Raw genomic sequence first — 144,179 nt, 5'->3', positions numbered from 1 at the left:
TATACAAACCATAATATATGCATTGCCCCCTGCAGTTAATCCCATTATCCTGATTAGGCTTAAATAAGGATGGAAGAACCAGATGAGTTGTAGTAACAAATTCTGGAATTACTTAATTGGGTTTTAAATCATTCTCTGTAACATATGCAGTGGGACATAGCTCTGTAGGTTCACTGTCACTGAGCTATAAGGGGAACTTGGCTCTGCTCTCCAGGATCAACTGAAAGAGTCGATATTCATGAAATGTTAGTTGTAAGTTACTTTTGAGATATGTGCAGTTTTTATTCAGAATTTGAAACTGGAAACATTCAATCATGAATGTCACAAAATGCTATCACTTTTCGGGACTTCCCTGGTGGCGCAGTGGTTGGGAGTGTGCCTGCCAATGCAGGGGACACGGGTTCGAGCCCTGGTCTGGGAAGATCCCACATGCCGAGGAGCAACTAGGCCTGTGAGCCACAACTACTGAGCCTGTGCGTCTGGAGCCTGTGCTCCGCAACAAGAGAGGCCGCGATAGTGAGAGGCCCGCGCACCGCGATGAAGAGTGGCCCCCACTTGCCGCAACTGGAGAAAGCCCTCGCACAGAAACAAAGACCCAACACAGCCATAAATACATAAAAATTTTAAAAAAAAATCATTAATTCTGTAAAACAAATGCTATCACTTTTCTCCTTTCCTATTGCTCCATTTTCTTGTAAATTGTGTTATCCCTTTAAATGTTTGGAAATGTAAGACCTACAAAGGCTGATTAGAGAGATATAATGGCATCGTAGGTAATGAATTACCTTTCAAGAAAGTTCATTTTTAAAACAAATCTGGCTGTAATTTTAAGACTGGTGATCTATACAAATTTGTGTGAGTACAAGTTTTTCACAGGTTTTTCTCTTATCACCTATATGGCCATATGTGATCCCATAGAAGAAAACCAGCTCTGTGCTCAGCCTTTACTGAAGGGCTGGTAGCGCTTTTGTAGTGATGTGCTCTCTGCTGGGAATGTTCTTTTCCTGCAGCTCCCCAAGGATTTGTCCCTCTTTTGATTCAGGCTTCTGCTCAAAAGTTACTTTATCAGACTTCCTTGTCACACCCTTCCACTGCCTCACTTTCTACCCACGCTCTGTTTGAATATGAGGCACATTTTAAGTGAGAGAGTCGTATAGTTAGAAATAAGAGACTAGAGTTTCAGGGTTAGGGCAGAGCTGGAAACACACATGCATGTGCTTTCTTGGTATCCTAAAGGTATTCTGTAAAGCAAAATTGAATGTATTGGGATTCTGTTTTGTCATTGTTTTTAAACAAATACTTTAGCAACCTAGTTTTGTTTGATTCTCAGAGTATTCTATCATTTGATTTATTACCATTAAATAAAACTTTCTTTCTGCTGAACTCTCTGTACCTAAACTCAGTATTATTAATTGAATTTGCTGTGGAAAATTTCACTTAATAGAGTTTCCTGCAATATGTTACCGTATTTTTTCCCCAGCCACCTGTTCTATAAGTTCTGGAAGCTTTTCCTTTTCTTGGCTAAGACATAAGTCAAACTCGCATCTATTTAGGTGAATTTAAATGATGAGATGTGACAGGGTGAGAGAGTGTCATGGACATATATACACTACCAAATGTAAAATAGATAGCTAGTGGGAAGCAGCCGCAAAGCACAGGGAGATCAGCTCGGTGCTTTGTGACCACCTAGAGGGGTGGGATAGGGAGGGTGGGAGGGAGATGCAAGAGGGAAGAGATATGGGATCATATGTATATGTATAACTGATTCACTTTGTTATAAAGCAGAAACTAACACACCATTGTAAAGCAATTATACTTCAATAAAGATGTTTAAAAATAAATAAATAAATGATGAAGTTCGATCAAAGACTTTTTTTTTACATATCTAAATATAATGTGAGGAGGGGGCAGAGCAGCATTATTTTTTTCATAACGCTTTTACAAGCAATGGCTTATGAAATCAAGGAGACCTCTAATCAGAACACACAAATATTTCATTTCAGAAAGAAGTACGTTCATCTCTGAGTAACCAGAGGGCAAAAAATCTACTCCAAAAAGGCAAGTGAGATAGTAAGCTAACAAAAAAGCCACAGCAGTAAGGTGTGGGGAGAGGAGGGCAGCAGCAACAACAGAAAGAACTCCTCGCCATCAGTGAGAACACCTGGAATGCTTGTGGAACTGATCTTTGTTGAACTGCTAACCCTGACCTTCCTCTAACCAGGAGGCCTGCAGGTAGGATGCTAGGACCCACCTAGGCTTTAGTATCTAGGCATCTCTACAAACATATCTAGGCATCTACCAAGTCCATCTTTTTCTTGCCCTTTTTTCAAAGAAGAATTAGAGCTGTAAATGATTTTTTTTTTTTTAATTAGAGGAAACAGGAAGAAAGAAAAAGTGAGGGTCAAAAAAATGAAACCAGAGATGAGGTTAGTACATGAAATACATGTAATAAGATCTGGTGAATTTGATCTAGATGGGCTACAATTTTGCCTCTAAAAGCTCTCGAGAAGCCACACAAAGTGGGAAACATAATAAATTATATGATTTAATGGTCCACAAGATTTAAACAAACTAGCTGCTCAGTACTTTTCCAGGTATGGAGAAAATGTTCCCCATAAATAGGACTTGTGTAATATCACAAATAATGTTCTCTCAAAAACAGACTTAATAATAAATATAAGATATTTTAAAGGGATATTTCTTTTAATATGCTAATGATGTGATGAATCATTACAATGAAATCTGCAAATAACCGAAATAAGGGTCTTCCCTGGACAATTTAATACCATGAGCTGAATGTACTATAATAGTATTTTTTTCACAGAGCTTTTGGTAATATTGAGCAGTACTACCTCAAAGTACATCCCTTGAGAAGTTTCAGATATTCCAGGCTGCTTGTTATGTGCACACCTTTATTTTTTCACGTTCAGTCACACTGAAAGCAAATATGACAACTACTTTTTAATGACAAGGGTACTAGTGAGGAAACATGCCTTATTAAACATGCTTCTTTGTAAAGTACTTTATTTGAACTTGTAAAACAAATGGGATTTGCTTAAAAGCGACATAATTATATACTAAAGATAAACCATTAACTGACTTCAGTGAATGGTTAAAGCAAACCTGACACATAATTAGAAGCATATCAGACAAGTATGAGTTTAGCTTTGAATAATAAGCCTGCTTCACAAAGAGTTTGTAAATATGGTCTAGTCATAGATGACTCCATCAATGTCATTCCTGCTCTTGAAAAACTGTCTTCTACTTTCCTTTTCTCTTGAATCTGTGTATGTGTCCCCAGAGAATTGAGAACCCATTGTATTTACTCAATATCCAGGTATGATCCTACCAGGGTCCTGCAATTTGAGAGGTGAATACAGATAAGACTTCTTTCCTTTTTCTATACTTCCATTCTCTTCTCTCCCCTTCGCTTTTGTAGTCTCTCTTTTCTGCAGCTGCACCTTCTGGACAGGGTAGCACATTTCTACTGAGACTACCTCTCTCTTTTGAGTTTCTCTTTCGCGCTTCTCTTTCCACATACTTGGTCTCTGTCATGCGGTCATTGCTTTTCCTTGTCCTCCTGCGGCCACCTGCCCTGCATTCATGCCTCACTCTTTGTGCCCAGGTGACCCAAGGGGCAAGTTTCAAGGTATTGCTCCCCTGAGTGACTGACCGGTCCCCCACAGACTCCAACTTCCACGTTCAGACTTTTTCATGCTTTGCATTGCAGGAAGTTCTCAACCATGAGAAACTCAGTGTTGGTGGAAAGAAGCCTCTGAATTCTTAGTGAGAGTCACCAAGGAGACAACTGCCCTGTCCCTGGGAATCCAAACAGCTCGACACGTGATACTTTGCTTCTCCATTGGTTTGAAGTGCTCATATCACAGCTACGAGAGGAAAGCAAAGTGGCTTTCTCTCCCTAGGGCTGTGCAGACATTGGGAAAACTTTGATACTTAACGTCAACTCAATGTGTGTTACTCCTGCAAGTTTTTAGTTTCAAGAAGTGAATGCTCAAAAACACACAGATGGAAAAAAGACGCTTTCTAGACAAGTTTCTCAAGGCAGCATAGACTTACCATCCACCAGCCTAGAGAATGAATTAACAACAGCAATAGTATTCACAGGAAAAAGCACACTCCCGGTCATCTGAGGATATTTTTCCCCCCAAATGGCCATGACAACAAATTTCATGACCTCAGAAACTTCTCTTTCTAGCAATACTGGTATAACGGTTTTCGTTTTAAGAATTAGGCTGTCTTTGAAGTAAATTATCTCCATTAAACAATATGAAAAAAGGTGAATTAATATGATATTCTCTCATATATATAGGAAAAATGTTGTTCTATTTTTATGTTAGTATTAATCACATATATTGGCATCCACTGCACAGAACATTCTACCGCTATAGGGTGTCAGAAAGGGAAAAAAATTACATCCCTCTATCCCATTATTTCAATTCTGAGCAAAGTTCCCATAAGGAATGTTACTCTTTGAGAGCCAGTCAGGCATGTTGAGATAGTTCCTTCACATTGTCAGATCACATGGGTACTAATTAGTTTACTGAAAGCAAAGTAATTCTATGAATGGAATTACTCTCTTGATTCAGATAATTAATTGAAGCTCCCACAGGTAACTGGCACCTGGTGAGCAGCTGACATGCTTGGAAGAGCTAGATCCTACACTCAGGGTAAGGGCCATAAAACAATTCGGAGAGATATTGTACCATTACCCCATCAAAAAGCTGAGACCAGCCCAAAAGTACAATTTAACCCATTATTTTCTTTGATACACAATATCCAAAATTGATAGATAAGGTAAAAAAAAGCACAGTAAAGGATGAACTTTACCAAAGAAACTATGATTAACAATAACTAACACATATGGTGTTTTTTCTTATAAATGCTTTACAAATATGCATTTAATCCTTACAAATTCCTATGAGGCTCATGCATCATTCTTATCCCTAGTTTAAAGATGAGGTGAGCAAGATGGAGAGAAGTTAAGTAAATTGTCTAGTAAATCATCCAAAGATACACTGCTAGTGAATGGCAAAGGGATATTTGAACTTGGAAGCCTGGATCCAGAATCTGTGCTCTTACTTACTCTACTTTAATTCTTATTTAAAAAACAGAATATCAAAAGCACAACCTAATGGGCATAAACTTCACATGATCCTGAACAAACTGTAGTTCTAATGTATTTTGATGTTTACAGAGTTAGGGAGTATTAGTCATTAACAGTAGTAATAGTTCAGTTTACTGAGCAACTACTATGAGTTGAGTATTTTGCCTACATCACTTCTAACAGTAATCTTTCAAAGCAAGTAGTTAATCCATATATATATGGATTATGTATATCTAAAGTTCTTATATATATAAGAACTTTAGAGAAGTTGAGTCACTTGCTCAAGTTTTTATAGGCAGTGAGTGGCATCACTTGGATTTAAAACCAAGTGTCTCTGGGTCCAAAGATTGCATATATTCTATGCTTGGATCCCTCTCACTTAAGACTGATAAAAACTTATTTGGTGTCTAAAGTCCATATAAGTCTTAGCAAAGTGCCACCAATATATATTTGTCAAACACATTTGGAAATAAACATAATGGAACAAGAAGGAAGAGAATGAAAAACAGCATGAAGATTTTAGTTTAAATTGCATTAAGCTTTCGTCAGCATGGACCAATGAATGGATAACTAGAAACTGACCCACCACTCCAATTTTAGCTAATGCCATATTTCTTTAAGAATAACTTCCAGATGCTGGCTTGGGTGTCCATTTTGTTATTTCTGGCAAAGAAAATTCTTTTGCATTTTGCCAGCCTAAGAGAGCAGAATCTATTAATCAGTGCCAGCCATGATTTGTTCTTCCAGCATAAAAGCACAGGCCTTTTCTTTGGAATGCTTTTAGTTATAACCATCTTTTTCCCCATTTCTGCCCGCAAGGATGCACATTCATATTTCTACCATTAACTGTGTCAGGGTTTAGTGCTCATCTGTTAATTTAGTGAATTAATTATCATGAATCAGTAAATGGCATACCCCTTAGGGAACATAATAGTCCTTTTAAGGCAATTGTTCTCAAACTTAGGTATGTAATAGAATTACCTGAAGTGTTAATGAAGCACACAGAGGCTAAGCTTATTGAGGTAACATAGGATCTGGGTCTCTGCATTTTTACTAAGTTACCAAGTGATTTTGATACCAAGAAAAGTTTGAGAACCAAACCAAACATGTCCTGCGGTTCATGTCAGCCTTGCCTTTTTTCTGGTTCTCAAAGCTGAGTCAGTGAAGCTTCCCAGATTCATGTCTCCTTCGCTACCCAGTTTCTGAACTGAAGCAGTAGAGTTTAGCAGACATCGCCCTTGCAGATGCAAATGCCCTCTAAGCTAGCTTCTGAGTCACAACTCCTCCCTGTTCATGTACCCAGTTCCCAAGCCTAAACTTAGGTTCTTCTGGACATGGGGGCCCTTCTTCACAATGCCAGCTCTGTGGCCAGAGTTACACGTGGCTCTGGCCAGTCCCACTGCCTGGGTACTGAAATATATCCACTGAAATCCACTTCCAAATAAATATCTCTAAAGCCATTTACCCAGCCTACTTGATTTTTTTCTCAAACTTTGGTTGGTGTTTTAGGCAGCCTGTAAGAGGGCCCCAATGATTCTATCCTCCCTGAATGTACACCATGGTGTAAATCCTTCATGTAGAGTGTTAGCTGAGCTTATTGATTTACTTCTAATGAATAGAAAATGGCAGAAGTGATGGGATGTCATTTCTGAGATGAAGTTATGAAAAGACTGGGGCTCCCATCTTGGCAGTGTTTCTCTCCCACTCTCTCTGTTGGATTGCTCACCCTGGAAGCACACAGCTGCCATGTCATGAGGCAGCCTATGGAAAGGCCTACCTGGCAAGAGACCAACTGCCATAAAACAAGTTGTTGGAAGCAATATTATAGACCTTGTGTGAGCACAAAAACCCCAGTGCACGATTTAAGTCAGGAATCAGCACGATTTAAGCTCAATGAGGAGGGCTCACCTCTCATTCTCATTTTATGGAAGGACATGTCCAAAAGAACAAACCATAGTTAACATACAGCAACTACCCACAAAACAAACTGTTGGAAGAAATAAGATAAACCTTATGTGAGTGTAAAAATCTGTTATATGTATCTGCTGAAACTCCTTCTGGCTTGTTCTAAATATATGTAGCCAACTTCCTGATTTTATACAAAGAGCTTCATTAGTTAAGGGCAAGGAACAGAGAATAAGAAGAGTGAAACACTGTCTTCTTAGGAGTTATTGAAGTTCGTTTGGCACTCATGTGTCTTGGAACAAGAGAGCAACGTTAAAACCGTGACCACACAGAAAGTGCTGTAGAATAAAAATAAAGTATAGCATATTGGGAATTATAATAATTGAGCTACAAATTTAACAGAGCAGGAAAAGAAGTTCCAACATTGTGATGATATTGCACAGAACCCAACTTGTGGTTATTTCTAAGAAAAATATCTTAACATTTTTCATATGTAATCAACTTTTTAATCAAGTAATCTCTAAACCCCCCAAACCTTGCAATTTTTAGACTAACATATTTTAAATGTAATTTTATTCTTTTTTTACTTCTTTATAGGCTTACTTCTCAACTATCCTTTCCTAGCTTTCAGATATTTAGCAACTAAGCAATCTTTTTTATAAGTCAAAATTGTACTTTTTTCTATGTGTAAAAGCTAAATATTATAAACATGCAATTTCCCATTTCCCGACTGAATCCCACGTGTCTTCTAGAAAACAGAACAAAATTAAGGTTACTTCTAGGTCCTCCCCACTTCTGAATATCAACATACTTCAAGTATTCATCTACTCCAATACTACAAGTATTGAGTAGTGTATCCAACTACTCAATTGTATTGAGTACACTATTGTATTGAAATACACTATTTGTGAAATACACAATTGTATTGAAATACACTATTTCAAGTGTATCCAACAAGAAAATGGTAATAAAATCTTTTGGAGTCACTGAACAACTTCACGAAAGCAAACGGTATGGTTTTGAAAGCTGTTTTAACTTACTGAATCCTCAAGAGCATGTGTGGCCCCCCCAATCTCACCACTCTTAAAATGTGGTTTATAGAATCGTATTCTCTTCTCACTCATAGATTGGCTTTGTCCTACAAATGAAATAATATTATAAATACTGTTCTGTAATTTTCTTTTTTCCTCTTTAAAAGGTTTATCTCCTATATTCCCATGTCATTAAATATATTGTATTTTATTATCTGGATGTCTTATTACTTATTAAACCTATTTCTTACTATTGAATATTTAGTTTGTAATTTTTCAATACGATTAACTCCAGTAAATAGTCTCATGGACAAATTTTTGTGCATATTCAAGATTATTTCTTTAAAATAAGTTCCTAGAAGTGGAATTGGTAAACCAAAGGCAGGAATATTTCTGAGTCGTTGACATGTATTGCCAAATGATCTTCCAGGAAGCTTTTTAGCACTGTATCTTCTTGTTGGCACTGTAGAAGAATGCCCATTTCCTTATTCACTTACCAATGGTGCTTTGTTGTTGATGCTGTATGCCTGTGTGTTTCCTTTGATTTTTGGCTAATTTTATAGTAGAAAATATAATCTAACTGCCTTTTGTTAGTATTCCTTTGGTTATCTGTGATTCTGAACGTTGAAAAATTGTAAATATTTTTAGTGGTTTCATAATATTTCATCCTAGGGAGGTACAAAAAGTGCTCAGTCATTCCCCATTTTTTCCTTACAGATTCCTTCTAAATAATTCCGTTAAAAATGCTGCAAAAAAAAATGCTGCAAATAATATTTTTGTATATAATAATAGTTTACACTTCTGTTTATCCTCAGGGTAAATTGCCACAGAAATTAGTAGAAGAAAGAGTATTGCTACGGTGCTTTGAAGAAAGGCTTTACTAATTTATCAGAATGGGATAGTGTTTGCTGTGGGTTAAATTATGTTAAAAGATATGCTGAAGTCCTAGCCTGGGAACTATGAATGTGAGTTTATTTGGAATTAGAGTTAGATGCTATCAAGTTGAGATGAGGTCATACTGAATTAGGGTGGACTCTAATTCAATGTGATCTGTATCTTTATAAGAAGAGCAGAGACAGAGACACAGAAGAAAGATGACCATGTAAAGACTGCAGCATAGATGGAGTCACAGTACCACAAACCAAGGAAGGCCTGGGGCTATCAGAAGCTGGAAGAGAAAAAGAAGGATTCTCTCTTCAAGGGAGCATGACCCTATCAACATCTTGATTTCAGACTTCTATTTTGTAGAACTGTGAGAGAATACATTTAAATTGTTTTAAGCCATTCAGTTTGGGGTACTTTGTTACAGCAGCCTGGTCAAATAATATAGCAATATTCTCAAAATATTTGCTAATTTAAAAGATTTGTATTTACCTGTTCTGATTTTCAAAAATATCTGCTAATTTAAATATCAGAAGGACATTTAACTGTTCTGATTTTCTTTGAATTTAAAAATTTATGATGTATTCTGGACATTTATGTCTTCTTTTATAAATTGTCTCTCAATATTTTTATATTTTTTCTCTTGTTTATTGTAACTTTAGTGTTCTTTTTCATCAATATATTAAGCTTATCACTTGTTATCTGTCACATTTACTATACATTTTTTCCTTTAGTTTTTGGTTTGCTATATAACTAAGAGCCTAAATATATAAAATAAATAGAAATCATTTCATAATGTTTATAAAATATCTTTGCTTCATAAAAATAGATTGTCAAATTACAACTGACAACAACAAAAATATTTTTTGGTTTCCCTTATTTGATGATTCTGGCATGAGATTCTCTGGAAAATAATATCTAAATTCTATTAAAAGTCTAAAAAGAATGGTCTTTTAGGGGGAAAAGAGAATGAAAGGACTGTATATGTGGTTTTATTTTTGTGATGGGTAGGTTAGGGATAAAGGATATTTTTCCTCATCAGAGACCTTCACATTTACAGCAAAGAATATTTATTACTCTCAAATGAGTAATATGGAGTTAAACTTCCATTAAACACAGCAGAATAGGAAGTTGTGTGATTATAAACAAGGTTAAGAAAAATTAACATTTTTATTTCTTAGAAGAAGGAGGAAAGAATGGAAGGGACAGAGGGAGTGAAAGAGAATGAGAAAAAAAAGCTCTGGAAAACTTTGAAGAAACGAGTAATTGGAATATTTTTATATAACAAAATAAGTGTCTTGTGATAAACAGATGAAGCTGCAGGTAAGTCATACAAGATCTGCAGGAGTTATGATTCTGTCAGAAGCCCCTCTCTACGATAAAAGCAAGAGGCCATGATGATAATCACTGTGGGAACCTCTAAGATAAGGATTTATCTCCAAGGATGGCAATAAAAAGCTGACAAGTACAATTTAATTATGATGAAGTAGGTCTTGAATGACTGTAAATCTATCACTGGGATCTGTATAAAAATTAAGATGCAGGAGTATATGCTTTAATTTATAGGATTCTTCTTTAGACTGCTTATAAATCAAAAGAATAGCAGAAATTTCAAGGGCAAAACACATGCTCTGATCATTTTCTGAAGACTTCTTGGGCGGGTTAGGTTTTTTCCTTTGATTCTATAAAGTCAGCCAGCCAGAATTCTCATGCTTACATTTTTCTTTTTTGCCTTATTATGTCCATATTCACAAGGCCTAATGAATAGATACTATACAATGATATGGTGTAGAATCTTAAGATTTAAATGCAATATCTGTGAACAAGGAATCAAGTAGAATCTTGCAAACCTACTTAATAAATAGACCCTAACGTGAAATAATATGTGAACATAGGAGCTTGTTTAGTTATAGATAACTGCACAGATATTTATTCTGTGAAACATTCAGTATTATCTACTTGACTTTCACAATTATAACAAGTAGTCTTAATTATGCTCCCCTCCTTTTAACCAATGCAAAAAATGATTTCGCTTGATATAAGAAAAATAGAAAAACAATGAATAATTTGTTCTCCCCCTTGTCAAAGGAAAATGTTAATCTATAAATCTAATTATGACTAATGATTTTTCTTATGTTACATTTGAGATAAATTGCTTGAATATACATATTATGTTTCAATGTGGGTAAATAGTACAAAAATTGTTACCCAGTTTTTTGCCCAATTCTTATTCTTTACTCACCCAAACCTTTTAAATAACTTTCTATGGTAATGAAATAACCATGTGACAACAAAGACTAGGGAATGTATTAGTGCAGAAGCTTAGAGAGAGCCTACATGAAAAAAGCAGGACTGGAAGACCTAAGGTATGCAGAAGACTCAAGTTGGGGTGTCTTCCTAGTTCACAATAAATTGAGGATTTATTCTTTCTCCCAATCCCACCCCACCACCCTGCTCTGATATAATGGGATCCTATATTTCTGACCACGGTGATTAAGGCAATGGTTTTCAATCAGGGGACAATTTTGTCCACCAGGAGACATTCGGCTACTAGCACTTAGTGGGTAGAAGCAAGGGAGGCAGCTAAACCTCCTATAATACATGGGACAGCCATCCACGATGCATAGTTAGCTGGCTCAGAATGCCAATATGCCTAGGTGACAAACCGGACCTAAGGACAAATCAAGCAAGGTCAGGCAAAGCTCTTTCTTAAGAGCTTTGATTTTGTTTTTTAAGTCTTAAAGATGGCAGAATGAAGCTCAGTTTCCTTGCATGACAGAGCTTGGAATATGGAGTCTCGAAACTGCCTCATATGGAGGCAATAGAGGATGAGGCTGAAGCCACCACACAAAAGCAGAGCTGGAAGCAGAAATGTCAGAGCCGGCGCGGGTTTCAGTTCCATTTCTGGCTGCATAGCCCCCAGTTACAATCCAGCTTCTCTCAGTTAGGTTAACCATTTTCTAAATTCTGTATTTAAAGTATCACACTCTTCTTTATAACCTGTCCCTGTGTACAGAGAGTCTAGGGCAAAATGTTGGCCCCAAAGTCATGCCACCCAGGGTGGTGGACCTGCATGCTCCCTGTGTTTCCTCTCAATGGCGAAAGCTCTTCCACTGACTAACAAGGGTCCTCCAAACCTTTCATTCCACTGCCTATGCTTATATGGCGTAAGGCATCCTCAGAGGGCAGGGACAGGCCATTGTCAGGCTACAGCAATTGTAAAAGCAGCAAATGTGTATGAGTTATGCTCTGTGAAGCTGGCTCCAGACCCTTATAGTTATGAGTCACATTTTTGTAACTCCTAAAAATGAACATTTTTGGTTCCAGCTCCTGCCACTTTGGGGATGCAAGGTGATATTGGAAGGGTTCAATCTGAACCCAGAATCCCCTCATACTTCTTTCTCTTCTGACTTGGTACTAGGGCCAGACCACAAGTCCCATCTCCTTCAGCTTTCCTGAGGTGTTTATCCATCTCTAGGTTCCTCATACAAACTGAATGGCCTCATCTGCAGGGCCCTGAATACCGTGATTCCAGGCTGTTTTGCTAAGACAAACAAAAGACCCTTTCACACATTCGCTCTAGGGCAAGTTCGCCTGGTCTAGATGGCATAATTATTAAGGACCATAATGATCTGCTCGAAGGTGAAGGATCTGGACAGTTTCTTTCCTTTCCCTGAAAAAAGCAAATCAATTATTTTCTCATAGGACATCCCATTGATAAGATGCTGTCACAATAAAAGTTCCTATCTCAATACAATTTCACATTGTACACAGAAAGATAAATTATTAAACAACTGTCTCTGCTGCTCTTTACTATAACTTGCTTTTATTACTTTTGTGATGCAGAGAGAATTTTTTCAATAGTGTGTTTAAAATACTGTAAAATCACACTGCCGCTCTTGAAGATTTATGCCTGAGGAACGATACTCCAGGGAAGGTTGGCACACTCACCTGTATCCACCTGCTGCTAGCCATTCTCTTCCCTCCCTCCTTTTCTTTCCTTCCTCCTTTCCTTGCCTCCTTTCCTCCCTCCCTTCCACCCTTCCTTCTTTTCCAAATGATAATCCTAATGAACTGTTATACAAGTCCATATGCTCTCCTGAAATCACTTGTTTTAGAATTCTGACAAATTAAATGAAAATCCACTTAATATTTCCAGTTTAATTGGGCTTATGTGCAATTAGAATAAAAGCACCTATTAGCTGTCAATTAATAAGGAGTTATAATTTTTCTTGTCTACTTTATAGCACTTTTCCTACCCCAAAAAGAAAAAATAGAAAATGAGAGGGGAAGATTTAATTTCACTTCCGCCTACTCAGTTCCCCATGTGGCTTTATTTCCCCATAACTACTTTCATTTTATTTTTTCTAATTACCATTAAAGATGTTACATTGACATCATAGTTAAATTTTCACATCTTTAATAAAATGCACTGCCCTTGAAAATTCTTTGGTATGGCAGAAACCTTTAAATTTAAGTCCCCTGGTAGCAAGAAACTCCTATATACCAAAAGCACCAGTTATTTAAAAAAAATATTTTTTGTATCTTACTCATTAATTTAAGAAACCCTATATTTTTATTCAGCTGATATAAAATGCTAAAAGGGTGGGATAGGGAGGGTGGGAGGGAGACGCAAGAGGGAGGAGATATGGGGATATATGTATATGTATAACTGATTCACTTTGTTATAAAGCAGAAACTAATACACCATTGTAAAGCAATTATACTCCAATAAAAATGTTTAAAAAACAAACAAACAAAAAAAAAAGCATTGTTGAATTGTTTCTAAGGCAAGGCAAATTTTACAACACATAGAGTTATTTCTATCTTTGACAAATGGAAATTTTACAAGAAAAATTATTGCTTTTTATGTTCCCTTTCTCAATCCATTTCCATGGGGATTCACTACTTGTGGGAGTTAAAGGTCAGATATACTTGAAATATGCTTGAGATCTAGAAGTGCTTAGTGGCCCTGGGCAACACGGTTCTAGAATTGATGATGTCAATAACAGTCATGCTGATAAAGTTTCGTTTGTGTGTATACACATAAAAGACTTTAGAGCCATCTTCATATATGCGCACAAATTTTTTTTCTAATGTATCATGTAGTACTCAACCTTAAATGTGTTTTACAGTATCCTCTTCTTCCATCAAAATCCATTTTAAATTTCCTGATCTGGACTGTAAATCTCCTTTCTCTATGTCCACAGACTATCTCACATTCTAATACACAAGCTTAACATTTAATAAAAGCCAAAAGTAGAGTATAATAAATTGTGAAAGTTTAGAATGAGGTGAACAGGGTCAACCCCACTGCTAACTGGGAGATCATCCACGTTTGTCTTCAACAGTCCTCCCTTCTGCAGTATTCACCCTCTTCCCCTTGGAAGCCTCCTATTCTCTGAATCTCTGTACCTCTGTGCTGCCTCCTAGATTCCTGGGTCAGAGAACTCTCAGAAATATAGACCAGCATTCACCAAAGGAGACTAAAGAATCCTGAGATGTGCCTACCCGTGTTCTCATTTTCCAGTAAAAAGAAGGATAAAAAATAAAGGAGTTGAAACAAACTTGTTCCTTACAATTTATTTCAATGTATTTGTTCACTTACTTAAAAATTACTCAATTTACAAGGGAAGAATTGAGTCTTATACACATGATTTTATTTTGTGAGACAATATCCTGCATATATTTTAAAAATAACTCAAGAATTTTATTTTACTTATTTTTATAGTATATTTTAAGTTAAATGACTCAAATTCAGAGATAGGAAGAGATGGTATATCTATTGGCCTTAGCAGCAGATATATGAATGATTCATATTTTAACGACAGTGTATACAAGTCAAATTTTAATTACGATAAAGCCCAAAATAGGCAGTTCTTACCCTCTATTGTTATATAAACAGCAATCCACAATAAATTAAGCTGATAATGAAGAAGCTAAGCTCACTGTAACTTACACACACACACACACACACACACACACACACACACACACACACACACACATACACACAAGACTGTAAGAAATAAAGGACCTGAACCAACTGAAGATCAAGGTGATTCATGAAACAGTGTGCTTCCAGAAAACCATTAATTCTAATGATCCATGAGTGTCTGTAATAGGAACTTTGTAATAGTTGGTAATCCTACCTTGAAGACCAGTAATTATCCTCCTGAGCTGAACATGTCTCCCTTAATTGCCCTTAAGAGTAAGTATGTTACCTTAGTAGTACAAACAAATGAAATTCTATGGAACTTCTTTTTATTGGCCTATATGAATCAAATAAATGACTTAGAATTTTAGAGTTAAGGATAACATTTTGAGAATCAAAGATCTGAAGTCTTCACATTGATCCATTTTACTTCTGTTTTGGCTCTTTCTTTGCATCAAATTTACCTGTCCTGAATAATTTATTTAAGATCCTACCTTTTTTGTATAAAAAAATCCTTCTGAGAAAACTTATTAATTGCTGGTTTGTCCTATTACCCTTCCCAGGTGACAAATACATAAGGGACAAGTAACACTTCTGAGGACATTATTTTCTTGGAAGGGACTTCAGCGCTATAATCAAAGCAACAAACTGAATGGCAGGATTTTAAGAATAAGGGTAGAATGGTAGAAAGATATTTTTGTTGAAGAAACTTTTTTTTATTAAAATTACCTTATATGGACTCCAAGTTACTCTATACTTATTTCTTTGCTTGGTCACAACATCAATACAAATAGACATCTGATATCTCTGTAAAAGGAACTTAACATAGATATACTTTTTGGAGTAGGATCTTCATATCTAAATTTATTTAGTAGTTATTGTATTTCATAGATTTAAACTTACTGTTAGTATCTTTCTTCTTGATTTAAAAGCAATTAAATTTGAAGTGGAAATACCTCCTTTTTATTCTAGGTGGAATATATGGACCAAAATTCTTGGGATTAAATCTCAGCCCTTCACATTTTGGCTTTTGGGCCAAAAAGATTCTTGACCTTAAACTCTCCAATGTTCTGTTTTAATAAAAAAAAAATCCATACAACTTTTAGAGTTTTCGTAAAAATTAAAATGAGACTCTGTATGTTAAATACATTTATAAACAATGAAGATCATAAGTCATCATTTTTCATTATTATAATCAAGAGTTCAAAATTGCATCTAGCATATCACTAATTTGTTTTCTTGTTGTTGTTTCTGGAACTATTTCTAAATTAAGAAACAACTGAGCTTCTTAAAAGGTTAATTTTTTTCTTTCTGTAACTTTTTTAATCATACTTTTTTATTTTTAGATAATTATAGGATTACAAGGAGTTGTAAGAAATAATACAGAGATGTCCTGTGTACCATTTACCTAGTTTCCTCCAATAGTACTATCTTGCAACACAATAGCACAACCTACAACAGGTATTGACTTTGATATAATACACGAGTCTTATTCAGATTCCCCAGTTTTACTTGTCTGTGTGTGTGTGCACGTGCATGTGTGTATATTTAGTTCTATAGAATTTTATCATATCTGGAGCATCATGTATCCACCACCACATTCAAGAACAGATTCAGAACACATTCAGAACAGTTCCATTGTCACAGGGATCCCTCCTATTGTTCTATCATAACCATGTCCACCTCCTGCCTGCCCCACTACCTTCTCTCCTCCTGGTCCTAACATCTGGAAATTGCTAATTTGTTCTAAATCTCTAAATTGGTGTCTTTTAAATAACTTTTATATAAAAGGAATCATACATTATATAACTTTGGAGATTTGGCCTTTTGCACTAACATTATTCCCTGGACATTCATTCAATTTGTTGTGTCCATAACTATATTTCCTTTTCATTGCTGAGTGGTATTCCATTGTATGGATGTACCACTGTTTGTTTAACCATTCACTGATTGAAGGGAACCTTGTTTCCAATTTGGGGATATTACAAATAAAGTGCTTATGAACATTTCTGTAAAGTTTCTGGTGTGAACAGAAGTTTTTATTTTTCTGCGATAAATGCCTACGAGTGCATTGGCTAAGCTGTATAGTAATTGCAGGTTTAGTTTTACAAGAAAAAAGAAAATTTTCCAGAGTAACTGTACCACTTTGTATCCACAGATGCGTAAGTGGAAATGTATGACTGGCATCCCCACCAGCATTTGGTATTGTCATTATTTCATATTTTATTTCAGCCATTACATGCATACACACACACATCACACACCCACAATTATTTATATATATATGAATATATAAATACATATATATATGTACATATGTTTATTTTAGCTATTCTGATAGGTAGTTAGTGATGTCAAGTTGTGATTTTAATTTGCATTTTCCTGATGGCTAGTGATATTCAACATTTTTTTATGTGTTTATTTGTCATCTATATATCCTATTCAGTGAAATGTCTGTTCATTGATTTTGCCCATGTTCTAATTGGATTGTTTGTGTTTTTACTGCTGAGTTTTGAGAGCTTTTGTAAATTTCACATTCTAGTCCTTTGTCTGGTATGTGGTTTGCAATTTTTTTCTTCATAGTCTCATATTTTTTATTCTCTTAACAGTGTCTTTTGCAAAACAAAATTGTTTTTATCTTTGATGAGGTCCAGTGTATCAGACTTTCCTTTTACAGTTCATGCTTGGATATCAAGTGTAATACCTCCCTACTTAGCTCAGGATACAGAAGATTTTCACCCAATTTTTCTGAAAGTTTTATAGTTTTCAATCTTACGTTTAAGTCTATGGTCCATTTTGATTTAATTTTTGGTATAAGGTATGAGTTTTAGTTTGAGGTTCATTTCTTTGCCTATGGATGTTCAATTACTCCAGCACCATTTGTTGAACAGGTTATCCTTCCTTCATTGAATTGTTTCACAGTTTTTCCAAAAATCAGTTTGGCATATTTCTGTGGGTCTATTTCTGGGTTCTCTATCATCTTCATAGATTTGTGTGTCTATCCCTCCCTCAGTACCACATAGTCTTGATTTCTGTAGCTATATATTAAGTCTTAAGTCTTAAGTCAGATAGAGTAATTTCTCTCACTTTATTTTTCTTTTCCAAGATTGTTTTAGTTATTCTAGTCCCTGTGCCTTTCCATATATATTTTAGAATAAGCATGTCTGTGTCTACAAAAAGACTTGTTGTGATTTTTATAAGAATTGTGTCAAACCTGTAAATCAATTTGGAGATAACTGACATCTTATTATGCTGAATTTTCCAATCCATGAATATTGTATGCCTCTTCATTTATTTAGGACTTCTTGGGATTTCTTTCATTGCATTTTGTAATTTTCATGTACTTTTTTTGAACTTATACCTAATATTTTATTGTCTTTGTAGCAATTGTAAATGATACTGTGTCTTTAATTTTGGTTTTACACACTCATTGTAGTCTATAGAATTGTGTGTTGCTCTTGTATACTATAACTTGCTGAGCTCACTTGTTACTTCTAGGAGTATTTTTATAGTTGCCTTGGGATTTCTATGTAGACAATCATAGGATTTGCAAATAGAGACAATTTTATTCTGCCTTTAATTTGTGCCTTTTTATTTCATTTTCTTGCCTCTTTGCATTGGTTAGAACTTCCAGTACCATGTTGAGTGAGGGATGAAAAGGGACATCCTTGCCTTGTTCACAATCTTAGGGGAGAGCATTCAGTTTTTCCATTAATTCATTTAAAAATATTTATAGGGTATGAATATACGAGTTTCTGTGTTGTTATTTGCATATCTGAACTACGTGTCTAAAAGCAAAAGTGACCCTTAAACAGATGAGTTAAATGAAGCCATGGCAAAAATTGGAACAAAAACTTTCAAACCCTGAGCTCTAACCAGGTGTTAAAGCAGGTATCAAGGAAAGAAGGTATCAATGTGAATTATAAAGATTCATTTTACAACTTATGGATAGAATAAAAATGCATCTAAATGTATCAATAATATTCTGAGTTTAAATTTAAGATTAGCACCTAAATTATGATGCTCAGACATGTGGTAGTTAAATGGTAGCTGTTAAATAGGAAATAGTTATACATATATAGATGTTTATAATTCTAGAATGACAAGTAGATTATACATAGTTTTTCACATGTATCCTCTTGTAGAACACTGAGAATAAAGGTATTTTTTCTGTATCTCTTAACTGAAATTCTATTAAAAGATATTCAAATATAGTTCTGCCCAATAGAAAAGAGAAGATTTGTAAAAAGGAGTATTGAGCAGCTTTAGTAGATATACATCCTATCAAAACTTACTAACAAAAGTAATAAATATTCTCAGAGACATCATAGATAGAAACATGTTGGATATCTTTGACATGTACAACTGCATAGCTCTCTAAAACTTGGATCTTGATGGAGATTGCTGAAATGATTTACTCTGGCTCATTTACAAACATATGTAATTTTCAAAAATATGAGTTCTCCTTTTGAATTTAAAGAAATATATTTTTAGTGTAGCTAAAATTTCCAGACATGTAAAATAAAAAATTATGCATATTAGAAATGAGACAGTCACAGTCTCCTGGTTTTCCATTTGAATTAGGCAAATATGGATTTGGTAGGCGGCATGTCTCCTGAAAATAGTGCTACATTTTATAAGAGTGATTAAGTCGTCCAGGGCTCAAAGAGAGAGATAGTGTTTTGAAATCAGCCAAAAACTCAAGGAGCCCAGAAAAGTTGATGAGTGTTCTTAGAAGGATCTTATGAGCAGGTTAGTTTCAATTTTCTGATTACTGCAACAGGGAAAAAGAGACTGCTACTGCCATCTGTTGGTCAAATAAAACATCCACTCAGTTCAGCTGATTACCTTGCTGCTAAGCACAATCTTCCCCCAAAATGCAAAGGATTCTTGCTAACACTGACTGCATTAGTTCTGAAAAACCTAGTGTTCTGTTAGAATACCAAAAAAAGGTTATTGTTCAAATAAACTTCTTTCTGTCCTGTGCATTGCACTGTTCCTTCCTGGTGCTTTCTGCTTAAGAAAGGGGAAATGTTCATGTTCCAACAAAAATCAAGAGATCTGCAAAAACAGTTTTGCTCAGAAGTAAAATAAGAGTGATTCACTGTGTTTCCACGTGCGGGGGTGGTGCAGGGTAGAGAGGGAGAGAGGGAGAACAGAAAGAGATGAGCGGTAGAAAAGAAGGGACGACAAAGAGAAGCTGGGATATAGCAGATATTCCTGGAATGGGGCACAAGTAGTTTGAAATACCTTTTTTATCATTCTGATGAGAGCATTATATTTAGGAAATGACCCTTAGCTAGGATGTTAGAATTCTTGTTCCTTGTTCTTCAAGGTGTGGACCCCAAACCGGCTGCATCAGCATCACTTGCTTGCTCATTAAAAATGCAGAATCCCAGGTTCAATCCAAGAGTCAGAATCTAATTCAGAAATTGATTTTTCTTAATCAAATTTGCATTTCAAAAAGACTCTCAGATGATTCTTCTGTAAATCAAAGTTTAAAAAGGGATATTCTCTAAAGTTGGCTCCCATTAATGCCTCAAAACAGATTATTTGACATGTTTGTCTATTACATTAATTGATTCTAAAATGCACATGTTTATATTTTAACATCTTTAAAATTAAAATATGCATTATAATCTATAATGTCTGATATTTTAACTAGCAGAGGGTTTTTTTCTTTTTTTGGTACATAATGTAATGATGCACCTTGAAATTGATGGAGTCTTTGATTATGTGAAACATAGTAGGCATCATTTTGTTAAACAAAGAAAGAATCTAGAGGGATGAAGCATAAAGCAGGTAATTATAAAAATAGCTAATATTTCCTGAGCACTTACTACACACTACATATTTTGATAAATATGCATTTTACACTAAATCATAAGAGACACTATAATTGGCCCTATTTTGGACATAGAAACTAAGACTTCAGTTAAATAAATTTCTATGTCACCATATGGACTATAAATGTAGATTCAGGTACAAACTTAAGTCTATCTGATTCCAAATGCTCTTAACCATGAAGGTATTGCTTCTGATAGACTTTTTGTTAGTGTAGGAAAAGAAGTAGGAAAGACTAGAAATGGGAAAGAATCTGACATTTTTGTGGGGGCTGGGAGGGGATGTTAAAGCACATGGCCTAAGAGTTGGCAATTTGAAAATCTAGAAATGTAAGAAAAGCATATATCAAAGAGAAGATGATATTCAAAACTGTCGTTACAGAAATAAGTTTCAAAACTCTGAGTATGAGGAACAGAAGAAGAGAACAGGCTGGAGTAGGGGCTGTGAGCAACGCCCATTATATCTCTATCGTCAATTGAGTACTTGCTATTTCCCGGTACCATAACAAGACCTTTATATACAAGAACCACCTTATCAGTACGCCCACTTTAAAGATGAAGCAAGAGATGCTTAGAGGACTTGAGATCTTAATGTTAATGTTGCACAAACAGTAAATGGTAGAGCTGAAAATTCCTGATTTGTATTCACATGATCAACTAGTAGGGGAGGCAGGTAAGCAGATATGAATGAAGTTGCTTCACCCATAACAAAGGTGACCAGGAAGGTGTCTAGTTTGCATGAAATAGTCTGCTTTATAGTTCTCCCAGGTAAATTATTAATGGGACCCCCATGCACTCTAACAGTTGTCATGGGTTGGACAATAAACCATATGGTCAACCTCCAGATTGTGAGCTATGATAATTTAAGAACAATCAGAATTAGCCCTCATTCTTACTGAGACTGGGCAAGTCAAAAGTGTGGGTTCCATTCAGGTCACTTAGTGCACCTCAGTCAAGTAAGTGGCTACCAGATACTAAAGTCAGAAAGGTAAACAGAAAAGTATTTTCATGACTTGGCCCAAACCATATGCAAATATGATCTCTAAGAAACTGCATCCTACAACTAGATCCCCAAGGCAGGGATTCTCTCTGCTGACACCAGTTTAGAAATAAACATTATTTATTACACTATATAAATATTACTAATAATGATGCTGATAATATCTTCCCATTAAAGGTTGCACTCACTGCTGTGTAAGCCTCCTCCTGATGATAAATGGCCCACAGATTAAGTCAAGTTATGTATATATACTACAGCATGCCAACCGAGAATAAAAGTAGCACAACTTCAAAATAAGTGTGGCAAAAAGCCATTTCCTATTGTCACTAAGTGTTTTAAAGGTTTACATAATATAATAAAAACATGCCCGAGTTATTTGTGGTTTCACAATATATATCTTCTTTCACAATTGGAAAATTTATTAAATATACAGTCCATCAACTTAATTGGTATGAAAGCCTGAGTCCTGAGCAGAATGAATTCCCTCAGGTGCACTCAGAAGATCTGTTTGGCTTAGAGGCACTTTAATGCTAGGTGGATGCAGGGATCTCTCTGTTCCAATCCATTGATCTCCGAAAGTCTAGAAACACTTCCTGTATTTTCATGTACAGTATTTCTCCCGTGTTATTTGAATACATAGTGAAGGAATACAGTTACCAAGTGACTTTTTTAATGTATGCATCAGTGGGATGATATTTTTAAAACATAAAAGTAGATAAATACTAGCACTTTAACAAGTGAAGAAAAATACAGGAAAAAAAAAAGGAAAGCAATTCAAACTTTTACAGCTGGAAAAAAGTTTATATTTCTAATATTTTGCTTGTGTAATTTTGATTTTGAAACTGCAAATAAGGATCTTAGATTTTGTGGCTCTAAATCTTTTGGGGTGAAGCATACTGCAAACCCAAACCTCTTTAGTCAATAGAGACAATTTACAATGCTTCAGCTTTTCTTCTCAACAGTGTTTATTTTGCTTTACTTCTCAGAGGAATATTCTCGCGCATTGCCTATATAACCACCATCTCAATCACTGTCTTTTTTTTTTTCTTTTTTGCTTGAAAAATGGGTAGAGAATATTAGACTAGTAGAAAAGTCAAGGAGGAAAACAGTGCATGATTTGTCTGGAATACATTGTATAATAAAGACTGGGTTACTAACAATTCTCTGTAAATAAAAATAGAAGCTGGGCACTAAAATTGTCTAACCTTTTTTTTTCCTTTGTGCTTAGTCTTGTTTCACTTTCTTACAGGGTGCCGCGTGCAGAGGCCTCACAGCTGGCGCTCCAGACCAGACTTCCCAGTGGGAAACGGCTGCGCTGACACCTCTGCTCAATCTGTGTACAGAAGCGCCCACACGATGCTCAATTCAAGATGGCGGCGGGTCATGCGCAGAGACGCTGCACCCAGCCCCGGGATCTGGAGCGTGCGCAGCGCAGCCGCGCCTGCCCGATGAGAACTCCGCCCCTCCCCCCCCCCCCAGGAGATCCCTATAAAGCAGCCCCGCCCACAGCCTGTGGGAAGATCAAGCTCTGAGTGAGCTCTAGAGCGGGAGTTCCCACCTCTCCATTCTCCAATCAGAGAACAGAGCTTTCCTTTGCTTCTGAAAAAAAAATAATAAACCTGGGTTACTAAAAAGAATTCCTACCCTTGAACCTCATAGTTGATTTCCTATACTTTCTACTTTCATCATATAACTTTCTTTCCCTTTCTGGATTGTGTGAATAGGATTATATGCTGGGTTGATTCGTTCATATTCTTATTGTTACATCCAGCTCTGTATTCCAGGTGTTATTAATATATATTTGTTCTTATTGTTGTAAAAACTGAAATAAAATTAGGAATGATGAGTTATTTTCCCAAGGTCATATATAAACAATTAATTACAGCATAGGTCTCTCTGATTAAAAGGCCATAATAAGACCTACCAGTTATTTAGGCCTACTATGTGCCAGGCACTGTATAAATTATCTCAACAAAGCTGCAAATTAGGATCATTTTACAAATGAAAAAAATTAAGATGCAGAGAAATGAAGTGATATGCTGAAGGCTACAACATAGAGTTTGGATTTGAACTCTTATCTGTGTGGTGCAAAACCTGTACATTTTTTTTACTATACCAATTTTGTGATAATTGATTAATTAATCTGTTACATGAAAATACCAACATTCGATGTGCTGTTTCAGGCATTAGATAAGCTAAGGTGTGAAGACTAGTTACCGCCAAAGAAAAAGTGTTATATCTTTAAGGTAGAAAAGATCTAAATATGAGGACTAGTTTAGGCAGATAATAACCATGGAGATCCTATACATGGCCCAACTACTTATAAATTTTGTTGGAAAAGGTAGTTTTGTTTTAGAGAAATCACTTATATGATTTGTATTTCTCCCTGATGAAAAGGAATTTATTCACTTTCTTAGAGCAAAACAAACAAATATCAATTGATATCCTTATCTTTAATCTATTAGGAAATCATACTTATTTGATGCTTATATGACTCATTCCTCAATTTATTCCATTTTATCTTTAGTTTCCCTTTTGGAAAAAAAAATTCTTCGCAGTAATTTAAACAATAACAGAACTTTAAAATTTTGAAATTCATCTCCATATGAGACATTTGTTCCCTTATTGTTTTTCCCCTATTTACACATTGTTTTGCTCAAAACAATAAGAAAGTCTAGTGATGTGTTTTATGGAATAAAAGTAAAAGGGAAAGTTCAGGTAATTATCCTCAGTATACGAATTCCCTCCACATAGAAGTGACGGGCAGAGAAGAGAAGCTGGGTTTTCTATAATGAGTTAACACAGTTGGCTTCATATACCAATTAAAAGCACTGTATAATGGCTCAGGTTTCCTCTCTTTGCCTGTAGCTATAATGAGAAGGAAGAGAAAAGAAGTTAATTTTACTAGTAAATACTCATGCTTTGCCTAATTTTGAATTGGGCAAAATTCAATTGTTTGAGCACATGGTAGAAATCATGTTTATTTTAGTCCTGAGACCCTAAGATATTCTTCTAGCACATGGTAGGCAGAGACCTCTATTTATGCATTTAGGTCATGTTTTTATTTATGCCTTAGTATTTTTAAAAATACCAGATCAAACTGTAAGCCAATCCATAATGCCTTCTGCATAACTGTGTGGGAGTTAAACCACAAATATTATCTATATTTATGTTGGGCCGCCCCGCCCGTTGGCTGTCTTCATAGCCCTGGTTTACTAGGACTGACACTCTTGAGTAGCAGTGGCGCCACATGCATTTGGCACAGCTGTCTACATGGGACCTTCCGTCTGTTGTCTTTCTTTGGCACGAATCAATGAATAGAGTCATGCAAAAATGTGTATCTAGTCACTGGGGATGCCTGGCATTGTGATAATGGAGACTGCTCATCTGGCACTCTGTCCGATGGTTTCTGAATTATCTCCTTGCCATTCAGGTTTTTGGCTGGTCTGATAAACATGTGCCAAACTCCCCATACTCGAGAGCAGTGTGCACAGAAGCAGAGGACATGGAGCAGTGTACTTTAGTGGAGAGACGTCACCTCATTCTTCCAGCTGGTTGGTAAATTCTCACTGAGCCATTCAAATAGCCCTTTAGTTTGGGTTTTATGGGACATACTTTCTTGGAGTTGTTATAGAGTTGTACTCTGTGGTTTTACAGACACTACTCTTAAGTCCCAGATATACTGATGACCCAGTTGTATCACAGTACAACAGTTTCATAGACGTCTACAGATTTGTGACCTGGAAAAAGATTCAGATGTTTTCAGAGGAGTTACCAGTCAATCACAAATACTTATTATACAAGCTTGCAATGTGCCCACAGTCTTTAAAAGAAGGAGACGGAGAAGGTGGGAGGGAGAGGGAGAGAAAGAAAAATTAATTGTGGTGACAAGAAAAAAATGAAACTGGCTAAAAGTATGAAAGAACTTTTAGAGAATGTAAAGTTACTTAGGCTTCATAGTCAGGCAAGGTCGAATGCAGCAGGCAAATTGGTACTGGGCGTGGAAAGCTGACCAGGAGTCACACAGGTGGTGAAGTTAAAGGATCATTGACATCATCAACAAATGTTCAGTGGGTATCTGTAATATGCATAGTGCAGGAGATTGTACAAGAAGTGGGGAAACAAAGTGATATAAAACAATCTCTTTACTCAGGATCTTACAATCTAATCAGAAGCACACATTACTAGAAAAACAAATGGTAATTCATGCCAACAAATTATAATGCTAAGGTAGAGATTCTGACAGTAAATGCAACCTAAGGTCAGAAACATGGGATTAGGTGGCCAGGAAAGAATGAGTGAATGAGGTGAAATTTAAAAGGGTCTCTAAAAGGTAAGCTGGTCTCAGATATGTAGAAAACACACCCCAAACACTGTTTTATATCCAACATGCATATTAATTAAACATAAACAAAGTTTGTAACAGGAATAGTGGGAATAAGTGAGAATTAAGGTCAAAAAGCTATGAATCGTAGGGTCATAAATTTAGAAGGGACTAGAATACCACCCAGCTTAAATGTGGCATTCACAACCATGGCTTTCACAACCAGGAAGCTTCTACAAAAACACTTTACAGCGCAAGGGGTATGCTATTAGGTAAATTGCACCTGGATTGTGTAGGACTATTCATGCCAGGCTTAATAAAAGTTTATGAATTACTCTCTAAGAGGCAAAGAATCACTGAAAATCACTAAAAATACTTGAGCAGGGAAGGTATGTATTAAAATATATATGCAGATGATAGGTATTAAAATCTTTCAATCAAAATACCAGTTTTTTGATCCAGTTAGAAGATCTGAGCAGAGAGATCAATGAGGAGACCTTTGAACTTGTCAAGCCATAAGGTGGTATGAATAGGTGAAGTGTGGTGGCAGCAGAAATAGTGAAGTGATGGGTCCGTTGTTAGAATTAAGAGAGGTTGAAGAAAATGCTAGTTTAGTGGGAAACAGACATTGATTTCAGTTTCAGGAATGCTCATTTTGAGTTAACAGTGGGACAGGACAGAAATTTAGCATAAAAAATATACAAGATTGACACCTTCCAGGGTGCCTGTAGATCAAGAGAGAAGACTCAGCTCAATCATTGAGCATGGGGTGAGGTCTTCATCCTGCATTACAATGGAAGTTAAGATTGGAAGTATAAAAAGAAGTCATAATTATCATGAAATTGAAAAACTTCTAAATTTTTCTGTTTATAAAACTGACAAGTTGAGCTTTTAATTAATTTTTCTTCCCACATATTCAAAAATGTTTCAGGTCTGTTTTCTGTCCATCAGTCTGTGTGGCAAAATGCAACCCCAAGATGGAACTGAATCCTTCTGCTGGTCTATTATTTATTGGTAAGCCTCAGATACTCCCAGCAATTCTGTTGCTTTGTTAAATGGAGGGCAGTAGCAGAAGCATTTACATATACGTGTTTCTTCCTTGAAAAACGAAGTGGCCTTAAATTCTACTTTCCCCTCCTACCTCCTGACTTCCAAACACCAGGTAAAAAAAACAAAAACAAAAAAACCATAAATAGTAGGGTTTCCTTCTATATCTAATTTCTGTGTCCAAATGAATACCAAAAAACTTGATGTGATAGCTGACTAAAGATAAACATAAAGCAAATAAGTGGAGCAATCAATAAACAATATGGTTAAATCCATTCCATGAATACTTTTATTGCACCATATTGAATTAATACAAATGCCTTTGGTACAAAAGCAAAATTATTTATGAAACAATAGAAAATCTGTTCTTGAGTAGAAAAAAAAGCACTGCACATGATTTCAGTGACAAAAAGAACCAGATGTTACACATACTTTAAAAAAACACAATCCCATATGCAGTTACCCATGAAATATTCAACACATACATAAGTTTAGGGTTTACTGCCTTGATTTCTTTCTTCCCTCTCACCTTCATGCTAATCTTCCACATGTCAGCATTTCTTTGAAATCAGGGTGTGTTACTCAAGTAGAGAATAGAGAGCCAATTGAGGATTGATTCCAGTTAAAATTTTTGTTGAGTGCCCAGGGACGTCCTCATCCATAAAAGGAAGAGGGTGCACTCACTACATGTCAAGAATGCAGGCGTGCAGGCATCATGGTACCATTTGCTTTCTGTAGAACCAGAGTGGATAGACTTCTGGAAATGAAGTTAATTATTAAGAGATGCCTGTTCAAGAAAAGGGGTTATTTAAATAGTCCAGATTCCTCTACTGCAGATGAAAGGTCGACATAAGATTATCGATTTAATTCCCACCACTAAAAGTGACCTATGTTGTCTCAGTTACAAAATCGAACCCTTGATTATGGTATTCCAATTGAAATTAAGTTTATATATGAAAGGCTTTTTTTTTTTTTTTTAAGATAACACAGAATTACAAGCAGCCAACTACACCAACCATATGTTTACCCATCTCTTTGCTGTCTTTTCAACTGACAAAAAAGCCCTAGGAATTTCCTACATTTGGAGTTTTTGCTAGCTCTTCTTTTTAAATTTGCTCTTAGACTTTTGACATTGATTTTATTTTTATTGTTTTTCCACTATTAGATCTGGTATATTCTGAAGCCCATAGCCATCATTAGGAAATACACAGATACCATATCACCTATTCAAAAATGCAAACCTTTTTTGTTTTTATATGCTGGTTTCTCTCTTTATACGTTTAAAAATACTGGTACTATCTCATATGCCCACATTACTTCCAGATTTCTGGCTGAAAGTAAGAGTCAATAACTCGGCAAAGAAGCTCAGGACCCCAGATCCTAGAAGGTTCAAAGGGCACTGGAGGCTGACAGTGTGGGTTTTCCCTAGACCAACAGCTAAGCCCCTGTAGGCAAGATTAGATGTCTGGGCTGGAGGAGAAGGTGTTCTAAGCACACTAATTATTTCACAAATATATCAATCACGAGCTTTCCCTAATATTTTATAAAACATACATTAGTAGCCAACATCCCTTCCTTCATTCAAAGCAGGTGAGTCACAGATCTAGGTATTTGGGATTCATTAATTAACAAAGACAGAAAGACTCCCTGCCCTCCATAGAGCACTTATATCAAAGATAGTGTAAATTTAGAATTGGATATGAATATGGATATACACATATAATGGGCATGTTTTATCATATATATATATACATATACTTATATAAATGCTATTTCTCTAGTTAGATATATCTATATAAGTAAATATATACATATAAAATGAAAACACGCCCATTTATATATATGCATACGTGCAGCTGTCTTAAGAGAGCATGTATGGTGTCTACGCATACTCTTAGAAGGCAAACAGAGACTTGACTGCATCCTGTTTGAGAAGAGTCATGGCCTTGTCAAATTAATCTGCCTTCTCTAATAAGGAAAAGCATGGCATAGGCAGAGCAAATACTCTCACGACACATGTAGGGGATTTTCCCGAAGTTTTGCCATAACCCTTTTAATCCATTTTAATCCAAAAAATAATTTGAGTTGGACCACAGAAATAGATCCCTCACAAGACAAGATAATGAAGAAAATTAAAAGCAGATGGGGAAGAGTGCAAAAAATTCAAACCAGTACATCTTCAGATACCATGAACAGAGGTAATGTATAAACTATTCCAATCATCAGGACCGAGCAGAGAGTCCCCTGTAGATAGTACTATACAATACCTGGTGACGTGCCACTTCGTCAGCAGATATTCACCACTGGATGTATTACAAAAATGTTTTCCCTGCACAGTAAGAAGAGCTCACGTATTTGGAATTATTGGGTTGGCCAAAAAGTTCGTTCGGGTTTTTCCTGAAAGGCGTTACGGGAAACCCCGAATGAACTTTTTGGCCAACCCAATAACTAAGCTAAGCAGAGGCTTTTTCTTTTAACATTGTCTTCCCTTAGAGAAAAAAAAGAAAAGTCTACAAGAAGGGCATTGATGAAGGAAATACTTAAAAACTGTTTTGAGTTGGAAATTACCCATCATGATTGTTGATATTAAAAACTATAAGCTCCAATAAGCTTTCTCCTCTTTTCCCCTTTACCTCTCCTTCATCACTTTTGATATATCTTTCTTTCATTCCATACTCAGTCTTATACAGTTTCTCTTAAAAATAAACCATGATCAGGATATTCTTTAACTCTTTAAATCTATGCACATTTAAAGAGACAGTGGATGGTATCAAGGGTAAAGTTGGGAAGAAGACATGGCTGCAAATGCCTGAATAAAAGCCCAAGAGGAAACAGAGCCAAAGATTGGCATTTGAAATATCCCAGAGGGCAGAATGGTTGTTATGAGTGGGTTTGGTTACTATTAGCCATTCTGCAGGGTACTTAAGTCATAGATGGTGATTTTCATTCAATACCTAGGTTTGAGGTTTGAAGCTTTAGAAATGAGATATACCAGCAAGATAGACAAGCATGAGGATGGGTAATCTAGTTAGATGACACTTGGATGTCCACTTAGGCAGGAAGACACTGGCCTTGAGGAAGTCAGTCCTTAAAAATGGAAGCCCAAGTCACCAAATGAGTTCGGAGGCAATTCCAGCACCTACGTAAGGAGCAGATCAGGGCAAAGCAAAAGTCAGCACCCCAGGGGCACTAAGAAATTAGACAGACAATGAGAGCATGAATTAAAATAGAAACCAGATCAGAAGCTGAGGGCAGAGGCAGTACAGTTAGGACCTTGGGTATAGACACTCTGGTGCCAAAAACATCTTCAGAGCAGGGACAACACAGAGAGTTTAAAAACTATGTGAGGTCCAAGTATCAGCCCTGTGAACCATGGTCTCAGGTCAGGTTTGCCACAAATGTAACCAGTGGCACAGGAGAGAGCCTGGGAGGATATCATGATCTTAGCTAGTCTGGTACAAAGAATTCAGAAAATAATACTACCATTGATCAGATTCCATCTATATGTTTGGCACAGTGTCAGATGCTATGCCTACACTTTTTCTAATCCTCACAACCACTCTTTAAGGTAGGTATTATTAATCCCATCCATACTAATGAAGGACTTAAAGACAAAAAAGGGGCAGACTCAAACTTTTAAGTCCAGATTGGTCTAGGAATTAAAGCAGAGTTGACTGTGCGGATAGGGATTTCAAGGACGGGAGGAAAGCATGGGGAGACAATGAACAGATGGTCTTTTAGCTGATTTTCTGGGAGCATTATCTGTAGTTACCTGCCATATGTAGTAGTCATGAGGGTTTGAATATCTACTCAAAATTATAAGGTGAAACCCTATTATGTGCCAGATAATATCTAGGCATCTGGAATAGTCACGAGTTAGATAGTATACACTCTCACAGAGTCCATATGCTAGTAGTTGATGCCCAAATGGATTTTCTAAACCAATCATGGAAATCCCATGTCCAGTATCTAACCTAGATTGTGGGACATGAGAAGCCAGCTGAGGACATTTGAGGAAGACTTCCTTTTCATAAAAGTTACAATCCTTCCCTTTCATGATGCAAGCACAAAGAAAATTAGCTCAGTGTGAAGTTGACACTGAGGATGACAGAATGACAGAGAAAACAGAGGTATCCAATGACGTTATTGAGTATCTAATCATACTATTCTCCAGCCTGCTCTGTTTATGGACTTCGGTTATGTGACATAATTTCCTGACTCAATGTGTAAGCCACCATAAACTGGGGTGTTCTGTAATTTGTAGCTAAAACTTCTCAACCTGATGCACAGACCAGGAACTGAATCAAAGTACCTGTCCTATCAGCTAATTTTAGCAAATAAATTAAGCCTCTGAAGGGACAAAACCAAAGAGTATTATATGGGTTGGGGTGGGGGAGGTGGAGAGACAAAATCCAAATTGTAACAAGTAGAGGAGTAATGTTGAGAGGATAGAAAGAAAATTACCAATGAAAAAGCAAAGCATGAGATGTGAAAGGCCTTTTCTAAAAAACAAAAACAAAACAAAAATATAAGGGAAAGAACCAGAATCAAGTACTGAAAAGAAAATCACCAAGTTGCCTTCCCAAAAGATTTTCTGGAATAAAATTTGCTTTTCCCAGAATTCCAGGTGCAGATTTAATACCCATCATTTCAATTTGTCCTTATTGATTTTTAAGATGCATGTTGTAGACTCTCCTGCCAGAATCAAATAACACTGACCTTGATAATTTTCATTACAATGAACTCACTATCTCCTGTGAAGAGCCCTTTCAACCGCTGTGATATTTCTACACTTGGCCCCAGTTTCACACTGGAGATATTAACTCAAAGGTAGAGTCAGTGTAGAAAAGGAGAAAACGAATTTGATGAAGAAGAATCTTAGATTTAAATCTCATTTTTTAAAAAATGGGCCTTTTAGTGAAACCAGCTATTATTAATATTGTTTAGTTCTGCTGATTGGCAGTTTTTAAAATATTTAACTGAATTCTCAAGCTTAAGGGCAAGTAGTTTTCTTTAAACAGTAAAAAGAAATATTACAAGGAATATGTGCATTTAAAATATCAAAATATCCTTTAAAAGGATTGAACTTGAGAATGTTGATAAACACTACCATCTACTATAGTAGCAATAAGTATTACTTATATTTTGTAAGTTTTAAATACTGTTATTTTACAAAGAGCACAGTTTTACATAGAAACAATATAAAATTAAAACAATAGCTCATTGTTAAACTTCCATTCTAAGGATGCCACACATAATTGAGTTACATTAACTCTCACGAAATAGGACCCAGTGGTGACATCCTGGTTACCATCCTCAATTAACACTGCTACATTTTATAATGCCTATGCTTAATGTCAAAACATTAAGAGGCTTCCAGGATAAGAAATCTATTAGTGTTTCAAAAATATGTTCCAAACCAGAGAGACTAGAAACAGAATGAAACCATATGTCATTTGCACTAAGGTGATAATTTCAGCAATATGAATTAATCAGGTTTCTCAAGGGACGGCTATAATTTAAAAAGTAGTAAAGAAATTCAGTGTTGAACACTAGGCTGAATCAGCTTGTTTAAGATGCAAAACAACAAATCCGAAAAAATTTTAGAAGTATTACACATGGGAGAGAGAACATTTCCATATTTCTAACTGCCATGTGTGTCTATTCAAATCAAACGATGACCTTTCCATGTGTTCATGTTTATTAATGATGACCCTCACAGGACCAGGCAAAACGTGTGCCCTCAGTATATGGTTTTTAAATAAATGAACAACTTAAAGAAAAAAAAAAAAAACAGGGGAAAAACCTTCAAAATTTAGGATTATAATGGAAAGAAGCCTGAAGAAATGCAATCTAGATCTGGGTTCTAGTCCTAACTTTGCAGTTATTTATTTTTAGAACCATGAGCAAATTATTTGACACACGATTATTACATCTCTAAATTTACTTAGTGGATTACTAGGTCTCTAAAAATTCCTCGCACCTCTTCATTCTGTCACTAAAACTGTGACTTAGCTTTAAAAAATCAGGCCAATAAAATATCCCAGAAGTTGAGACAAAGAAAAAGAAGTATGGAAAATGGCCAAAATTAGTAACGGTAAATGATTTGGAAGATTGTGTTTGTTTTTAAGACTGGAACCATCTGAATAAAATTAGATGAAAATGATCCCTTAGGGTCTTAATACATTTAAATAGAAACAACCAATCTAAAATACAAAGAATACAACCTTGAAGAAAAGAAAAAGCTAAATTTCCAAATAGAAGATACTAATATTTAGAAGTTGTTAATTTATACATTCAGTCAACAAAAATGTATTAAATGTGTTCACCATGCCAGGTACCCTGCTAAGTACAGAGGGTATAAGGATAAAGGAGAGAATCTCCATTCTGTAGGAAGTACTAGTCTGTCAATGAGTTCACAATATATTCTAGAAATATAATTCTAAGGGTTGAAAAAAATGCCACAAAAAAAGAAGTTCAGACAATAATAGTGTAGTCCTCAGATTAAAATTTATGTATTTTTTAGACATACAAAATTAAAATATAATTATTATTTTCATCTTGGATTTGTTGGGAAAGTCAAATTAATTGAATAGAATATTAATTTTTAAAGATGACAAGTTAAATGAGAAAATAGGCTAAAACAGGATGTTCTCTTGCATTTGACTTAGCAAATGCATAAACATTCTAAAACATCTTTAGAGAGATCTACAAGATGGCGAAGGAATAAGATGTGGAGATCACCTTCTTCCCCACAAATACATCAGAAATACATCTACATGTGGGACAACTCCTACAGAACACCTACTGAATGCTGGCAGAAGACCTCAGACTTCCCAAAAAACAAGAAACTCCCCACATACCTGGGTAGGGCAAAAGAAAAAAGAAAAAACAGAGACAAAAGAATAGGGACAGGACCTGCACCTCTGGGAGGGAGCTGTGAAGGAGGAAAAGTTTCCACACACTAGGAAGCCCCTTCACTGGTGGAGACAGGGTGGGGAGGTGGCAGGGGGGAAGCTTCGGAGACAAGGAGGAGAGTGCAGCAACAGGGGTGCAGAGGGCAAAGCGGAGAGATTCCCGCTCAGTGCCAACCAGCACTCAGCAGCCTGAGAGGCTTGTCTGCTCACCCACCAGGGTGGGCGGGAGCTGAGAGCTGAGACTTGGGCTTCTGAGGTCAGATCCCAGGGAGAGGACTGGGGTTGGCTGCGTGAACACAGCCTGAAGGGGGCTAGTGCGCCGCACCTAGCCAGGAGGGAGTCTGGGAAAAAGACTGGACCTGCCTAAGAGTCAAGAGACCATTGTTTCCTGGTGTGCGAGGAGAGGGGATTCAGAGCACCGCCTAAACAAGCTCCAGAGACAGGCGAGAGCCGTGACTATCAGCGCAGACCCCAGAGACGGGCATGAAATGCTAAGGTTGCTGCTGCCGCCACCAAGAAGCCTGTGTGTGAGCACAGGTCACTCTCCACACCGCACCTCCCGGAAGCCTGTGCAGCCCGCCACTGCCAGGGTCCCATGATCCAGGGACAACTTCCCCAGGAGAACACACAGTGCGCAAATCCAAAGCTGAACCCCAGGAGCTGTGGGAACAAAGAAGAGAAAGGGAAGTTTCTCCCAGCAGCCTCAGGAAGAGTGGATTAAATCTCCATGATCAACTTGATGTATGCTGAAACTGTGGAATACCTGAAGAGACAAAGAATCATACCAAAATTGAGGTGGTGGACTTTGGGAGCAACTGTAGACTTGGGGTTTGCTTTCTGCATCTAATTTGTTTCTATATTTATGTTTATCTTGGTTTAGTATTTAGAGTTGATTATCATTGGGAGATTAGTTTTTGATTTGGTTGCTCTCTTCCTCCTTTTATTCTTTTTATGTATAGATATATATATTGTTTTCCTTTTTCTCTTTTTGTGAGTGTGTAGGTGTATGCTTCTTCATGTGATTTTGTCTGTATAGCTTTCCTTTTACCATTTGTCCTAGGGTTCTGTCTGTCCGTTCTTTTGTGTTTTTTTTATTAGTATAGTTTTTAATGCTTGTTATCATTGGTGCATTTGTTTTTTGGTTTGGTTGCTCTCTTCTTTCTTTCTTTCTTTCTTTTTTCTTTTTTTAAATTACTTTTTAATTTTTTTTAATTTTAATAATTATTTTTTTATTTTAATAACTTTTTAATTTAATTTAATTTCTTTCTTTCTCTTTTTCTCCCTTTTCTTCTGAGCTGTGTGGCTGTTATGGCCTTGGTGCTCCGTCCAGGTGTCAGGCCTGTGCCTCTAAGGTGGGAGACCCAAGTTCAGGACATTGATCCACAAGATACATCCCAGCTCCATGTGATAACAAACAGTGAAAGCTCTCCCAGATATCTCCATCTCAACGCTAAGACTCAGCTCTACTCAATGTCCAGCAAGCTACAGTGCTGGACACCCTATGACAAACAACTAGCAAGACAAGAACACAACCCCACGCATTAGCAGAGAGGCTGCCTAAAATCATAATAAAGTCACAGACACCCCAAAACACACCACTGGATACGGTCCTGCCCACCAGAAGGACAAGATCCAGCCACATCTCCAGAACACAGGCATGAATCCCCTCCACCAGGAAGCCTACAAAACCCACCGAACCAACCTTAGCCACTGGGTGCCAACACCAAAAGCAAAGGGAACTACAAACCTGTAGCCTGCGAAAAGGAGACCCCAAACAGAGTAAGTTAAGCAAAATGAGAAGACACAGAAACACACAGCAGACGAAGGAGCAAGGTAAAAACCCACCAGACTTAACAAATAAATAGGAAATAGACAGTCTACCTGAAAAAGAATTCAGAGTAATGATAGTAAAGATGATACAAAATCTTGGAAATAGAATGGAGAAAATACAAGAAACGTTTAACAAGGACCTAGAAGAACTAAAGAGCAAACAAACAGTGATGAACAACACAATAAAAGAAATTTAAAATTATTTAAAGGAATCAATAGCAGAATAACTGAGGCAGAAGAATGGATAAGTCACCTGGAAGATAAAATAGTGGAAATAACTACTGCAGAGCAGAACAAAGAAAAAAGAATGAAAAGAATTGAGGACAGTCTTAGAGACCTCTGTGACAACATTAAATGCATCAACATTCGAATTATACAGGTCCCAGAAGAAGAAGAGAAAAAGAAAGGGACTGAGAAAATATTTGACTAGGTTATAGTTGAAAACTTCCCTAATATGGGAAAGAAAATAGTCAATCAAGTCCAGGAAGCACAGAGAGTCCCATTCAGGATAAATCAAAGGAGAAACATGCCAAGACACATAGTAATCAAACTATCAAAAATTAAATGCAAAGAAAAAATATTAAAAGCAGCAAGGGAAAAACAACAAATAACATAAAAGGGAATCCCTGTAAAGTTAAACGCTGATCTATCAGCAGAAATTCTGCAAGCCAGAAGGAAGTGGCAGGACATATTTGAAGTGATGAAAGGGAAAAATCTACAACAAAGATTACTCTAGCCAGCAAGGATCTCATGCAGATTTGACGGAGAAATCAAAACCTTCACAGACAAGCAAATTTAAGAGAATTCAGCACCACCAAACCAGCTTTACAACAAATGCTAAAGGAACTTCTCTAGGCAGGAAAGACAAGAGAAGGAAAAGACCTACAAAAATAAACACAAAACATTTAAGAAAATGGTAATAGGAACATACATATCGATAATTACCTTACTGTAAATGGATTAAATGCTACAACCAAAAGACATGGACTGCCTGAATGGATACAAAACAAGACCCTTATATATGCTGTCTACAAGAGACCCACTTCAGACCTAGGGACACATACAGACTGAAAGTGAGGGGATGGAAAAAGGTATCCCATGCAAATGGAAATCAAAAGAAAGCTGGAGTAGCAATTCTCATATCAGACAAAATAGACTTTAAAATAAAGACTATTACAAGAGACAAAGAAGGACACTATATAATGATCAAGGGATCGATCCAAGAGGAAGGTATAACAATTGTAAATATTTATGCACCCAACATAGGAGCACCTCAATACATAAGGCAAATACTAACAGCCATAAAAGGGGAAATCGACAGTAACACAATCATAGTAGGGGACTATAACACCCCACTTTCACCAATGGACAGATCATCCAAAATGAAAATAAATAAGGAAACACAAGCTTTAAATGATACATTAAACAAGATGGACTTAATAGATATTTATAGGACCTTCCAACAAAAAACAACAGAATACATTTTCTTCTCACGTGCTCATGGACCATTCTCCAGGATAGATCATATCTTGGGTCACAAATCAAGCCTTGGTAAATTTAAGAAAATTGAAATCATATCAAGTATCTTTTCTGACCACAAGGCTATGAGACTAGATGTCAATTACAGGAAAAAATCTGTAAAAGATACAAACATATGGAGGTTAAACAATACACTACTTAATAACCAAGAGATCACTGAAGAAATCAAAGAGGAAATCAAAAAATACCTAGAAACAAATGACAATGAAAACACGACAACCCAAAACCTTGGGATGCAGCAAAAGCAATTCTAGGAGAGACGTTTATAGCAATACAATCCTACCTGAAGAAACAAGAAACATCTCAAATAAACAACCTAATCTTACACCTAAAGCAATTAGAGAAAAAAGAACAAAAACCCCCCTCAATTTAGAAGAAGAAATCATAAAGATCAGATCAGAAATAAATGAAAAAGAAATGAAGGAAAAAATAGCAAGGATTGATAAAAGTAAAAGCTGGTTCTTCGAGAAGATAAAATTGATAAATCATTAGCCAGACTCATCAAGAAAAAAAGGGAGAAGACTCAAATCAATTAGAGTAGAGTAGAATTAGAAATGAAAAGGGAGAAATAACAACTGACACTGCAGAAATACAAAGGATTATGAGAGATTACTACAAGCAACTATATGCCAATAAAATGGACAACCTGGAAGAACTGGACAAATCCTTAGAAAAGCACAACCTTCCAAGACTGAACCAGGTAGAAATAGAAAGTATAAACAGAGCAATCCCAAGCACTGAAATTGAGACTGTGATTAAAAATCTTCCAACAAATGAAAGCCCAGGACCAGATGTCTTCACAGGGGAATTCTATCAAACATTTAGAGAAGACCTAAAACCTATCATTCTCAAAATCTTCCAGAATATAGCAGAGGGAGGAACACTCCCAAACTCATTCTATGAGGCCACCATCACCCTGATACCAAAACCAGACAAAGATGTCACAAAGAAAGAAATCTACAGGCCAGTATCACTGATGAACTTAGATGCAAAAACTCTCAACAAAATACTAGCAAACAGAATCCAACAGCACATTAAAAGGATCATACACCATGTTCAAGTGGGATTTATCCCAGAGATGCAAGGATTCTTCATATACTCAAATCAATCAATGTGATGCACCATCTTAACAAATCAAAGGATAAAAACCATATGATACTCTCAATAGATGCAGAAAAAGCTTTTGAGAAAATCCAACACCCATTTATGATAAAAACCCTCCAGAAAGTAGGCATAGAGGGAACTTACCTCAACATAATAAACGCCATATATAACAAACCCACAGCCAACATTGTTCTCAATGGTGAAAAACTGAAACCATTTCCACTAAGATCAGGACCAAGACAAGGTTGTCCACTCTCACCACTATTATTCAACATAGTTTTGGAAGTTTTAGCCACAGCAATCAGAGAAGAAAAAGAAATAAAATGAATCCAAATCGGAAAAGAAGAAGTAAAACTGTCACTGTTTTCAGATGACATGATACTATAAGTAGAGAATCCTAAAGATGCTACCAGAAAACTAGTAGAGCTAATCAATGAATTTGGTAAAGTAGCAGGATACAAAATTAATGCACAGAAATCTCTTGCATTCCTATACAGTAGTGATGAAAAATCTGAAAGAAAAATTAAGGAAACACTCCCATTTACCATTGCAACAAAAAGAATAAAATACCTAGGAATAAACCTACCTAAGGAGACAAAAGACCTGCATGCAGAAAACTATAAGACACTGATGAAAGAAATGAAAGAGGATACAAACAGATGGAGAAATATACCAAGTTCTTGGATTGGAAGAATCAACATTATGAAAATGACTATACTACCCAAAGCAATCTACAGATTCAATGCAATTCTTATCAAACTACCAATGGCAATTTTCACAGAACCAGAACAAAAAATTTCACAATTTGTATGGAAACACAAAAGACCCTGAATAGCCAAAGCAATCTTGAGAAAGAAAAACGGAGCTGGAGAAATCAGGCTCCCTGACTGCAGACTATACTACAAAGTTTCAGTAATCAAGACAATATGGTACTAGCACAAAAACAGAAATACAGATCAATGGAACAGGATAGAAAGCCCAGAGACAAACCCATGCACATATGGTCACCTTATTTTTGATAAAGGAGGCAAGAATATACAATGGAGAAAAGATAGCATCCTCAGTAAGTGGTGCTGGGAAAACTGGACAGCTACATGCAAAAGAATGAAATTAGAACACTTCCTAACACCATACACAAAAATAAACTCAAAATGGATCAAAGACCTAAATATAAGGCCAGACACTATAAAACTCTTAGAGGGAAATATAGGCAGAACACTCTATGACATAAATCACAGCAAGATCTTTTCAGACAACCCCCTTAGAGAAATGGAAATAAAAACAAAAATAAACAAATGGGACCTAATGAAACTTAAAAGCTTTTGCACAGCAAAGGAAACCATAAACAAGACGAAAGACAGCCCTCAGAATGGGAGAAAATATTTGCAAATGAAGCAACTGACAAAGGATTAATCTCCAAAATTTACAAGCAGCTCATGCCGGTCAATATCAAAAAAAAAAAAAACAAACAACCCAATCCAAAAATGGTCAGAAGACTTAAATAGACATTTCTCCAAAGAAGATATACAGATGGCCAACAATCACATGAAAGAATGCTCAGCATCATTAATCATTAGAGAAATGCAAATCAAAACTACAATGAGGTATCACCTCACACCTGTCAGAATGGCCATCATTAAAATATCTACAAACAATAAATGCTGGAGAGCGTGTGGAGAAAAGGGAACCCTCTTGCACTGTTGGTGGGAATGTAAATTGTTACAGCCACTATGGAGAACAGTATGGAGGTTCCTTAAAAAACTAAAAATAGCACTAACATACGATCCAGCAATCCCACTACTGGGTATATACCCAGAGAAAGCCATAATTCAAAAAGAGTCATGTACCACAATGTTCATTGCAGCTCTATTTACAGTAGCCAGGACATGGAAGCAACCTAAGTGTCCATTGACAGACGAATGGGTAAATAAGATGTGGCACATATCTACAATGGAATATTACTCAGCCATAAAAAGAAATGAAATGGAGGTATTTGTAATGAGGTGGATGGAGTTAGAGTCTGTCATACAGAGTGAAGTAAGTCAGAAAGAGAAAAACAAATAACGTATGCTAACACATATATATGGAGTCTAAAAAAAAAGTGGTTCTGAAGAACATAGGGGCAGGACAGGAATAAAGACACAGATGTAGAGGATGGACTTGAGGACATGGGGAGGGGGAAGGGTAAGCTGGGACGAAGTGAAAGAGTGGCATGGACTTATATGTATTACCAAATATAAAATAGAGAGCTAGTGTGAAGTAGCCGCATAGCACCTGGAGATCAGCTCAGTGATTTGTGACCACATAGAGGGGTGGGTAGGGTGGGTGGGAGAGAGACGCAAGAGGGAAGAGATATGGGGATATATGTATATGTACAGCTGATTCACTTTGTTATAAAGCAGAAACTAATACACCACTGTAAAGCAATTATACTCCAATAAAGATGTTAAAAAAAAAAAAAAAGAAATCTATAAGTCATTGTCAGTGCTTGGGGTCTAAGGGAAATTTTTGCTCTCCAGAACTGTAGTCCCCTGGAATGTTCATAGGTACTATTTTTTGTTTTTTGATTTTTTTATTTCTGAGTTAGAAGCAGAGTCCCTGTTAAATGATTTGGAAAAATCCTGAATTAAAACTAAATGTTTCTTTCCTGCAGGAATTTTCAACACTTTTTACAAACTTAGAGGCACCATTATTCTCCAAGAAGATAATACAATATTCAGTATTGTCTATGCGCATTTCACCACAGAATGTCTTTTTTTTTCTGTGAGCCTAGAGATTCATGGACTACTTTAAATAATACCAGATTAACCATTTGTATAACAGTTCTTTATGGAAATAGCAATCAGGAGATTGGGTTACAAAAGCCCTTCTCACTGGTACTGCGTATTTAGTGGGAGCTCCCTTGTTAAACCATTCACCTGCACTCTTAGGGTACTCTGATAGAGGAACCTTCTGCCAAGGGAAAAACTTAGAAGAGAAATGGAGCTCAGAGAAGGGAAGTGTTTATGAAGGCAAGATATTTTATGAGAACCTTCAAGTGCCAGATGATTTTCCAAGTTCTGGGGATAAGGAAGTTTAAAAGGGCCAGAGAGAGATTGCTAAGCAAACAGTCACAGTACCACAGTGCAAAGTTAGGATAGTGGTGTTCTGGGAGCATGAAGAAAGAACACCCCAAGTCCTCTTAGGAGCTTTCAGAGAAGGATAAGGGAGAAAGTCATTTTTACCCAAATCTTGAAAATTGAGCTGCTGTTAATTAAGTTCATAGGTGGTGACACACATTCCAGGAGTGGTAATAAGCAGGACAAAAGCATGGAACTTTGAAACGATGCATTGGTTGCTTAGGAAAGCAAATGATTTGGTAGACTGCAGGTAGGGTAAGTCATGGAGCTGGAAAAGTAATCAGGGATCAGATTAGAAGAGCCTTGTGATTTGAGCAAAATAATTTTTGAAAGATTTTAAGCAGGGGAGTGACATGAGAAGACAGGTTTTTAGAAAAGGCTCCTGGGAACTCTGTGGAGGATGAGAATGGGAGAGTGTGAGAATGTGGCAGCAATCACAGTTAGAGGCAACACAACAAGTGAGAAAACCTGAGGATTTAGATTTATGCTAAACAGAAGAGAAGGTGGAGAGAGGACAAAGTTGGGAGCTGTTTAAAGATATTTAGAAGGTTACGACAGGACTTGGTGACATGTTCGCTGCAGATGCCTAGAATGAAGGAGGGATGAAAGATAACAGCTTTGTCATGGGAACTGGGACCCTAATAGAGTGTTTTTCTTTCAAAAGGATCTGAGACCATTGCATAGTCCCAATACAAAAGTGAGAACACTGCACAGTCTTCAGGATAAATAACATATTTGTGGTATTTTCATTCTTATGCCTGTTTGTTCAGATTATAAAAATAAAACAAGCTTACATTAAAATATTTAAAAAATATAATTGCTGTAATATTTGAGACTATTTCCTTTCAGGCTTCTTTTCTAAGCATATGGAGAGGGGTAGTGAGTGAGGGTGCATATTTATGACTGTGTGTGGTGGAGATCCAGTTTTTATACCATGCGCAGACTGCATTTCTATTTAATACTCTATCATGATCATTTCCCTATCTGTCTTAGTCTGTTTGGGCTACTATAACAGAAATACCATAGAGTGGGTGGCTTAAATAGCAAACATTTATTTCTCCCAGTTTTGGAGGCTGGGGAGTCTGAGATCAAGGTGTCTGCATAATCTATGTCTAGTGAGAGCTTGCTTCCTGGTTCATAGACAGCCACCTTCTCCTTCTATCCTCACGTGGTGGATGGGATGAGGGAACTCGCTGGGGTTTCTTGTATAATGGCACTAATCCCATTGAAGAGGGCTCCACCCTCATAACCTAATCGCCTCCTAAAGTCCCCCACCTCTTAAAATCATCAATTTGGGGGTTAGGATTTTAGCCTATGAATTTGGGGGGGACACAGCATTAAGTCCATAACACCATCATTAGAAATTATTCCTCACCATCATTAAAGTGTTTTTTAATGATATTAAAAAACTATATTAAATTCTGCTTTATAACTGTCCTACAATTAATTTAATCTTTCCTCCTTTTTGATATTTAGGTTGTTTGTTTACCTTTTTTTTTTTTTCATTTAGAAGTTAGTGCCTTGATAAATACTTTTTCACCTAAGTGTTTTTAGATTCTTCTAATAATTTAGTGGTCATAGATTCCAAGAAGTGGAATTATTTTGTCAGATGGTATAAACATTTCCAATATTTTATGAATATTGAAAATTGTATTTCAGAAAACTTGAAACATCATGTTATTTATTTAAGTAACCATTAACCATATGACTTTTATTTAGTGTATTTAACCTATCCTCAAATTCTATTTTCCAGATATTATACAATTATTTTGATTCTACTGGTTTTAAGTTTTAAAGAGTAGCTAGATACTGGATTATTGCTAATCATAGTTTCTTAGAAAATGTATTTTCTTTTTCCTAATATAAACCACATAATTCCTTTATAAATTTAGATTTTTCTAAATTAAAAATGGAAAAATTGATCAGAAACAGAGTTATTTGTCTCTTCTATGTTTAATATATGCTTCTGCTAAAATCAATATTGCCCATGGTAGAAAATTTGGAAAATATGCTAATATCTACAGGAAAAAAATTACTTACAACACTACCATCCAAAAAGAACCATCTCTAATGTGTGTTCCACAATGGTACCTTGGGGATTTTTTTGTTCTCAGCCCTGACCCAAGTTTAACAAACATTTGTTGAATAATGAATAATTTTTAGCTTAATTTTTAATATTTTACATAGATATTTACAATAACATTTATTGATCAATGTACCAACCTTCATTCTCAATGCTACATACAATGCCTCATTTAATACAACAACCCTATTTCGTAGGAACCAGTATAGTGCTCAAATGGTAAATGTAGAGTCTGTGTTTTAAACAGATTAAGTCGCCTGTAAAATGTCACATAATAGCCAACAGTTTAAGCTGTGGCAGGGCTTACTTCTAACCATTACACAAGCCTGCCCCCTTGACAGGCAGATAAACCACAGTCATTTTATTAGGGTTTATTATTTTAACACTGCTATTGTTTGTAAATCATTTCTTAAATCCCTGAATGTTTGATTCCCTGGATTTAGTAGCATTTATTAAAAAAATTTCCATTTGTTGGGTAATTCCAATATTTTACTACTTTAATATTGTGATTTTTATCATTGTAATTAATATTTAGTCTGCTTTCTGAATATTACTTGAGCTTTGATTGTTATCAGTGGAAGTACTAGATCAAGGAAATGATTATTTTTAAGTACTTTACACTCAGAAAGATTGTTGGTGTGCTCATTACAACAATACAAGCAGTCCTCAATCTTTTTAGTCACCATATCCTTTTAGATTCTTAAAACTTATTGAGGACCCCAGAGAGCTTTCATTTATGTGAGTCAGAGCTATCTATATTTACCATATTAAAAATTAAAACTAGAAAAAAATGTAAACAACAAAGCACACATTCCATTAGTTCTCAGAGTGATGACTCATCAGACACTAAGTAACCTGTAGAAAACTCTCCAGTACACTTGTAAGAGAATGAGCGTGAAAGGGCAAGTGATGTCATGGTGTTATTATGAAAATGCTTTGACCATGTGGTTTTTGTGACAACTTCTTGGGGATTCATAGGGGTCCGTGGATCACTCTTTGATAACCACAGCACTATATCATATTTAGTATTTTAATTTACCATTTAAAAAAAATCTTTTCATTTTGATGGGCAAAGAACAATATGTCATCGTGGTATTAACCTGCATTTACTTGGATCATTGTTATTTGCGCCTCACCTTTTATGATCTTCCCTCCTCATGTCGATTTCTTTCTTTGTTTGTCACTTTCACTTTCACTTTGAATCGGAATTGTCCAATTCAAAATCTCTTCACATTTTCCATTGAAATGTAGACAATAACTCAAATTAGTTTTTCATTTTCTTTCTAGCACGCTGAAGCAAATTTATGTTACTTGTGGTTGACTGTTCTGGCAGACCTTAAGCTCGTAAGTCCTCAGAATAAGTCCCCCTGACTTCATACAGGCTGCAGCTGATCTGTGTGTGCCCTACAGACCCTTCCAGAAAAAGAGACCTCTGTCTTGAAACATCAATAACCTGTTTAACTTCTCCATGTTTGTTATACATAATCTCCCTTAAAATTTACCCAACAGTAAACTTCTCACTTTTTCCTCCTCATTCTGTTCTCACAGGTGCAAAGTCAGGAGAAAAGTCATAGGAAAAGAAACAGAAAAGACACTCATACCTTCACACACTGCTATTGTGCCACCAAATTTGCTTCTTACTGCTTCACCCGTATGGGTCTTCAAACACTTGTTGACAGAATACCTGATATTCTTTAATATCAACTCTTTTGCTATTTAATTTTATTCTTGACTTTAAAAATAATTAATTTCTAAATGATACCTACACTAATATTTCTAACTATCATCTGTCTACATTTTCTGCTTTAACATATAAAATTTGGATTCATTTTAATAGACTCTTGCAGGAATAATATTGTTTCAGCTGAAATTGTATTGTCTTGTCTGAATATTAATCATATGTCCTTCTATTGAACATAACTTCCCATGTTTAAAAAGCTAATTTAATTTTTCCACAATATGGTTGAGTTTATCTCAAAAAAAATCCCTTGCAGCATTTAGGTTTACAGAAATTATATCCTGTCAAAATATCTTATAATGGCAGCATTAAATATTGCCCTAAGGAAAAACATAGCTAAAAGCTGACTGAGAAATAATATCTTGGTGCTATGCCACATTAGAATAATTTTTTATTTCCTGGAGATAATATTTTATGGCTATATTTTGAAAGAGAATCTATATTTGCCCACAAAGTAGAATATTTAAATGGGAAAGTTAAGGATTCATGATACATTGCTAAATTATGAACTCGACTGCCACCTCCATGCGTTTCTACTCATAAAAGCCCCCTTTCCACTTTGGACTAAATGAAGTAGTTAATAGTTTGGGCAGAGTACTTAGCTTCTGAAAATAGCCTGCAGATAAAGGATGACATTGGTGATAAATATAATATACAACTGACAATTTACATACAGTGCTTGTGCCTACAGTAGTACATGATAATTAGCAAGCACGCCTGGTGACTCTCTGTATCCTCCCCTCCATCTGTTGCTTCACTTTGAGTTTTAGGCAACTATAATACTGAGTATTAGGAATGTTTTTCAATGCTGTGAAATTTAGTTTTAATGCATATATATTATATAATTCAGTAAATAAGTAATATTATTGACTCAAGTACTCAAGAACTTTTCTATATCTGGCATTGGATAGGCTACATGTCAGATATTTGAAAGACATTTCCAGCCTTCATCTGTATATCTAACATTCCTTTCGATCTTTAAGGATGGCAAAATCAACTCTGGGCATTGTGAAAGCAAGATCATACAAAAGATTACATAAAATAGCTGAAAATAGCCCATACCAGGGAAATGATCTCAATGGCTTAAGAAAAGAAATATTGTCCCTTTTCTGGGATATGAGACCAAACATTTAATCACATCAATGTGATAAACTCAGAAAGCAAAATTATGTTATAGAATAGTCATTAAAATATGGATGATAAGAATCAGACTTCCTGGCTTAAAATCCATATTCTGCTGTTTACTAACCATTTAAACTTGGTCAAGTTTCTTTACCTCTCTTTGTCTTAATTTTTCTCTTTGGCTCAATGTTTAGATTTGTAAAATGAACATAATAATTGTATATGTAGGGTTGTTATGAAGATTAAAGGAGCTAATATTCATAGACACTTATAGCAGTAACTGCCATAGAGTAAATCATATAGTGGCTGTTAAATGAATAAAAAGAAATAAACACACTATGCTTATCTTAACTTTGCTCATTTTAGCCCTGAAACTGTGAAAGATGCCCAAAGGTTTGCTTGTGCTAATCAATCACGAAATTCTTATTGCTCTCATATTATTCTCTTAAAAATCATTTTATTAAATGTTAATAACATCATGACAGAATGGAGTCAGTGACTTCTATCCACAGTTTATCATGAATAAAATATAATGTTTTTACTTGAAAGATAGGATATCTATTTTCATACTGACCATTGCTCTTTGGCAGTATTCCAAATGAGACATGTTAATTAGTATAATAACGAACTGTGCTTAATTAGTCAATGTACCCCTAAATTTTTTAAATCTCAAAAAGTCTTGTATTGCATGTGAATATTTTTAATTGAACAAGAGGCCATAACTAAAACCCTGGAGGTATAGATTAGATAATTAGTCACAGTTTGCTCTTTGCTGATCCCAATAGAAATTAGCTGAATCTAAACCACTAATGATGGACAGTATAATATGAGAGTAAATAGTGGTCCTATTACTCTTTGTTTGCTGATATAGTCCTTTTTAAAATGTTTAAAAAAAATTGTTTTTATATCTTGGTCTGAATATCTTTAATTTTAGGATGGAAGATTTTACCACATAGTTGTAATTAGCAGTAAAATAGTAATGTGACATGGACAAAAAATTGCTCAACTCCCTCCTATTTTTGGTATAAGTTCTAAAATATAAGGCAAACAGTGAAGGAAACTATCTTTTGTTTCCTTTCCTGCTTTTAAAAGATTAATATCATTAATATTCTTTAATATTTAAATAATCTTTCTAATATCATAAAGTTAGAAAATAATACCCTAATCTATGTTATATCTGTATAATTTATAATAAATATAAATAAAACACCAATAAAATTCTATAGTTGTAGACAAAGTCTAGATGTTTTGTTGGCTCGTATGACTGTCATTTAAATACCTGCAGTCAGACCTTAGTAAATTTCTCAAAAAGTGGGATATTTGAGCAAATTAAGCTTCTCAATAATTTATTAAGAATAGCTCCTGTCCCAGTTAGCTTTTGCTATGTTACAAACCACCCATAAAAGATAATGGTTTAAAACACCCACCATTCATCATTTTTCACGAGTCTACAGGTTGGCTGGGTGGTTCTGCTGATCTGGGTCAGACTTGACTGATCTTAATGGCTGGGTACTGGCCGTCTGGACTAGACTAGCATACATGTCTGGATGTTGATCAGGTGACATCTGGGAACAACACAGATAACTGGACCATTCTCTCACCACATAGCAGTTTAGCCTAGGCTTGTTCACATGACAGTAAAGAGTGAGAAAGGGAAGAAGTACACAAGGTCTCTTGAAGCTTGGATTCAGAACCAGTACATCACTCTGCCAAATTCTGTTGGCCACAGCAAGTTACAAGGCCAGCCCAGATTCAAAGAATGGAGGAATAACTCCATCTCTTAAAGGGAGTAGCTGCAAAGAATTATGGTCATTTCTGCAATTTACCACAGACACTCTGGGTAATTTAGGAATAAACCATATTTTTTTCTTTAACTGAGCTGAGGCCCGATCTAAGTACAATGTTCACATCATGAGCCCTGTAATTAACGAACTGAAGTTTTTTTCCTTTTTTTTTTTTTTTTTTGCCTCTGAGGAGGTCTCTATATAATATTAACAAGGAGATGGAAAGCATGAAAAAAACAACTAGTCCATTTGGCCTCAGAAAGCCCTGAATATTTTAGCCATGGTTCAACTAAACTATTTGATGGTTGATTCACAAGAAAATATTTCCAGGCTAAAGCTCCTTGATTTCATGTCAACAAGTCAAATTCCTGCCCTTTCTTTACTTTAAATTAGCTGAATGGGAGTAGCCATTACAATGGTGAACAAAGTTGTATTCATTTAAAAATACTTACTCTATCAAACCCCAGTTGAATTGGCCTCCTTAACTTCAGCATAATAGTGTAAGATAAAGTTAGTATTTCAGCTATGCGCCTATGATCTTGTTAACTGAAAATGTATCTGTAACAATCTGAAGTTTGTGTTTTTCTGTTCCAAGCACCACATTCCTGCCTGGGGTTTGCAATGGAGGCCACCTGATTCCTGTTTCTTTGTGAAAGAGTCTTCCAACCTGGATCCTGCTAAAGGCGGCAGAAAGGATTAGTTAAGAAGAATTTACGTGATATACGTAATGTTAACACGGATGACACGCACACGTGTGTAAACACGTGTCTGTCTTTGCTGCATAACTGACAGGATCTTTGACACCGTCTGTCACCCATGTTTTATTCCCCCTCCCATACTTCCCATCTCAATTAATGGAACCGCTTTCTGTTTGTTACTTAATCCCGAAACCCGGAAATCCTTCTTGACGTCTCCTCTCATTTATTCCCTGTCTATAATGAATAACCAAGTCATACAGATTTGAATTCCTTGATACCTCTGCCATCTGACTCCACCTCACCATTCTTCACAGCGACTGTGTAACTTCAAGCCTCACTGAGTCTTACTTAGGTTCCTGCAGCTGTGTCCCGACACATCTCCTTAAAATCAGTCTCCTGTCCTCCAGCACATTGCCTGCTCTGCTGCTGAAGTGAACTCCCTAAACATAATTCTATTTATGTCATTCACCTACCTAAAATCATACAGTGACAATTCATGGCCTTAAGGATAAAAGCCAAACCCCCATATGCATGGAAAAAGATTTTAAAGCTCAACTCCTTCTGTATTTAACTAAGTTCTTACCACAAGGTCTAAAAACAAGGCAACAGGTACTATGTGCTGCCACAGTCCAAAAAGGACGTGGTGCACTTTCCAGGTGGAGTGATTGAGAGAGTGGCAAAATCTGACTTGCAACCCTCCACCTATCACCCACTTCTCGGCTGAAGTTGCAGAGAAATTTTAAAGTGGTTTAACAGACACCTCCCTCCACACTCAGACACACACACACATGCACGTGCACTCCCAAGCACTGGGTGAGGGAAAGGTGGTTCTTTCCTCTTGACCTAAGCTGAGTGGCAGAGTCTTTAAGAGAAACACTTGGCCATTGAAATTTGTTAGGTACAGAAACCAGTACCGGAACCATATCTGAAAAAGTCCAGAGAGCATGGACTGGACAGCACGGTAAAGAGGCTACGATGGGAGCAAACTTAATTAAAGGCAGAAGAAAGGGATCTGTTCCTCCTTGACTTGTGCTCAAGAGGTGCTCTGTGTTCAGGCTGAAGCCCTTTTAAATGTTACATAGATGACTGCCTGGTGGGTCGGGGACCCCAGTAGAGGAATGGCCCTCTGCGTGCCCAGGGTCCTGAAGGAGCAATCATAAGTAGAATGGACTGTTCGAGGCCAGCATTTCCCACATTAAAGGTACTGTAATCAGAGGCCCCCAGCAAGGCATGTACCTGAGGAACCCAGGGATAATCGGAGAGTATCAGTATGAGCAAACATTCCCAGGCATCTTCACTAGATGACACCTGTGCCTGTCAGTATGCTCTTTTCTATTTCTTACACCTTCCCAATTCTAGTCATTAATCCTGCAGTGGGCCAGAGTAGCCCAGGGATGAATCAGGAAAACAAGATCCTTGCCCTAGATAAGCAAGGTGATCCTTATGAGACAGAGCAAGGTGATCCTTACTCTGGACAAACTCTCCTTACCCTTGGCAAAGAAACTGGAGTTGGTATTGTGAAAAGTGAGAATGGGAGATAGAGGCGGATTTGGGGATCAGGTAAAGATAACACAACAATTTTTCCTTATGCAAACTTTCTTTCCCAGGAACTGACTTTAAACTTTTCTACAGAACGTATTTATATACAATATTCAAAGACATACAAAAATTTGATGACATACTTTGGCAGCATTTGGTTTCTTCTTTATAGAACTAACCTCTTCTTAGCCACAGATACACTATGTATTTGAACAGATAATATAAAATGCCTTAATGTGTCTCTCAGAAAGGGAAATAAAACCTCAAAAATCTCAAAAGTTTCCTCAATGGTAAGAAATAAGTGTTCATAAAACTTAATGAACCCTCTGGTTAAAGGAATTTAAGAACATGGGGAAATATTCTCTGATAACCCTCTGGCAACATTTTAATTATAATGCCGTCCCCCGCCCCAGGCAATGAGTCCAATCTATTATAATATGAGCAACAATCTATTTACTACAGCACATTAAGAAATCCAAATATCTGGAACAGGTCATATCTCATTTGCTACTGCTGATTAAAACAAATAATGGAGTAAGATGGCTTTCCATCTCTTTCTTTTTTTTTTTTTTAAATCACCACTGTGCTTGTGTCCAAGATTGTTTTGGAAATAAACTAATACTTTAGTACTTGAATAAACATAATTTTCTAAATTGTATTAATCATATGATACTTAGTTTGAGAACTGTTCTTTTGAGTATTTTTCTTAGTGGTGATTTAGAAACTCTTACTTATCAGTACTTTATGTATTTTGTTGAGTATTTCATAAGAGATTATTTCCACACAGGTCATTAGAGTGTGTCAAAATATCACTTCTTGAGTCATGGAAAAGTGAAATCCCCTCTATTCACTATCTTAGATCATTTCGTAATCATTTGCATGAATTACCTCTAGTTCCTCTTTTTTCTCTGTGAATTACAGAAATGGTACTTAAAAGATGGCCTAGAGCACGCCACTGGATTCTCAGCTAAATGATAAACAATGGGTAGAGCCGAGCCCATCCTGGACTTGTCACTCCATTCCCCCTGTTAGAGGACAGACCGCCTTTCTCCTTCTCACTCACACCACAGTTGTCAGCTCTTTTCTGTGAGTTTAAAGATTTCTCAGACTCCTGTTGGTATATCATTAGTTCCACTTTTCATACAAAACAAAATCTTGAAAAGACAGATTATTTTTGCGTATAAGAAATGATTTTCCCTGAAGGACATTTTCTTTCTCTTTATCCAGTGTATTTTTAAATGTCTCAAGTGATGAGGCTGGCTGTTCAACCAAGTTCAAGAGCACACTTTTATTCAGCCCATTATCTATCATTGTGAATTCAAACCTGCTGTTCCTCTCTGCTGATAATCTATCATCTAACGAGAGCCAGGGTGGCTTTAAACCCCAGGAGCGAGGAGCAGCCATGGACTTGCCTTACAAGGAGATTTATACATAGAACTCCACGCACAAAAACCAGATTCAATACAATATTTCCTTGCTCAAGTTTTCCACAATGCTCCATGCCCTCTACCCTTTTTGGAAACTTGGAGAGCTACTACAGGGAATTAACCAAATATTAAAAAAGTAGAAGAAGAATGAACAAATGAATCTAAAATGTATACCTAGTCTCTCAAAATTAATTTTCAGGATATTATTTTTTTATTTTTTAATTTAATTTTTATTTTGTATTGGAGTATAGTTGATTTACCATGTTGTGTTAGTTTCAGGTATACAGCAAAGTGATTCAGTTATATATATATATCCATTCTTTTTCAGATTCTTTTCCCATATATGTTACTACAGAATACTGAGTAGAGTTCCCTGTGCTATATAGTAGGTCCTTGTTGATTATCTATTTTATATATAATAGTGTATATATGTTAATCCCAAACTCCTAATATTATTATTTTTAATGGGACATAAATCATTATTTTCTGCACATAAATAAAAGACAGAAGGGATGTCCTACTGAAGGACTCTCTCTCCTGAATGTCCTTATTTTTCCTTCATTATGCTATCTATGTTCCCAGGATAGCAACATTAATTTGACATGGCTGACTTATGCTACCTACTGTTTCCTGTATAGCACTTTGAGTGCCTGAGGCTGGGTTTTCCTGCTTTGGGGATAGGGGGCAGAAAGACATTTCTAACTCTACTCTAGTATGAGACGCAATTAATCTACAAGTTGTTTAGCTGTAAGCAGTTAACCTCACAAACCTAATAAATTATTTGATTATATGGAATGTTTAGAACTTTGACCCCTTTTGGTAAATATGCATGAAATTGCAAAACTTGTATTATTTCTTGGTTTTGGTCACTTAATTAATTTAACATTGCCCCTCTTATTCCATGCTTTAGGATGTACAAATAGCAAATAGGATAGATGCATATGCTCTTTCATTGCCAAATCATTTGGTTTATATTGTCTTTGCCACTGCTATTATCACTGGTTCAGTTGAAGATTGCACCACTTTATTTCTGCATTTAAGAGAAAGCAGCCTTTGTTATTTTGGTCCCCTCTACTCAATTAAAAACAAACAAACAGGCATAAAACCCTTCATGGACACTAATAAACCCAAAATAGTCTGTAATTGATTTCAAATTCACTGCTAGTTTCAAAAATTAGCCAACACTGCAAATTGCACTGACCATGATCAGGCCCTTAATGACAAGGCCTATTGTGTGAAATGTGCAAGTCAGCAGAAACACAAATGAAAGCCTGCCGGCTTCAAACACATGAGAACAAACAGAGCAAGATGAAGTCTGAATTTTCAAAAAAACTTTAGACCACTATACCTCACACCAGATCAATTAATAAATCACTTCAAAGTGCCCTTTCTTTTTTGAATACTCATTTTTGTGAGCTCAACCCAAAAGAAGTATGAGAGCAAAATTCCACCTTTTTTTCTAAAACCTCAAAAATAATATACCAGGAATTCTTAGGTCATCTAAGGGGCTCATGACAGGTAAGTATATAAGTGACCTTTATCTTTATTATGAGAATTAATTTGAAAATATGCAAAATTATAGAAGTTCGAACTGTTATTTAATCTAACACAAAGAAAGATAAAATGTTGGATTATTATTGTACAGCTGAACAATTCTCTAATCCTGTTTTCAATTTAAGCATTCCTGAGATTTTTTTCGCTTTTAAAGTGCTCTGACAACTAAATCACAAATTTATTTTCATTTTCACTCTCCTATATATTATACTCACTGTTAACGTATTTAAGGTAATACAGACTTGTAGCAATCATTTCATATTATTTGTATTTGCTGTTCTTATTTGTTTGCTTTTAAAGCAATGCAACTTTGAGCTATGATTTTTAGACACAGTACAAATGTTTCAAATAGCCTACTGAATCACAGTACATCCTCAAGCATCATACTCTATGGGTTTAAATTCCAGTCTCATTATTTGTCAACATGGGGAAATCACTAAATCTATTTAATACTTGAATTTGTCAGTCATATAATAGGGATAACTACGTATTACATAGGAACAAGAATTGCAGGGGTGATCTATTGGACTGACTCAAAGAATATAGGAAAAATATTTTTCTTCTTCCGTAATTGCTCTGCTGCTGACCATTTTCCACTGAATTCACCCCCTCACCCTGTCTAGGCCTCCTCGGCAGCTCTGTAACTTACGGCCAATCTTTTTGTTGTTCAGTTCTCATCATTTGCTGCTTCCCGTCTTCTCACTATGAGTGCAACAATTTTCCCTCACTGAAACTCTCTCTCTTGAATGCCCTCTCAATGAAAACTTTATGCGACACTTCCTCCTATCCTTTGAAAAATCTCATTCCAAATTCTTAACGACTTTCCCAACAAAATAAAAGCAGATGCTCCCCACAAAACTCCAGATACCATATATATGACACCACACACAACTAATCTCTTGTAAACTAAAGATTCATTTTTTTCTCTCCCTTAATTTTTTTTCTATAGCACATGTTCTGCTTATGAATGTTATACCTACAGTCAATTTTCCAAGCTAATGGAGGCAAGCTGTGGGAAAGATAATTAAGAAAAGTAGATAATCTACTCTGCTATTAGTGCAGGTGTGAGCAAAGAGTCTAGCCTGAGACATCATTGTAAGGGGTGTATGGTAGAGAGAAAGGAGGCTAGTAGTCCCAAGACAGTTATAGAGTGGCAGGGAAAAGACAATAAGGAGGGGTGGGTGATCTAAGCCTGGAAAGGGAAAAGCATTAGGACAGGTGATCACTCATTTATATGAAAGTTGTGGATAATCTGGAATTTAATATTATGTTTAAATGCCTACTTGGAATACGATACTAATTGGTCTAAAGTCCTATGTTTGATTTACACCATGAGCAGTTAGTTTTCCCTACCACATTGTTTATATGTTAAGATGACAGACCCTACCATCAGCCCAGAAGTCAATATCACAAATGTGCCCTTGTGATCAATAAAGGAACTGGCATAACCCAACACCAGCATTGGGAAATCACTTAACTTACATATTATATTGACTATTGGTCATTGCCATTAATTTTGTACATATAAGTCAGAATGTATACCCTAAAATCATGACGAATTGGTCTTTAATTATTTTGTTTTTCAACATTGTTTTAATCAAGTGGTCTGTTTAAATGTGCAAGAATATGTGAGCATCTCTTCACTAATTCAGTAACTATTAGCTAAAGGCCTATTATATGGTTTCCTGACCTAATAATGCTTATGTAATGGTATGAGTCTGTGTGTTCCAGAAGGCAATAAACTCTTTCCATACTGTAAAGACAAAGTAAGCATTTCAATACTCCACATACAGAATAGAATCAAAATCATCAACCAGTGAAAACTAAAGAAATATTAAAATCTGCATGGGAAAGCAGCAAGCGTAGTTCAGAGTGCTTTATTTAGTGTCTTAAAAAAACTGATAATAATGGAAATTCCTTGGCGATGTAAGAACTTCTGTCATTTTTTACCATCAACGGCTTCAAAGGAAGCCAAGAATAGCAGATGCAGACCTTTCAATTTGCAGTCATCCTCCCCCCAGCTTATGCTGTGGTGTCCTTTGGGCAGAAACACTCCAGGGTCTCAACTAGTGTGTTTCCCCATGACTGATACTATCCTGCCCTGATAGCTAGGAAGTGATAAAACAACAAGTAAGAAATCATTTTTCATAATTCTTCAGAGTCCAATCTAGCCTCACACCTGCTTCTCTTGCAGTCCTTCATGCTGTGGAAGCTGAGTTTTAGTGGATTCTACAGCCTCACAGTAGAATCACTTCACATATTTTTCAGTAGATTAGTCTCTGGAGTATTTCTTTCTTACTCTCAAAGTCTAGTAAAACAAAGTATGGCCTATAAGCATTCTCTCTGAGGAGACATAAATATGAAACAAAATATTAAAACAACCTTGCTTTCCAATATTTCAAACAATATATTTTCATTGAATAAACATCCCATTTTTTTTCCCAAATGGTTGAAGGAATCTGGAATATTTAGAGAGACATTAAGCGTATAAATTCCCAGCTGATTTGTAAACCAGGAATTATGAAAATTATGAAATTTCTTTGCTAAAAAAAAGTTGAATGTCCAAGAAAATTAAACTGCAACTTGCCAGAAAATAATTTCCTCTTTCAAAGAAAAGGATCACTAATATATTAAAGTATTAAAAATTAATATAAGGAGTCCATTTTAATTGGCTTCACTTTTGAGGCTAATAGGTATTAACTTTCATTTTTATAAAATATTTCCATGTTAATGACTCCAAGATCTATTGTTTCAAGGATTTTCCTGAGGCACATGAAGCTAAAGTTGAAAGCAGCTAAGGGTGCTTGAATTCCTTTACAAGCCTATTATAAGCCAATATTCAATCAAAACGATTATTGCTAGCCATTAAAAAATCTACTAAGTATCAAGGGTAATAACTCTTGCATGTTATTACTGAGAATTCCTACAAAGCAAAAGGCTTTTGTATTGCTGTTTGCAAAGACTGCTTAATTTATTTGACATCCTTGACAAAAAAAATCTGCTGTTCAACCAGAAAAGAAAAAAAAAAGAGTAGTTTTGTCCCCATTATCTCTGAACAAGAAGTATCAGGAAGCTTCAGGCTAGAATTAACATGAGATAGGCTATTACAGTTGTAAGAGCATTTAGCAACCATCCCTACTGACTTCAGGGTGATAATATACACAGCCCCGGGTAATCTGTCTCTTCTGCTGCTCTTTCTTTGCCTCTCTCCTTCTCTCGTTCTTTACTAATATACATGCCTTATTGTAAAGCATAATAAGCAGTAAACAGCAGCATTTTTCTACCCAAGTGACACCACTGGTTGGAGTTTTACCTTCAGCAAAGCCATATAAAGAGTCACTGCTTATATGTAACCATTTTTTTTTAAAGCCAAATACAACATTCAAGTATAGGAATATTCTACGACTCATGCTCTAAAGAGTAGGCTATATCTGGTAACCTTTCCACTAGAAAAGTTGTTTTCAAATATTGTTAATTTTCACAGACAGAGAATGAAAATATAGTTAAATCGAAGTTCAAGGAAATAATTGTTTAGAATGCGGTATCATAGTTCATGAAATAAAATGCAGTAGTGTAAATAAGAGGTGAAAAATGTTTCTTGATGACTCAGTATATCCATAATTATTATTATAAATAATATCATCTACCTGGAACCGAGTATGGTCCAAAGCACATTTATAAATTTATTTATTTATTTTGGCTGTGTTGGGTCTTCGTTTCTGTGCGAGGGCTTTCTCTAGTTGCGGCAAGCGGGGGCCACTCTTCATCGCGGTGCGCAGGCCTCTCACTGTCGCGGCCTCTCTTGTTGCGGAGCACAGGCTCCAGACGCGCGGGCTCAGTAATTGTGGCTCACGGGCCTAGTTGCTCCGCGGCATGTGGGATCTTCCCAGACCAGGGCTCGAACCCGTGTCCCCTGCATTGGCAGGCAGATTCTTAACCACTGCGCCACCAGGGAAGCCCCAAAGCACATTTAAATCAAGGCAGCCCCTTCCTTGAAACTTACAAGATAGAATGCATGAGAAATGATGTTTGAGCATTTTTAGCTCCTGAATTTCTTCAGGTATTTCTAGTTTAATTTCCCTTGTTTCCCTAAATTGATATTATCCTCCCTTGAAATTAAAAATGGAAAGCAAAACAAAAATGACACATGCATGTAAGTAAACATTTGTTAAAGCTTAGGCATCACAAAAATCCAACAAATAACACGCTAGCATAAAGTCAAATTATTTCTATGGAAATTTCTTTTAAGCCAGGTGTTTTCAGCCTTGGCACTATTGACATTTAGAGATTCATAATTCTTTGTCGTGGGGGACCAGTCCACGTATCATAGTATGTTTACCAGCATCTCTGGATTCTAGCCATTAGATTTCATTAGCACCCTCCACACTACACCATGAGTTGTGACAACCAAAAATGTCTCCTGAGGGGCAAAATCACCCTCAGTGAGAGCTACTGCTCTAAGTGCAAGACCTAATCTAAATTTGATAATGTTTAATTGCATCATTAACATTGGAAAAAGGAACTATTGCTGAACTCTCAGTTGCAAAATTTGAAAATGATACACATACCAGCTGTGGCAAGACAAAACTTGGCTTCATGTACACTTCCTGTACACATTCTGGGAAACTGAAATACCATTACGCATACACAAGAAGCTTAAGGTCCAAATACCATGAACATTTGTAAATACCGTTGTCTTAGTTTTCTCTGGCTGCCATAACAAAATACCATAGACTGGGTGGCTTAAACAACAGAAATGTATTTCCCATAGTTCTGGAGGTTGGAAGTCTCAGAGCAGGGTGCCAGCATGATCTGGTTCTTGTGAGAGATCTTCTCCTGGCTTGCAGATGGCTGCCTTCTCACTGGGTGCTCACATGACCTCTTCTTTGTGTGTACAAGGTGAGAGAGGGAGAGAGCGCAAGCTCTCTGGTGTCTCTTCTTACAAGGGCACTAATCCCATCACAAGGACCCAATCCTCAAGTCCTCATCTAAACCTAGTTACCTTGCAAAGGCCTCACCTCCAAACACCATCATACTGGGGGGTATCTGTTTCTCTGTTCCTGGAAGATAAATGCTTGTCAGCTACTTTTTTTTTTTTTTTAAAGATTTATTGATTGATTGATTAATTGATTGAGTGCTATGTTGGGTCTTCGTTTCTGTGCTAGGGCTTTCTCTAGTTGTGGCAAGCGGGGGCCACTCTTCATCGCGGTGCGCGGGCCTCTCACTATCGCGGCCTCTCTTGTTGCGGAGCACAGGCTCCAGATACGCAGGCTCAGTAGTTGTGGCTCACGGGCCTAGTTGCTCCGCGGCATGTGGGATCCTCCCAGACCAGGGCTCGAACCCGTGTCCCCTGCATTAGCAGGCAGACTCTCAACCACTGCGCCACCAGGGAAGCCCTTGTCAGCTACTTTTTAGTATCTCATACAAACTGAGTGTTCAAATTAGATAAGCATTATTAACACTACTTGACACTTTTATTGGCATAGTTAAATTTGAATTATTCTTGGTCTTGCTCTTGTCATCAGTTTGTGTTTTATTTATATATATATATATATATATAAAATAAAGGCAAAAAATAAAGGTACAAATTTATTTACCTCATAATTACATAAGATCACAAAAACTACATAAAATAGTTTCTTACTATTCACTACAAAACTAATCTATAATATTAAAAGTCTGAATGTGGTTACTACTGGACAAGGGGAAGGTTTAAGACTGAGGGGTCATGAGGGTAGTTCTGCAGGGTCCCCCTGAGTGAGAGGCGACTGAGAAAGATTCTGGGGTGTCATTTCATAACCAAAGCTGGGTACTCTTTTTTTTTTTTTTTTTTTTTTTTTTTTTTAAATTTATTTATTTATTTATTTTATTTATGGTTGTGTTGGGTCTTCGTTTCTGTGCAAGGGCTTTCTCTAGTTGCGGCGAGCGGGGGCCACTCTTCACTCTTCATCGCGGTGTGCGGGCCTTCTCACTATCGCGGCCTCTCTTGTTGCGGAGCACAGGCTCCAGATGCGCAGGCTCAGTAATCGTGGCTCACGGGCCTAGTCGCTCCGTGACATGTGGGATCTTCCCAGACCAGGGATCGAACCCGTGTCCCCTGCATTGGCAGGCGGATTCTCAACCACTGCGCCACCAGGGAAACCCTGGGTACTCTTTATGATTCATCAAGTTGTACACTTAGGATTTGTACAATTTTCCTTATATAATTTATACTGTTACTCAAATGTTTAAAGACTTGTTTTGAACTACATAGAATCTGAGTCACACATTTATTGCTTTTCTGGATTCAAAGATAAGTAAGACAGCCTCAATCCTCAACTGGATCAAAGTTTAAAGAAAGATTCAGACCTATAAACAGATTGCGCAATCCAATGTGATAAATGATAAATGACATACATGAGCAGAGTTGTTTGAGATCAGGAGGTAATTAACTCTGCCTGGGGAAATCAGGAAAGATTTTGTGATAAGTAGTCTTTGAACTGGTCGGGATGCATGGTAAGAGCCCATCTTGCTTACATATAAAGTAAGTTAATTTTGAAGAAAATGTAGAAATAGAGGTTAGCTAATGGGATAAGGATTTCAGTGTTCAGATAGTTTCTAAACTTTTGGTTGAGACAAAAAACATGAATCAGATGCAACTAAGTAAGAAATCTCTTGCCTTATTATTCAGAACTTTATCTAAATAGTAAAATATTAAAATAGTAGGCATGGATATTTGTTTATGCTCCATCTTTGGATGACTTTGTCATTGAAATAAGCTTTTAAAAAAAAATGTAACAATTAAAAGCAAAGGGTGAGGGGCTTCCCTGGTGGCGCAGTGGTTGAGAATCTGCCTACGAATGCAGGGGACACGGGTTCGAGCCCTGGTCTGGGAAGATCCCACATGCCACGGAGCAACTAAGCCCGTGTGCCACAACTACTGAGCCTGCGCGTCTGGAGCCTGTGCTCTGCAACAAGAGAGGCCACGATAGTTAGAGGCCTGCGCACCGCAATGAAGAGTGGCCCCCGCTTGCCACAACTAGAGAAAGCCCTCGCACAGAAACGAAGACCCAACACAGCCAAAAAAAATAATAATAAATGAATAAAAATAAATAAAAATAAAGGAATTCCTTTAAAAAAAAAAAAGCAAAGGGTGAGAAAACAATAGAAGAGATAAAATAATAAAATATCACATAAATGCTGATGGAGTACATTATGCAAATTTATACTATGCAAATGCTTAAGCTTGGTCTCAGTAATAAAGAGATAGGCAACCATGAGCAAATTTCTTCAAAAATGATTGCCAATCTGCAGTGGCTGATCATGAATACAAAAATTAACCCTTGAAGAAGGGTAATGGTTATTGTTCTCATAGATCCAAGCTTTAACCTTGAGGAAAATACAGGCTTCTAGAAGTAGATTAACAGCAGTAGCCACATTAACCAGAATTTGGGGTCCAATGGGTATTACTCTCAGTCCTGTGTACTAGTAGAAGGTCTGTTTTAGAGAGTAATGAGAGGAAAAAGGATCGCTTTTCAGGAAATCAAAAGTTAGGCATAGGAATCTGTGTGTTTTTGTTAGAGCTGTATTCTTGAGAATTACTTTTCTCTGTCAAAGCTGCTAGTGAAATATATGCTGGAAGAATTACTCAACCAGGAGTAAAATTCAAATTCTTTAAACTCTGTTTGCTTCACCAGACATGATTTTAACTTGGGGATTTCTCATTCCTCCTACTTTAGCAAAATTCTTTCAAGATAGAACACTAGAACTAGTCAACTCTCAGGGGTGATCCTGAAAGCTTAAACTCTGAAATTCTGGTATTCTTCTCACAACCACCTCTTATTTCATATTTCTCACTGTTTGTCTACACTGCATTTCTGCTTTGACACCAACTAGCAATTCTATAATTAACCCCACCCTGCTTAGCAGCTCTGTGCTTATTTCACCCAAATGGTACTTTCACCGCTTTCCTGAATTCTCTCCCTTTCTCATCTTTCTGCTGCACCCTCAGTAACCAGGCACTATCTATGGATCAATACAAGAACCACCTTCAATTCTCTTCTATTATCAATGTCTTACACACTGGTAATGATGAATCACACGGAAATGTTTATTGGAGTTCACACAAGTTATAGTTTCTAATTTAAACTGCACCAATAAAGTGCTTACTATTATAATTCTCTTCTTTTCCAGTTCCTTGAGACATTTGTTGTAAATGTTTACTATACTCTTCAAATACTCAAACATATCCTACACTGTTAAAAAAAAAAGATGAGTATCAGTCAATAACTCCATAACTCCACTACCATGCTCAGTTATCTATGTATAATGCCACACATTCTTTTCTCCTTTCCTTCTGTGAGCTCAGATTTTTCCTATTCTCAGAGAGTAAACCTTTGACCCATAAGCTAGAAATTTTATTCTTTCCTTCTCTGGGCTCTCATTCCTCTAATTATCCTCTTTCTCTTTTGCATTATTGAAACTCTGTTTTTCTTAACTAATTAAAATAACTCAAGTCTTCTTTAATCTAAAAACAACTCTGCCTCTCACCCCCAAACACCTCAAAAAAAAAAAAAAAACTTTCCTCAATATTACTATCTCCTTCATCTTCTTCCTTCCTTTCTTTTGTGGTCAAATGTCTTGAAAGAATACTTTGTACTTACTTTTGTAAACATCCTAAGTTTCTATTTACTCCTTGTCAATGGTATATAAAGTAGTATAAACCTGGCTTTTGCCTTTATAGAAGGCTATAGAAAGCTATATGTCCTTGTGAGTTATATAACTTTTCTAAGTCTATAAAATTTTAATACCTACTGTGAAAATTTGGTTGGGCAATTACATGTCATAATGTTACATAACACTTGCACGGTACCCAGCACTGTGTAAGTGCTCCATAAATATTATCTATCATTACTCTTATTCTTTCATAGTCTTATTATCCCTACTATTGTTCTTCAACTCACTATAATCCACTTTTGCCCATGACCTCATCCCCAATTATCCTATAGAACTGCCCTTTCTAGACTCACCAATGACCTCCTAATTGTCAAATCCAATGAACTATTTTAAAAGCTTTATCCTGTTTGAGTATTAATATTTGATACCATTAGATGCTCTTGTCACTTGAAATACTTTCCTTTCTTGATGTTAACATTGTCTCTTTTAGTTCTTCCCTCTGCTATTCTTTCATGGTCTCCTTTACTGACTCCTTGTTCTTAGGGAGCTCTTAAATGCTGAGTCCCTTCAAAGTTCCATCCTTGACTATTTTCTTCACTTTCTTGCATGTTCCTTAAGAAAGTTCACTTCAGCAAGGCTGATGACTCTTGCTCCACATCTTCCCTAAGCTCCAAACTGAATTTCCAATTGTGTCTTGGAGGGCTTTCCACAGACGTCTCATAAACTTATCAAACATAGCATATCTACAGTGGAACTCATTTGCATTCCCCTTAAATAATCCTTCTCCTATAAACTTTATCTTAATAGTTTCTATCTACTAGTCTTCAGTGATTCCAATTACTACAATCTTCTCATTGCCAACAAAATACTTCAAAATCTGGTTCCAATTTACCCCTCTAAGTTCCTCTGATACTGGTGTTTCTGTCACTCTGATCTTCGCAATATTTGTTGAATATTCTCAGACACTTCACTACCAATGGACCTTTGCATATATTGCTCCCTCTACGCAAAATGTGTTCCTTTTTTTGTCGAATAAAACTTACTCATGATTTAATCCCTAGTCTCTCTTCTGTTTTCTCAGAATCTCCAAGGCAGAGCCAGTGACTTCTTCATAGTTACTTCCAATAATAGCATTTTTTGTACATGCTTTAATACAGTGCTTATCACCTTATATTACAGTTATTTACTTCTACTTTTCCCCCCAACTAGACTATGAAGACATTAATCACAAGACTTTTTATCTCTAGTTTTTGTAGAATTCCTAGAACAAAATTGCTACTTATTATGGGTTGCACAAATGGATGAATGAGTTAGAATACGTAGAAAAAATGACAAATAACATTGTAAAAATCCCTATTATAACACTTTATTTAATCTAAGATGCCATCAGTTCTCAGAAGTACCATTTTTTATATGCGACTGAGAAGGAAAAAATTCTGTCAATTAAACTATGACATGCTTTCCTGAAACTTATGTATTTTTTATTTTACACATGTTGAAAGAGCTCTTTTAGACTTATTTAGATGTAAAATTTTTTTAAATATAATTTTATGCATACACTTAAAGAAAAGTATAATAAACTATATCACTTTGGGGAGGACACATAATTTTCTAAGTCTCAATTTCAATTGGTATAGAATTCCTGAAATGTTTACTTTCAGAGCCTACTCTTTTGAATCTCTTTTTTGACTCCTTCATCAATGAGCATGTTTTCATATTAATTATCATCTTCTGTCCTGCTAAGTGTGTTTTTGATGCATGGTTATGTCTTACATCTTCACTAGTTTCTTCAAGATTTTCATCTAGGTTCTTGACTCTCATTTGCCAGTTTTTGATATCTGACACTTCAGTAATCTTGCTAGCAGGTGTTAATAGATAGTTTTCTTTCAGAAACAAGGGCTCATGCCCTTTTTTAAATAGTCCTTAAATAGTTAGTTGATTGAAAAATCATGAGATTGCAGTTGTCCACTCATACTGGTAGCAATAACAACTGAGTCATTATAGTTTGGGGTAAGTTTATGTTCAAACTGTTTCAGTGCATGTCCACTAACTAAAATCAAGAAGCAAAATATTGATACTCATTAGGAAAGGTTCCTAGGTGTCTTCCAGAAAAATATATCCAGTCTAATAGCTGTCATTTTCCAACCATCTGTGTGTGTGTGCACGTGCATGTGCACATGCATTTATGTATGTGCATGAAAATATAGAGTAACATTTTTGAGGAGATAGTTTTCAGAAATATTTTGAGGATAGTTTTCAGAAATATTTTGAGGTTAAAATGCAACATGGAGGGAACATTTGGCCATTGGCAATTATGCACAGCTTCATGGTGATACATTGCCTTTCTTCATCCAGGCTCATGATCTTCATCTTCTGAGTGCTTTGGTATTTATTGTCTAATTTGGGGACATGTCAAAGAGCTGCAGGATTCACCAGTTTATCCTGTTTGACTCAACTGAAACACATGTTGTAAAAATAATCCTGTGTTACAATTGCATTGGTCACACCAACTTTTCATTGATTTGAAAGTTCATTCATCTATGCTGAGGTATATGGAAATTTCTCTTTCCTTCAGTTACATTGTATGGTGTGTAATTGCCAATCTTTTTACAAACATCTCAGTAATAAATATATGCATGTCTTATGTTCTTGGATCTCATTAAAACTTTTGGTTGTTCTTTGCAAGAAATTATAGAATTGTGTTCATTCCTCCTCTGATGAATATTTGCTTCATTAATATCAAATTCATGTCCCACTGCTCTGTTTCCATGCCTTTCTAAGTACAAAATAACTTATTGTTTCAATGCTGAATCACAGAGTAATCATTTTGATGACATTTTCAGCAATGCACATAACTCAATTTAAGTGACAATATGGATAGCCATGATAGAATTCTCATATGTGCTGGAAATAGGAATTACATTAAGACTTAGCCAGCACTGATTTTAAGTTGCCATCAATTGTTAAAATGTTAGCAAAATTATGCCTTATAAACAACAAAATATTGTTGATTCCTAGGGAGTTCAGCAAGGTGACCATTCCAAAACTTCTTTATTTTTTTCTCTACTCACAATTCCACCCATTTACTTCTTTGTCAGTAGAGAACTTTACTTCCTCATCACTTAGAGAATCAAGATGTTATAAGTAAGCTATGTATGTGCCCACTTGTTCACTTTTCCTTAAAGCTCATCCAGCTTTTTCTTTTTTTTCCTTAAATCTCAGAGGCAAAGATACTCCTTTTCCTTTCTAAAGATCTTTGATCTTTGTCTAGTAAATCAGTGACATAGATAAACACCACAGATGACTGTGATGCAAGTAGTCTTCAGCTCAGTTTGATAAACAATGGTGCCACCATCTTTCATCTCTGTCTCCACAAGGAGCTCTCACGTTGTTATAAATACACTCATTGGGGAATAGAAGTTTCCTGCTCCTTTTGTGCACTTCCTTCCTTTAAGATTGTCAATATTAGTAAAGAAATGTTTACCTCTTAGATGTTACACTGAAAAGAATCCAGATGCTCTAAACTATTCCAAACTCAGGACAGGATGAAACCCCAAAACAAAATTAGTTGCCCTGACTTCAAGGTACATTCTTGACCTTGGTCCTTGGAAGGTGAGGAGAATGAGAAGGATGAAAAAGATAAGTTATGAATGATGAAAAAAAACATAAAAGTACTCATGGGCACCTATTCAAGGTTGATAGGGCTAGGACTACAGAAAGTCATGTACAAAACATGAAGGCATTTCTCACTTTTTCCATAAATATGCCTGGGTCCACCAACTAAAAGAGTTTTCCCGGACCTACACGCACACCCCACCAGATGTTGTGAGGTTATATTTCAAGTATCTTGAAAACAATCTACTTCCTTTTATTTAACTCTCAAAATTTTGAAGTGTATTCTTTACTCAGTGACTCCACATTTTTTCTCACAATCATTTGCTCTTTATCTCTAAGCATTTTGACCTTTTGGTCCTAAACCAATGAAACTGCACTTCTGAAGGTCACCAATGATAATCACAAAATCAAATGGCCTTCTTCTCTGCCCCCTACTTTCCATCTACTGTATGTGATTTTCACAGATTTGACTACCCATCCGTGAAATTCTCTTTCCTTCTGACTTTCCTAACACTAAACCACAGATCCTCAACTTATTTATTTGTGTCATTTATTTCATTTTTCTTGGATGAAGCTCAATTTCACAAAAGGAAGAAGCTGAGGGAGAAGGGTAAAAAAAAAAAAAGGTTTATTGAGAGCAAAATCTTCCCAGAAAGTTATACAAAGAAAGGAATTGGACACACACAACTTCCACCTCCACATTTCTAAACTCTGATTTTCTTCCGTGGAGGGTAAAGGAGTTAAGACAAAGAAGTGTTTATCAGGCAGCAGAGATAGGAAATGTTCTTTCAAGCATGAAGAGAAGAAAGTCAGCATGTTATCTTTCTCCCATATACCAAAGGATGCTAATTTGCTTTTAATAACATTTAGTAATATACATTTAGTAACATGCTTTTTGAAGTCAGCACAAGGGGTGATTCCTTGGTTCACAATGATTTTTCCTATATTTGCAAATAACCCACTAATAAGCAAATATCATGCTTAATGGCCATATGTATACTTTAACCTTTCTATTCTGAGTGTCTCTGAATATCTAGGGGTAAATATCTGCTCTAAATTGGACATATAGATTTGGTATCCTTGGAATTCAAAATTTAGAAGAAAGAAACACAAAGTCTTGCTGGGCATTTTGCCTGTGTCATGTTAATAAGTGTCAATACCTGGAATAAAAAGGCATTTCTTCAACTTCTAACAGTTGCCCTAGTCCCTGTTCTTCAACTAAAGTAGTTCAATCTTTCAATTAAAGATGTAGTTTGATATTAAATACTGCAGAGACTTACAGGGAGAATGTACCATTAGCTGATCCCTCATGTAAGAGATACCAAAACAATGTAGGGTTGGGCGGTGTTTTTCTCTTTTGTTGTTCCTCACAGACTTTGGAATAAAATCCCAAAGTCCAAATCATGCACATTTTGTAGATAAAATTGAGCCATATAAAAATTTTGGTAGGTAAACACTGTTAGAATATATATTTGTTATTGGGTTAAATGTGACTCTCAGAGTTTTATTAGAAAGTTCAACCCACTTACTTTGTATCTCTTAACCATTTATTTTCCTTATCATCTGGGCTCTGAGAATGGTTATATGTTCAGAGTTACTTTTTACTGTCTATTCTTTACAACACACCTGTGAGTTAGAGAAATATGATTATTCATACCGTACAGATGGTGGGAACTAAGGTATAATGCCATTTAAAACCTGAATAGCAGAGTCGGAACCAGAATTTATGATTCCCCAAACCTCATGTAGAGCAGTATTTCCTGTGATATCCCTGCCCTCTCTTTATTGTTCGTGAACAAAAGGCTGCATATAATTGCAATCTTTATAAATGCCAACTACTTTTTCAGAATGGGTTTGGTTCTTTCACTGTGATGGGAATATATTGTTTATTAAAATGTAGATAATGGTTATCAGTAGTACTCAGAGATAAGTTTTAGCTGATTTTGGAAATCATTATCTTCTGTGTTAGGCATAAGTTTAATTCTTTCCTCATTTGATTTCTTGTTTGGGGCATGTTTGTTAAAACAAGCAGTGGTCTCTGGTGGGAGAAATGTGTTGTTGGAAATAACATGGAGCTAAGCATTTAACCCTATGTACCAGGTTTGGAAACCTGCCAGCTTAGTCACCCAAGGCAAACGATGTTTTGTGCCAGAAACATATGAAAATTCAGATTAAACTTATTTTACTACTGGTAAAGAAAAGGAGTACATAAGGAGGAAAATAATTTGGACTGATACATTTTTGGTCTTATTTATAAAGCAGCTATACATTAATATTAATAAAAAAGTTTTTTTCCCCTCTAAAGACTAGGTATGGGAAGAAAAGATATTGGCCTAATGTATGTATTTTTCCCATTCCTTTTTTTCTGGGGCCAATTTTGGAGTAACTAAATTAGAACATATAGAATAATATTACAGTTGATTTTCCATAAGGTAGAAATCAAAATACATCTTTGCTGTACTTATCATCTATATAATATCCAAATTAAGATTTCTTAAAGGGTTTTCAAAGTGTAGTTTACCATCCATGTCATTCAGACTTTTTTTCTGTCAGTTAATGAAGCGCAGGGGCTAACCTAATTCATATGATTCCCATCTGTCATCTCTGCAGCAGTGATGAAGCCCAAAATGAAATTCCATTCTTCATTTAATTCCTGTAGCTTGATATTAGTCAGGTAATCAAGCACAACTCCTGGGGTCTTGCGTTTTCAGATGAGGAAACTAAGGTCAAGTGACTTGCCCTGGGTCACCCAGCAAGACATCATAAGAACAAGGAAAAGATCCAGCAACCTTGGACTTTCTCAGACGTTAACAAGACCACTGAACCATACTATCTTCTCAGGTAATTGCCTTCTCTGACATCAAGTGGGTCACATTTTATTACCTTTTTTTTTTTCTTTTTAAACAGAATCCTTTTTTTCTTTCTTCTTTCTCTGCTTCTTTTAAACAGGCATTTAGAAATGCTATTCTCTGCTTAGTGTTTCTGGTAATTATCTTCAAGGAAACCAGAATACAAATTTAAAGTACTCATTAGCATGCTGATTAGAAATTTCTCTCAAAGACTCAAAAGGCTGGAAGAGACCCCCAGAGATCATCTGATCCAGCCCCTGACTTCAGGCGTGCTTCACCTAAACAGTTTCCAGCAGATGGAAAACTATATTTATGACCCCCACAGGGAGGGTCCCCAACTTCCCCTGGTAACACAACCCTGTGCTTAGATCTGCTTCACTATGTAATGGGTTATGAGCAAAATGTAGAAAAAGAAACTGCCCTCTCTTGTAATGTCAGATATTACTAAAATGACTAAGATTAAGCATAATTTATATTTGTATTCATATAAGTTATCTGACCAACATTTCTGACTTGATTTTGGAAAGGTCTTCCTTGTCATTTGGCATTCTTTTGACATAAAACTTTTTGTAATTTATTTTTCAATTTTAAACCATATTCTGGAAGAACCTTCGTAATTTTACTTGAGGTAAAATGTCCGCACTTTTTATTTTTGTGCCTTTTGCTTCTTCTATGCAGAATGTGTCCCACAGAAATACTAGTACTTTCTCCCAATCTCTATTTCACTGCCCTAACCTGGATAACCTTACATTGGGTTTGAGGGAACTGTGAGACTTAAGAACTCTTTCTGATGGCTTAGAAATTAAAAGATGAGCTGGGTACATGTGTACATCCTGACTTGTTCATGGGAATTGCCTTCATCACTTTCTAATTTCTTTAGCAGATTGTAGATAGGGCTTCAGAAAATCCCATTTCCATAATCACAATCCCATTTTGGCATCATTCTTTTCAGGGACTGATTGATCTCAAATTTGACATTTATGCTTCTGATCTAAAATAATTTTCCATCTTCATTAAAATCAGAATATACTTATAAAAATATTTATGAGTGCTCTCCTGAATCTCAGTTTTGAATGGCAGAAATAATTTGCTGAAAGAAAAAATTCCTAGCTCAAATGTACCTAAGAGAATGGGGAATTTATCCAAAAGGCTGGCCTCTCATATTTACACAACCTGTTTCAATGAGCTACATGAATTATATCCTGGGCACTGAAAGTGGTGGGAACATTCTGTTATTTCTTCATAAGCCAAAATGTGTAAATGTGTCAACAATGCCTGCAGATTTCTCAGACACTGCCTTCCAGATTGTCTCTTTATTCTTCTTCTTTATTTTCTGCTTCTTTATTAAGACAGATCTATAGGACAGGACAAGCATTGACTTGAGACCTGAGTCATTGGGGTTCCTTGTAGAACTCCCACTGACCAACAGTGAGCTTCAGCAATTCTTCGTTATGGGGTCCTGATATCTATTTGTAAAATGAAGAGCTTGTAATGGATGACTTTTAAGATCCCTCTCACCTCTAAAATTCTAGCATAAGTGAATGAACAAATGAAGAAATAAATGACTGAATAAATTATTGAGCATTCTGGTCTAGTTCTACCTAATTTGTCTTTCTTACAATAAAATTGAGTGGCATTACTCCAATATACATTTTTGAAATGTATTTAAATTATAAGCTAAATGTTGATTGAATATTGTTGACTTGATGTAATAAATGTTTATTAAAACCTTTTTTGCCAGACATATGTGGAAGATAAAAGAAAAAGGCAGTCAGTCATTTAAATATTTAAATATGTTGATTGTCAACACTATGAATGCAGCTTGAGACCAAAATTAAATATCAATTAAATAAAATTTGATTAAATACAAATGCACTATATCCATAAAGAAGAATTTGGAACAGAGTATTAAACCAAGTCTGTTCCAATGAAAAATCCCATGTCAGGATTTGTCCAAATGTCTTTTACTCCCTTTCCTAGAAATCTGCTACAGTCGATGTGAGAAAGCACCAAGAATACTCCCACCAATATATACATATGCTGTGTTGTGCTAGGGGGCACAAATCCTGTCTTGATTTACTCATGTGCAACTCCATCAACACTGTGAGAAATTCAGGGCAAAGTTTAGTTTATTTTTCAAAAAGGATCATGTTGTTACATATTCCAAATAACACACGAACTCTTTTTGATTATAAAACCAATGATGTGCAGCCATACACATTTAGGCTACTCATTTAGCTTTTCATTGACTAAATGTCGGACTTGTTTGACTCATTCTTTATGGCAGATATTTTTAAAAGCAAGATTTGACAAAGAGAAAAATGAGGTGAATTTCTAGAACCATAAAAGCATGGAGGCAGAAATTATAGGAAAAATTTGAAATTTTAATGCCAAAACATGGTGAACATGCTAAAATATGGGAAAATGTTGCATACATTATTTGGCTTGAAATGGACAAAAATTATCTATGTGTTTGAGATAATCTCATTTGAATGCTGTCCTTTGTTTAATCAGGTGGAGTAAGTGCTGCCTCTTCTGCGCTGAATTTGGAGAAGTTGATAGAGGGGGATCCACGTGTAGATGTTGAGCCCTGACAAGAGATTGGAACCAGGAAGGAAAGGTAAAACAGGAGGTCCTTCTCTAACTTACCTTGCCCTGAAATCAAACCTTGTATTTCTCTGTGAGCAAATGTGGGAAGTAGCAACCTTAGACAGTCCACACTCTTTGGTGTCCTGCCCCCTGAACACACACAACCTACTCAGTCACAGTCACATGGTAATTGACAAACAGAGTCAGCATCATTGACTATGAAGTAGGAACTCACCAAAGGAGTCTGTCGTCACGTTTTCTGACTCAACACCTTGTTAGCTATATGACTTTGAAAAGCTTTTTTATTTCTCTCAACTGTTTACATCTCTTAAGAAATAAGAGATTTTTTAACTTTGCCAATGACTCTTTCTGTCCTAAGTTTCTGTCTCTAAAAAAATTTTTAATGCTACATAAGTTGACATGTTATTTTACCATAGCATTATTAAATATAAGGCAAGATATAGTGTGTAAGAATATAGTGTGTATATTCTGTACTGTAGCATTATTAAATATAAGGCAGAATGTATTGTGTAAGGTAGTTAGAGAAATAGCAAAACAGCTTATGGTCTGTTCAAATTTGAATCTAAGTGAAACAGGAAACAAAAAAGGGGTTATCCACATTAATCCTTGGGTTATTTATTGACTCAGAACCAAGCTGTCTAGATCTATGTTGTTTATGGGGATGGATAATGGTGGCTGCTTTCAGATATATATAAAGCCTCGAAACTGAGTATGTCAAGTTAATACAAATGTACTAAATACACATTCTGTCCCTTTGGCATTAAAAATACAGAAACATAGGTAATAAAAGATGCTACTGCATTATTAAGTTTTGACTAAATATTGATATATTTATATTCCAACAGGAAATGATTGAAGCATATGACAAGATAGTCTCTCTGAATCCAAGGAGCTTAGGATGGGACGCTGGGGAGAAAAGACGAACACAAGCAAACCTGTAATGGATCCGCCCAATATAATAAATACCAATGTTAGACACATATTCCTATAACAAGTCAACTTCTATAAATATAATAGAATCAAGGACAAGAAAAACAGATTGTTTTTAATTAAGGAGAAGGAAATTGGCTAATTGGGGGATAAGTGAAGTGGGGTGACTGATAGAGTGAAGGTAACCAGGATCAGAATCAGAAAACACAAATCGAAGATGTATATTTTCTCTATTACAGATTAGTGAATTTCAGAGTGAAGTGATTACTCTTGAGGCAACATGGAAAGGTAAGATCTAGGAATATTAACACAGAGACCTAATGTCTTATAGTGCTTAATATGTGTTAGGCACTACTCTTGAGTATTTACATATATTAGCTCATTTAATTCTTTCAACAGCCATTTGAAGGTAGTACTAATATTATCCCTATTTTACATGTGATGAAATGGACATGGAGAGGTTTAATGACTTGCCCCATGTCTGATAGCTAGAAAGTGGCTGAGCTGGTTATAGACCTGGGCAGTCTATGTCCAAAGTCAGCACTCTCAACCGTGATGTTGTATAACAGCCAAACGAGTAAAAGAGGGTGTCCATTAAAATTATAGCCTATGACAGCAAAAGACTGGAGAATGGCAAATATTCTGGTTCTCAAAGAGGAAACTATGTTATAAAATATTTCAGAAAACACTCTTAAATAGATTATTAAATTATGTTTTATTAATACTCGAAAAACAAATTGTTGATCATGTGGAGTGAATGTTGTTTCCTCTGGAATAAATTACGCCAAACTCAACTCATCTTTTTTATCTTTATGGTTGTTATAACTGATAAAATGTGATATAACAGGCATATTGTACCTTGATATCAGCAGAAGTTTTTCTGTCTTAATAAAGACTGCAAAAATCTTCAAAATGATCTTAAAAATGAAAAAAATAAATAAAATCTTGATGATTTTGTATAAATAGATTCATAGATAGCTACAATGCCTCAAAAGTACTTATAAATGAATCAATACAAAGATGAATGGATGTCTCTAGTGATGCATGAAAACTTTTGTATTTGGGTTAATATTATCCATAATCAAGAATAGGATGAGTGGACTGAGTAGGAATTCATATTTTTAAAAAATGCTAAAAGTTTTACTTGACTAAAAGTTTGACGCATTTCAAAGAACATGATAGTCAAAAATGGTAATGCAATCGAAGAGAGTGCTATCAGAAATTCCATGTACAGAACAAGGGAGGTAATAGATGGCATAATTTTAGGATTGCATGGAAACAATTAAGTTCCATGTGAGTGACTCATAATGAAGGGAAATAACTAGGAGGGCAACCTGGATGGTAAAATTTTGAACATATAATGAATGAATAACAGAAGTTCAATCTGTAAAACGTGTGTGTGTGTGTGTGTGTGTGTGTGTGTGTGTGTATGTACGTATTCACATATGTATGTGTGGTCCAGACATAAATATTGAGATTATGTTGATCTCTTTCTGAGAAACAGATGAGCATCATCAGGATGCTCTGACTCACATTTTAACAGGACCACTCTATCTCTATATTGTGACAAAAGAAGAGTGAGGTAAGGATGGAAACAAAAATAACATAGATCAGCATTCTCCAACCTTTTTGGCACCAGGGATCGGTTTTGTGGAAGACAATTTTTCCATGGACGGGGGTGTGGGGGAGGGGATGGTTCGGGATCCCAGCAGCTCACCTCCTGCTGTGTGGCCTGGTTCCTAACAGGCCATGGACTGGTACCCCAGGGGTTGGGGAACCCCGACATAAATGGTAATGATCTAGAAGAAAGATGAAGGTTACCTGTATTGGGATGATTCAGAATGGTAAAATGCTATTTTTTTTTTTAAACAACTTTATTGGAGTATAATTGCTTTACAATGGTGTGTTAGTTTCTGCTGCATAACAAAGTGAATCAGCTATACATATACATATATCCCCATATCTCCTCTCTCTTGCGTCTCTCTCCCACCCTCTCTATCCCACCCCTCTAAGTGGACAAAAAGCACCGAGCTGATCTCCCTCTGCTATGTGGCTGCTTCCCACTAGCTATCTATTTTACAATTGGTAGTGTATATATGTCCATGCCACTCTCTCACTTTGTCCCAGCTTACCTTTCCCCCTCCCCGTGTCCTCAAGTCCATTCTCTACGTCTGTGTCTTTATTCCTGTCCTGCCCCTTGGTTCTTCAAAGCCATTTTTTTTTTTTTTTAGATTCCATATATATGTGTTAGCATAGGGTATTTTTTTTTCTCTTTCTGACTTACTTCACTCTGTATGACAGACTCTAGGTCTATCCACCTCACTACAAATATCTCAATTTCGTTTCTTTTTATGGCTGAGTAATATTCCATTGTAGATATGTGCCACATCTTCTTTATCCATTCATCTGTCGATGGACACTTAGGTTGCTTCCATGTCCTGGCTATTGTAAATAGAGCTGCAATGAACATTGTGGTACATGACTCTTTTTGAATTATGGTTTTCTCAGGGTATATGCCCAGTAGTGGGATTGCTGGGTCGTATGGTAGTTCTATTTTTAGTTTTTTGAGGAACCTCCATACTGTTCTCCATAGTGGCTGTATCCATTTACATTCCCACCAACAGTGCAAGAGGGTTCTCTTTTCTTCACACCCTCTCCAGCATAAAATGCTGTATTTTTTTGGCTTTACCATATCTTTAAAGGTGAAGCCAATAAGATTTGATGGTATTACCTGTAGGATATGGGACACCATACGTCAAGATATTTGGCCTGAGCTATATTTTATTCATAATAAAATTCCAAAATTTAAAGGAACCTTAGAAACCTTCTAATCAAACCTTTGATTCTTCAAAGGAATTCTTTCTACAATAACCTGCTCCTGCTTGAACACTTTTGTGACAAGGAACTCACTATCCCACACGGCACCCATCCTATTTTAGAGAAGCTCTGCTTTTAAAAGCTCTTTTTCTTACACCGAGCTAAAGCTTGTTTCTCTGTGATGGACAAGTGTGTTATTATGATTTATAAAAAAGAAATATATATTTGGTCTTCCTCCTCATTTCTCACACAAAGCTCCTAAAACTCTTGGGAATTCATAAGTGATAGGAGCAATAAATGTATGTTGACATTCATAACAAACACCTTTCAAACACACCTGAGTTTATGTTAATAAGGTGATTTTGGAAAGCCTCTAAGGATGGGGGCTGGTCCTGAAGGGAAACAACCATGTGAACAAAGGGTTGGAACTTCCAGTCTCCTTCCTCCAACCTCTGGAGAGGGGAAAGGGGCTAGAGATTGAGTTCAGTCACCATGGGTCAATGATTTAATCAACCATGCCTATGTAAGGAAGGCTCCATAAAAACCCAAAAGGTCTGGGTTTAGGGAGCTTCCAGGTTGGTGAACCAGAACACATCCACATGCCACTGTGCCTGGGTCCCAAGCTCCATGGAGACAAAAGAACCTGCATTCAGGACCTGGCCCTATGTATCTCTTCATCTGGCTGTGGATTCCTTTAATATCCTTTGTAATAAACTGGTAGTCTAGTGAATAAACTGGTTTCCTGAGTTCTGTAAGATAATCTAACAAATTAATTAAACCCAAGGAGGGGGGGTCATAGGAACCTCTGATTTATGGATGGTTGGTCAGAAGCACAGGTAACAACCTGGACTTGCGACTGGCACCTGAAGTGAGGATGATCTTTTGGGACTGAGCCCTTATGCTGTGGATCTGATGCTATATCTCTGAGTAGATGGTGTTGGAATTGAGTTGAGTCGTAGGACACCCAGCTGGTGTTGGAGAATGGCTTCGTGTGGGAAAAAAATCCCACATATTGGAATTCGTGTCAGAGAGTAACAAGTGAATGATAAAAGATGAAAAACCTGGTAGGAAGGTGGGTAAGAGAAAATGATGGTGGGACTGTATTTGTTTCTTCACACAAAACATGGTATGTGTCATTAGGTATATAACAAATATATTTTTCACTGCCTGAGCAGTTTGGAAGACTAGTATTGGGTCATAATGACCATAGGATATTAGTTCATTATTTCTTAATGAGGTTTAAAAAGAATAACATTAAAACATCTTCTCTATCCACTATGCTTATATATATGTCTTGTTGATTCAGTGAGTTTGTATGCGATGATGGTGATTTTGAACAAATGAAAAATACCATTGTATTCTAATTTATGGCACCTTGGTGTCCTAAATCTCAGTTATATTTAAGTGTACATGCCCTTCAATACGGAGCGATCTACAAAATATAAACCAGTAGTTTGGCCAGCAACTAATCAGAATGGATGTCAGTTTGCTTATCAGCTGCATATCAGCCTGCTTCAAACCAGGGGAGAATTAAAACTATTTGAGTGCTGAGCTTAAATACTGCATATTTCTATTTTGTCTTTATTGTAATGAGGAAGCCCTGTCTTTAGCTCCTGCTGTGCACTTTTGGAGGGTCTTCCATATGGTTGCTAAGTACTTTGGCATTTTTCCCAACTGTTACAATTGGGTCAGTGGGGGGGATTGTGTGGGAGTAATAAAACAAGGGTGACTGCAGCAGGGAGGAACACGATCACTAGACACATCACAGCTTATTGCCTCTCAGGCACTCAAGCACAGCTCAGTGCTATTCATTACAACAGGCAGCCAGGGCAAAACACCTTTTTGCTATAGAGCTTACCCCAAGAAAGGCCGGGACTTGGGGGCAGAGGCTGTTTCCTGCTTATGTTTTTTTTTTTTTTCCTGTTTCCTTACTTCTTCACCTTCCCACAATATCTCAAATAACTTGAGAAGGAGTAAGATACTTATACCTTGCATACTACTATGTTATTCTGAGAAAGTTTTCATGAGCAGACTCTTAGCTGAATTTTAGCAGCAACAGTGGGATGATCAGTGGCCCTGAGGGCTTTGATGTCTCAAGAGGGGGAAAAATGGGGAAGGAAAGTCTGACTACCCCAAATATTTAAAAATCCTTGAGACATGATTCTTAAAGCCAGAGGTGACTGATAATACCGATACTATTATTGAGGTGTCTTCCTATCATAAATCACATCTTTGTAAAAAAGTACTATGATTTTCATCCTGTGGAAGGCAGTGCTGCTTAAAGCACTAATAGATTGGGAGAAAAAAGTTCAAAGCAAAATTAAGATTCCAAATAGCAAAATAATATATTAACAGAGATGTGTACACACAGAAAGAGAAAGACACACACACACACACACATACACACACACACACACTCACAAAATGACCGATGAACTCAAGGTCTTGATCCAAAGACAGTATTTCCCATATTTACGCTTATACACAGAAGGATTCTTGAAATAATTCATTATGCTTTTCCTTTTACATAATATGGAGCTTTTTTCCACAGTGAATACCAATGTACAGGTATGTAGCATTCTAATAGGTTCACAGTGTAGCCATAAATTTTTCTTGAGCAATTACAAGAAATTGAGATATTAAAGAAATAGAGTTGCCGACATTTAAACCGGTATACAACAAATGTGTATGGATTTCTTTTTTCATGTTTCCAGCCAAGAACATTAAATAAAAAATGGTGCCTTAAGGGAGCTGCTCCCCATTCCCTTCCTCCCCCGCCACTCTCAAGCCTAGAAACCTGATCCCCGGAGACCCACACCTGGTGGTCAGAGCCTGCGGCTCAGGGCCGCAGTGAGCGCCTCGGGTCCGGCAGGGGGCTGCGTGGGCGGCGTCGGAGAGACCGCTGAGCGAGTCAGGGCCCAAACGAGTGTGAACTCCCAAGACAAATACCACCGGGGCTCGGACCTCAGCATTATCACCAGACCCTGCACTTATGTATGCCTTGATACAGACAGCAAGGGGATGGTCGTAAATCAACTGGTTCCAGGACGACCCACGCTTGTCCTAGGATTCTGGGGACCCCCCTACTTCCAGCTTCTCCGGGGCAAAAAGAGCGCTAAGTAAGGCTCATCTCTGTCAGCATTCAGCACGGAACCCGCACCTAAAAGCCACCTGACACCGCCTGCAGTCTCCTACGCACTGCTACCACCTCAAGCCTCGCATGATTCGCCACACCGGGACGCTGCAAGCGGGAGAGCGGGCAGCAGCTGAAGTGAGGGCAGCGCTGCAGCTTCAGGCGCCGCAGTACGCAGGCGCGCGCGCAGATCACGCAGGCGCTGCCTGGAAGTGACTTCTCCAAAAAGTGTCTTAGTTCGCGGTCACCTGAGCGGAGGGCAACTCCGCTGCGGCAGGGTTCGTGGATACCCGCCCTCCGCGGGTCCTGCCTGGAGACCCCGCCCTCTTCTCTTGCCCATCCGCTCCGCCATCCCGAGCCCTCCAAAGGCCTGTCCTTTTCCTCCGGTCCTTTCCCAGTCGCGGGCCGGACCGGGCCGAGCCGGGCTGCCCGGACGAGGTCCCTGACCATGGCGTCCCTCTTCAAGAAGAAAACCGTGGATGGTGAGTTCCAGGCCGGGCCGAAGGGGCCCAGCTCTGTCTTTCCCCGGCGTATTTTGGGGGCTTCCGGCCGCGATTCTTGTTGCTGTCCCTGGGGGCGGGGCTGGATCAAGTGGCCCCACAGGTGACCACTTGACCTACCTCGTGCGTCACTTTTCTGTTTCCCTATCTCTTCTGACTCACCCCACCTCAACCTCACCTGGGCAGTCTTGCTTCCTCTCTCTGATAACATAGTCCTTAACAGCCCCGCCCCCAGGTTTCTCCTTTAGCGGGATCCTGAGCATCCACGGAGGCAGGATGCGGCTGGCCCTTGAGTGTCATTAGACTTGGTGATCTGATGCATTTCTTATTGGTTTCCCCTGCTTGGTTTACTGCTCCTTCAGTTTGGAGCCGTACTACTTCTGGGCATCCAAACCGGAAACCTGTGTTGAGGTGGGGGAGGGTGTAATAGGCTACTGTTACAAAATGAACTTAGGTACGGGCCGGTCTTGCCCTAGGAACACCCCATCAATGGAGACGTGAAAAAAATGCTTCTTGACTGACACCGGTAGAAAAATTAAAGAAATACAGGGGAAGTGCCTGGATTTAGTTTTCATAGTAGATTTTTCTCCCTTATGATTGTCTTTTGCTATCTAAAGAGATATGGTATGCATTATCTGCCTAGAAGTTTACATTTTAAGAGACTTGCATTGCTTCAGACATTTAGCTCAATGTCATGTTAAGGGGAAAAAAGTGAATGTACAGGAATATACAAATGGGTATTTATAAGGAATGACTGTAATATGTGTTTATGTAACTGTTTAATTAGTCTTGATACTTTTCATTGACTCTACTAGGAATCAAATTCATTCAAGTTATTTAAAAATCGTGTTTCTCATTACATGTTGAATCTAGGTTGTTGCTGGTTCAGTCGAAGAATCACTTCTTTGTAAGGGTCTAACTCTGCCACAAAAGGAGCAGTGGTAGCTAGACAGTGGTTGGTACCAACAGGGTGGTCAGTCCAGACCTGGGGTAACTCCTTCATTCCTCTGTAGTGACTTTTCCAATGCCAGCACAGTTATTTTGTGGAGGATGACAAAAACATATCTTTACCCTGCCACCCTACCCTTTACTTCAACACATAATGGCATTTTACCCCTAATTTATCACAGAGCATAATAATATTTTCGCTTATTCTGTGTGGGTGAAATTGACCTTTTATTAACTGAGAAATACCACTTACAATACCTGAAATAACTACCAAGTTGGGATAGGAAGTAATACAATTATGTGAAATGAGTTTTATGTGTGTTTTACCTGAGAATCCTATTTAATCTTTAACATGGCACTTTAGTTTTTCAGTGTTTCAGTACCAGTAATATAATTTTAAGTCATTGTATAGTACTCCAGGGGAAAAAATGGTTCATTTTTTTGGTTTCAGTTTTATAGAGTGAGAATTTACTAAACAGAGGAAAAGGGTTGCATCTTTCTTACTGTGATGTTACAAATTAAATTTTAAAAATTAACATTAAAAGCCAAACATCCTAGCTTTAATTGCTTGATATCTGTCAAATTTTTACTAAGACATGAATATCAGTTCTATATTTTCAGTGCTGTGCTTCCTGGTGCTTTTGGCAATCTAGTGACTATTGTACTTGAAGTATAGAGCAGAAAAAAAAAAAAAAAAGACAATGAGGATGTGCAGTGAGGGTGTTTAACTGTATATTTATTTGAAGTTGGGGTAATTCATCCAAGAAATAATGTTTTAGCTAAATAGACTTACTTGCGAGAAAAAGATCCTAAGGACTTTTGGAAGGAACTATACTACTGTCTTAAAGATCTGTGTATGAAATTTCTGAATATAAATTTGGCCACTATGTACATTCACTATAACTACCAAACTGCATACTTGATGTTTTCTTAAATTATCATGTCAATTCAGATCACTTAATGACATCTTATCTGTCTATCTGTACTTTCATTATTTTGATCTAGAGATTTACTGATGTTTTTATTCTTTGTTTTATCAAAAATAAGGTGTTTTGTTTAAAAGGTGACAGCATTCTTCTTAGCAATAATGAGGCTATATATTATGAAGTTAAATGTATTCTTATGCATTTCTCCCAGATCCTTAGACTCGTTGATTATTGATCACAAGATCTTTTACTGTATGCTGTCTTTTTATCTGTTTCAGCAGCAATGAAATTCTGATATGAAAGGAAAATATGTAACTGCTTATAGAGCTGGAGAATAATTGAATCTTTTTGTCTCTTTAGATTGGCTAGAAGAGTTGCATATTATATCATTAAAAATACTGCACATTGTAAATTAAAAAGGGAGACAACATTACACACTTATTACTATTCAGAGTTATGTTTAATTCATTTTTGACATAAAGATGAACAAGTCTCTGCAGTGTATACTTTGTTACAAAAATTAATGAGAATTGTACCTCAATGCTAAAGAAGAGATTCTTTTGAATTTGAAATTACAGTTGAGTACTTTTACTGATTTATAAGATATACACATATATATAAGGCATATATATGGCAATGTGTTTATCTACAGTGTTTTTTTGTTTTTTGTTTTTCTTTTGTTTTTTTCCTAAGTGGACTAATGGTGACCTATTTATTGAAGCTAATTATGAACCTATAAATCAGGATGCCATGAGGACTTGTCATGAATGCACAACTAAATATGCCTCTTAAAAAGTGAAGTTCTTTAGGCACTATATACTTTTTGTCTGTTATCCTCAACAAGGACAAATTTGAGGTATTACTCTAAGCCAGCACTGTTAGCATTTTGTATCAGTATCTTATTTAATTCTTACAAAACCTATAAGTACTATTATTATCCCCACTTTATAGATGAGGAAACTGAGAGGCAAAGGACTAAGTAACTTGCCCAAGATCACACAGCTACTAAATTAACTTGGCTACGGGCCGGTCTTGGGTACAGGCCTGCAGCAGAGCCAGGACCTCATCTCTTTGGGTATTATCATTGTTATTTCTTCTTATTGGAGAGCCTGTGGCACAGTTTAATTTTGCTGTTCTTGCTAAGTACATGGAATTCTCAGCTTTTGGTAGGTACCATGTTCACCTACCTTTTGTCTGTGAGCCAGACTATTTTCTCTCATTAGTATTAGTATTAGTATTATTCTCTCTCATTAGAATTAGTATTAGAACTTTAATTTCTAATGGTGGTAGAACTGGAAACAACCCTCCTTTTCCTGACTCTCCCTTAACCCAACATTTTCTTAGGAAGTATTTTCCAGTCTCTTTTTGCTCTTCATCGAAACCTCTCGAAGGAGTGGTGATGTCTCCTATCTTCACTTCTTTACTCCTCTGATGCTCCCCATTGTACAGCAGTTTGTTTTACATCTCATGTAATGAATGAGATCTTGCTAAGATCATCAATGACTTCCAGATCACCAAATCCAGTGGCCATTTTTTAGTGACCGTCTCTTGGGCTTATGTTTTGAATTTGATTTTGACAATAATTTCTTCCTTGAAATTCTCTTTCAGCTCGCGTGACATAACCCTCTCTTAATTTTCCTCAAATTTTTCTGACTACTCTTTTTCTTTTTCCTTTTATGTTTTTCTTTCTTTTTTCCTTTCTTTCTTCCTTCCTTCTTTCCTCCCTCCTTTCCTCCTTTCTTCCTTTCTTATTTGAACCTGCCCTTTAAATGTTAGTATTTTTCTTGGTTCCATCTTGAACTACCACTATTCGAATCGTACATTCTCTCCCTACATGATCTTATCTAAACTCTTATTATTTTAGATATAACCCAAGTGCTGATGGATCCCAACTGTGTATCTCTAGATATATTTTTCTGAGTTTCAGACCAATATATACAATAGTTTGCTAAGTATCTCCGCCTTGATGTCCCAAATACCTCAAATTAAAACAGATCCCAAACAGAATTCATCACCATCTCCTTCAAGTCAGTTCCTTTACTGGGTTCTCCTCTTCTAGTGTTTGGCAGTTCTTGATTTTGCCCTCTACCTTCAATTAATTACCAACTCCTTTTCCTTTTGCCTCTTAAATGTTTGGCACATATGATCTTCCTTGCTCTTACTCAGATCCCATTTATCTTACACTTTACTACATTACTTTTCTGTGTTTCTTTCCTGTAACTTTATAGCCTTTAAATCATTCATCTATTGGGTTGGCCAAAAGGTTTGTTTGTTTTTTTCTGTAAGATGACTCTAGTAGCACTTAGTTGTCTTTAACTTCATTCGAAACAATTTTGTTAGATTGTATGTAATGGCTGTCATATCTGCGTGCATTTAAAAAAAAGACTTACCAAAATTGGTGAATTTTTGTGTAGCCATTTTAATATTGAAGATGGAAGAAAAAACAACATTTTCGGCATATTATGTTTTATTATTTCAAGAAAGGTAAAAATGCAACTGAAATGCAAAAAATGATTTGTGCATCGTATAGAGAAGGTGCTGTGACTGATCGAACGTGTCAAAAGTGGTTTGCTAAGTTTCCTGCTGGAGATTTCTTGCTGGATGATGCTCCACGGTCCGGGAGACCAGTTGAAGTTGATAGGGATCAAATCGAGACATTAATTGAGAACAATCAATGTTATACCACACGGGAGATAGCCGACATACTCAAAATATCCAAATCAAGCGTTGAAAATCCATTGCCCCAGCTTGGTTATGTGAATCACTTTGATGTTTGGGTTCCACATAACTTTAGCGAAAAAAAGCTCCTTGACGGTATTTCTGCATGTGATTGTCTACTTAAACGTAATGAAAACATTCTGTTTTAAAAACAAATTGTGACAGGCGATGAAAAGTGGATACTGTACAATAATGTGGAACGGAAGAGATCGTGGAGCAAGCGAAATGAACCACCACCAACCAAACCAAAGGCCGGTCTTCATCCAAAGAAGGTGATGTGTATATGGTGGGATTGGAAGGGAGTCCTCTGTTATGAGCTCCTTCCAGAAAACCAAACGATTAATTCCCACAAGTACTGCTCCCAATTAGACTTAACTGAAAGCAGCACTCGACGAAAAGCGTCCAGAATTGGTCAACAGAAAATGCATAATCTTCTATCAAGATAATGCTAGACTGCATGTTACTTTGATGACCAGGCAAAAACTGTTACAGTGGCTGGGAAGTTCTGATTCATCCGCCGTATTCACCAGACCTTTCACCTTCGGATTTCCATTTATTTCGGTCTTTACAAAATTCTCTTAATGGAAAAAATTTCAATTCCCTAGAAGGCTGTAAAAGGCACCTGAACAGTTATTTTCTCAAAAAAATGAAAGTTTTGGGAAGATGGAATTATGCAGTTGCCTGAAAAATGGCAGAAGGTAGTGGAACAAAATGGTGAATATGTTGTTCAATAAAGTTCTCGGTGAAAATGAAAAGTGTGTCTTTTATTTTTACTTAAAAACCAAAGGCACTTTTTGGCCAACTCAATACAAAGTTGCCTGTGTGATTGATATATATGAAATCCAAATCTTACAATGCTACTACTCCTCAGTATAAATCAATTTATTGAGTCTCTAGCACTAAAAGGATCAAGTGAGTGCTCTTTAATAAGGTATGTATGGCCCTGCTTGATCTGGTCCTTGTCTTCTTTTCTAGCCATGTCATTTTACTCTCCAAGAACACTTGTCATATTCATCTGTATATACCATACTCTTACCCACTCTGACATATTTTAAATTACGATGACTTTACGCATAGAATTCTTTTTTTTTTCTTCCTCTAGCTTACTTGAACTGTCTCAGGTTTTTTCTTTTTCTAGAAATTCTTCTTTGATGCCACCTCAAATTATGTTAAATGCCTCACTCCTTGTGTTCCCCCCATCTGCTTCCCGATTTGCATTCGCCAGAACCAAAGTAGATCCTCATGCACTTCCAAAGTTGGATTATGCTTTTTCTAAGTTTTTCCTTCATTCCACATTTGCAAGGTTGCAGAGAGTCTTCAGCATAAATGAAAATAACTGCAGCAGTTTAGAATTTAGAGACTAAATTCCAAAATAGTAGCATTTATTAACCAAAAGTTGTGTTCCCAGTATCCAGAGCTTACTATAGTCTACATCCATATTATCGCCACTCACCTCGAACCTTAGTACAAGTTTAGAGATAATTTGAGGAATGTTACTGATAGTAGAGGAACAAAGCTTCTTGGGTTTTGTCTCAGTGGGGTGGTATCCATGTATGCTAGTTTTCCAGAGTTCAGAACCTGTGAAGTTTTGACTAAGTTGGATAAATCTGTCAAGAGTCAGTTGTGATACCACATTTTTTATAGCTCAAGAAGGAATAAAATTTACGATCTATATAAATTAGATCCCCTTCAGAAACATTCTGCTTTCTTCCAAGTAAAATACAAAATTCTTATGGTGCTACCTACAGTAAGTACCCAGATCTTTCCTAGCGTGTTGTGTGTTCCCAGAGTGATTATTATTCTGAATACTTAAAAACTCAAATTACTTTCTGTTTGGTCCCTAAATTCTTGGCACACCAAAGAAAAATAATTGAATAAGGGATTCAGGAGCACCGTTCTCTCTTCTGAGCATTTTTCTGAGCAAAAATTCTCCATACTTTATTTATTTGTTTATTTTTAGGAATGTAGACTAGTCTCTTTTTATTTTGAACAATTTCAAATCTACAGAAAAGTTGAAGTGACAGTATTCAGTGAACACCCATTTTCGCATTGCCTAAATGCACCAATTATTAACATTTGCTCTCTCTCTCCCTCCTCTATGTGTGTATTTCTTTATATGTACTTACATACACATATGTGGGTTCTTGTTGAACTATTTAGGATAAATTATAGACATAATGAAACTATCTCTGAATAGTCTACCAAATATTTCCCAAGAATAGGATGTTCACCTGTATAACCACAATGCCATTATGACTCTCAAAAAATTTAATAGTATACAATAACATTATTTAATATGGAATTAAATTCAAAATTTCCTCTATTGCCCCCCCTCCCAAATCCATTATTGCTGTTTTTGTTGTTTGTGTGTGGGGGAGAGTGGTTACCTGGGTGATGAAAAAAGATTTCCCTACTTATGTGGCATTTGAGGGAAAAACAACATGTTGAGAAGAAATAGTCATGTGATGATCTGGTACGCGAGCCTCCTAGGCATAGAGAACAGCGAGGCAGGAGGCCCTTTCAGAAGCCTAGGAACAGATATTTCTGTAGGAAAATGTCTTTCCTCTGTATTTCTCCATCCCAAGCATGATACCAAAGACTGGTATTTCTTTTCATGCTACCATTTTCTACCTTCAAGTCCATCCATATATCTGTGAGACTGTTCTTTCAAAGGATCATTCCCTCATTCCCTTACTTATCTAAGCTGAAAACTGCCCTTTGACAGTTTTCTGGAGCTGTTATTGATGATGATGCCAAAGGCTGTGTCTTTGAGAACTACATGAGACCCAAAGATCTGCCAACAGCTGACATCTCAAAACCTTCCTTCAGCTCTTGAAAACACTGATATTTTAATAATAATGAACAAATTCATTTCAATGAATTCCTCAGGGCTTTAGTGACTTTTGAGACTTTACTGGTGGGGGGAAAAGCATTCCTTATTGCTTCCTTTTATCCTACCTTAGGGCTAGACTCCTATTCTCTTCTTAGTGTTCTACCTCTTCCTCCCAAGTGAGTCCTGCTGAGTTTTTCAACTTCAACCTGGTTCTTAAGTGGATCTATGTATAGAGTAAAGCTGTTGGCATGATTCTCTACTGTCCTTTCTGTTTCCTATAGTTTATTTATTTTTGTTTTTATTTTTTTTTCATGTGTTTAAAACTGGTTAATTAAGCTGATACCTTTTCTCCCTGATTTCTCATATATCATGTACAAAGCCTGAGAAACAAGTTTGCTTTGCATATCAAATTCTGACTTCTCCTCACCCACTCTCTCATTGTCATTGTTCTTCTGCCTCTGAGTAAATTTGGCTTTTAGAGCTGGTATTTTCTGGTTACTGGCCTTTAGTATTTGTTTCTTACCCCTTAACCTTTGAGTTTGGAGCATTTTTGCAGTTTTTTTCTCCTCATCAACCTAAGAAGGTGGTATAGCCCCATATGGCCAGGACCCCCATCCCCCTTTATTGTTCATTGGTGAGCTCCACCATGACTGCTGTAGCTGAACTCACACTCCCAGCTCTTCTGTTCATAGCCATGATCAGGGTTTACCTAATATCCATTATCCCACTATACCAGTGCCACAGTACCCACTATTTCCATCGATACTAGCTTGCAGAGCTTGCACATGAAATCTGAAGAGGAAGCTCACTTTCCTCTTGGATCTTGATCTCCAAAACCCAGTTAATGGAGATGGTAAGGAAGGATGTGGGAGCATTTTGTGCTCCTTTCTCAATCCATGTGATCATTAGATTCAGAATAATTGGTAGGCAATAAAGTTGCATAAATCAAAATGATTTTTCTTTGAAGAAATACATTTAAAAGCAGAAAAAATCTATTAGATTAAAAAGTCCATCATGACCTTATAGTAAAGCAGCAAACCCAGTACATGGTAGCGTGGATGCTGTCTAAGAGACCAGCTTGAATCCAGCTGAGTGGTACAGTCGGTGAGTTGTGCCTTAGCGCTCATGGGGCAGTAATCCTGAACTATCCTGAAAGCTTGAGACAGGCCCCCTCCCTTTTCTCAAAAGATAGGCACTTTAGAGGATATTACTCACAAATTAATGAATGTCCATATTTGCAGTTGGTAACCACTTTTTGCTTTAATCCTCAGATGTGCAAATAGCATGTAAATGAGCAGGGTCTAGAAGGACAGCCATAATTCAAGTTGGGGCTTGGCCTCAAACCCCAGTAGAGAATTCTAGTGAGCTAGACCACATGAGAGGCCCTTTTAGATTTTATTTTTTATTTTTTGGCTTTTTTCTTTCTTTCTTTTTTCTGTAAGCAGATAGGCCTTATTGGCTCAGAACCAAAGAGTACAGAATGAGCTTTTCTGTCTGTATCTTCTTAAGCCCAAAATTTACGTCAGTGATCTTATCCCTCTAATGTATACATGTGTTCTTTTGTTCAGTAAAAAGAGCCTGAAAGGCTTGAGACAGGCTTTAGTGCCCAGAGTAGAGCTGGCCTGAGTGGCTTTTTCTCAGTGTTGTGCTGGGTGTGGGTGAGGAGAGGGTGGTGGGTGGGGGAGTTCCCAGACCCTTTGGACCTCACCAAATGGTAACAGAGAGAGCACGCCACGGGCACTTCCATGTATTTTCACAGTTTGCAAGTTCCCTATAGCCACCTGTTACGAAACGCTTCACAACACCCCACGAGGTAGAAGAAGTGCTGGCGTATGAGAGTTCAGGGAGTGCTCTTGACTAGAGGAGGAAATGGGATGGACAGGGAAGCACAGGATAGGCAGAGCCAAGCGCTCCGTCTCTCCTAGGTCAGCAGTACTTGCACATATTTCTGTCATGGTCATAACTCAGAATGAAAAAAGGGGACAGCAAAAAATTATAAGAGAAACATCTGATTATTTCAGTGTTACATTTTTCCATTGTAGAAAGGTATCTATCGTAGTTCAGATTTTACTATGATAATTTGTTAAATTATCAGCCATCTTTCTTGATAACCAATAGATTTTATTATACATTTTTAAAGAAATGTGTTAAATTATGACTATAAGGCAAATCCTTTTACATTTTGATATATATGTTTGTGCTGCCTTAGATTACTGTTAACTAATATATTGGTATAGTTGTTGACACAAAGTAAAATGGGAATACAGATAGGTAAATAAAATAAAATGTGTTTCTTGCTCTTAAAGAGCTTGTAATCTTAGGAATAAATCAGACCTACTAAGAAATAAATATGATTGGAAATAAACTTGGCCTTAAAAACATTAAAATAGTCTCAGAATCTTTCTCATGTTATTTCTTCTGAATTATCTAGAAGACCAAATCATTAACTGGGGGTTTAGTGTAGAGATTGTTTTTAAAGAAAATTAAAGAGTAATTTGTTTTATAAGATATACCTATCATCTCATGTGAAAAAATATTTTACTGTCTTTTCCTACTTACCTTAATATGTTTTAAAGTGTTATGACTCTGTTTTAGTATAACATTAGATGCTCTTGGTTTATAGCCTAGAACTGTTTAAATATTAATAGGTCTATTAACAAAAGGCTGTGGAATATGCAGTAGTTAATTTTCTTTATTTTCCTTCTCTTATATACAGTGACAGTTATGGTACACATAGTTACATAAAATTAAGAAAAGTGAAGCCAAACTATTTTAATTAAATTATGTTTTGTTAAAATTTCATGTCATACTTGTTTTTCAACAAAGATGGCTATATCTGTTCTTTACTCTGATTCTCTGACACCAACTGGGTGTCTCCAGCAGTTCAGTTCAATCCTAACACTAACTGTCTGGAGTTAGCACAGACCCCACACCACAAGTTAAGGGCTCTGTCCACAAGACTGTCCTCACTTAAGAGGCCAGTCGCAGTCCTAGATTACCACCAGTACTTCTGACCGACCAGCTATAAATTCTAGTGTCACCGCAACTCCCTCTTCAGGTTTGGTAATTCACTAGAACAACTCATAACTCAGGAAAGTGCTTTACTTAGTATTACCATTTTATTATACGATGCAACTCAGGAACAGCCAAATGGAAGCAAGTTATTATGCAGGGGGGGTGGGGTGAGGGGTGCAGCTCAGAGCTTCTCTGCCCTCTCTGGACATGTTACCTTCCCAGAACATCAATATGTTCACGAACCCAGAAGCTCTTCCAATGTCTTTGTTCAAGAGTTATTATAACCCAACCTCTGGCCCCACTCCCCTCCCCTGAGGGATGGGGCTGAAATTCCCCACCTTCTAATCAAATATTTGGACTTTCTGGTAACCAGCCCCATCCTGAAGCTATGTAGGTGTACCCCTCTCTGAGTCAAAAGATGTTTCTATCACTCAGGAAATTCCAAGGGTTTTAGGACCTTTGTGCCAGGAACTCAAGCCAAAGACCAAATAATGTATTTTTCATTATGCCACCCAAGTAATGAAAAAAATGTATGTGAATAACATTCTAGATCTTAGCAGTCAAGGCTTTCAGTAGTGTTTCACAGTGCTTTGCACTGTGTCAATTACCTGGTCACAATTCAGCTTATCAGTACGGTGACTTCTCTTTCAGCCCAGTACTTTTGTAACTTTAGGAGACCGTCATCATTATTTTAATATTTCATCTTATCCTAGTTGAGTTCAGGGAGTTTTTAGTATACAAAGGGGCTATACTCTAAAAGTTCATTTGTAATTTCATAGTTTTAAATTTAGGACATATTTTCTATTGAAATAGTAGGATAAGTGGTGAATGTTTTCATACCAATCCATTGCCTTGGGCAAAATAGGGAACTAAGACCAAAAGATAAAAATTTGGAGGGTTTAAATGTTGAGGATGAAAAGGCTGATGATTGTTTTGAAAGGGGAAATGAGAGCTTTCTTTGTTATTTTGTTTAGTATGAATCTGTAGATGTCAGAGGAAAAATATCATGTGTTGTGGACCTAATTATGTCCCCTTAAAATTGGTATGTTGAAGCCCCAACTCCTAATGTGACTGTATTTGGAGATAGGGTCTTTAGGGAGATTATTAAGGTTAAATGAGATCATGAGGGTGGAGCCCTAATCCAATACGACTGGTGTCCCTATAAGAAGAGGAAGAGATACCAGGGATGGGCACACATGGATAAGAGGCCATGTGAGGACACAGCAAGAAGGTGGACATCTGCATGCCAAGGAGAGAGGGCTCAGGAAAAACCAACCCTGCCAGCACCTTAATCTTGGATTTACAGCCTCCAGAACTAGGAGAAAATAAATTTCTGTTGTTTAAGCACTCAGTCTGTGGTGTTTGTTATGATAGCCCTAGCAAACTAATAAGTCATGTTATTTTAGAATAGGATCCCGACCAATGCTCCATGAAACAGTTATATCTGAGAAATGTTAATAGAGATTTCTTAAAAGGGATCCTTGGCTTAATAAATTTGGGAAACAATCTCACATATTCTCCCCTTAAAGATTGATAATGTATATTCTTATGTTAAATGTTCTTAGAAGCCTTGAAGCAAAGAAATCGGTTTATTTTTTTTCCAACTTGAACGTTTCCCAAATATATTTGTCTATAGAATATCTCCTTCCCTCTTTTTTAAATGAAACACGTTTCCCATCCAGAAGGAAGTTGGTGGAGGGAGAGAGCTCCCTCTCGTTTCACCTCCCATATAGATACTCTATGGTTTCATATGCTTATGTTTAAGGAACATATAAAATGTGTTCTTAGTAAATCCTGAGCATGAGATGTCCACCAATATAACTTCACTGAGAAACAGAGTAAGTAAAGGAGGAGAAATAGATGTCTTGTATGTAGGATATAGGAGCTCTGGCATCTTATTTTAACTTTTATTCAGAAAGTCATTGTAGTTGATTAGTTATATTCTATATAATGACTTGAAATGTTTTTCATTCTGTTTTAACAGTATTTTTATTGATATGGATCTATATTTATAAGGATTATATCTCTGATAACTTTACTTTTTGTTTTCCTAAAAGCTTCACAGTGTAATAGCATATTTAAAATCAGAGGCCTTGGAATCAGAATGGCTGTATGTGAATCCTACCACTTTTTCTCCCTTGGGCAGATTACCTCACCAAATATCAATTCCCCCCCTCTGAAACAAGTGAGATAATAGTACCTACCTTTGGGGGTTGTTGTGAAGCACTTACTATAGTGTCTATTACTCAGTGTAATTAGTTATTTGTATTCTGAGTAAAGTTTCATTAAAACAGAAATGTGTAGAATATAAGTTGTGATGCTCCATCACTAAAAAGGTAACGGTTGCTGGCTTTGCTGCTGTTTTAATTGAGATGAAAGTCACATGACATTAATCATTTTAGAGTGAACAGGTCTGTAGCATTTAGTACATTCACAATGGTGTATAACCACCATCTCTAGTTCTAAAACATTTTCATCACTTTAAAATAAAACCTTATATCCATTAAGTGGTGACTCATCTGTTCCCCCCTCTCTCCAACTCCTGGCAACTATCAATCTGCTTTCTGTCTTTGTGGATTTACCTATTCTGGATATTTCATATGAGTATAATCATAAAAGACCATTTGTAACTGGCTTCTTTCACTTACCACGCTTTTGAGGTTTATCCATGTTGCAGTATGTATCAGTACTTCATTTTTTAAAATAACTGAACAATATTCCATTATATTATATGTATATACCACAGTTTGTTTATGAATTCATCAGTTCACGGATATTTGAGTTGTTTCCACCTTTTGACTATTGTAAATAGCGCTGCATTTGTGTAGAGTATTTGTTTAGGTACTTGTTTCAGTTTTTTTGGGTGAATACCTAGGAGGGGAATTGTGAGGTGATTTGGTAATTTTCTGTTTAACTTTTTGAGGAACCACCAAACTGTTATCCACAGTGGCTGAAATAATTTACATTCCTACTGGCAAATCAACACTTATTTTCCTGTTTTTGATTATAGCCATTTTGGCAGATGTGAAGTGGTATCTGGTTTTCCTAATGACTAATGATATTTTGCATCTTTTCCAAGTGTTTATTGGCCATTTGTGTATCTTCTTTGGAGAAATGTCTATTCAAGGCCTTCACTCATTTATTGAGTTGTTTGTCTTTTGTTTTTGAGTTGTCAGAGTTTTTTATATATTCTGGATACTAGACTCATATAATTTACATATATTTCCTCCCATTTTCTACACTGTCTTTTCATTTGATAATGTCCTTTAATCAGTTTTTAATTTTCACGAAGTCCAGTTTATCTATTTTTTTCTTTTGTTGCTTGTGCTTTTAGTGTCATATCTAAGAATCAATTGCCAAATCCCAAATCATGTAGATTTACTCCTGTGTTTTCTTCTGAGTTTTATGATTTTAGCTCTTATATTTGGGTCATTAATCTTTTATGAGTTAATTTTTATATATGGTGTTAGGTAGGGGTCCAATTTCTTTTTGTGTGTGTGTGTCATGTGGATATCTAGTTTTCCCAGTGCCATTTGATGAAGAGACTGTTCTTTCTGTTGTGGTGGTGGTGGTTTTAAATCTATCTCTTTACTGAAAAGGTACTCTAGTGAAATGATTAAGATCACTGATTCAGGAGACAACACTTGGATTCCTTGGGCACATTATTTAAACTTGCTAACACTTAGTTTTCTCATATATATAAAATAATAGAAAAATCAACTCCATGGCATTATTGTGAACATTATACTGTATACTGTATGTAAAGCACTTAGCAAGATTCCTGACAATGAGGGAAGAGTTTTGGCAAACATTACTATCCATATCTGTGATCCTTTGAAGAAATCACTGTTTAGTAAATCACTGTTAACCCAAATGATAGTCTGTCAGTCTCAGACTAATATTTTAAGTCTTCAAAAGGTAAGACTGGGACTTCCCTGGCAGTCCAGTGGTTAAGACTTCGCCTTCCAATGCAGGGGGTGTGGGTTCGACCCCTGGTCGGGGAGCTAAGATCCCATATGCCTCACAGCCAAAAAACCAAAACATAAAACAGAAGCAATATTGTAACAAATTCAATAAAGACTTTAAAAATGGTCCACATCAAAAAAATCTTTTTAAAAAAAAAAGGTGAGACCGGTGGATCCTGATGATTTGAGATAAATGAAAAAGACATTAACAATGACTGGACACTTACAATATATCAGGGCATTGTGTATGTTATTTACTCCTTAACAACAATCCTAATTTTGTAAGAAACCTGAGGTTTAGAGTGTTAACTAACTTTGCAAAGTATCATCATATAATTATCAAGTGGCAGAGGTGCGATTCAAATCCAGGTCTGCTTCATTGGAAGGTCGGCTGCTTCACTCTGTTATGATGACTTAGTGTAGGAAAAAAGATGTAATAAACACATTGCTTGTCTTCCTTCTTGGAATTTCATGTAATACTGGAGTAAGGAGAGATGAAAAGGGTGTGTGTGTGTGCACGCGTGCACATGTATATGCATATGACATATATATATATGCCATATAAAACACTGTATAATAATCAGTTCTCTAAGGGAGTATTTTACTGTGATTTATATATACTTTTGGCCAAACTATAGCATATTTGCATATTTGCACTTCTGTAGTTTTTTATATAATCAATATTTATAATTTGTTTTAACATTTGATTAATTTTTAGTATATTGAATTGAAACAAAAAAAATTTAACACCTTGTAAATTAAGGTTTATTTATTTATTTTATTGAGGTTTCTGAGTCCAATATTTTAAATGGTATTGAAGAAGATTTTACAACTCATACATTTAGGTGTCTTTTGTGGTTCTCTTAGATGTAATAAAGGAACAGAATCGAGAGTTACGAGGTACACAGAGGGCTATAATCAGAGATCGAGCAGCTTTAGAGAAACAAGAAAAACAGCTGGTAAGTAGAACATTGAATTTCATTTTAACTTTTCAAACAAATTTAGAAATCAGTGTTGGAATAATTAGCTAACTAGGAAAAAGACACGACAGGTGGTAAGTGATTTACTTTACTAAGAAATGACATTTAACGTCTTCCTGCAATTTCTGCTTACCTTTGTTTACTGTGTCATTCTGCTGACTTTTATCAGGATTCTGTGTATTGTGTATTCTGCTGATTATATTCTTCAGTTTGTGAAAGACATGAATGCCTAGGAAGAAATATTGCTCAAAACAGAGCCACCTTCTTGTCAGTTAACAGCAAAGATAAAATAGTCCTAGAAAACAAGACAGTGTTACAAGAAAATAATTGTTAACTCATAGGTGTCTTATTTTAACTGTTATTGGGTCTGTGATAATAAATGTACTTTTTTAATAGATTGGCTATCTTTCTGTATTTTTATGTTATACTTTTAAATGTATGTTGCTTAAAATATTTTTAAAAACCAGCATGATTGAGGTATAATTGACATGCAGTTGACTGTACATTTTTTTTTAATTAATTAATTTATTTATTTATTTTTCGCTCTGTTGGGTCTTCATTTCTGTGCGAGGGCTTTCTCTAGTTGCGGCAAGCAGAGGCCACTCTTCATCGCGGTGCGCGGGCCTCTCACTATCGTGGCCTCTCTTGTTGCGGAGCACAGGCTCCAGACGCACAGGCTCAGTAGTTGTGGCACACGGGCCTAGCCGCTCCGCGGCATGTGGGAACCTCCCAGACCAGGGCTCGAACCCGCGTCCCCTGCATTAGCAGGCAGACTCTAAACCACTGCACCACCAGGGAAGCCCTGACTGTACATTTTTAAAGCATACAATTTGATACATTTTGACATATGTATTAACTCATGAAACCATTACTACAGTCAAGGTAATGAACATATCCATCATCCCCAAAAGTTTCCTTTTTCCCTTTGTAATCCCTTCTACCCATCCCTTCCTGTTTCCCTCCATAGTTAGGCAACACTGATCTGTCATTGTAGATTAGTTTACATTTCCTAGAATTCTATATAGATGGAATCATAAAGTGAATTCATTTTTATATGGCTTCTTTCATTCATAATTATTTTGAGATTAATCAGTGTTGTTACATGTATGAATACTAACTCCTTTTTATTGATGAATGTTATTTCACTGTGTGGACATTTCACATTTTGTCTATCCCATTCACCAGCCAGTGGACATTTGGGTTATTCCCAGGTTTTGGCTATTTTGATAAAGGTTGTTATAAACATTCAGTTGAAGTCTTTGTTTGAACATGTTTCCTAGGGGTGGGATTGCTTGGTAGATCACAGGTTAAATGTATGTTTGACTGTATAAGAATGCTAAACAATTTTTCAAAGTTGTTGTTCCCACCAGTTATATATGAGAGTAAAATTGTTTCACATCCCAGCCAATAGTTGGAGTTTACAGTCTTTATATTTTATCCATTCTAGTGGTGTGTAGTAGATTGTCATTTTAAATTGCATTTCCCTAATCACTAATGATGTTCAGCATCTTTTCATGTGCCTGTTCACCATTTACATATTCTCTTTGCCAAAGTGTCTATTGAAATATTTTATCTATTTTTTTCATCAAGTTGTTTTCTAATTATTTAGTTGTGAGAGTTCTTTATATATTCTGAATGCAAGTGCTTTATTAAATATATGTTTTGCCGTTATTTTTTCCAGTTCTTGGCTTGGTCCTTTATTTCCCTAAGAGTGTCTTTTGAGGAACAGAAGATTTTTATTTTGATCAAGTGAAATTTATTATTTTTTTCTTCTGTTATTTAGTACTTTTAGTGTCCTATCTAAGACATCTTTGCCTAACCCTAAGTCACTAATATTTTCTCTGAGATTTTCTTCTAGAAGTATTATAATTTCAGTTCTTACATTTAGGACTGTGAATCTTACTGAATTAAATTTTACTATGTTGTCAGGTAAGGGTAGAGGTTCACATTTTGCATTTGGATATTCAGTTGTTCCATCATCATTTGTTTCCCTATTCAAATATCTTGTCATCTTTACGGAAAATCATTTGTTCAAGTACACGTGGGCCTCATTCTTGACTCTATGCTATTCCATTGACCTATATAACTATTCTTTTTTTTTTTTTAACATCTTTATTAGAGTATAATTGCTTTACTATATGACTATTTTTAAGCCAATACCACACTGTTTTTACTAACACTTAATAATTAAGTCTTAAAGTTATATAGCATTAACCCTTAAGTTTTGTGCTTCTTTTTAAAATTGTTTTGGCTAGTTTAGGTGCTTTGTATTTCCCTATGAACTTTAAAGTAAACTTGTCAGTTTCTACAAAAAAGGATCAGATTTTGATTGGGATTACATTGAACCAATTTACCATCTTAACAATATTAATCTTTCAACCCATGAGCATGCTATATCTCTCTATTTATTTAGATTAAAATTTTTCTGAGCAGTATTTGCACTTGTAATTATACTGATCCTGTGCTTCTTTCATCAGATTTCTGATTTTGTTTTGCTGGTATTTAGAAATACATTCATTTTTTTGTATATTTATCTTTTATCCTGTAACCTTCCTAAACTCACTTATTCTAGTAGCCTGTTTGTGGATTCTGTTCTATTTTATTCTATTCTGTTGTCTATTTCTACATAGACAATCATGTCATCTGTGTAAATAAAATTTTTCATCTTCCTTTTCAATCTTGATGCTTTTTTTTTTTATACCTTATTACACTGGCCAGAACTTCCAATGTTAAAAGTGGTTTATAACCTTTTTATTGATTTTAGGGGAAAACATTCAGTCTTTCATCATTAAGTATGATATCAACTGTAGGCTTTTTGTAGAGGCCCTTTCTCAGGTTGAGGAAGTTCCTTTTGCATCTAGTTTGTTGAGAGTTTTTATGGGGAATTAATTTTGTCAAGTGATTTTTTTTTTTGGCATCTATTGAAATGATGATTATGTAGTTCTTCTTCTTTAGTCTGTTAGTATAGTGAATTACATCATTGATGAATTCCAAAGTTGAATTCCAAAGCTGAATCAAGCTTTTGCTACTGGGATGAACTTCATTGGTAATGATGAATTTTTTAAAAATACTTTTATTTCAATTTGCTGAAATTTTCATAAGAATATTAGCATCTCTGTTCATAAAAGCTGTTAATTTGTAGTTATCTCTTTGTATAGTGTCTTTATATGGTTTTGACATCAGAGTACTGCTGACCTTAAAGCATGAATTGGCAAGTGTCCCTTCCTGTTTCATTTACTGGAAGGGTTTGTGTATTTCTTTCTTAAATGTTTGATAGGTTTCATCAGTAAAGCACTGGGAGTGAAGTTTTCTTTGTGGATAGACTTTAAGCTACACAAAAATCTATCTTTGTGGATAGATTTTTAAATTCTAAAATTTTCAATTTTTAGAAAATAGATATAGAATGGATCACGCTATCTCCCTTTCTGAATGAGATTTGGTAGTGTGCATCTGTCAAGTAATTTGCCCATTTCTACTAAATTTTAAAAGGTAATGACATCGTGTTTATAATATTTTTTATTATTCTTTAACATCTTTAGGATATAAAGTGATGCCTCCCTTTACATTCCCAATATTTATCGTTTGTGTGTTCTCTCTGTCTGTCTCGGTTTTTCTCCCTCTTCTGACTGGCTGATGGTTTATCAATTTGATCAATTTCTTGTAAAAAACCAGCCTTTGATCTCATTAATTTTCTGTATTTTTTTCTTTCCTAGTTCACAGATTTCTTTTCTTGTTTATATTATTTCCTTCCTTTTGTTTACTTTATTTTTTTTTTTAATTTTTATTTATTTATTTATTTTTGGCTGTGTTGGGTCTTCGTCTCTGTGCGAGGGCTTTCCCTAATTGTGGCAAGTGGGGGCCACTCTTCATCGCGGTGCGCGGGCCTCTCACTATCGCGGCCTCTCTTGTTGCGGAGCACAGGCTCCAGACACGCAGGCTCAGTAATTGTGGCTCAGGGGCCCAGCTGCTCCGCGGCATGTGGGATCTTCCCAGACCAGGGCTCGAACCCGTGTCCCCTGCGTTGGCAGGCAGATTCTCAACCACTGCGCCACCAGGGAAGCCCTACTTTATGTTTTATTTGCTCTTCTTTCTCCTTTCTCTATTTTGAAGCTGACGAGATATTCATTTTTTTAATGTAAGCTCTAACGCTATACATTTCTAAGAATTATTTTTAACTGCAGCTCACACGTTTTGATATGGGGCATTTTCATTTTATTAATTTAAAATATTATCTCATTTCCCCTCTGATTTTTTTCTTTAACCCATGACTTATTTCAAACCACATTGTTTGATATCTGCTTCTGTTTTTCCTTTCATATTTTTCTTACTGCTTTCTAGTTTAATTTTACTGTAGTTAGAGATCATACCTCGTATGCTTTCAATCCTTTTATATTTGTTGAGCCTTGTTTTCTGTTACAGAATATGATATATTTTGGTGATTTTTTTTTTTTTAGTGTACACTTGCAAAGAGTGAGTATTCTGCTGTTGGCGATGGAGCTTTTAGTAAATGTTGCTTAGGTCAAGTTGGTGATAGTGTTTTTGTAAATCTTCTGTATCATTACAGATTTTCTGTCCATTTGTCCTAACAAGTACAGCAATATACTTCAGAAAGGAGTTGTTGATACCCCTCATCCTAGTTATGTATTTGTCTGTTACGTCTTTCAGTTCTGTCAGTTTCTGCTTCATAAATTTGGAAGTACTGTTTTAGGTGCGTACACATTTAGGATTGTTTTGACACCTTTATGTATTAATTCCTTTATTATTATGAAATGCCCCTTTTTATTCTGGTAATACTCCTTTTTTTAAGTTTTTTTGATCTGGTTAATGTAACCACTCCAAATTTCCAGATTTTAATAAGTATTTATATAGAATATATTTTTCTATCCTTTTACTTAGCTTTATTTAGCTTTGTTTTGGTAATTAAAGTTGGTTTCTTGAGATAGCATATAATTGCCTTTATGTTCTTATCTAATCTAACAGTGTACCTTTTATTTGAAATGGAGATGGACCTTTTCACCTAACATGATTGTCTATATTACTAGCTTTAAATATACCACTGTGGTCTTCTTTTTTGCTATCTCCTACCAACTCTTCGTTTGATTATTTATTTTTTCCTTTTTTTCCTACCTGCTTTTGGTTTGAGTTTATAAATTCTCTTCTGGGCTTTATGTGAGTACTGTTTTGTACACTTGTTTTGTAATTCTGGATGAAGGTACTAGTTCTCTCTATTCCATGTAAACATGTAGAATAAATTTCCCTCTCAAATTACTATTTCTGTGGCTTTATACTAGCCTCTTTCTCTTCATAATCAGGGTGAAATGGTATATTATATATGTTCAGTCTATTCTTCTTAAATCATTGAGGACTCCCCCTTAATGATTTTGTTCCCCTCTTTTTATTTCCTCTCTTAGGAATTAGAAATTAAGAAAATGGCCAAGATTGGTAATAAAGAAGCTTGCAGAGTTTTAGCCAAACAGCTTGTACATCTAAGGAAACAGAAAACAAGAACTTTTGCTGTAAGTTCAAAAGTCACGTCTATGTCCACACAAACAAAAGTGATGAATTCCCAGATGAAGATGGCAGGAGCAATGTCTACTACAGCAAAAGTAAGTGGGAACCTTTATATCCATAGCTTTATGATTTTATCTGAGATATTTAAATGTCAGTATTCAGATTAGATTCAAATTAAATTTAAAGCACCTTCTGATATATATGTGGTACAGAATCTTTGTAATTTTTAATAAAATGAGTTATAATACTACATAATCCAGATAAATATTTCTAGATTTTTTTATTGATTTGTTTTAATATAAAATTTTTTGTTCCAGGGCAGTTCCACTGTTCCAAGATTATATGTAGCTTCTAAATTTTTAAAATTGACTTAAAACATCATTTTAAGATTTTTGGCCTTATTTCATTATGCCATAAGTTTTGGTATAATAATTTGAATAATAATTTTCTCTTGATTCATTTTCATGAATGTGTCAGAAGGACACATGAGTATTGTGAGAAGAATTTATCAGTTAATTTTTATCAGGAACTTAAGTTTAACTTACAGTCTTTTTTTTTTTTTTTTTTTTTTAATTTTTATTTATTTTTATTTTATTTATTTATTTATGGCTGTGTTGGGTCTTCGTTGCTGTGCATGGGCTTTTCTCTAGTTGCGGCAAGCGGGGGCCACTCTTCATTGCGGTGCGCGGGCCTCTCACTATCGCGGCCTCTCTTGTTGCGGAGCACAGGCTCCAGACGCGCAGGCTCAGTAATTGTGGCTCACGGGCCTAGTTGCTCCGCGGCACGTGGGATCCTCCCAGACCAGGGCTCGAACCCGTGTGCCCTGCATTGGCAGGCAGACTCTCAACCACTGCGCCACCAGGGAAGCCCTAACTTACAGTCTTTACATTAAAAAAAAAATTAGTGTTCTTACTATAGAACTCAAAGGACTGTGAGCCTTTCAGACATTTAATAAATAATGAGCTCTTTGATGTATATTAAGAATTGTGAGAAATCAGAAGTTCAAGACAAAGGCTCTGCTCTCACAGATCTTATATAGTTCAGTCGGGGATGGGAGGAGGTTAAGATGTGTCTGAAAAGGAAACTCACTATACATCAGTCTATGCTAGGTTTCAGTAAACTGCACAGATCCTTGAATAGTACTTACTGTACATAAGATGGACACATTCTATTTCCCTGTGTTCTGCAGTCTAAAAGGCAATTATACTTGATCTGAAAGACTTTGCAGAAGACCTAGGTCTTAAATATCACTAGACTTTAAATAAAGGGAAGAAAGAATATGAATGTGAAGAGCAAAAGGAAGAAAAGCCACAGAGGAGAGAAAGTACAGGTTTATATTAGGAGAAAAGTACATAACAGTTGATTCTCATTATTTGCAGTAGTTACGTTCTATAAAGTCAGGAATACTGAATTAGGGAATATCAAACCATTGCTCCTAGGGGAAATGCAGACCTAGGTTCCTGTGAGCCTTTGATCACAACTTTTGTCAACCAGTCTATACGTAACCTTGTTTTATATGTTTCTGTTGAAAGACACCTTACTTATCATAGTTGATCATTAACATTGAACTCATGGTCAGCAGCACTGTAACTCATGCCTGAAAAAAGCTTATCTAACAAATGTATTTTCTCCACATTTGTATTTTTTCCAATTTTTCCACATTTGATCCAAGGCACGTCATGGACTTCTTGCATTTAGAAACGCTAGACCACACTTTAGTACATTTTAACCCCCAACCAACCAAAGGCACAAAATAAACCACAAAGAAGACACGAATTTACAGTATTAGTGCTGAGTCAAGATGGCAGAGTGTCACCTTGCTTGAACTAAGCTGGAAACGTGTGTTGGGTGACTCAGATGTTTTGCAGTTCTGCACATGTCCACAAATGAGCACAAAAGTACTGCAAGTGTTGACTTGTTACAAATATATTTTAGTGAGTAGGCAAATTCAAAACTAAGGAATCCAGAAATAATGAGGATCAAGTATAATTGCCTTTTAGACTGCAGGACACATGAAAATAGAATGTGTCCATCTTATGTACAGTGGCACATGTGTTCCTTAAAAAAACAGAATGTTTCGATATAGCTTCGTTCTGTTAGTTTTTACTCTCTAGGAATCTTAGTCATTTTACAGTGAAAAACACAGTCAAAGGCAAAAACTTTTTTTCCCTTTTTTGGTTTTACCAAGTTGACAGAACTAAACATCTGTCTAATTTGAGGAAAAGGTCATATCTGAAGATCTCACACCTGGACTGGATAACGTTTCAATAATGTTGAGGAGGAAGACTGCTCATTTTGCAATTTTCTGCAAGTGATAGGGGAGGAAAAGGTACCTAATGTGGTCCTGCCATATAGCAATGTATGAATTAGTTTTCACTTAAATTTCTCAGAAATTTATTAATTCAGGAAATATTTGTTTAGGTCCCCTAAGTAGGAATTATAATAAGTGATGGAGATGAAATGGAAAGCAAAACCAGGCAAGGGCTTAACCTGTAATAGGTTAAAGTCTATTTAAAAAGCAGCCCATTTGAGATGTAGTTTAGTGCAGTGATTAAAAACATAAGCTTTGGAGTCAGACTACTTGGGTTCAGATCTCACTTGGTAGCTATGTGACCTTAGCAAGCTATTTCACCTTCCTATACCTTCATTCTCCATTTGTAATGCAGGGGAAATGGTAATACCTAGCACATAAAGACTTGTTAGGTTTAAATGTCAATTAACTTTAAATATTATTATATGTAAAGTTCTAGAACAGTGCCTGGCACACAGAAAGCTAATATATATAGGCATTAGCTGCTCTATTATCACTGTCAGCATCATTGTTGTTTTTAGTATATTTTTGTAACAATAATGTAATTTGCGAGTAAAGTAATATAATTTACACCAATAAATAAAATTTTATCTATAGTGAGAAGGATTTAATAGGGGTATCTATTCTAAACTAGGGTGTCAGGGACTACTTCCCTAAGAAAGTTGTATATAAACTGAAATCTGAAGTATTGATAGTGAAAGCAAATAAAGAAGAGCATTCCAGGTAAGAGACAGTATATGCAAAGGTCCTGTGGCAGGAGGAAACATGGCACATTTAAGGAAATATAAGATCAGTGTGTCTAGAGGGCAGTGGTGTAGAATGAGACTGGCTTGTTAAGCAGAGTTCAAATGGTGCTTGGTATCACAGGTCAAGTATGGAATTTGGCTTTTAATACTAAAAGCAATGCAAAGCCACTGGAGAGTTAGGTATGTGTGGGCTGGTGGGGGGTGGGGGGGGTACAGTGTCATACTTGCAAAGATTACTTTGACTGCAGCATGCATAAAAGACTGTGTTTGCTTTGTATCTTTGAAACTGACATATTTCATATAATACACACATATAATATATACACAGACACATATATAATAATAATATATAAAATATTTTGGTCTTACTAGGTGGCATTAATTTCTTTTAATAAAAGTGGTTGTGAATATAAAATGTAAGAGAATTCTTTTCACGTATTTTTGCAAAACTCAATGTTTTGAACATTTCTTGAAATCATGGTTTAAAATGAATTAATAGGTTAAATATGTATGCCAGTATATCCTTTAATTTAGACATTAAAACTTTTGAAAATTTTTGAAAAAATTTAAAAATTCTTTTTAATTTAGATATTACCTGCTTGCCACATTATAGGCAAATGTAGTTTTCCCATTTGAGTAGCAGTGGATTTTATGTTGTCAGTGTTTTTTATTATATAATTTTTTGCCTACTGTTCAGATGAGGTTTTTCGCAGTTGTCTTTATTATATAGATGTTAAGCAGGTGGTTTCCAAATGAGCATTTCATTTTTTTCTAGAATACTAACACTATTATGTTTGATTATGGTAGAATATCTTTAAGAAACCTGCCTTTTTTTGATGTGCTCCCTTTGGACTTATTCCATAGTAAAATTTTCATAATTATGTAGCTAACGTGAATCTTTTCATACATTTAGACAATGCAGGCGGTTAACAAGAAGATGGATCCACAAAAGACATTACAAACAATGCAGAATTTCCAGAAGGAAAACATGAAAATGGAAATGACTGAAGAAATGAGTAAGTTTAATAACTTGTAATGAAATTTACAGGTTTTTCTCTTTGAATTAACAAGTTTATTTACTAGCAACCTCATATTCTCATCCACGAAGGCACAAATGATGAGAAAAGAAATGATACAGCTCCCTTCTAGATAGATGACTATATTGTAATTTCATTGTATTTTTATAGAAGGCTCAAAATTCTATTAACATTTAACTGAAGGAAATATATAAAATATGTGATGCCATATTTCTATGCCATATTGGCCTCAGCAGTTTTACTTTGTTGATTAGAGGACCCAAACCAACTTGTGAATAAAATACTTCTTCCTGGTATAAGTTAGATAGTTTAAGAGTTGTGTTGATTCTTTCATACTAGAGAAGATCTATGAATATATATAAAAGATATATTTATATTTTTTCATACTATAGAATATCTAATGTATATCTATCTATATATAAATTTAATGTATATATTTCATGCTATAGAAAATCTATTTATACTGGAGGTAGAGATAACGGAGTTCTTTCATTCTTTTTTCTTTTTCCCTTTCCAGAGTCTAAATTTAATATTTAATTTTCTTCTTTTTGAGTATAAACTACAGGCTGTGGTGGAAATATGAGGAATAAAATGAACAAAGCTATAAAAAAAATTTATCATCACACCACCCAGATATACTTAGTGTTAACATTGTATATGTCTTTCCTATATTTTTCCATGTCTTCTAAAGTGAGATAATATAACATGGACAATTTTGAATCTTACCTTGCCTTTACAAAACAGTAGTATAACATAAACATGTACTCATTACCTTGAATTTTCTCTGAAGTCTTTTTTTTTTAATGGCTTTAATATTATGTAACATCAATATACCCTAATTTATTGAACCATTCTTACATTAGCCAATAAGATTGTTTTAAAATGTTCAATGTATTTGATAATCCTTTGATAAATATGTTTCTTTGTCTGAATTTCTTCAGTGTTCTTAGAGTATTAACTTTTATAAAGCTTTTGATTCATACTGCCAGACTTTTTCCAGAAGGACTATGCCCATCTTTATTTCACCGATAACGAATGAGTGACCCTTCACAACACCCTGGTCAACATTGAATCATTATTTGTATGACATGTCAAAGCTGGCATCATTATTTTGCAAAGATATTTTCTAATTGTTTTACAACTGTGTCGGGATATGCCAGTTTAGTTCTGCTTATCTGCTAGCATTTTAATTTAACGGCATTTATTGCATAAAATAGTATCTAATTAAATTACTAGGATTCCTAAATTTACCTTTGTTCTAGTATTCTATTTCAGAGTATCTGTTTTCCTTCTAAGGTTTAATGATACTGTACATGTATCTTTGATAGTTCCAAAAATTGTTTACTTTAGTTTTTACTTTGAACCTTTACTTTCAAAAATATAATTTTTCAAAGACATCATTAGTGAATTTTTAATGACTGAGAGAATTGTCATTTATATAATGATCACGGTATCTAATATGTTTATGTGGATTCCAGTGATGGCACAGGTGTGAGCAGATCTTAACAGAGGGATTAACTATTTCATTAAGCTATAATGAAGAGAGTCAATAAGCTTGTACTTAAAACTTGTATCTGTCACAGTTCTTGTTTGTGTTTTAGTAATTTGAAAGTGAGTCTGAAAGAATAGTAGTTATTGGTGGTTACTTGTTTTTTCAGTAAGGTATTTTAACATTAATATTTTCACCCAAAGATAAATTCAAGGTTTAAATGGACATGTCTTTCTCCAATTAGAATTCATATTGTACAGTGTTGTGCCAACGCTTGTTCACACTTAGATTTTGGAAACAAGATCTTTGGGAAATTTTTATTACATCCTGATTACACCATTCTGGTGTTTCTCCTCCATCCTTTTCTTTCATTTTTTCTGCAAGCAGTTTTTCATTCAGGCCCTTATAAACTCTGACCTGGACTCCCCACCTCCCTTGTTACTTCACTACAATCTGAGTATCACTGCTAAATTATTTTTCTAGAAGCTTACCTCTGAGTGTGCCGATCATATTCCCGCAGTGGCTTCTTTCTGACTACAAAATAAAATCCTACATTATAAATCAGAAACAATTTTCAGGTCAAGCCCCTTTATTTTGTCAATGCAAATACTGAGGCGCAGAGAGGTAAAGTGACTTCCTCCAAAGTTGCACAGGTACTAAGTGGAAGAATTGAGATTGTAATTAAAGTCTTAACATTCACTTTACTTCTTCGGAGATGATAGTCCACTTTTTTGGCCTTAAGCTCTTTAGCTTTTTCCAACTGACTTTATACTATTAAACTAACACAAAAAATTAAATTATCAAACCATGCTCAGACAAATCAGAGATCTTAACCAATGTCAAGCTTTAGTAGCAATGTCAAGGATACAAACTATTAAGATGCACATGCAAAACAAGGAGAGTGGTGGGACATCCCAAATGACTCTCCAGATCTTTTCTTTCCATATCAGACATAAGCTCTTTGACCCAGCATAAGAGATGATGTGTCCAATAGGTTTGCTTATCATCTCATGTTGAAGAGAGCACTTTAGGAAATATATTAAATTTATACCTCAGATGGTCACCTACCTTATGTGTTATTTTCTGGGGAGTCATGGATATAAAGCCATAGATAGTAGCTATAGCAATACCAAAGCAAAAACAGCCTGCTAGGAGCATTCCATAAACAAGGACTCTCTTGCTAGCTAATATTAGTCTGTTTAGCAGGAGCGCAATTAGCAGCGTGCTTACAGAGAGGTCAGACTAGGTTACTTGTCTTTCTTTCTCTGGGGGCATTCCCCGGTGATCATGTTAGTAATGATCACAGGCCAGTTGCTTTAATTCTTCCCTCTCAACCATTTTCCCTTTATACATCTTAAATAACCAAACAGAGGAACTTACTCTTACTTATATATATTCCCTATTGCCTTCCACCATGTCTTTGCTCACACTACGCTATCTCTGTTTGGTTAAATCCTATGTGTCCTTCAAGGACCATCTCACATATTACTTCCCCCCAGGTGGATATACTCTCTTCCCTTTGAAGCTTTATAATCATTTACCTTTCCATTTATCACAAACTGTTTATTAATTTTTTTCTGTTCTACTTAAATGTAAACTACCTAAGATCTTTACTTTTCTCCATCCATTCATAAATTTTATTTGTACTGTGTAAATTACATAGTTGGGCCTTTTTCTAAAAATATAAACCTAACCTGAAATCTGTTTGAAAGTAACTGCTTTGTTTCCTCCCCTCCTCTCAAGTCAATGACACACTTGATGACATCTTTGAAGGCTCTGATGATGAAGAAGAAAGCCAAGATATTGTGAATCAAGTTCTTGATGAAATTGGAATTGAAATCTCTGGAAAGGTATGAATGTCTTATTCTCTCAGTTGGAAATATTTTCTCTACCATTTGTGTCACTTAATTGTTTTAAGTTTTCCTTTATGTTAGGTTGTATGTTTTTAATATTTGTTTGAAAAGTAAATTACACCTGTTTGCAGCACATCTTTTATGTCCTATCCCAAAAGTTTGATAATACACATTTTTTCTCTTTTTCTCTCTTTAATATAGATGGCCAAAGCGCCATCAGCAGCCCGAAGCTTACCATCTGCCTCTACTTCAAAGGCTACTATCTCCGATGAAGAGATTGAACGGCAACTCAAAGCTTTAGGAGTAGATTAATCAAAAAAGCCATTATATTTTGCCTATTATAATTATTTAGTATAAACCAGGCACAGTGCAGATTCCTTTTACAAAACACATTTATTTTGCAAAAATGAAGACCATGAGTAAACAGTTGTTTCCTAACCCATGGCTGTTTTGAATCTTTTGCCAAAGAATGACAATGATGCAAAAATGGGAACAGTTTGGATTTTAATTAAAACTGTTTAGGAGTGATGATGTGTAAAATGTTGACTTCTTTTCTGCACGGCATAGAGAAATTATATTCATTACTTAGTGTCGTTTATGTTCTAAATCTTTTTCACTGAATACAAATCTTGTTAAAGCCACTAGGCACCAGCTTAAAGAGACCTGTAAAAATATTAAAAGTATATCATTAATTCTGTATCTGTTAACTTGTCCTTTGTTAGCGATATGTGTTATGACCATAGGTGGTTCAGCTGCCAAATTATTTTTAAATTACCTGAAAGAAGAGTGCTATTTAAACATCTGTCTTAAACAAAAACTGTTATGAGCTTTTCTTTTTTTTTTCCTTTGGGAGAACATTCTAGTTGGTAAGTTTCTTACCTTTCAAAATGTGCTTGGCACCTGCCTTAAATAGCACAAACATATTGTGCACATCTTTAAATCATTTTAACTGACAGAAAAGAATTACATTTTAAACTCAAATTGAAGCCTTTTACAAAAATTATCCAGGCTCTTTTTTGTAAAGCTTATAAAAGTGAATTAAATATAATTAGCAAAAAGAGACACTGAATTAATAACATTTTATAGTAATAAAACAATATATTTTGATCTTTCTGCCAAGAACTGAGATTTTCTCCATATGAGCTATAATTTAATCTCTTTAGTTTTGAACTGTATTAATGTGTACACTGAACCCTCTAAATTGAAGGCATCATTCTCAATTAAATAACACTACTATGACAGTACTCAACCTAAATTTTAAAAATTAGCATTTTTTCATGGTAAATAAACTACAACTTTGTCCGAAATTACTGCCTGAATGTGTATTAATGTATTAGCTGCATTTTTTAAGGTAAAGTTGCTATGGTATTTAATGTATGGATAGAAAGTGAGAATAAGTGAAGAAGTGGCAGATTAGTTAGAATTTAGAATTAGGTTAGCTTTGAAAAATGATGTTGTCATATATGGGTTCTAGCACATCCCAGCATAAAAACTCTTCTGGAGGAGATCAGATAGCTGTAACCTGGTTGATTTGGGATAATGGATATTTTGGACTAATATGGACAACATCAATACATTTTAGGACTAGTAGACATGTGGCATATGGATTGGTGGGTAAAACAAAAACCTACAGTTTACAGTCTATAATCCATAAACCATTTATAATGTTCAAAGATAAGATTCCGTTATTGATAATATTAAATGCAGTTACCCTGAACATTGATGGGTCAAAACATTTTACTGGATTATGGAATGTTAACCCAGAACTTGTTTTGATTCTTGGATGTACATAATAATGCTAACTAACTTTCTTGTTTGCTTTCTTGTTTACATGTGGGGGGTTTTGTTTTTTAAATTATTTTGTTAAAAAAAAACCCCAATAAAGGTTTATTGCTGTTATGCTTTTTTTTCCCTTATCTCTTTAACTCTATTTTTGGTTTCTGCTGAAGTTAAAAGTTTTATGCATATCTGGTAATTTTTCAAAAGACTAATTTTTATTACTTTCTTGGAAGGAAAAATTAGATAACTCTGCTACTTACATTTTAACAATAATTATCTTTTTAAGAATTAGCAGCTGATACAGGACTGATGTTTGTGAATGGAGTAAGTCTAAGACTTGGTGGTTTTACATGAAATTTATCTGATAATTTCTTTCCTAGAACTTCCAGGGGATAACCATTTTTAAACAGATAGGTCTTAGAGCTTATTTTTAAAATTTCAGTCAAAAATGGATGCCACAGAAGACTTTGGGATCCAAAGGAAAAAGTAGAGTCATTCTGATTTGGCTACATTTATAAAATGCTGTAGTGGCAGTTTTCACAAACAGTCACTTTAAATTTGTAATGTTACGCTATCCTTTGCTAAAAATAAAACTTCCTTTTAGACCCTTAAGATTAGGAAACAAGGATTCTTACACACTGAGTTTAATGAAAATACTGATTTTTTTTTTTTTAAACTTGATTTCCCTCATTTCCTACTTCTGGCAAAAGGATTTCTTTAACAGCTGTAGTCAAACAAAAGTTTGCCAGTAGAAAGAGAGCAGAGGAGTATAGCAATTTCTCTGTTACTGAAAGGGATGCAGCCCAATGTCATATCCTATTACTGAGTGTGAAAGTCATGGATGGAGGAGATGGCTGAGTCTCAGAGAAGTAGAATGTGGTACGGAAATGTCAATACTCATCTTAGAAAACATAAAATGACCATCTGTCAGATGACTGTGTTGCACAGACTGTACTCTGTGCTCTGAGAGGAGCACCTGGTCATGGCAGGGATAGTGGAAATGGGCTCAGGAAATTAACACAACATTGAAAATCAACTATACTTCAATAAAGTAAATTTTAAAAAAATTTTTAAAAAGATAGTGACCTTGTAGACCAGAGTGGGGAATCTAGTAGCCTGTGAGCTTTATGTTATTTGACCTGCACAGTGATGTGTATTTTATTCTTTGTAATGAATGCCTTTAGGAGAATCCTGCCCTTGCCCCTTGGCCACATGTGCATTCCTTACTAGCCCAGTAGCGACGCTTCTAGCCTGATCCCAGTGGGCCCAATTTAAACATGCACCCCCTTTTCAGACACTGCCATGTTAAAACAGTGTATGTGCAGATCTGAAAAGAGACCTGTGATGACCTTCTCCTTTGATGCCATTACTCTACATGAATAGGGTTTTGCAGCTACAAAAAAATAGATCACCTTTCCAATTTCCTTTCTGTAGAAGCTGAGTCCCATAAAGGTATTTAAGACCATTCATGTAACTTAGTTCCTTCAAGAGTCAATTGGATTGAAGCCTGAGGATCCTGAAGTCTGAGGTGAGGTACCCTGCTACTGGAACAGCACACAAACTTCCTCCTCCCCCACGTGCCATCCTCCTAAGAACCTGAAGACGTGCTACACGCGCGCGCGCGCGCACACACACACACACACACACCTCTGTCCCCAACCACTGAAAAGGTTTCCTTTAACTAAATAAATACTTCCACCATTAGATATGGAAAGGTAAATTACATGAATGAGTTTCTCAACCACCTCTACAGGGTAAAATTGAGTATACCAATAGGTAAGTGACAAACAGATCTTTCCATTTTAGCGGAACTCTACTGAATTCCTGAAGATTTACCACAGAAGAGCTCACAAAAACATGAGATGGAAAGGCTGTGTGGCTAAAGTCAGCTTTTGACGTTTATTCCCAAATGTATGAACACATAGATACTGCACAGCAAATCACATTTGTCATTTGTTTAATTGCAGTTTAGGATTCTAAATAACACTAACTATTTTCTATTTTTTTAAAAAGGCCAGTATCTGTTAAAATTCTATCTCAATATACTTAGAAAATATAGTCTCAAAACTCATTTATACAAATGAGTTTATAGCAAATACCAGTGCATTTATAACCAATGAATAGCTAAATAACTAAGGAATTGCTATTTCAATATTAAGTATTGATTCAAAATATTTTTAGGGAGAAAAGTTGGTTTCCAATGCTAATTGTATCTAAAGTTGCAAAGAATGACCTTTAAAATGAATGTCTGATAATATGATCTAAACATACATCTGTAATGATGACTAAGCATATACACATGCTTGTTTTTGCTATATAATGTCAGATTAAACATTCCCAGCAGTTTCATATTTTAAGTGCAAAAAGTCTGGATTTTAAGTGCAAAAACTATTCTAGATTTATATTGCATTACATTTGCTCCTATTTGCAAGTTTCAAAGGCATGCATATATGTATTTTTAGGTGTGTATATATGTATGTACATTTTGCCCTGCCTTTTGCAAACTAAAGAATCACTTCCCCAACTAATGTATGCTTTAAGCAGGTGAATTATCAAGAGAAAGTACTTATAAATCCACATAGCTGAAAAATTTGGAATTTACTCTCAATTAAGAAAAGCCTCTCTCTATATATATAGTAAATATTAAATATATAGTTAAATATATATATTATTTAACACCTCCTGGGTGCTAGATGTGTCCTTAAGCATGGATGATCAGGCCACTGAAAACTAATTTTTTTTAATTATTATTATTGGGGTATAGTTGTTTTACAATGTTGTGTTAGTTTCTACCATACAGCGACACGAAGTAGAGTTCCCTGTGCTATACAGCAGGTTCTCATTAGTTATCTATTTTATACATATCAGTGTATATATGTCAATCCCATAAAAACTAATTTTTTTGTTGCTCATGATATATCAAAGTTTCTAGCCATCCAATTAATGCTGATTATGTGTGCACAGACATACATAATCTACATAGATTATGACCTGTATAATGCTTGGTCTTTATTAATATTACAAAAAGCAAGAGACAGGACAGTGTAGTTTAGTAAGCATTCTAAATAAAAAAATTTAGTCTAATTCCCATTTTTGTTACATAAAATAAGTTAAACATTGCCAGCAGATTGACATTCAAAATGCAAAACAAAGTCATTATTTGATAGTGCTATCACATTACAGTCTAGTTCTGCCTACAAGTTTTAAAGAAGTGCATTCTTTTTTTAAATTGAAGTATAGTTGATTTAGAATATTATGTTAATTTCAGGTGTACAACATAGCGATTCAATATTTTTACAGATTATACTCCATTTAAAGTTATTATAAAATAGTGGCTATATTCCCTGTGCTATACAGTGCACATTCTTATAAATTAAATAAATATGTCCCTTACGGTACAACTCTCTGAATTGAAAAGCTCAATATAGCAAACTTTTTTATTAATAATAAATCATATTCTAACAAATTACATAAAAAATGATCATCTTTTCTGATAGGACTCCAGATGACTTTCTAGGTTGTGAGATTTCAAAAATAAGTTATGTTATTAAATTAGACTCCCTTCAAGTTCGTAGCCATTGTTAAGAGCACAGCCCTTTGTTCATTTAACAAAGACTGCATGCCCATTGTGAGCATAGGCTTTCCCAGACCCTGGAGAAACAACAGCAAACAAGCCAGACATCTTCCTTGCACTTTTACAGCTTACAGAAATAGCAGTGTGGGGCTCAAGAATCAATAAAGCATATTTTCTAAAGCTAAACATCAAAAAAGCTAATGTCTGGGAAGAATAAAAAGAACATAAATTAATATTTCTACAAATTTCTTTTGAAACACTTCTTTGGGCTCTATGCCCTAAATGTTAACTTCAAAGGTGTCACTTCTAAGATTTATTCCTAAATGCAATAATAAAATTCAAAGGCCCCTGTGGTTCTTAAGTGCAAAACTTTTAGTTCAGGACTTCCCTGGTGGCGCAGTGGTTAAGAATCCGCCTGCCAATGCAGGGGACACGGGTTCGAGCCCTGGTCCGGGAAGATCCCACATGCCGCGGAGCAACTGAGTCCGTGCGCCACAACTACTGAGCCTACGCTCTAGAGCCCGCGAGCCACAACTACCTAGCCCACGTGCCACAACTACTGAAGCCTGTGCACCTAGAGCCCGTGCTCTGCAACAAGTGAAACCACTGCAACGAGAAGCCCGCTCACCTAACTAGAGAAAGCCCGCACACAGCAACAAAGACCCAATGCAGCCAAAAATAAATAAATAAATAATAAAATAACTTTATAAAAAAAAAAAAGTTTAGTTCAAACAAACTATTAGAGCTGATGGTAAGCAGGACATCAGTTAAGGAATTTTCTAATTGGATCTTCTCTGGTGATATTCTTTACGTGACATTACTGACTAAAATATTAAAAAGCAGATACACAGCCTTTGGAAAAGGAACTTTTAAACTAAAAGACCACTCCCGTGTGTGTGTGTGTGTGTGTGTGTGTGTGTGTGTGTGTATAAAGAGAGGGAGAGATATATTGAGAGAGAGAATCACTGTTTTATTCCTATTAGTCTCTGGCTTAAAAAGTACAATGTGGCTTCTGAGAATAATTCATCAATATAATTTAAATTGTCATATTTATTTTTAAAGTAGAAAAGAAAAGCTTCTGCAAAAGTTACTGATATTTTTTTGAAGCTAACCAAAAAAAGAATTTTTAGTTTGGCTGAAGAAGAGAAAGGAATGAAAAATAGAAAAACTGGCTATTACACAATAGGAAATCTTATCTGCATTCAAGATGCTCCTTAGAAATAGTAAATAAACTCTGATTCAGACTTGTTTTCACCCGTTTTTCTCTCTGCCTTCGGTTGCAAAACCAAACCCTCACTACTTCTTTCTCCAAGTTCAGTTCTTCAGCCATCCGCAAGATCTCTTGAGAGGAAGGTTTATTCTGTTCTCCAAAGTGTCTCTCCAGAGCGTCTTTAGCAGCAATACTGGGAGGTGGGGAGTTGACAGGAGAGAAAGGGAGATAGTATATTTTTAGGGATGTTTTCGGCAGACCAAAATTGTTAGGTTGAATTTCCTAAATATTAACATAAAAAGGAAATTTAAAGACTCCAAAAACACCTTCAAAGCTCTTCAACAAAGATAAATGTGCAGTTTGTTGATCATTTGGATGCTTGCTAGTCTTCCGTAGGCTACCTATACCAGAGTCACAGGAAGAAATAAGTAGGGGGACCCAGACATTCTGTTTATCCCACTTTGTGCCACAAGAGGGCACTGACTTACTGAGAAGGAAATAATTCTGTGGGCATTTCTAAATGTCTCCCAGAAATCATTTATTTACAATAAATGAAATGAACCCACTAAAACAAAAACTGTATTTTAGCAATTCCTCTGTGAGCCTCATGGAAATTACAAAAAGATCAATGAACAATCTTTCTGGCTTGAAATGCAAGGAGTTACCTTGAACTTTATGCAGCTAAAATACTGATGACTAATTTTGTTATTTGTAATAACATAGATACCATACTGCCAGAGCAACACTTACGTCTAAAAGGACAATAGGAACGGTCACTCTGTTTAGAAGTGATTGTCCAGTTTCTGTTTTATCCAAAACTTGCAGAGTAAAACTGTTCTTGAATCAAACAATACATATTTTTCATCAAATTTTAAATTTCCAGCTCTATCTCACCAGTAATTTATTAAATGTTATGCTTTTTCACCTATCTTATTTTCTCAATTGACTCTATTCATTTTTATGTTATATTGAACCTATATTATGCTTAAATGCTCATTCCATTTGTAAAATATCTTTTTCTTCTCCAGTAACTCTTAATATCTCAAAAGTATACCTGATAGTTGTTCTCCGTTTCCTTTTTCTTTCATTTGCACCCACTTTCTCATTGTATAAAGCTGTGATGGGGAAAAGATGAATAATTCCAAAAACAAAGTAAGTCTTTTTATTTTAACTATCAGATTTGGATTTAAAATTTTCTTTATAAAACAATGCAAAATAAAATTACCATACATTTTTGTTTTAAAGTTTTGCGATCTACATCATTTTAGATTACAAGCCCTAGATTAAAATGTTAACACAGAAATAAATATTAACTTTGCGAAAACAATTGTCTTTAAATCCTATCCCTACTTTTAGTTGGAACACTTGCTCTGAATGCTCTCAAACCTTGCTCTTTATCCAGCCTTGACATTAATATAATTAATATAATTTTATCGCAATAAATTGCTCATCTAGCAATTGCTTGTGTGTGCAACTGCTCTGGCTACACTTATATTAGGTCATAAAAATGATTCATGTATAATTACTACAGTATATAGCCCAGAGGCAAAACAATCTGGATGTGTTAAAAAGAATCATTTTACCACTTCACACCTATGCCATATTGTCTAGAGGCTTTCCTTATACAGTTTATTCTCTCACAATTTACATTCTCAGTAAACTTATTTCTATACTTGCACTGGCCTTGCTTTTTTTAGTGTGATGAAACAAAAGATATTTATTTTTCACGTCAAAGAGAAAAAGCAAACCCAAACCAAACTTCAAGCCTCTCACTTTAGCATTAATCCAACCAAGGGAAGGCATTGTTTTCAGGTTAGAACATCACTGAGTCTCCAGAAACAACTTTTGTACCTCCTACTTGCTCGGCTTCCTCCAGCCATTTGGATAATATTGCTTTCAGTTTGCATGCATTTTTGAAGCTGAGCTGCAAGTTTTCAAATCGGCAGATAGTTGTTTGACTGAATTCAGAGCCATGCACAGCTGCCAGGGCTTCCCCAACATTTGTTTGGGTGTATCCTGTGAAAAAACAACAGAGGCCATTAACTTCAGTTTTTCAAGAAACATTCATTTTGGTCCATTATTGTACAAATTTGTGTATCTTTGTCAACTATTAATTACCACTTTTAACCATATATTTGTTGACAACTTAGAATAACAGTAAGGTTCAGTGTAGAATTCTTCAATATTTCAAAAAAAAATTCCTTCTAGTTAATAAATTACTTTTTTAGAAGTCAAAAGAATTCAGGTAGGAACATCTGCCATTCATAATATTTAGCCAGATTGGTTAGATGTGTCATAAACACTTTAGAAGACATTTAAAAATTCTCTCTTAATCATTATTATTAAACATCTGATGATATATACTCAAAATCTATAGTATATTAAATATAATGCATAAAATACATGGTGATATATCATAAATATTTCTATCTCAACTTTAAGAGTGAAAAATTCAACATGTTGAAGATAAAACTAAGACTTGTGTTTACTTTCCCTAAAACTAAGAATTGTGTTTACTTTCCCTAAAAACATGTTTATTATGAGACTTTGATCGCACAATATTTTATGTATACCTCCAAGCATATTTATGATATTATTCAGTAATGCTTCTATCTCCAGGCAAAAAAGTTCTCATAGATTGTCTCAAACATTTTTAGAATACAAGTTGATATAAGCCATCAATATAGAACTTGAAACATTCACAGCAATATAAATAGCAAATTGAAAATGAATGTTATAAAGATGCCTATTGCTGTGTTTATGACAAATAGTTACTACATATTAATTCAGGGCCTAAGGCTATATACCTGTATGCATAAAATGATTACATATGATGCCCATCAATAAATATCATTAAAAATTACCAGTGGCTCATTTCACAAATGCAAAAGTTTGCACCATCATTTCAATCCATTAAAAAATACATTTCATGCATTAAAATCAAGGTAAATTATTATGGTTATTTACATTAAAAACACTTTTCAATAGAAAGTGAGCAAAGGCTATGAACAGACAGTTCACAGAAAAGGAATTACAAATGACTGTCAAACACATGAAAGAACATTTCACTCTTCACTCATAATAAGAGAAATTTAAAATGAAACTACCATGAGGCACCACTTTGACCTATCTGATTTGCAAAGATCCAAAAGATTTAATAGCATCTTTTTCCTTCAACAACTATTTTTTTATTCTATGTGCCAGTCACTGTTCTAAGTGCTGAGGATATGCCCCTAAGGAGAAAACAAAAAAGAAATAAATAAACAAAAAACAAAGTACAAAAAACTCCTGCCTTCATGGAGCTCATATTCTGAAGGGTGGCAAAAGAGACACCCATGGTGGTAGTAAAATTTGATACAACTTCCACAGAGACCAATTTGACATCTATCGAGATTACAAACACACATACTCTTTGATCAAGCAAGTTTGCTTTCAACACTTTCCCTTCACATGTATTTATATAGGTGCAAAATGACATTTATGAAGTTAATTATTGTGGTATTGTTTTCAGTAGCATAAGATTGAAGGCCATATAAATTCCATCAGCAGGAGACTGGTAGTATATTCATAAAATGGAAATTGGCAGATGCATTACAGAAAGCTCTCTAAAAAACTAATATTGAAAGCTCTCCAAAACAAAGTTAAGTGAAAAAAAATCTGTATGAAGAAATATATGTATCTGCTTGTATGTATATGCATAAAATATCTCTGGAAGGCCACATAACACTGATAAACAGGAAAAAACAAGCAGAAGGGATATATTTCACTTATACTTTTTTAGCCTTTGAATCATACAAAGGTATCTCTTCAAATAAAATATAGGTAAAAAAGGCACTTCAAAACTTATCTCTGAAAAAGAGTACCATTAATTTAGAAATCTATGTATTTTGGCTACTAAGAATTTACAGGGAAATGAAGGTTTTTGTAGGTTTGTCATCATTCGAGTAACTTACATCCACAGTAGAGATGTAGAATGAGAACTGTCTTGGACTTCTGAGCAGAGTGTCAGAGACTGAACAGTAACAGAGTAAGAATTTGCAGAGCAGGTTGTGTGCCCCACTGCTCATAACAAGCACATACCTAGTTTAATTCTTCTCACTTTAAATTCATTGGCAAACTTTTCAAGTTCTCGGATTTCTGGAGAATCCATGTCTATTGGCTCTTCAGCCAACTTGCTTTTCCGCCTGAGCTCCTGCTTGAAATCAGCGGCTGTAAGGTCCTCTGCCAGGAGAGGCTGGTGCATGGGAGGAAAGCCATGACTCAAGGTGTGGTCAGGAAACTTATAAAGACAAGGGGCTAAGCTCCCTGTAACAGCAAGAAAAGGAAAGGACCGTTTGTAATTATCCCCCATTTCTATACATGCAAGAGTTTGGCCCATAAGAATATTCTGTGACAGCCAGTCTCAATTCTGAAAGGTTACCTGACATTCAGTCTTCTGAAATAGAAGAGTAGCTTAGTATAAATGCAATGATTTATTTTCCACCTTCCTGGGAGCAGCAAAAACAAAGATAATGCAAAGCCAAAGGAAAGAAGCAGGGACTTACAAATAATTAAAATAGAAATAAGCAAATTTCACAGAAGTGTGAGTTTTCCATCATTTTTTTCTCTTAAAAGACAGCTATTCCTGGGAATCTGAGGTTCAACTTTAACCAGAATGTACATATTCATCTCTGTTTTCTTAATTCATTGAACAAATAATCTATGATGTTTGTTATAATCAAGGCACGTGGTTAAGGGCTATGCTGGGAAGTTTTCGTAGGATTGAAAAATTGATTTTACATTATTAAGAAACCCCACTGTTTTTTCAGTAAATGCTTAATTTAGTAAGGTCAGGTAAAAAGAAAATTATGAGAACACAAAATACATTAATATGTTTAAATAGATTCGACGTTAACAAGCGACAGACATTAACAAAAAGTAATTTTTGAAGTTCTATTAAAAAGTTAGCAACAAGAGTTCTTGAAAAGTATAAAATATAATGGAATCACTTCCTGACAATTATTTAGGAAGCAAAAATAAGTGGCAAGGAAGGGTGCAGTTCTAGATATACTAGGTGATGAAGCATTGAATCCATTTAGTGAGTTAAATAAATCACAAAAAACTAAAAGATTTAATTTTTTAATTGCTTCTAGATTTCATTCTTCATTTGGAAAGAAGAGTCTGCCTCAGTCATGGAGTGTGGGTGAGAGGATGGTATAAGCCAAATTCCCACACATTTTATTTCTGTTTTCTTCATCAGTACTTTACATTTTTATTCATAGAGGTTTAACCTTAATTTATATTAAATGACACCTGTATAACCAAGACATTTTGATGTAAATAAAATATGCAATAATTAATAATCTTTCTTGTGAGTACAAATAAGTATTTAAACTAAAAATAAATGACTACAGAATACCTGCAGTAATCATTCTTAGAAACTTACTGAAAAAATACATCGAGTTTATGCTACCTATAATTTCTCTATAAATACATTCACAAGTCAGACATGAGTAATAGTGTATTTTGCCAGAATATATAAAGCTTACATTAATATAGCAACACGTAATGAGCAAAGAATAGTGTAAGTCAGCAAATTGTTGGCTTATATTATTTACATGAGAATATGTAATTATATAGTGTACCCTTATCCAGTAGACTATATTACTTTTCTGAAGCAAAATACACATACAAGTGAGAAATTAAACAAAACAGCATAAAATAAATTTAGCCGTTTCACAGATGTAAAAAATATACAAAAGAAACTATTCCTGTCTAGAACAATTAATGTTACTTCTAAAAATCAAAATTATCCAGTTTTATTTTTTTAATATCAATTTTTAATTTATTACATAACTCAATTTGTTAATGTTTATTACCTTTGGGGTTCATTTTTAGCTTTCTATTAGTTTTAGATTTCTGCTAGTTGAACTGAAAGAAAGGACTAATATATAAAAAAGAAAACTGATCACTTTTATTTTAACATTTTCTTAATATTTATCTCAAGACTTTTCTTTTGCTTTGCTTTCAGAGTTGAATCTTAACATATGAAAAAAATCTTCACTTCTTTCATCATTCAGAAAGAGCAAATGCCACTTAATACACTTAATGATGAAATACTCTGAGAAACAGTAAAAACAGTGAGACAAATCAGACTGCTGTTTTATTTTGCATATTTAATGTATTTTAAGGCACTTTGGATAACTCATGTAATCTGTGTCAAATTATTTTTATTTCACATAAGTAATTTGTTGCATATCGTTTACATGAGATGCAGAAAGGTCTGAATTTGTTAGCAATCTTGATCACTCTTTTCAATTTTTCTTGCTGATAATAGTCGCACTGCTACAAATCTCCGTGCTGTGTTCATTTTACATTTGTCATCTTCTTATCCTTATATAAACAAATGAAGTAGAAAAGATATGTATTTTTTACCCACAATTTAAAATTTGAATAAAAACAAGTTAAATAACTCTCCTTGGGTGCTATGATGAATTCACTACACAGTTGAAACTAGAAGTGAAGTCCAATGAACATTGCAGTAAACCAAATCAAAATAATCAGTTCATTTTTCAGGTAGTCTGCACTCAGGGAAATCAAATGACCTAAAGATTTCTGCATCTTAAACATATTTGGCTACATTAAACAAACGCTTTCAGACAGAAGTATTATATTTATTTAATCAAATATTGGAAGTGTGCCATCTCTATTTCTGGAAAATTTTAAAGCTAGTTTATACATTATAAATACTCTGGGGAAATGCACATTTAGCAAATAAATTTGAACATGAGTCCATAAAAAGTACACAGGAAATACCATGTTCAAAAGTCTGGCATCCAGAGGAAAAAGGAAAGCACAATGTGTGACATGCTTTTATTTTTCGTTAATTGAAAGTATCCACAATTATCTGCAAGGACACAGTTTTCCTGGAATTAACCTTAAACAGAAATTCATGACAGTCACAAGCACAGCCAAACAACCTGTGGTTTCTATCATATGATCCTATATTTGGGGGAAAATGGGGAGTGATTGGTATGGTATACATGACAAGATATTTAAAATTTTTTTCTAAAGCCTGGATTATTGAAAAGTCAGGTTGGAGAGGAGGAGAATAAGATGCAGTGAGTCGTGTCCAGCAGAAGTTTCATGAACAATTTCCAAAACATTGCTAAAGCAAAATTGTCTATAAGCCTAGAACAAGCGCAAACCTAAATAGCTTGGAAGTGTTTGTACATTCTTTACAGCCCAAGATGTATTTTCACACTGCAGATTAATCCACTACAGCCTTTCTGAACTGCTCTGCATGTACTTCTGGGTGGCGGAGGAGGGAGAGGAACAGAGGTGAGTCTTTTAAAGCAGGTGATGGGGAGGCCATGGTCTTGCCTTGCGGGGACCTGGCTCAAGGTTCTGTGATACAGGGCAGGGGGCTCTTCTGCATCATGTGGCTCAGCCAGATGCTAACTGACAACATCTCTGAGGTTATGAAGCTTTAAAAGAACAAACAGAGGAAGCAGAGGGACATAGTAAAATACTCCCACCTTGCTGTAGACATGCACAGCAAAGTGCATTTGAATATTTCCATTTCTTTTTTTCTTTTGTCCTCAGGCATGACAACGTGAAACAAATCATAAATTTGAACTGTGATTTTTTTTTTCTCTTTTGTGCATTTGTACATCCTATTCATGTACAACAGGGTCCTCTGCCTGGTTTTATAAATTAGGTTGATTTGGAGCATAGCCATGCCTGTTTAAATATTGCCTGTGGCTGCTTTACAATCACCGAGTTGTGTAGTTGAGACAGAGGCTACAAAATTTAGGGAAAATACATAGTGTCAGTGCTACTGAAAGTCCTTTCATGATCCAGAGGCAAAAGATGGTCAGAATTACTCCTTCCCTTAGTGTCAACACAACCAGAATAAGTTAGGGAAAAGTAAGACTAAATAAAACAAAAAAATACAAAAATGAAACAGAAAAAAAAAAAAAAAAAAGACAAGAATGAAGAGATGGGCTCCAAAGTACACTATTTCTCTATGTCACTGTCACACAGATTTCTGTTACCCTTTGCCTTAGCCCAGGTGGAAAGGGCACTTGCAGCCATACTAATCTTTTCTCTTATTATCCACTTCTCATAAGAAAAGAACATCCATCTTCTTGATTAATTCCCGAATATCAGCTATTTTGCTTTCCTGATAAAATTAATTTTTAAGCAAGGACTCTTACAGCACATCTTGGGTGGCCATTATGTCATAACCTTGCTGGATTTAGCAATCATTACCATGTAGCTGATTTGCCCAGTTTCCACAGGACAGTGGACAAAGTACACAGCTCATTAAGCTTGTTTTCTAACTTTGACCCAGCTTTAGAAACTAGAGAACAGACACAATGTCAGATACCCAGGAATCAGAGTTTTGAAGGGTTTTTGTTGTTATTTTGTTTTCTTTTGTGTTTTTCCAGGAGAGATTTTTGAATAGCATTTATAATTCCCTGTTTCCTATTATCTATACTGTAGGCTGTTGAATTATCTAAATTCTCAGGAGGAAAGAGACAGAAGAAGAAATTTAACTGAGAATGTATCTGAAGAGAAGATCAAGGAGAAAGCCAGGTTGAGTTGGTACAAAGTTGCCACAACTCAACTCTGATAGATGTGTGGTACCCACTGCAACTTGGATATGAAGAGACTGACACTTGGAGATCCTGACTTGAACAAGGTTTGTCATTAGCTCCTGGTGTGGCTAATTCATTTCATCCAATCAGTCATTCTCTTTGGTATGCCCACACCTGGGCTATGAAGCACAGGGGATACATCTGATCATTAGAGTCCTCCCTACCAACCTTAACAAAATACTTAGCTATAGCTCTTGTCTTCCGATGGGTTATTAATTTACTGAAATGCTCAAACTAAATGTAAGCATCAGAGTATAGTGACAAAATAACCATATTCAAATAAAGCAATTTCACACCCTTTGAAATATTGTTCTTTCTGCAGCTTCACTTTTATATGGAGTATGTGACAATGAATCTGTCTTTGTTGTTGATGATTAGACGCTTCTGTGGATCGTGTGGAAGCAGCTGATTTGATGAACGCCTTGAGACTTCTCAGAAAATTCAAATGACATTGCCAGGTTTCTCTTGTGTTTTTTATACCTTTTCTGAATTCCTGAATACTTCTGAATTCTTGTGTTTTACAACTCAATTTGTGTAGCTTCTATGGGGACGATGGCAGAAAGGTTCAGATTCTCTGAGATTTAATCGGCCATGATGCAAAGGCTAATTACCAAATACATGTCAAGATAGTGACATTGTAACAAATTATAAAGCACACCACATTTTAATGATATCCCTCTCAAAAAATATTCAAATATAATCTCTATGCTTGCTATGGTGAATTTTTATTTCAGTGACAAAATATATTTAATTTTGGTTTAAGACTACAGCAATACCTCCAAATCTTAGGGCAATTTTTCTCGTGATTGTCACTAACCCAGGCTTTGAATCATTTTAAAGGGCTTTTCCAGGGGTCTCTCCTTTTCAGCTTTTAATGAGGAAGAGAGTTTGTTGAGCCTGCCAGGGAAACTTGTACCAGCACAATCTGAGCTGCCTGTGGACTCTCAGTGTGAACCTGGGCCTGTTCTCTCCAATCCTGGAAATTGGAAGGGTGTTAGATTTCTCAGGTCAGCTGTGAACTCCGCAGACACTGGCCTAGATATGGTGAGAGGGAGGTGGTAGCAAAAACCGTCTAAAAGTATTTGGTCTGTGGCTGGTTTTATCTTTGTGCCAACCTCAATCCATTCCTGCCACTTGCTGGGTATAGAGGGCGCCTATAGTTGTACTGGGGTTCCTGGGACTTACTGTGAAGGAAGAGCAAGGCCTTTTTCCTCCAAGAAAGGGCAGCACGTGGCCATGAGCTTGTTATTTCCAGTCTCCATAATCAAAATGTGGTGGAGGCCACAGAAAGCATTCTGCCTGCACCTCTAGTGGCTAAATGCACATTATTCTATTTTATAATGAAAGTAGTTCATCATCGAGGGCTGTTCTCATTAACCATGAATACTGATTAACTACTACGTATATGAATCATAAATGATCTGTTTTCAAAGAGGAAGAAAAAATATGGCTTTCTTTATTTCTTACTTATTAAAGTGAGACATTAGGATTTACAGGTAACCATTAAGAACATCAGTTTTCATTTTATATAAAGGTGAGGATACTAGTTTATTCAGAATGCTGCCTAATAGAAGGTAAAAGAAGCTAATTTGTTCTGGAATATTTTATTTTAAAGTTTTAATGTTTTATTGAGTCTTAAACTGAGAAATTCTGAGAAATTAAAGGTTGGTGAACTAAATTCTTTGTTCAATTTTATTTCAAATGTATAAGCATAAATCCATATTTGATTTTTTATTACCTACTCTGGATAACAAAACACAAGATTTCCCTAATATGTGATTTCTCTATCCAGAGTTTCTCAATATCACACAAGTGTGCACACACACACACACACACACACTCACATTCTCCCATAGATCCTTGGTAGTTTATTGTTACCCACAGTATTTCTCTCCCTGCTGTAGAAATAAATATAAAAGATTAAGGGATACCCAAAAAAACTTCTGTGCCCAGCAAAATTGTTTCTATGGCCATATCCTAAAATTAAGTCATAAATTTTGTAATGAGTGGCTCTCTTAGGTCATATTTTCTTTTCCTTAAGAAATGTGCTATCAATATCTTCATGCAAGTGTCAATAAACAAGCAGTTTATCTTGATCTAGTGATGCTTTACTTATCCAAAGGGAAAAAAGATATGTAACTTCAACTATTTCAATCTCATCTAAGACTCAGAAGCATCTCAGACAGGGCTGCCGAAGACTCAACTATTGCTAAAGCAGCTGCAAATCACTCTTAGCCTTCAATGTCTTATTTATCTTTATGGACCAAATGGCCAGAAGAAATATTGTGATGAGGAAGATGCTCTATAAGTTGGTCCATCTGCTTTGGTAGCCACGTAAGATTACTGAGCACTTGAAATATGGCTAGTGCAACTGAGGAACTGAATTTTAAATTTGACCTTATTTTAGTTAATTTACATCTAAATTTAAATAGACACATAAGGCTCGCGGCTACCTTATTATTACTGTAGGCAAGCCCACTAATGGCATAAACAAGTGACAATGAGCAGTTTGGCAGTAGAGAATTAAAATAAAAATCATACAAAGCAAACACAAGAGTTAAGAAGCATAGCAGTTCAGAGGTGTGTAGAATAGGGGCAATCAGGTATAACTATTATGGTCTCTGAAGACATCACAGATCAGAGAACATTTCAATAAGCGGTGGTTTTACCAGCATTTCCAAGGTTAAGAGATCTGAAATTCATGATATACTCTGGTCAAGATTCCCTCAGACCCAGGAAATCCATCCAAGTGTCCCCAAACTCAATCTTATATGTAAAGACAATTTGTCTTACCTGCCATCACTCCATAGGTCGATGACTGGTTTCCATAATGACAGGAAGGAACAGAATAATGAAGTCCTGTTGCTGTGGTTCCCAATGTTGTCACCAAGAAATATGTGCACAAACATTTAGGAGTTTGGATCAAAGACAAAATAGACGGGACTGGTAAGAAAATGTACGAGGATTCAAGACACATTCGTTTCATTTCAAAAGTACACGTTTAAGCTATTCTTAAAGTTATATGCCAATAATTTGTTCTCATTTGGGGATGGTTCTCTGATGAGTAGGTTAAAACTAGGGGTTGAAATTTGTCTCAAATAATGAGATCATGAATCATCAAAGTGGACTAGAGCCTTCATTAATTATATCCTGTGCTCTGTGTTGGGGTGATTGACCAGTTTGAAACTTGGCTAATTGGAAGTAGCTGAATTCTCGCAGGTTCCACCCAATATAGACATTGTAAAGAACTGACGAGAGGATAGTTTCTTAAAATTCTTGTATAACATAGTATAATACAGTGGTCTTTTTCTGGAGCAATGAATACAGAAATCAACTCCCGATCAGTCTTTACTTCTGCTTATTCACCTAACAAATTGTTTCCATCAAAGAGGAAATGGCAGAGTCACTAGCCTTTTATTGGATATAATAATAAAAACCCCACTAAGTTCAGAGGCTTATGAAAAGCCTGCGACAATGTACAATGTATTTAGGCTGGTGTTGAAATCATGAGGTTGTAGGTTTTCTTCAGGCACACAATTAATTCAACAATTCTAATGATGAAGCTGGTCAAAAAATAAGTTCATTGATTGTTGAGTAACTTGAGGTTTATAAAGGTTGAACCTAGCATATAAACTTAACCTCATTTATAAATAGTTATAGGTTTCATTGAATTAATGTGTATGTTGAAAATATTATAAATTAGAATTACTAAACTTTTATCAAGCTTTAAACATGAATCACAATGGACTACTGACAATAAAATCACTAGCCAACGTTTTCTTATGTATTTTATTTTCTCTTTTTTTTCATGATATCCTGAATGTAGTGGTGGATTTTCATAAATAAAATTGTATCTTCTTGAATAATATGAGATATTATAAAGAAGAGATTTAGAATCCTTTGAAAATATATGGTCTACCGATTAAAGACAAAATTTCTTCAGAAAGTAAAACATATTTTCTCAAACTATAACTCAATTTTTAATACTTTAAAATATCTGCATAAATTTTCATTTTACAACTGACACAGAGAACTGAAGTCATTTTACTTTAAAATGATTACTATGCATTCCAAAATTAAACAAATGAACATGAAACACATTCAATATCTAAATGCTCTTCTCATTATAATCACTATTTTTAATTCCTTACTTAGACAATTAGATGTATATGATTACAATTTGATGGAAAAATTATAAAAATCAATGTTATTGTTATTTAAAACACATTAGGTCACTTTTCTGATTATGAATTTTTTTACTTCCAAGGTTTAAATACCTTTTGTTTTTCTGATTTGGGGAAGTAGTGTAAAAGGGTAGGCTAACTTACTAAGTACATTATTTATTTATTTTTAAATTATTTATTTATACATTATTATTTATAATTATTTATGAATTAGCTATAAATAATATTTATAAGTTATTTATAAATTATTTATTTATACATTATTTACTTATTTTTAAATAAATAAATAGGGTTTTGAGCTAAACTCACTTAATTTTAACCTCAATTCCAAATTTTACTTTTACTCTAGCCAAATACTATCCACACACAGTAGATTAAGCAAACAATGCATTATCCTTCTCATCACCAACCTATATAAATGCCTATAATGTAAAATATACAATTAGCTATGTGATAATTGTTTAAATTTATTTATACCACACCTCTTTGATAAAAATACTTTATTACATTTTCCAAAAAATATGTTTGAGGATATTTTCATTAGTACATTTTAAATTAAATTCTGAGAATGTTTAGTAGATAAAAAAATCACTACATTAATAATTTTCCCAAAGTCTAAATATATGATCTCTAGATACTTTAAAATTCAGCTGAAGATTAATGCCAAACTTATGTATAAGTTTGAAAGCTGCTTAATTATAACAAAAGATAAGGCTAAAATACTTTAAATCAGCATATAAATGTATCAACTCAAATTTTGATTTTTAAATGTATAAAATTTAGTTCATATTTAGATTGCTTTTAAAACAAGTGGGAAGTGCTGTTAAACAGAAGACATTTACTCAACTCAAGACTGTTTATAAATCAGCTTCAAATCACTTTGTTACTGCATAAAAAATGGACACATTAACAAAATATACTTATCTGCTTGGTTGTGTTTGAGACAATATATTTGAATTCTCAAGTTTAATTTTCATTTAAGAAAGTTATATAAGAAAATATAAAAACTTTGAAGTCTCTTCAGAACTCAATTTTGAGAAAATTCAGCTCAGTTTATGGGCTCTAAATATTATATTGCCTCTAGATTTGATTTCTGAGTTTTTAATTATGCTAAAATTATAAGTGTATTTAAACACCTAATTATTTTATTCTTTGAAACCCATTGTTGTTGGTATTGGGAATCATTCAGTTGTGTTTACTGTGAGGTGTATGACTGTTTTTTTAGACATGGTAGTAAACGTAATCTAAAAACCAAATAAATCTCTTAGATAAAGAAATAACACCTTTTAAATTATTTTACACTATTTCTTTAGCTTTGCTCTTTATCCATACATGTCTACGTAAAAATGGTTTTCAGACTCACTGTTTACTTATATAGAAAACAGATCTCTTCTATAATAAAACCAACAATAATAGAAATTACTACACTTACTAATATTTCTTGAGAATTTTCTTAGGCATTTTGACCTCTTCGATATCCTGAATATTTAACTTAACACCAATGAAAATAAAAGAAGCAATGAGATTCTAAACTAACAAGATTCAAAGCGTCCACCCTGACATTTTAGGCCCAGCCACACGTAGACGGTTATTGGAGTCAGTACCTGTGGACATCACGTTGGTGGCGTGGTTGGAGACAGGTAGGCACTCGGCAGCGCTGTGATGCATTATCAGAGGCAGAGTTGCAGAAGACTCAGAATTCAGAGGTATAAAGGTATCAGCCGAAGTAAAAGGTTGGCAACTCATTCCCACAAAAGAGCAGAAAAATGAGGAGAAGTGCTGCTCCTCAAGTCAGAGTTTTATTATATCACCATCTCAAAGGGCCGTTTCAAATCTCACTACCTGCATATATACATCAGGGAGGCTCTGAGCACCGGGAGGGCGCGTGCTGGTATTTATACTGCAGGGAAATCCCTTTATACATGTTAATCGTCTTTTCCCAGGGGTATTGCTTCATCAATCTGGACAGTCTTCCTTCTTACCCAAACATAATCCATGCCCAAGAGGGGAAGCTGGTTCTTGGGTACAGACTGAAGGCAAAGGAGAAATATGAAACTTTATTTGACAACTTCAGTAATTCAGACCTTTTAGAAAGGAATCAAGAACTTTAAAAAAAAAAAAAAAAAGTGTCCCTCAAAGAAATAACACTAAAATGAATTGAAAATCACTAGGTGTATTTTTGCTACTAACAAAATGATAAATTTATACATATGAGATTTTTTCTTTTTTTGCATAACCTCATTAAATCTCAAAAATAACAAGAGAAGTACATGCTACATAATTTTAAGAAGCAGAATTTTTAAGTTTAAATTGAAAGATGCATAAAAGACTAAATTTGAGAATGAATATATTGCCAACTAGTGATTCACACTCAATATAATTCTGAAAAACTATGAAAACAATTGAATTCTTACTATATCACAAATAGAAAATGATAAAATATTAAATAAAATTGTAGTAATTTGTAGAGAAGATGAACATTAGTGATAGTATCTCTCCCTTGGTTTCAATTTATTCAACAAGAACATACACTTAGTGAGCTCTTACTAGATGTCAACACTATTCTAGTCGCTTTCTACAGTTATGTCAGCAAATGTCACATCTTTGTGAGATCTGTACCATTCCCACTAACCTTGATTGTGCCAGAGCCTCTGATCTTTGCCATTCCGCTCCAGAACCTGCACTGGGTGCAAACTTTCCACACAAAATATATTGACATTATAAGACTATGAAAAAAATAATATACTATAAACAATTGATTCAAAGATGATTATCACTATAATGATTTCACAATGATCATGATCTCTACATATAAATGAATGAATGCAATACTGTCTTTATCATGTATACTAGGGATAATATAGGGACCAGAAGTAACCTGACAGGCATAGATATTACTGACATAATCAAGGACTTATGCTCCATTAGATATTTTTGAAATTTTATATTATGGAATATTTACCTTGGAATTGGTTGCTTTGTGCTAAATTTAATGTTGATATTGATGAGAATACACTTTCAAAAACTTGAAATTTGAACGCTTGTCATTAACCAGTTAATATTTTGTAGGAAAAAGATGTTATAAGGTTGCCCAAATCATTAGATATTGCCTGAAAATATTTATTGTAAAAATGACATATTTTCTTTTCTGAATTCTCTTTGAAGCTCCATTTGTCTTCTTTAATGAGAGAAGAAGGTTACAGGTAATCAAACGTATTTATTTTACTTTTGCAGAATTCCTGTAATTTTCAGACTTCATATATACAAAAAAGTATTTTTTTGATGTGTTTATAAAGAGAATTTTTTTATAAAGAGATTTGCTAAGAAAATTAAAAGTTTATAGGGCATCAAATAATTTTTAAAATAAACTAAATGATATTTAGAGAGAATAGTACTTGAAAATTGCCCCTAATAATTTTGCTATAGTTTGAGTCATTGGAATATGTCAGTAAAGTATATCAACCAAATGATAAAGAGGGGCACTGTAAAACTTGCCTGGAACAGCAACAAAGAACTTCACCAGTATTTGCCACCTAAAATTCTAAAATTGCAATTTTAGACATAATTTCCTTAATAATGGTTTAAAAATTTTTAACTATTTGTGCTGTGAAGTGGAAACCAGACTGTTACAGTTAAAATTGTGTAAAGCCAGGAAGTAGATGTTCCCATTATAATCTTTACTTAGCACTGTAAATTATTAATTTATCAGATTTTTAAATCAGCTTTTGTACACAGTTTTGCTTTTGCATAGTACTGAACTATATAGCTCTATTACAATTTAACCATTTATTGTTGGGTGTTTGTATTGCTTTTTGCTTTTCACTTTTATAAATAACAATGCAATTAACTCTTTGTCCAAAATGTTTTTTTTACACAATGCATTTTTACAATTTATCTATAGGATTGTTTTGAATATCCCTCCTTATGATGGGTTCTTAGAAGTGGGATTATGAGTTTGCCTTATGATATTTTTAAAGTTCTTGGAAACATTCTTAAATTGCTTTAAAAACGAAGGACTTTTTTTTTTTTTAGAGCAGTTTTAGGTTCACAGCAAAACTGAGCAGAAAGTACTAAGAGTTCCTGTATGTACTCTGCTCCGACACATGCATGGTCCACCTCACATCTGCACCAGAGTGATACATTTGTTACAATTAATGAAACTGCAGTGATACATCATTATCATCCAAAGTCCACGGTTTACATTAGAGTTCACTCCTGTGTATTCAACTTGTTTGAACAAATGTTTAATGACCTGTATCAACTATTGTAGTATCATACAGGATAGTTTCACTGCTCTAAAAATCCCCCTTGCTCTGCCTGTTCATTCTCCCCTTCCTCCTAACCCCTGGCACCATTGATCTTTGACTGTCTCCATAGTTTTGCCTTTTCCAGAATGCCATGTGGTTGGAATCATACAGTATGTAGCTTTTTCACATTGGCTTCTTTCACTTGGTAATATGCATGTAAGTTTCCCCCAGATCTTTTTAGGGTTTGGTAGCTCTTTTCTTTTTAGCTCTGAATAATATTGCATTGTTTGGATGTACCACAGTTCATGCATTCACCTACTGAAGGACATCTTGTTACTTCCAAGTTTTGGCGATTTTGAATAAGGCTGGGGTATACACCTGTGTGCAAGATTTTGTGTGGACATAAATTTTCAGCTCTTTAGGATAAATACCAAGGAGCAAGGTTGCTGGATTGTATAGTAAGAATATGTTTAGTTTTGTAAGAAAGTGACAAACTGTTTTCCAAAGTGGCTGTACCATTTTGTATTCTCACCAGCAGTGAATGAGAGTGCATGTTGCTTCCACGTCCTCCTCAGCATTTAGTGTTGTCAGTATTTTGGATTGTGATCATTCTACTATGCAGTAGTATTTCATTGTTTTCTTAATTTACTATTCCCTGATGGCATATGATGTTGAGCATCTTTTCATATTTATTTGCCATCTGTATCTCTTCTTCAGTAAAGTGTTCAGATCGTTTGTCCATTTTTAAATTGGGTTGCTGTTTGTTCTTATTGTTGAATTTTAAGGGTTCTTTGTATATTTTGGATAACAATCCATTATCAGATATGTCTTTGGCAAATATTTTTTCCCATTCTGTGGCTTGTCTTCCAAGTTTATTTTTCAAACAATTTGTTCTATTATGATTTGGTTTCAAATACCAGGAACAAGTTGAGCAAAAAATAATTGTTTATTATTAGGTGATACAGAGGATTCTTGGATCTCACAGAGGTCAGGCCATAGGGAGGGACTGAATAGGAAATGAAAGCCATCTGCCACATCTCTCTGACTCTCCTATCTCCCTTACTCTGTGTCTCTCACTTTTTAACTCTCTACAACACAGCCTAGGTTGAGTCCATCTATGGCCACTTAACAGATCTCCAGATCACACCTTAAGCTTTTAACCAAAGAGATTATTTTGCCATTTCTCAGTCTACATTTATGAGAGAAACATTCTGATTGGCCATGACTTTTGTTGTGTTCCAGAAGCACAACATGGTTCCCTGTGTCCACATTTGTGAATGGATTGGGTTGCACTGGAAGCGCTCAGGCATTTGTAGACAATGAGGGATGGATTGCTACCTGGGAAGACACCCTTAAAATGTGACTGATGCTGTTCTGCAATTTCATAATAGCCTCAGTAGAGTAAAACTTACATTTTTGTTGCTTTCTCAATGATATTAATAAACTAAATTTTAAATACTTAGCTCTATTAGTCACTTAAGACAATAGCATTTTATTAATTTAATTTGCATTTTTATTGCTAATATGCTATATTTTCATATTTATATTAGCTATATGTATTTATTGTTTTGTTAATAACAGATGCTATGTTTTGCCTTTTTACTTAATATTGATTTTTATTATCAATTTGTATGTGTTTTTTAAATATATTAAAACATTAATTTTAATTGTCATTGTTTCATTTTCATTGTTTCCATCATTTAATGATTAAATTTTTAAAAATTTCTTGTTTGTCTTTTAAATTTATATTGGATATTGACATATATAATTTTTTGTGCATGAACTAAATATGTTGATGTTTTCCTTTGTGCATTTCTTAATGATTTTAAGTTTTAAAATTCTCTTTTGTCTAGAGGTTTTGTTTTTGTTTTTGTTGTTTTTTGTTATTTTGGAGTCTTAAAAAATTCCTCTTAACATTTTAAGCTGGCGTATGCATTATGTTTCTAGATTTGATTTATTTAAAACTTTTTTCTACTGAGATATAATTGATATACAGCACTATATAAGTTTAAGGTGTACAACATAATGATTTGACTTATATACATAATGAAATGATTACCACAACAAGTTTACTTAACATCCATCATCCCATATAGATGCAATATTAAAGAAATAGCAAAAAAATTTTTTTCCGTATGATGAGAACTCTTCGGACTTACACTCTTAACCACTTTCATATATAACATACAGCAGAGTGAATTATCTTTATCATGTTGTACATTACCTCCCTAGTATTTATTTTTCTTATAACTGGAAGTTTGTACCTTTTGACTACCTTCATCCAATTTCTCTTTCCCCTAACCCCCACCTCTAGTAGCCACAAATTTGGTCTCTTTTTCTATGAGTTTTATTTGTTTTTGAAGTATAATTGACCTACAACACTATGTTAATTTCTGGTATAGAACATAGTGATTTGATATTTCTATACATTTCAAAATGATCACATTGATAAGTCTAGTTGTCATCTGTCACCATACAAAGATATTACATAATTATTGACTATATTCTCTATACTGTATATTTCACAACTGTGACATTTATTTTGTAACTGAAACTTTGTACTTCTTAATCTCCCTCACCTATTTCTCTCCCTCCACTCACCTCCCCTCTGGCAACCACCTGTTTTTCCTCTGTATTATGACTCTGTTTCTGTTTGGTTATATTTGTTCATTTGTTTTGTTTTTTAGATTTCACATCTCAATGAAATCATACAGTATTTGTCTCTCTCTGCCTGACTTATCTCACTTAGAATAATACACTCTTGGTCCATCCATGTTGTCACAAATGGCACAATTTCATTCTTTTTTATGGCCGAGTAATATTCCACTGTATACACTGTATCTTATTCATTTATCTATTGATGGACACTTAAGTTGCTTCCATATCTTGGCTGTTGTAAATAATGCTGCAATAGAGTTCATTTATAATTGCTTAGATGCTAAGGAAAATTATAGCATAATTTGAAAACTATCAGATAAATAAGAAGAAAAATCCACTTCAAGTTAAGGTAATAAAAGAAAATATAGCAGACGTCTTAGTGAGGCACATTTGTTAGTTTGGTTCATTCACTGTAGCTTCTCTTCAATTAACTAAACAATTATTTTTTAAAAATAAACTGAGTTTTGACAGAATAATCACATTTTGACAAAAATATATAAACCCAGAAAAAATGCTGTTATGTTATTAGGAAATAATACTCAAATCTATTTGTCTCCAGGTAATAGAAGTGAAATCTGTTTTCTTAATTTTTCTACATTTTTGCATGAGTTGAGAAATAAAGTAATAGTTCAGCATGTAGATAGATTTTGGAGCCAAAATATTTGGGCTTGAACTCAAGCTTGACACCTTAATAGCTATGAAGTGACAGGAAAGTAACTTCACCTTACAGTGTCTCAGTTTACTTTTTCTATAAAATGGAGATAATACTAATAAGTTCTCTATAAATGTTAACAATTATTAATATGTGAATTTTAAAATAAACATTTATGCTTATTAAGCCTATGTGCTTTATGGTTATTATTTTCTTTGATCCTCACATTAATCCAGCAACCTAGGCACTGTTTTACAGACTGGGAAACTGAGGAATAGAGAGGTTAGGTTAAAGACTTACCAAAAGTCATACAGTAAGTAACAGAGATGGTATAGGAATCCAAGCCATCCATTTAAAGCCTGAACAAGCTACGTAATACTGCCTTTTATTGTATAAGGAAAAGGTGTATTGATTTTGAGATTTATTAACTATAGTTCCCTGACTCTTTCTACGTATCTTTATATTTAGACTTTTTGCTTGTCACATGACTTCAGGGAGAAAACATGGAAAAAGAGCTAATTCTCTACAAGATGTAGTATTCTCACCTTCTCAGCATATGGGTCTCTGTATAAACCTATATTAGTTCCCAGGTGTATTACATGAATAATATAGATATTATTTCTTGTGGGGTAATGGACTGGCACTACTAAATAATTTAACCCTATTCAATATGTTCAATTAATGTTAATATTCTTTCTTTACCAATTTGTAATTCAAATCACTTTGAACTAATTAGAATTTATATATATATATATATATATATATATATATATATATATGTTACATATGTTCTCTCTATATATAAACAGAGAGAGATTGAGAGAGAGAGAGAGGAGAAGGAATTAAGATGGGGGATTCCCATCAGGATATGAAAATGAATCTAAATTAATTTATTCAGTTAGTGTAAGTGACAATAAAATGTAGTATTCCCACAACTCAACATTTGAGAAGATGATAGATTTTACTCCAAGCAGTTTTTAAAGAAACGATTATACAGACATATGGCTTGAAAAGAAACTCTGTTACATTGGAAGCAGACATTATTCAAAACATGCAGAAGTCATGCATGTCATTTTTAGCTCTTTGTTGATTGTGAAAGCAGCAACGAATGTGTGCGTTATGCAGTTTATTCTTGCTTAAATTCTTTTGTATCCAGAAATCAAGGTTCTTTATTGCCCAAGGAAGAGATAATGTCAATGACTTGCAGCCTTGCTGAAGATGAATGCTTTCTTAATGCTGTCTAAAGGGTAAACTTGGTACTTATGGGAAATAAATGTCAAGGTGAGACATTGACTTAGGAATGATGCTCTTCCACAAGGGCCATATCTCCGTTGTACTATAGTTCATGGGTAGATTTATTATTTGCCTCACTCACTTAATAGAGTAAGTCTTGTCTAAACAATGGACTGCTGTGCTTGAATTAATTTAGTTGGAAAACATCTTTGCTCCAAGTTTCATTAGACAGCGTTAATACATGATGCATAGAGGTATGTTTTGAGTGAGTAAATCTTTCACAAGAGGTGTTTGCTATTTGAACCTAAATTAGAAATTATATTGTTATTCCTTACACTCATGGTGTAAAAAAAAAAAGATTAGCTCCTTAGTAGTCTTATTGGGTGACACAAGGATATCATGTGGTGTAACAAGAAATGTATACAGAACACAGTAAATTAATTGATACTGTGCCGAGTGAGTCTGATTCCTTTTTTCATTTAGGTATCTCTGAAGATGAAAGAAGCGAATGCTTTCCTTAGTTACTGCAGTGAGATTATTTAATTATAATCATCTGGCTGTGGCTTAGTTCAGGACACAAGATAATCTAATGTAGGGGTTGTAGAAGGGGGACAAGGTAAACAGGGGTGCAAAGTAGGAGAAAGAAAGGTGTTTCATTTCCTCTGATAGAGATCAAAGGCTAAGTTTGATTATTTGGGATTGCCTCAGTATTTTGTGTTCTGTTTGAGTGGGGCTGGAATATGTCAACTAAAAAATTCAGTTATTTATGTGTGATTCACAACGTTTGCTAAAAAATATTTCACTCAAGTTAATGTGGTAATCATTTCATGATGCATATAAATAGCCAAATCATTATACTGTACACCTTAACATTATACAGTACTATATGTCAATTATACCTCAATAAAACTGGAAGAAAAACATGTTCTTAAAGTGACAGTAAGCAAGGCATTATAGATCATAATGAAGAATTAGAAGGCTTTCAGAAGACAAATTAATACTATGTTCTGCTTTAAGACTACCTCTCCTGAAATGTTATCTATACCATTTACTCCTCTTCTGCTTATCCCATGCTTTGTTTTTTTTTTTTTTACTACCATGTTTATGCTGCTTTTATATTTCCTACTTATCAGGCAGCAATGTCATGAGCTGATAAAGTGTTTTTAAATTTGTGTGATCATTTGAGAAACAGATCTAATAACCTAAACTTTCAGAAATCTATATTATTCTGAATCAGATGTGGCTATATCTATTTTCAGTCAATGATTAAAATGGGGGAAAAATGAATGGCTTGATGAATGTGGGAGAACTAAGTAGCAGCGTAACTAAATTTATTGAAAAACCCCAGTGCCTGAGGGTCATTATTTAAGAATAGTGCTGAGGGCTGCTCTTGGCTCACAGGCACACAGTTCTGGTTAGTGCCCAATTATTAGGAAAGAACATTCTTTTATTGTAAACAATAAGACGTTTTCTAATTTGAATTCAGATTCAATTATTTTTTATTGAACATCTACTCTGTGACCCATTTGTGCTAAGTGTTTTGAAATATATCATGTTACCCCAGCATATGTTATTTAATTGAGTGTAATTTTAACAATAACCAAGTGATTTTATGCTGATCTCTGTTCTATATTTTCCCAACATTGTTAGATATATAAATTATTAAATGTAAATTTGTTATTTATATTTCTTTAGTTGAAAATACTTCCTTTATGTTTCTTGTAGTGTTGCTATCACAGAAATATCTAAATATTCTGACTTGTACTTACTTTAAAAATCTTAATCTCTCCACATATATTTTCATCCAGTACAAGAACTCTTTCAGTGTAGTAACCGAACAAGTCTGTGGAGGTAATTTCAATTCTTTATTGGGTGTCTTATTAAGCAAGTAAAGTGCATTTGTTTCTGCAGGGGAGAATGGAGAGAACAGATTAAAACAATTTAGCAATTAACCATATATGTTTCTGTCCTGTGTATGTGTATGTATGTGTATACATATATTTTTTTTATGAATAATTAGCTGTCTAGATCTTAGGTCTCTGAATAAAAACGAAGGTAATTACATTACTCCTGACAGGAGCCTAGAAGTTTAATTAAGAAAAAATGAAAGGTTCAATAAAGGGTAAATAAAATTAGAATTTCTTTCACTGAGACACCTGCCTTGAACCAGATTGATTCTGCAAATGAAAACCACTCTGTTGTACATTAAAGAAAGGAACTATCTCTGAGGATAAAGCTGTTCTTCCCACGGTTCTCAGAGAACATGTAGAGTGTAAACAAAGTGTTTTGACAGAATTTTTTAAAGCTAGATTAGCTAAATTTTGAATTTTAAATAATGATAAATAATGAATCTTAGTAAAACAATAACTGACTTGGAAATGTTTATGACAATAAAGTTGAACCCAGAAAATAAATAAAACCAATAAATGTCATAAAACCAATGACATTGATATTCTTAGGATCTATGGGAGAAGGAAAATTAAAAAGTGAGTTTTAATGGAGTCATCTATGAAACTGAATATGGTCAGAATCACCTAATTACTTCACTGTATGAAATAAGATCATTTAAAAATACATTATATATTAAAATGAATATGATAATTCTATTTCTAATGAAAAATTGAGTCAATGAATCAGACGTCATGAATGATGAGTGATTAAAATATTGATAAAATTTACAAAATATAAAAAACACATGACAATTATTTTGCAAAATACATTTCCCTTTAATAAACAAATGTATTGACTAGTTGATACATAGTGAAATGAACATGTTTCTTACTTGCCTTACTTTAACTCTACATATTTTCCAAGGGGTCAAATAGTTTGGAGAGGGTGAGGGGAAAAGTAAAGGGGAAAAGCAAGAGGGAGTTCGGGGAAGGGAGATGAAGGGACAAGAGAGGGTTAATGATATGCCATGTGTTTAAAAGATCCACTGAGAATCTTGTGTAATGGTAGGTAGGAACAGACACATATATAGCAGGAAACTCTGGTCATGCTTCAAATGTGATAGATATAAAAGATAAATATACCACATCATATGATTCAGGTAATTATGATATAGTAAGCACCATGTAAAATATTACAAAGAATTTTGTCTTTTTAAATTTTTCTTCTTAGTACATCCTTTACTTGTATTTGATATCCATAATCTGGAGAGATAATTTAGGGAAATAAGAAGGATGAAAATAGGAATAGAACAAGTTCCTAGAATTAGCCAATTACGCAAGTTTGTAAAGCTAACTACAGAATTCCAGTTTAAAAATGATTAGTAATGAGAACAAAAGTTCTTCAGAGTTCAGGGAAGCTTTGTAATATTTTAATTGCTCTTTTTATATTGAAGAACAAAGTACAAATCATAAAGATATTGAGGAACGATGACCTAATGGAGATTAACATGTAAGCACCGAGAAAATCCATTTCATTTTTATTCATACCTGAACTTTGGACACATACTTCTGTTTAATGAATATTGGTGCATTAAGCAGAAAAACATCATCTGTTCAAACACAGTTGGTAGTTTAAGGTTTCATTTTTTTATCAAACATCTTGCAAACCAAGCAATTTCATCAGCATATTCAAATCAATACCCATCACCTGTAAAAGGTCACTTGTAACACTTTGAAACATAAAACATAAAAAGAGAAGGTAAGATTGTTAACTTAAAAACATTAAAACGAAATTCTTTTCTGACAAGACAGTTTTTAATCTTTTATACTTACAATAATTTGTCAAATTCTACTAATAATTTCAAAATAATTTATACAAGTATCAATGTGAGAATTTTGTTTTTGATGTAGGTGCCTTTATGAATCAGTAGGAAAAGAAAGAGTTATTTAATAAATGGTCCTGTGACATTTGGCTCACTATTGAAAAATACGTTGGAAAAAGAGCTTCACTTTGGAGCATATATCAAATAAGTACACATGGATTAAAGTGTCTATTATTTTTAAAAATGTTGTCTTACAAGTAGAATTTATAGGTGATTTTTTAATCTCATGATGGAAATTTCAAAGAAAAAATAAAAGGATTTTTTTAAAGAAAAGACTTTCAGATTTAGCTTTACATACATATATAAAGGTCTGTATATCAAAATCACCATAAATACACTAATTTTTAATACTTGCAGTTCTGAAAAAATGTCACTCATATAACCCAGAAAACTTTCTGCAACAAATGGAAATGCTGCATAAAATAAAGAGTTTTTTAAACATATATAACTAAGAGAGAGAGAGAGAGAAGAAAGATAGAAAGAAAGAAAAAGAAAGAAAGGAAGGAAGGAAGGAAGGAAGGAAGAAAGAAAGGAAGGAAGGAAGAAAGAAAGAAAAAAAGAAAGAAAGAAAGGAAGGAAGGAAGAAAGAAAAAGAAATAAGGAGAAAGAAGGAAAAAGAAATCTTCAGATAGTAGAAACAAACAAGGATAAATACGTTGGTGAATCTATACCAGACCTGTGTTGCTGGTATGGTAAAGTGAATGCTTGCTTAGTAATAGTCGGGACCTTGGGTTTAGTGACCACACTAAACTATATATATTCACACAATTAACAAAAGGTATAGCTATCCAAAAAAATATTGAAGCTTAATTAAAGAAGAAAATAAAGACATTGGGCAGGAAAAATCAACAGTTATCCAATATAAAGCTGGATCACTTAGTAACAGAGTAAAAGAGAGACTGGAAATTGGAAGCTGAAATTCAGACTTTTTAAAAGAAGTTTGGAGTAGAGGAAAGTAAAGAAATTGAGTGGTAATTGGTGTAGGTAGGGATATTCATAAAAAGCAAACCTTACAGAGACCGCTCTGGATGGAAGCCTACAAATCTTTTGGCGGTCCCTGTTCTATGTTTCCCTTCCTCTCTACTCTCACCACAAGGACCCATCTCCACCTTGTACATTTGAAGGTGTCATGCTCCAGGAGACACTTGCCTGCTACATAGAAAAACAGTACCTATGACATTGGGAATGGAGCATCTACAAGGCAAAGCAAGTTCTCTCAAAAACAACAATCACATGCCACAACATAACTTCAATGAGTATTTCTTCTAAAAGACTTCCTTCTCCACCCAACCACCTACCAAAAGTGAAGTTGGAAAACACAATTCTGGGGAAGGGATCTGAGATTTCTGCCTTATCTATGTTGTAGAGAACAAGAGATCAAATACAACAGGTCCAGAGAGGTTAGACAGCTTCTTCGAGTTCTCACAATGAGGAAATGACAGACCTGGAATTACCACCGAGGTGTCTGAACTCTAAAGCTGGTGTACGAGGATGAGACTTAAAGCATCAAGAAATTTGTAAGAAACTGCTTCCCACCAGCTCTACTTTAATATGAAGAATCATGATAGGGCATAATTTCTTCCCATGAGGCTCTATAAAACAATTTCAAAACATCTATACATTTCCATTCAGAAATTCAGCTGTACAAGAAAGACTATAGTTGTTAATGTCTATAAGTAGTGTCCTTTTAAACTCAAAGACCCCCATCTCATAAGGCTTGTGGGAAATGTAATATAAGACATTCTTGAAAATCCACACCCCCACTCTTTTTTCAGGGGTCCTTAGTCCCTGAAGATGTGATCACAATGGTTACTGTTTAGATACTTTTTGTTCCAATCTACATGGTCACTTCAGGCCTTCATCGTTACACTTCTTCCATTATTGAGAAACATAAATCTTTGGTGCAGAAGTGCTGGGTGTGAATTAAACCTCTTCAAGCACTTGTGTCTATCCTTCCTGAGGTCCTTGGCTCCTGCCAAGGAGTTGTCTGCTAGTCTCCTCTTCAATACTGACACCACTAATACCGCTAATGTATTCTCTTAGCCCGAAGAGTTTGAAGGCGCCCACCTCCCTTCCCCCTCAAGTGCTTAGATTTTTGGAAACATAACCTAGAAAGCCTTGCCATAAAAGTCATGGAAGCACTTGAAGAGATGGGAAGAGAAGGCGGAGAAAGAAAATATGGAAAAAGTAAGAAGAAAAATATAAATGAACTTCTTCAAAAAGTATTTTAGCCTAAATTCTAAGACTTACTTAAAGGAAATTGTGAAAAGAAAATATTGCTCAAGTTGAAGTCATTATGAAAATTATTTATGGCAAATTTGAGGCTGGAATCCAGCATTGACGAATGAGCAGTAATTGAACTGGAGGAAAGGCAATTAGGCTGGCAGAACTCTATGACCAAATGAGAAAAGCAGCAGAGGATGTTGGAGGGAACGCAGGGAGCAATCAGGACAGCTTTCCCTCCTGTCTCCATGGCCACTTGGGCAATATCCTAATTACACTACGGTTTTCAAATATTGGTTCTTTTAAAAATCCCAAATGTAACTTTACCCAAGTAAATAAGCAAAGAAATAATCTGAGATGTGGAGAGGAACTGGAGCATGTTGAATAATTCCCTTTTAAAATTTCTTCATGTGTATTTTTCTTCAGAATAATGGTTTTTCTACATTTTCTAAATTACACCTTTGAGATAAGCAAGAATCATGTCTGTTTCCATCTACTCCCTGGCCTCATCCGTTGCATTTGGAGGAGCTAGATGCTGGCATAAGGACATCTGTTGGTTTTAAATGTTCATTTGTGATGCTGTATTATCCCATTTACTGAATGCATAGCTTGTAGAAAGAACACCTACACCTTGTTCAATTAATATTTAGTATTAAAATCTAAAAGATTATATTTGAAAATGAAATGAATAATTTCATGGGAAGTTTTAAAAAAAAAATCAAACTTAACCCCTTTGGTTAGAAGGAAATCAGCCTTCTTAGGAAGATACAGGATAAATCATAATGCTTCATGAAAGTACAAAGAAGAGATGCATTAATTAAAAATAGAAGTAACCAGAGTAGATGTGACCGTAAGAGGCGAATCTTTGTAAAATAATGTTGCATATTTTCTCTTCCAATGAACTTAAGATAAATAATTTACTAAATTACACAATCCATTCTGGGTAATTAGTATGGGAGATATTAGTCTTGGTTACAGATGAGGAAATCAAGGTTCAAAAAGTTACTTTAATCAGTGACAAAAATAGGATGAGTAAATCATCATGATGCACAGAGCAATTCGATTTCTGACACTAAGTCATATCAGGACTAGTTCTACATGAAGGCTAATTAATATAGCTGCTTACATTATGTTACTGACCACACCTTTCTTACTCCCTGATAATTATCTCCACTGACAGGTCTTTGATAATAAACACTGGTTATCTCTTTATTCAAATAGTCCTTTTCTGTTATGATTAAGGTGACCATATAATGTATCATCCAAATATGGACAGCCTTTAGAAGCAAATGGATTCCATTCAAAATTATCCTGGGTAACAGGTGTGAACCGGGTAAACTGGGATATAGGGCTCTATGTGATGCATCTCGGGCATGGTTGAGGAAACATAATTGTGGCCCATCATAACCATAACTTGTCAGATTTATATAGAACAGAACCCCAAGTGGACATGTAACAGGTATATATTGACTTGGACTTTAGGATTGGATGGTGGGAATACTTAATTTGGGCATCCTGGTGGGACAGCTTGTGACTGAGAGGCTAAGAACACAGGTAAAGCATGGAAGAGGGCAATGACATTCACCTTCTAAAGCTTAATGGGAACAAAATAAAAACAACCTAACCATTATCAAGACTTGCCTATGTTACCTTAGGGATTGAAGGATTTTTAATATTGTTTTGTAAAATATTGATCAAAACGAACAGGTATGTTTCTTCCTTTTATTAACTAGATTGTGACAGCTATGTAAATTTTTATTAAATTTAGTATTCGAGATCTAAGTTTAAATATACATAAATTTTTAATTATAACCTATTTTATTTGCCCAGTAATTTCAGGGTTTCACACATCCTTAACAAAGACCACCTCTACAGCACAAGCCTGCTATCTCTTAGACAGGTATACTTTCTATCCCTGCAGAGAAGGGTAGTATAGATTTTATATACATATATATGTATGTGTATATATATATATATATATATATATACACACACGTACATAGTTTATTAAGAGTAAAAGTAAATATTATTGTTAGCAAACAAAAATGTTAAGGATAAAGGAAAATAACGATCAAAGAAACTAAAACCCCTTAGTTATTTTTTGCAACCTTAGATATACATGTATAGTTGTGATATACATGTATAGTTGTAATATACATACGTGTATTTATTATATGTACTATATATCTTATCTTATATATTACATATCTTATATATGTATATATAATTGATGCAAAACCACTTAACATAATGTTTTTGCATTGGTTTCTTTCTTCTCTGTGCAGGATTAGAAAGTCAGGTGCTTGGTTAAAGCATAAGATCTGCCATGTTGGGAATAATAGCAACTATTTTAACCATGGGCCCCTTCTCTGGTGATCAGAAAGGCTATTTTTAACTTCTTTCATTCCAGTCCCCTGTCTCATAGCCTTTTCTTTTCCAAATGACATTTGCCCATATAACAAAGGAAAGACTAAGACAGAAGAGACATGAAAAACATTAGGAAATATTTGTTTAGTTTGTCAAATATAATTTGGTTAATAATTTCTGTCAATATATATTTATATCATCTTTTTATATAATAGTATGATTATTTCTCCATATTTTAAAAAAGTTTAAAAAGATATTTTTGATGTCTACATAATGTTTCATCATATATCATTGTATTTTTTTATAGTAATTTGTAAAAAATTTTTATTGGAGTATAGTTAATTTACAACATTGTGTTAGTTTCAGGTGTACAGCAAAGTGAATCAGTTATACATATACATATATACACTCTTTCTTTTAGATTCTTTTACCATATAGGCCATTACAGAGTATTGAGTAGAGCTCCCTGCTCTATACAGCAGGTTCTTATTAGCTATCTATTTTATATATAGTAGTGTGTATATGTCAATCCCAGTCTCCCAATTTATCCTTCCTCTCCCCCCGCTCCCATCCCCTGGTAACCATGAGTTTGTTTTCTACATCTGTGACTCTACTTCTCTTTTGTAAATAAGTTCACTTGTACCATTTTTT

The 144,179-nt window shown here is 35.3% G+C and overlaps 2 protein-coding genes across 3 annotated transcripts; one reads left to right on the top strand and one right to left on the bottom strand.

Annotated features, from left to right (window-relative positions):
* The first annotated feature begins 78,327 nt into the window (after window positions 1-78,327).
* Window positions 78,328-108,886, top strand: CHMP2B (charged multivesicular body protein 2B). The gene is made up of 6 exons (XM_007164093.2): window positions 78,328-78,637; window positions 93,928-94,019; window positions 99,452-99,646; window positions 103,522-103,624; window positions 106,878-106,984; window positions 107,189-108,886. Exons 1-6 carry the CDS (start codon window positions 78,604-78,606, stop codon window positions 107,297-107,299), a joined length of 642 nt encoding a protein of 213 aa, XP_007164155.1. The 5' UTR covers window positions 78,328-78,603; the 3' UTR covers window positions 107,300-108,886.
* A 4,425-nt stretch (window positions 108,887-113,311) lies between these two features.
* POU1F1 (POU class 1 homeobox 1) lies at window positions 113,312-128,122 on the bottom strand. 2 transcript variants are annotated; one of them, XM_007164091.2, is made up of 6 exons: window positions 127,981-128,122; window positions 124,986-125,135; window positions 117,631-117,855; window positions 115,402-115,566; window positions 114,605-114,665; window positions 113,312-113,743 (listed from the first exon to the last, which is right to left on the bottom strand). In XM_007164091.2, exons 1-6 carry the CDS (start codon window positions 128,120-128,122, stop codon window positions 113,533-113,535), a joined length of 954 nt encoding a protein of 317 aa, XP_007164153.1. In that variant the 3' UTR covers window positions 113,312-113,532. The 2 variants fall into 2 exon arrangements, with proteins under 2 accessions (XP_007164153.1, XP_007164154.1); XM_007164092.2 differs by having other exon boundaries at window positions 124,986-125,057.
* Window positions 128,123-144,179: the final 16,057 nt, after the last annotated feature.

This window comes from Balaenoptera acutorostrata, chromosome 4 (genome assembly GCF_949987535.1).
Source record: "Balaenoptera acutorostrata chromosome 4, mBalAcu1.1, whole genome shotgun sequence".
Lineage (NCBI taxonomy): Eukaryota > Metazoa > Chordata > Mammalia > Artiodactyla > Balaenopteridae > Balaenoptera > Balaenoptera acutorostrata.
Note: the sequence above shows the minus strand (reverse complement) of the source record. Positions and strands in the feature narration are given on the sequence as shown.

Bases quoted from the DNA above. Each gene is read 5' to 3' on its own strand.
- CHMP2B (XM_007164093.2), top strand. From the start codon at position 78,604: ATGGCGTCCCTCTTCAAGAAGAAAACCGTGGATG. The intron at 78,638-93,927 runs GTGAGTTCCAGG...TGGTTCTCTTAG, and splicing joins CAAGAAGAAAACCGTGGATG to ATGTAATAAAGGAACAGAAT. The intron at 99,647-103,521 runs GTAAGTGGGAAC...TCATACATTTAG, and splicing joins CAATGTCTACTACAGCAAAA to ACAATGCAGGCGGTTAACAA.
- POU1F1 (XM_007164091.2), bottom strand. From the start codon at position 128,122: ATGAGTTGCCAACCTTTTACTTCGGCTGATACCTTTATACCTCTGAAT. The intron at 115,567-117,630 runs GTATGTGCTTGT...GTTTTTTCACAG, and splicing joins AGTGAGAAGAATTAAACTAG to GATACACCCAAACAAATGTT. The intron at 113,744-114,604 runs GTATACTTTTGA...CCCACCTCCCAG, and splicing joins AAACGGAGAACAACTATCAG to TATTGCTGCTAAAGACGCTC.